The following is a 144,179-nucleotide window of genomic DNA, read 5'->3' on the forward strand; positions in this document are numbered from 1 at the left end:
GTGGGTTGCCAGGGCCGGTGGTTAGTAGACCGCCGACGTCGAGCGCTGGAGCGGGAGTAGGCGTGACACTAACAATGCCTGTGGTTTAAATGTGTCTATACTTTCTGCTCTTGCAGGTGGTTCAGGGGAGGAGGGGAAGCAGGGAGGTGTGATGGTGGAGTTCGATGATGGAGACAGGGGGAGGATCTCCCTCCCAAACATTCGCCTCCTCCCCCCGGGATACCAGATCCACTGTGAGTGTCTCTTTTGTATCGCTCTGTCGTCCACCTTGTATGCTTACAGGGTTACTGAATATACTAGACCTTCTAATTACAATTATTATGAAACCTTATAAGACCTTCCAATCACGTTATGAATTATGGACACATTGGGAATCATGGACAATATCTTGCTCCATTTTAAACATTACTTTTACTTTATTGACCAACTCAGTGGCCTGAAATTGGAAGGTTGGGAGTTCGATCCCTAGCCGAGTCATACCAAAGACCGAAAAAATGGGACCCAATGCATTAAGGAGATAGATTGGGGGTAATGCCCTGTGATAGACTAACGTCCTGTCCAGGAGGTGTACTAGTTCCTCACACTACAGAAACAGGAGGTAGGCTCCTGCTCCTATCAGCCGTTCCGGCTCGCACTAGCCAAGGCTTGTGCAAGACTATTTACTTATACGTATTACTTATGACAATCATTATGCAAGTGTATGTTAGAGATGTATTAACCCCCACCTCCACTTCCTGTCCCTCTGTAGGTGCGGCGTCGTCCCCTGCCCACCTGGTGTCTAGCAGCCGGGTGGCTCGGAGGAGCTTCAGTCTGGAGAAAGCCCCCATGAGTGAGAGACCCTCTGAGAGACAGGCCAACACAGAGCCTGTCAGGAGACGACCAGGTCAGACAAGATCATCTACATAGATGCTTTATATCCACTCTATATTAAAAACAAATTATAGAAGATTTAGCCTGATGGGACGCAAAAAAAGTGTGTGTCATTCATTTCTTGAAACCTCTTGATCTAGTAAAGGTAGATGTAGTGTGTACTGATTGGTGACTTACCAGACATTCAATTGGTTTGAATTCCAGGGAGACCCAAAGGTTCAGGGAAGAAGAAGAACCTGTCAGACAGCACCAATAAGAACGCAGCCCCTCTGCTCAGCTGGCCGGCTGTGGCCGTCCCCAGGAAGAGGGCCTCTGAAAATCTGTTCCAGCTCAACGGGACTCCCAGGAAGGCCCTGAGGGGGACGAGGGAGGCCCACCTGTTCCCCCTGCCCCCGGTCCCTGTTTCTGCCCCGGCCAAGGGCCTGTTCAGCAGCAGCTCCTTCGAGGTTGACTCCTTCAGCAGCATCGCTAACGGCTACTCCTCCTTCTGTAGCACCCAGCCCACCGGCATGTCCCTGGGTTCCAGGACCGGGCATTATGTCCAGAGACGGAGGCCCGGCGAGGTGCCGCGGAGCAGCAGGAAGAGCGGTCAGGAGTACCTGGTCAAACTGGATCACGAGGGGGTGACTTCACCTAAGACGAAGAACAGCAAGGCCCTGCTGCTGCTGGGCGGCGGCTCTGGGTTCGGGGCCAAAGGCGTAGGCGACCTCCCCAGGCCTGAGGCCTACTCCCACCCAGTCCTGCTGGTCAAGGACAACAGGAAGGGAGGTTCTGCCTCGAGGGCTGAGCTCCTCCTAAAGGGTGCCCCTCCTTCACAGAGGAAGGCTTCTCCCTCCCTGGCTATGGGGGAGTACGGTGTCGGTGAGCTGGGTCTCAGCTGCCACCGGGACTGCCACAGCTCCTACTCAGACCTGGACGACGAAGAGGAGGAGGAACAGGAGGAAAGGAGGAGGAGAAGGGCGGCTGCGCTGGCCACAGCAGCCTCTGGAGGCCTGAGGACAGCGGGAAGCTTCCTCTCGCGCCTCTCCGTCTCGTCCTCTTCCTCTGGTTCCTCAAGTTCATCCAGCTCGGGCTCCATGTCCAGTTCCAGCCTGTGCTCCTCAGATAATGACTCGTCCTACAGCTCGGAGGATGAGGAGACCTCCACGCTGCTGCTACAGAGCTGCCTGTCCTCCCACCACGGCCTGTTGCAGCCCTCCGAGCCCCCAGCTGCAGCCGGACCCCACCAGGGCCAACAGTCCTTCGTGGCCAAGGCCGTGGCCGTATCCAACACCAAGGGAGGAGGAGGAGGGGCCGCCAATGACCACAGTGCCAACAACAAGCTTCTCAAGAGGAAGGAGTGCGGCAGCTCGTCCCCCTCCAAACCCCCCAGAGACCTAGTGAAGAGGCAGAAGATTATCCCCGATGATGCAGGCCCAAGACCCAAGATGAACACATTCCTACCGGGGAGACAGATGTGGAGGTGGTCGGGGAACCCCACTCAGGTGAGACGAGTTGATAATTTTTTAAGATACGGTGTTCACACCAAAAACTATTCTGTGGTCATTAAATGTATGCCAATCTATTCCTGCCCCAATCCTTCCCCAATTCCTCCATATCATAGGTACATGAAACCGAAACCCTAACCCTAACCCTAATCCTCCCCCAATCCTCCATAGCAGAGGTACATGAGACCCTAACCCTAACCCTGGCCCTCCCCCAATCCTCCATAGCAGAGGTACATGAGCGTTAGAGCTGCACAATTGACCAGAGATACAAACTACTTAAGGCGACTTTAAGCACACCTAGACTGGTATTAAATCCAACACAAATAATCAACCTGTGCACTGAGATTGATTTATAAAGGTGATTTCTCCTTGAGCTGACTACTTGAGCTGACAGCCACATCGTTTACAGAAAACGTGATCTCTGCAAAACATCAGGGAAATTGCTTTTAAAAGTTGATCGTATTGAACAGGACGTTTATCTGAGTTGGATTGAATCCCGGGCCCTAGTTCCTAGACATGACTGTGTGTACTGAGTGTACCTGCATCTCCACAGAGGCGGGGGCTGAAGGGGAAGTCCAGGAAGCTGTTCTACAAGGCCATCGTACGGGGAAGGGACACAGTGCGAGTGGGCGACTGTGCCGTGTTCCTCTCTGCCGGCCGGCCCCACCTGCCCTACGTGGGCCGCATCGAGAACTTCTGGGAATCGTGGAGCTCCAGCATGGTGGTGAAGGTCAAGTGGTTCTACCACCCAGAGGAGACCAAGCTGGGCAAGAGGCACCACGACAGCAAGGTACATCCACATTCAGGTTTAGACCACTCTATTGCCATTTGGGTTGCAAAATCCTGGTTTTAGGAACTGGGCATCCTTCAACCGGGATTTCTGGAAAACCTGTGAATTTTTGAAATTTTGTGAACCTGTGAATTTTGGGAATTTTAGTTGGGAATGTGCCTTGATGTTGCTCAAGCGATAAAAAATATGTTATTATACTAATCGTAGTGCACAGGTTGTTTATCTGTTTGAAATGCGACCATAGTGTCACATTACAGGTGGTAGCAAACTTTCATATACTTTTGGTATCTCAGCATATTATGGTTTCAGAGTTGAAGTCGATTAAAAATACTTGCTGTTCTCCCTCTCTCTCTCTCTCTCTCTCTCTGTCTCCTAGCACGCTCTGTATCAGTCGTGCCACGAGGACGAGAATGATGTCCAGACAATCTCCCACAAGTGCCAGGTGGTGGGCCGCGAGGAGTATGAGCGAATGACCCGCGGCCAGAGACCCAGCAGCAGCATGACCATCCAGGGCCTGTACTATCTGGCTGGCACCTACGACCCCACCAGCGGTCAACTGCTCACTGCTGAGGGGGTGTCCATCGTCTGCTGAGCTGAGGACATCTTGTCCTGAGGATACTACTGAACCACCCATCTGATGGGTCTGATGGGAAATGAAGGTGGAAGGTCCACACGGCTTTGTCTGAAGGTGCCCATGCCTGACTCAGTCCGTAGGAGGGTTCCCAGATGGGTCAGTCCTGGAGGAAGTGAAGGTCAAGGTGCCTGTGGCTTTGCCTGAAGGACCCCTGGCCTTACTCAGTCAGTGCTGACTACTGGGGGACGTCAGGGCCAAGGCAGGGATGTCCCCTGTCTACACTGGATATCTCAACATACATGGCTGCTAGACTGGGGTCTAGTTAGAAGAAGGGGAGGGGGTAGCCATTCACAGCAGTGAACCCCGTTCTGCTCCCACCCTCACTGGGTAACTTAAGACAAAGATCTGGGTCCTGGACCTGAACAACCAGGACCCAATAGTTCAATGACATCCGACTGACTTTCCATCGGTCTAACTTAACATCTCTTTAGTTTAGACTGAGGATGGCATGTTTGAGGGACAGTTTCACGCCTGATCTTTACACCACTCACCCATAATAGGTCACCAAATTAGAGCTGAACGTAGGTTTGGATTGGACAGCTCAAGGCACCATAAGGTCCCTCCGGACCAGGCCTGAGGTATGGGATGTACTCTCCATAGTTCGTCTTCGTGATTCCAGGGATGTTAAAATATGTTGAAGATATCGATGATAACGATGTAAATATTTGGAATGATTTTTCCAATCAAGCCATACACTTCAGTACCTCTTGTCTCTCTTATGGATCAGGTGTATATTGTACAGGTAAATTATCTGTTCTTTTTGTTGTTGTTGTTGTCTATATGTATATAACAACTATTTTATATAGAAGTATATATGAAAGGTATCTTTCCATGTTTTTTTATTGATGTATTTTTCTATGAGGGGTGAATATGGCACTTTGTGTTTTTCTTTGGGACGATGAGCTGAAGATGCACTACACATGCCCTGCTGAGAGAAACAGACAGGCAGACAGACAGACAGACAGGCAGACAGATAGACAGACAGACAGAGAGCCAGACAGGCAGGCAGACAGACAGACAGACAGACAGACAGACAGACAGACAGACAGACAGACAGACAGACAGACAGACAGAGAGCCAGACAGGCAGGCATATAGACAGACAGACAGACAGACAGACAGACAGACAGACAGACAGACAGACAGAGGCAGGCAGGCAGACAGACAGACAGACAGACAGACAGACAGACAGACAGACAGACAGACAAAAAGGCAGACAGGCAGACAGGCAGACAGAGAGAGAGCCAGACAGGCAGACAGACAGAGAGACAGGCAGGCAGACAGGCAGACAGACAGGCAGACAGGCAGACAGGCAGAGACAGACAGAGACAGACAGAGAGAGGGAGGAGAGAGAGAAACAGAGAGAGAGAGAGAGAGAGCACAGAAATGAGAGAAGGATATGACAGGAGAGGTCTCACTCTCTCAGAGAGAGGAGCCATCCTGTTGAAGTATAAATGTGTCCTTAAATGTGTTACTTTGTTATTTTGTTTATAACCATCTTTATTTATGTACCTTTCAGTTTTTCCTCGCTACATAGCAGATCCACGTGGACTGCATTCACGGGTTACAAAAGAATACTATTAACAAGTGAGAAATACATATATTTACATATATTTATTTTTATTGGTATTGAAATACATTCTAATATTGCCCTGGCATCACTTTAACTATGCCATTGTGGCATGCGCTCCAAATTATTCAATTAAAAATGAGTTGGTCTGCATATGCAGGTGTTTAGAAGTACTATACTTCAAGTACACAGTTGGACCCGTAAAAACCAAAGCTTCTACTCTGTAAGATCTTCATGAAGTACTATTGAAGTATTACTTACTCAAGAACATCAAGCAGCTGTATTATTCAGAGACCACTGGGAACTTGATAATCAAACTGTTTCTCACTCTGAGAATACAAGACATCCCCCTATGTGCATATATGGCTTTTCTTTGTGACAATGGGTTTTCTTGCACATGTACCTGTAGCTCTGTGAGGTCCAAAATCCCTGTGGCCAAAAGTCTTCGGTCACCTGAAACAGGTGGCTGATAAGGTCATACCAAGGTCAAGGTACTGTCAAAAAGTTTGAGTATTGACAATTTGTTGGAGATTCGTCAGTTGGGTTTATTGATTAATTAATAGACGTCTCTTAATTAGGAACACACATGCACTCAATGTTAACGGTGAAGGACAATCAAATTAACATAGCAATGGATATAGTTTAAAAGGCTCACTTAATCAAAATGTTGCTTTTAAATGTTTTATTTTATTTTGTGCCAAATACATTTTGTCTCAGTCTCTGTCGTTTTGATATGCAATCCTGACTGTATTTTTAAGTTCTTACAGTTTTTATTTGCTCATCATCATTCTTTATTTATTGTCGATGTTGCTGTTTGCTCACCAAGCCAAGAGCTCTCTATGACAACGTGACGTTGTTTTTCCATGTGATGTCGCATTTGGATTTCTTAATAACAGTTAGGTCTTGTAGAGGCTGCATAGTGAAAAGGAATAAAGGAACACTGGATTATTCTCATCCACAACCCTCTCTGAATAACTTGACGTTTGGACCCTCCTGCTCTCTGTCTGTGGTGGCGCGACTGACTACATTGCAAACGTTGCATCAACCAATAGTTCTGCGCCACATCATCGACTGCATAGTCGGACATCAGATTGCTATGTCATATGATGTGGTTAGCTGGTATGTTAAACACCTACCCAAGTGTTGAGATCTGGCAGGCGTCTGCAATGTAGTCAGGCAGGAACGCCACCTATGACTCTGCACCCCTGTAGCTCCATCTCAGGGTCCCTCAGTGTCTGTGACCCTAACTTCCTGAAAGATTGACCTCCCATTTGTTTCAAGCAACAACATTTTTTAACGGTCTAAGGCCGGGATGTGTGTTTGTGTGGCCGGGATGTTTGTGTGTGTGTGTGTGTGCATGTGTATGTATGTGTGCGTGTGCTTGCGTGCAAGATACTGCATGCCTGTTAGAGGCCACTGGATATGATGATATTAGAATGTAGGTTTGGAACTCACGTGTCTTCACTTGTCTAGCGAGAAAGACAGCCTTAGCATTTTGTTTGGAGGCCAGGTGCTATACTAAGATGGCTCAGAGAAGTTGCATTGAAGTTCAGTGATTGGGCAGAATATTGCAAAGGCTCATGGGCCAAATGAAATCAGGACTTTTGGTTATAAGGGAACGAAAATATAGGTGTGAAAGGTATACAGTCTCCCATAGAGTTGCTTGGTAAATATTAAAATAATTTTGACGTATTATGTTTATTATGATTATTATTTTAATATTGTTAAATTGAATTATCTCCTGCGTGTGTCAATGTTGTAAAGACATGTAGATGTGTATAGCAAGTTTGGGGGTAAATGTTTTACAAAAATATACTTTAATAATATAAATCTGTAAAAACTGTTTTAGTATCAAGATTTTTTTATCTGGCTTATGAATAAATATCACATCTTAAAACGCCGTATTATTTGTATTGCTAATTTATACACCTATGTCCGGCACCTATGTCTGGATGATAATTAACAATTTGTCTTGATTAATTATTTGAAAACAATATGAATTAGTCGCTTGTGCTGTCCTTCATTGGCCAAAAAGATCTTGATCGTTGGTGCTGGTGAGACTGCTCTGTTTCGACCAATGAGAAGGGTTGTGGAATCTGGAGTGCCTTGCGCCACGTTCCATGACAAGCATGGATGCAGTGAGTAGTGTACTCACAGTGTGATGAGTGCAAGGTTGGGGTCAATCCCAATTTAATTTGAAATTCCAATTCAATTATTGAATTCACTCATGAAGTGAAGAATTTACATTGAATACAATTTGAATTTCAACAATGTTCAAGTTTTGGAATTGGAATTGAATTGGAATTAGACGGTTTGGACTTTTTGTTTTAAATCATTTCAACTTGTACCTCTATAATTCCAGTATACTGTATCTAGGCTGCCTGAACCGTGACATGATCAGCCTGAAACCCTGAGGGAATTTAATTGGAATGGGAATTTGTGGAATTGTTGGGGATAATATTGAATTAGGAATTTAATTATTGGAATTGACCTAACATTGGAATTGAGAGGAATTGAATTATCTCTGAATTCCAAACTGACTTGGAATTTGAATTGAATTAAATGGAATTTACAGGGAGAGAGAATTGAATTAGAATCGAATTTGTGGAATTAACCCCAACCCTGGAGGAGTGTATGTGTAAGATTCCTCTTTCTCAGTCAGTTATCACCACACTGAAGACCCGTGGATTTGCACATACAGAACTAACAATTGAGTTAAAACTGTTCAGTACTCAGTCAGTTAGTGTGTTTCCTCTGTTCTTCTCTCAGCACTGCCTCAAGGTCCAAGCTAAGGGGTCTCCCACATCCCACCAGCCATACATAGGTCTACCATATCTGCACATACAGTGCCTTGCAAATGTATTCATCCCATTTGGCGTTTTTCCTATTTTGTAGCATTACAACCTGTAATTTAAATGGATTTTTATTTGGATTTCATGTAATGGACATACACATTACTTAGAAATCATACAATGTGATTTTCTGGATTTTTGTTTTAGATTCTGTCTCTCACAGTTGAAGTGTACCTATGATAAAAATTACAGACCTCTACATGCTTTGTAAGTAGGAAAACCTGCAAAATCGGCAGTGTATCAAATACTTGTTCTCCCCACTGTACATATATAAATATAAATACATACATATTATGGGTGGTCCTCTGTAGCTCAATTGGTAGTGGGTTCGATCCCCGGGACCACCCATACATTAAAATGTATGCACACATGACTGTAAGTCGCTTTGGATAAAAGCGTCTGCTAAATGGCATATTATACACAAAATAGTCCAAATTGGTGAAGTGAAATTTAAAAAATAACTTGTTTCAAAAAATTCTAAAAAAATTAATAACGGAAAAGTGGAGCGTGCATATGTATTCACCCCCTTTGCCATGAAGCCCCTAAATAAGATCTGGTGCAACCAATTACCTTCAGAAGTCACATAATTAGTTAAATAAAGCCCACCTGTGTGCAATCTAAGTGTCACATGATCTGTCACATGATCTCAGTATATATACACCTGTTCTGAAAGGCCCCAGAGTCTGCAACACCACTAAGCAAGGGGCACCACCAAGCAAGCGGCACCAAGAAGACCAAGGAGCTCTCCAAACAGGTCAGGGACAAAGTTGTGGAGTACAGATCAGGTTTCGGTTATAAAAAAATATCCAAAGCTTTGAACATCCCACGGAGCACCATTAAATCCATTATTAAAAAATTGAAAGAATATGGCACCACAACAAACCTGCCAAGAGAGGGCCGCCCACCAAAACTCACGGACCAGGCAAGGAGGGCATTAATCAGAGAGGCAACAAAGAGACCAAAGATAACCCTGAAGGAGCTGCAAAGCTCCACAGATGAGACTAAAATTGAGCTTTTTGGCCATCAAGGAAAACGCTGTGTCTGGCGCAAACCCAACACCTCTCCTCACCCCGAGAACACGGCAGGGACTGGGAAACTGGTCAGAATTGAAGGAATGATGGATGGCGCTAAATACAGGGAAATTCTTGAGGGAAACCTGTTTCAGTCTTCCAGAGAATTGAGACTGGGACGGAGGTTCACCTTCTAGCAGGACAATGACCCTACGCATACTGCTAAAGCAACACTCGAGTGGTTTAAGGGGAAACATTTAAATGTCTTGGAATGGCCTAGTCAAAGCCCAGACCTCAATCCAATTGAAAATCTGTGGTATGACTTAAAGATTGCTGTACACCAGTGGAACCCATCCAACTTGAAGGAGCTGGAGCAGTTTTGCCTTGAAAAATGGGCAAAAATCCCAGTGGCTAGATGTGCCAAGTTTATAGAGACATACCCCAAGAGACTTCCAGCTGTAATTGCTGCAAAAGGTGGCTCTACAAATTTTTTATTTAACCTTTATTTAACTAGGCAAGTCAGTTAAGAACTAATTCTTATTTACAATGACGGCCTAAATTGTATTGACTTTGGGGGGGGGGGGGGGGTCAATAGTTATGCACGCTCAAGTTTTCTGTTTTTTAAATCTTATTTCTTGTTTGTTTCACCCCCCAAAAAAATCAAATGATACAAACCCCCAAAAAATCCATTTTAATTCCAGGTTGTAAGGCAACAAAGTAGGAAAAATGCCAAGGGGGGTGAATACTTTCGCAAGCCACTGTATGTGTGTTTCCTCGACAACTTGACAAAGACAATCTCCGTCACCAGACTCAAGTGAGATAACCTCGCTGGCATTACCGGAGGGTGGGCACAATATGGGTCACTGACCTTTCTCTCCGAGGGGCCTGGGGGTCCAGTGCCACATTCCCCTCCCCCCAACTCCTCCACTCCCCCCTGGCCCAGTCCTCCCCCCACCTCCTCTCCTCCCCTCCCCCTGACCTCCTCCACCTCCTCCTCCCTGGCTTAGACTGGGGGTTAATGAGACATCAGTCATCACAATCTCCACCAGTGGCCCCCAGTGAACACAAACATTGTCTGCTGTTTACTGTGAGCAGCCCTTTGTGTGTTAACCATGGCCACTGCCCCATGTCAAGGCCAGGGCTCGCTCTGCGTCATTACTGCAGGGGTGGTATTAGCTAGCTGGCCGAATCACAGTGGGGGTGGAGGGTGAAGGTGGAGGGTAATCACCAAAGGGGTGGGAGAGGTGCCTCAAGTCGCCTCTCCGTGCTCCAAAGATATGCAATCAAAACAAAGACCTTAGAGTTCATTACAGGCTTGGGTAACTTCATGACAACATGGGTTTGAGTATAAACCTTAGTAGCCTACAGTACATTTTGTTATTCAACCCTAAAAGCACAAACGGGTCCATTTTGTCCCCAAGGGGTCAAAACTTCATTTTCAAAACACTTTTTTTGGACTTTGTCAAGCAACTATTTACCGACATAAAACACAATTTACCATGACTTCTGTGTTAATATGGAGGAATAAAAAGAAAATCTATCTTTTGTATAATAGTGGTGCCTATATCACCCATTTCGGTGGCCATCGTAGATCGTATCGGTATGTCAGAGAAGCTCAATCGCCAATTTATCAGACTAAGTATCACAGAAACAAAACACTTTGAATGAATAGCAATAACTTTTCCTGACAAGTTGCTATGGTTGATATTGATCAAAATAACTGTTCAAACCGTGAAAAACATACAAAAACGTATATTTCTTTTAAATAAATGTGTACAAATATATGCTTATTTTGGGGAATTAAAACCATTTGCTTAAGTAACAAAACCACTAATTCTTATAATTTACAGTGTTAAATAACACAAATATGTGAGAACTGTATTTTTGGTGATTTTTTTTCATTTTGTCATTATAATAAGGTTGGTAGCAACGTGAAAATCGTTGTGGAAATCTGTTTTAGCTCAAGTCGACTACAAAACCCACAATGCAATGCTGGCTATGTGCTGGCTAGATAGCTATAGTGTCAGTAGTGTTAGTAGTGTTAGTCTATAGTGTTAGTAGTGTTAGTCTATAGTGTTAGTAGTGGTAGTCTATAGTGTTAGTCTATAATCTAACACGTGTTTTTCCTGCCATGGCCTAGATACAGCCATGGTACCCCTAATCCATCTCTCTGTTGATCATTACCAGTGGGTTGTACAGATTCTGTATCGACTTTGCTAGCCGAGCTTTCCACAGCATTACATGGGATTACTGTCTCTCCCCTACATATGGTGCTAACATGCTTATGCAATGATATGGCACTTGTTTGACAAATACTATTTACTGTATTTCAATTACTTTTAAATACATTTTAAGGAAGTATTTAGATATTTTTTTTGAAAATACAAGTATTTGGATATACATTTTGAAAGTATTGGCATGAATTTGAAAATACTCTTAATACACATTACATTGTATTTTCGCATACAAATATTTAAATAGGCAAGTATTTGAACCCAGGTCTGGTTGACTCAATAACAACTGCAAGACACACATGCCGTGTTTTCTCAGTCTGTGTTAATCCCTCTGTTTTTAAATTTTTTCAGACTCCCTCCTCCATGCCATCTCCCCTCATCCACTCTGTTCACTGTTAGGCCTCTGTTAAGACTCAGCCACTCCAGCTGAAAGATGGATGAGAATAGGTGCTGAAGGACAAAAACAGGCCGGGAACAGACAGAATTGGGGTACTGTTCATGGATGATGCTATGTCTACCCAGCTGAAGTTTGCCCTTGGACCTGGATACTGGGAATTAAGGATTGATTAGGACCTCATATATCTTAGATCTCTGGTAAACACAATCATCTGTATACCAGCAACATGACAAATTAACAGATTATTTCATTAATTGTGACTCTCTTAGATAACAATAACCATACATGAATTATAAAATAAATACACTGAGTGTACAAAACATTAGGAGCACCTGCTCTTTCCATGACATAGACTGACCAGGTGAATCCAGGTGAAAGCTATTATCCTTTATTGATGTAATGTGTTAAATCCACTTAACAGGGGGTGCTGTGCTGTGTAGCTTCGCTCTGCTACGGGACTTTAATAATAGTGGACGACTGCTAGACAGAGCTGTGAGGCTATCATGGGAAATTACAAGGCTGTTCTTTACGAGGTGGCTCACAGCGCCACTTCAAGGGTGTAGCTCTGCTGTTGGAAGTCACGAAGGGGATCCGCCTGCCGGCCACTGCCTAATAGCCCTCTGTCACCTCTCAGGGTCTGTGTTTGATCACGCTCATTTGGGTACCCCCTGTCACTATGTCGGAGACAGGATACAAAATGGCGTCGGGGAAATTGAAGGAATGGGCCCTCGTGGCCTCCAAACCTCCAAAGTTGTCACCTGCACAAAATCTGTCAGTGGCCCCTGGCCCTGTGGGAACCAACAACGGCCAAAAGTTACGGGGCTGTCATAAAACACCCTCTCGTACTGTCCCGTGTGTAAGTGGTGGGACAGCTGGAAAAGCAGCCACAGCTCGTAAATAAGGAAGAGGGGCCTGTGGCTGTTATGGTTGTTATAGGCTTCCTTCTGAACCAGCAAGGCCAGTGAGACTGGAGCAATTAGCAGCAACCCTTCTACAACCTATTAGACTAGGGCTGTCCATAGATACTTAAACGTGTCGGTGCGTTTTTTATTCTTGCTATGCATGGCCGTGTGGCTGTGCACGACTCCAACACCATCATCAAGTTTGCCAATGACACGACGGTGGTGGACCTGATCACCAACGACGATGAGACAGCCTATAGGGACGAGGTCAGAGACCTGGCAGTGTGGTGCCAGGACAACAACTTCTCCCTCAATGTGGGCAAGACAAAGGAGCTGATCGTGGACTACCAGAAAAGGAGGGCAGAACACGCCCCCATTCACATTGACGGGGCTGTAGTGGAGCGGTCCACATCACTAAGGACCTATCATGGTCCAAACACACCAACACAGTCATGAGGAGGGCAGGACAATGCCTCTTCCCCCTCAGGAGGCTTAAAATATTTGGCATGGGCCCTCAGATCCTCAAAAAGTTCTACAGCTGCACCATTGAGAGCGTCATGACTGGCTGCATCACCGCTTGATATGACTACTGCTCGGCATCTGACCGCAAGGCGCTACAGAGGGTAGTGCGTACGGCCCAGTACATCACTTGGGCCGAACTCCCTGCCATCCAGGACCTCTATACCAGGCGGTGTCAGAGGAAGGCCCTAAAAATTGTCAAAGACTCCATCTACCCAAGTCATGACTGTTTCTGTCTCTCTGCTACTGCACGGAAAACGATACCGGAAAGCTAATTCTGGGACAAAAAGGCTCCTGAAGAGCTTCTACCCCAAGCCATAAGACTGCTAAATAGTTATCCAAATAGCTACCCGGACTATCTGCCCTGACCCTTTTTGCACTAACTCTTTTTGACTATGCACACACAGTGGACTCTACCCACACACTCACACATACTTACATTGACACTCCAACACATACACACACAATCACCACACACACACACTTCCACACTTCCACACTCATCACATACGCTGCTGCTACTGTCTATTATCTATCCTGTTGCCTAATCACTTTAGCCCTACCTTTATGTACATACAGTTGAAGTCGTAAGTTTACATACACCTTAGCCAAATACATTTAAACTCAGTTTTTCACAATTCCTGACATTTAATCCTAGTAAAAATTCCCTGTCTTAGGTCAGTTAGGATCACCACTTTATTTTAAGAATGTGAAATGTCAGAATAATAGTAGAGAGAATGATTTATTTCAGCTTTTATTTATTTCATCACATTCCCAGTGGGTCAGAAGTTTACATACACTCAATTAGTATTTGGTAGAATTACCTTTAAATTGTTTAACTTGGGTCAAACATTTTGGGTAGCCTTCCACAAGCTTCCCACAATAAGTTGGGTGAATTTTGCCTCATTCCTTCTGATAGAGCTGGTGTAACTGAGTCAGGTTTGTAGGCCTTCTTGCTCGCACACTCTTTTTCAGTTCTGCCCACACATTTTCTATAGGATTGAGGTCAGGGCTTTGTGATGGCCACTCCAATACCTTGACTTTGTTGTCCTTAAGCCATTTTGCCACAACTTTGGAAGTATGCTTGGGGTCATTGTCCATTTGGAAGACCCATTTGCGACCAAGCTTTAACTTCCTGACTGATGTCTTGAGATGTTGCTTCGATTTATCCACATAAATGTCCTTCCTCGTGATGCCATCTATTTTGTGAAGTGCACCAGTCCCTCCTGCAGCAAAGCACCCCCACAGCATGATGCTGCCACCCCTGTGCTTCACGGTTGGGATGGTGTTCTTTGGCTTGCAAGCAACCCCCTTTTTCCTCCAAACATAACGATGGTCATTATGGCCAAACAGTTCTATTTTTGTTTCATCAGACCAGAGGACATTTCTCCAAAAAGTACGATCTTTGTCCCCATGTGCAGTTGCAAACCGTAGTCTGGCTTTTTTTATGGCGGTTTTGGAGCAGTGGCTTCTTCCTTGCTGAGCGGCCTTTCAGGTTATGTCGATATAGGACTCGTTTTACTGTGGATATAGATACTTTGGTACCGGTTTCCTCCAGCATCTTCACAAGGTCCTTTGCTGTTGTTCTGGGATTGATTTGCACTTTTCGCACCAAAGTACGTTCATCTCTAGGAGACAGAACGCGTCTCCTTCCTGAGCGTTCCACCCTCCCCTCTCCCCTCTCAACCTCCCCTCTCTCTCCTCCCCTCTCCCCTCCCCTCTCTCTCTCCCTTCCCTCTCCCCTCTCAACCTCACCTCTCTCTCCTCCCCTCTCCCCTCTCCCCTCCTCTCCCTCTCCTCTCTCGTCCCCTCTCACCTCTCCCTTGGCCTGGCTTGTTCCTGGGAGTGTTGTGTAGTTTACCCCCTCATCCACAGCCAACACAGCTAGCTTCCTGAAACCCATGGCTGTTTACACATCATTCTTCCTCTATTGACAGTGTTCTCCAGCTCTCTGGCGCAGCGCGCTACAAACAGCTGTTCAGCTAAGAGTGAGTGGGCTGCTCTAAACCACACAGGGCTCTCATGAAGCTTCCAGCTCCCAGCTCCTCTGATAACTGCCTGCGTGTGCTGGCACGGCTGGTACTGTTACCGCAGCACAGCGCACTGCCTCACACGCACACAAACACACACACGCACAGGCTAGATTAGGGTTGGAGCGAAAACCCACAGGACGGTAGCTCTCCAGGAACAGGGTTGGAGAGCCCTGATCTTTAAGGTATAGCAACAGGGCCACTGTCTCCACACTGAGTCAACAGAGTCGGACTGTCATGTTATTACAGTAACAGACTGGGCAGGGTCATGCAGATCATGCTGCCATACTGCACTATGAATAGCCATCTCCTCCTGTAGGAGTTATTCCCCCCCTCCCTTCCTTGTGTTCATCCTCCCTTTTCCTCCTCATCACACACACACACACACACGTACACACACACACACACACACACACACAAGCAAACACACACACACACACACAACACAAGCAAACACACACAGCTGGTTGCTGGGTCAGGAGGAGAGGAGGAAATCTGAGAGAAAGGCTACCATCACCCTAAGCAGCAACGGGGACAGGAGACACCCCATGAATCACAATACAATGGCTCCTGCCTGGGGGGGCATGGGAATATTGTAGGGGCCTGTTTGTGTGTAAGCATGTTTATATATTTATGTGAGGTGTGTTTGCCTGTGTGACTGAGTGTGTGTGTGTGTGTGTGTGTGTGTGTGTGTGATTTTGTGCGTGCATGCAATGTGCACGTGTGTGTGTGTGTGTGCATGCGACCTGAGCATGCATGTATTTGTGCACTTGTGTGTGTGTGTGTGAGTGAGTGAGTGAGTGAGTGAGTGAGTGAGTGAGTGAGTGAGTGAGTGAGTGAGTGAGTGAGTGAAACAATAACTCTCATACAGCAATATCCATCTGACTAAGTTATGTATTCATGTACTATCTAAATCCCCCTCTACATGGAACACACAGAAAGCTGGAATAGCGTAAAACTTCAAGTAAACGCTGTCGGAATAAACGCCTGTTTCAAATAAACGCCGGGTCTAAATGAATTGTTTATGAGGTTACCATATATTATCATGAATTGTTTACGAATGTTCGATTTGTTACATTAAATAATTCAGTAATGATTTGAAAAAATAATGGCAATCATCGGTTTTTATCGCCAGTAAGAAACTGCTAGCCATTGGCTGCTACCAGCTGAGAACTGCTAGCTAACTGGCAAGCACAAAAACAGTCAACAATTTCGGGAGTACAGACCTTTAGAAATCGGCCTCTAGTGGCGAAAGTAAGAACTGATGAAATTGCACATCAAAGGGGAGAAACATTATTCTGTCAAGGAAAGGCATATTAAGACAAAATAAATGAGTGTGTAAATGATAACACATTAGTGCAGAAAATGAATAAATGTATTACAATTCTGGAAGTGAATGCTGGAATTTAAAAATGTACTATGCAAATGAGCAAAAGCTGTGTACATTAAACTGGTACCGGGCTACCTTCAGGTGAGTCTTGTGAGGCTTGTGGGCGTAGCTCTGTCACCATTCACTGCATATGCGGAAGGCCGATATTGGCGGATGCGGTGGATTGAGATACAGCCCATGCAAAAAAAACAGATATCTCTAGCTTAAACAGACATATTTTTATGGGGATTTTTATTATTATTATAATTCGATTTCCACGGGGCTGTGGAAATGTACTCTAGAGGGTTAAGGAAATAGAAGCCTGGCTAAAATAGAAGCCTGTCTCTAATAAGTGTCTGTAGTGTTCAGTGATTGAAGCAAATAAACGCCAGAGCTATTTACCTTTTTATGGTAGGTATTACTTTAGTGATGTCATCCACAGAACGCTAGGAGACAGTTGATTGATGCCAAAAAGACAATCACCACTTACTGCTGCCATGGTAACAGCACAGCAAATAGTAGAAGGGGGGACACCTCAGGACAAAGTCGACTACAATACTCAACAATGCTGTTAATTAATTGTTGTAGTCTGATATTAAATCCATGACCTCAGCTGTGGAGGCAGTTAGATAAATGCAGTTCCCTTTATGCTTGATACGGTCTCTCTCTCTCTCTCTCTCTCTCTCTCTCTCTCTCTCTCTCTCTCTCTCTCTCTCTCTCTCTCTCTCTCTCTCTCTCTCTCTCTCTCTCTCTCTCTCTCTCTCTCTCTCTCTCTCTCTCTCTCTCTCTCTCTCTCTCTCTCTCTCTCTCTCTCTCTCTCTCTCTCTCTCTCTCTCTCTCTCTCTCTCTCTCTCTCTCTCTCTCTCTCTCTCTCTCTCTCTCTCTCCTGCCACTCTCTCTCTAGCTTATCCTGATTTCTCTTTCACTTTGTTGAGGAGTATTTGCTCTACAGCAACAAACATGGGTTGAATTGTGGGAAATACCACTGAGAAACAGAGATGACTCAGCCAGGCGAGAGAGGAGGATCTCCCTCCACAGAGGCCTGCTAGTGTTCTATTAGACACACCTGTGTGCATGCAGGGACAGAGACAAAGAAGAGACTAGCACAGTCAGGCTACCCAATACCCTGAATACACACAATCACTCACACGCACACACGGACACACACATGCACAAAAGCACGCACACTCACTCACTCACTCACTCACACACTCACACACTCACACACTCACACACTCACACACTCACACACTCACACACTCACACACACACACACACACACACACACACACACACACACACACACACACACACACACACACACACACACACACACACACACACACACACACACACACACAAACAGGATATCTATTGGCTCTGTCCTTTCAAACCCCTCTGTCTGAGTTGTGGGAGTGTGTGGGTCAAACTGCCAGTCATTCTTTGGTATAAAAGAGTCTGCCCAGCTGCCAAGCCTCCAGTGCCGGCTGCCAAGGCCCCTAAACACGTCCTCCACTGTGTGTGTGTGTGTCCTCCATTGTGTGGCTCTCCGTTTATATTCAGCATTTAAAAAATATACTATCTGCTCAGAGAACACTGAGTCATACACTATGACTGACACCCTTACATCTCATCACAGTAAAAGCCCCTGGGCCACAAAGCACTCCTTTGATCAGACATTTTGGAGACATCTTTCATTTCCTTCAAACAAATCCAAAGGGTTATAGTGATGGTGAAACTCGACGACGCAATCTCAAAGCACAAAATGCACCTGGTGCAAAAAGTAAAGGGCGAACGATGCCCATGTTGATTCCATCCCTCTCCTCGCCCCAACCTGGGCTCGAACCAGGAACCCTCTGAACACATCAACAAAATTCACCCACAAAGTATCGTTACCTATCGCTCCACAAAAGCCACGATCCTTACAGTGCAAGGGAAACAACTACTTCAAGGTCTCAGAGCGAGTGACGTCACTGATTGAAACTCTACTAGCGCGCACAGCTAACTAGCTTGTCATTTGCAATGTATGTGATTGTACAGTCTAGGGGATTGTAGTTTGAGTGTAGAAAAAAAGGTTATAGGAGGGATTTCTATTCCATCCCTACCACCCAAGGCGGAGGAGTAGAGCGGGACAGAGAGACAGAGGTGATAAATAGAGAAGGGGAGAAGGGTTTAGAGAGAGAAATACAGAGAGCAAGAAATAAAAAATTTAACTTAAATTGTCCAATTCAGCTGTCAGAGCAACACAGAGAATTCACTTAATGTCCTGTTTGGTCTCCATGGAGACCCTCCTGAGTGGGGACTATTTTCTCTGGTCTGACTGCGCCTGTCAACTCATGACTGTTATTGGTTTTAATACTGTTTATGCTCTTCTGGCCTGATCAGATCAATGGCAGAAACACGGCTGTGGTCAAGATTACCTAGGACACAAAACCCTAGCAATGAAGAGCAGTTGAGGCCAGTGTTTTCTTAACTTTCTCTTTGATTTGTCAATGCTCATTGACCATTCACATCCAGAATCAATTCATGTAAATTCAGGGAGAGTCCAAGTATTATCTGCAGTGTTTGTGGTAGAGAATGACCAACATTTTGGCCAACATGTTCTCTTCTCTTTCCCTATCCCAGAGTAACACAGTCAGTCATATGTGAGAGAAACTGATATCTCAGTCTTCCTGGTTGAAGATCTTGCAGGCATTTGCCTAGGAAGTCCACCACCACGACGACGTTGAATGCATTAAGATTTAAACACACCAACCACCTGGGGGATTCGACTTTGGCTCAGCGAGTCCAGTGGCTTATAGTTTATAAATACACCCACAGCTTAATTTCTGTCTTATTCAAATTGCAAGTGTGGACTCAAGCCCTGGGGCAGTTGTCCATAATGACACCCCCTCTCCATCCCCACTTCTCCCCTCCTCCCTACCCCCGGATTCCTACTTCCTTTGGTATCCAAACCACAGAGCCGGAGTACTGGGTTTAAGATGGCCTTTATCAGTGGTCTGTCCAGTGGTATCGGCTTACAAGGCAGCACTCTGTCCACACACACATTATGGAAGTTTTAATAGGTGATCAGAGCAGCTGTTACAGACGCAGTGCTGATTTACTGCCCCTCGTAGGGGCTTAATGTCTACAGGAGGCAGACGGCTCTTAAGCCTTTGATGTTCAGGGGGATAATGTTATATGATCAGGTGGCCCCCTTGGAAAACACACACACACGAAAACACACACGTGAATGTGCATGCACGTAAGCACACACACGCACATATATGCACACACGCATGCACACACACACTCCTTTCTTGGATCACTACTGTAAGTGGAGAAGGGAAAGTCCTATTGAGGGTTCTGAGTCTACCCACCTGCCCTCCCCCTTCCTAGAACAATACTCTCAGACATACTGCCCACATGCCCCTCCCCCTTCCTAGAACAATACTCTCAGACATACTGCCCACCTGCCCCTCCCCCTTCCTAGAACAATACTCTCAGACATACTGCCCTTTCAGCTCCCACTAACATCCAAGACTACTATCACACTGCCTCTGTAAGTACTTAAACACACACACAAACAGAACACTTGCGTTTCTTAAAACAAGTTGACAGGTGGGGCATGCTCAGGGGAACACAAGCCTAATACAGCACAAAGGCTCCCAATAGGCTTAGCACTTCAGCACCGACCAATTGGAGTAGTTATGCAGGAGATTCTGCACTATTCACACCATGCCACCTCCCTCTTTGAGGTCAAGTATCACATGCTGTTTGCACCTCAAAGACATCAATATCCTCTTTCCCGCTGCACCCTGCAATACATCTGGGCAAACAACAGAAGAAAGCAATGATAATTGTTCAACTGAGTGAAAACCCAGACAGTTACTGTACTGGCTTGAAATCTTGCCTAGAAATGTAGCATCGGCCCCATTCTCCAATCCTCGGGCGATGGCCACTGGACCGTTGTCCTGTTCTGTTCGCCAACCAGGATGTAATCAAAAACAGACTGAACAATCAACTAAATGTATTTTATTGGGGAAAGAATGGATCTCAGTAGTGCATAAATTAGAGTGAAACGGGCACTGGGACTGATGCTCTGCTAACAAACCCAAGCCAAGTCGTCGTCTCTCAATGCCAGATGAGAGAATGCCAAGCACTTCCTTCTGTAAATAATCTAAAAGACAAGAGTGGGAAAATCACTAGAAGAGAACTACAGAAGGGCCTGATTGTTAAATCTACTTATTTTCTGTAAACACATTGAGATCAGTTTGTTTTAGAAGTTAGGCTCAATGTGTGTGTGGGAAACAAGGAACACTTCTATCTACTTCTACACAGACAGACAGACGGCACCTAGAGCTCACCATAGGGGTTGTCTATGGGACCTGGGATGGTCCCCTAGACAGCCCCCATATTAAAGACTAGCTCAGATTTGGTTCAGATGGCAGTAGTAACATCATTCAGATGGCAGTAGTAACATCATTCAGATGGCAGTAGTAACATCATTCAGATGGCAGCAGTAACATCATTCAGATGGCAGTAGTAACATCATTCAGATGGCAGCAGTAACATCATTCAGATGGCAGCAGTAACATCATTCAGATGGCAGTAGTAACATCATTCAGATGGCAGTAGTAACATCATTCAGATGGCAGTAGTAACATCATTCAGATGGCAGTAGTAGCATCATTCAGATGGCAGCAGTAACATCATTCAGATGGCAGCAGTAACATCATTCAGATGGCAGTAGTAACATCATTCAGATGGCAGTAGTAACATCATTCAGATGGCAGCAGTAACATCATTCAGATGGCAGCAGTAACATCATTCAGATGGCCGTAGTAACATCATTCAGATGGCAGCAGTAACATCATTCAGATGGCCGTAGTAACATCATTCAGATGGCAGTAGTAACATCATTCAGATGGCAGTAGTAACAGTAGGAACCAGCCTCTGTGACCTCCCTACAGGAGAACCAGCACCAGCCTTGGAATCAGCATGGGAGGAGTAATACGCTGTATCACAGGACCACAGATATTTATTACATTTCACAGTGTCTGGTTGTGGAAATGCAGTTAAAGCCATGGAGGAGAAATGCAGTGGGAGCGAGGTATGTCTGGCCCTTGTAGCATGGCAGCTATCGTACATAAACCTCTGTGAATACAGGGGAGGAGCAAGATGTAGGTACAGTCCACACACAAAAGCATGAATATGTGCATCTGGGCAAACACACACACATGACACACAGACACGCACGCACGCACACACACAAACACACACACACACATCTGCCAACACACCTGCCAGTGTAATTCATGTGGTCATTTTCCTTACATGAAAGAGACAGGCTTCTGTGAGAGCGGAGGGAGCTGCTGATGCCACAGATTACCTTTCCTGTCTGTCTGAGCCTGTGAACAGAGAGGAGGACAATAACAGGGCTGCTGCTGCTGCTGTCCCCAGAAGGCCTGCCTGGGCTGGCCCTAAGACCACCATTCTATTCAGACCTGGGTTCGTATAGTATTGGTTTTCTTTAAAATACTGTGTGCGTTCAATTGAGCCTGTCCGGAGTGCCAGATGGACAGTTTGCGCTTTAGGGACTACTCCATTGACCCTGGTTTGCCAGGAAAGCTCAGTCAAGGGCAGCTGAAGTATTTGGAAGAAAACAAATACTATTTGAACCCAGGTATGTCTCTATCTACACAGGGCTCCCACAATCATGTACAACCAGTGATTTAGAGCCGAGAGGTTTTTACAACAATAAACTATGAGTATGCGATATGTCAGAATTAATCGTTTGAACCTGAAAGTAAGTCAAATAACTTGCTCTGTTTGCATGACCGCTTTTGTCTTTACACCACAGGAGGCTGCTGAGGGGAGGACGGCTCATAATAATGGCTGGAATGGGAGTAAATGGAATGATATCAAACGCATGAAAACGTGTTTGATGTGTTCGATACCATTCCATTGATTCCGTTCCAGCCATTACTATGAGCCCGTTGTCACGATCGTTTATGAACGGGACGGACCAAGGCGCAGCGTGATAAGCATACATGTTTATTTAAACGAATAAACACACGACAAAAACAACAACCGAAACGTGAAGTCCAAGGTAGCACACAAACATACCATAACACGGAACAAGATCCCACAACTAACTAGTGCCAAAAGGCTGCATAAGTATGGTCCCCAATCAGAGACAACGAGCGACAGCTGCCTCTGATTGGGAACCACACAGGCCAACATAGATCTAGACATACAAGATCTAAACATAGAAAATCCAACATAGAACATCAACATAGCAACCACAACACAGAAAATACACACCCTGACTTAACAAATACAAGTCCTCAGAGTCAGGGCGTGACACCCGTACTCCCAAATGAAGGTGCCACCAGCCACCTGTGCTTTAGAGAGAGAAAATAAAAGCATTTAACAAGTTGGCTCACGCTAAAAACACATGACAGCTCGCAAAACAATGTGCTGTTACAACTTGGCATTAAAGAGTGGACGTTTACTGAGGCTCATTTAAATGACTGCCTGCACAGCACTCACCAGGTAACCCCTATTATAACAGGTAGAGAGCATGAGTGGGTGGGTGGGTGGGTGAGTGGGTCTAGGCTGGGCTGGGTTGTACAGTGGGCCTTTAACAGGCTTGTGGGAGGGCCATCCTGTAAATGAATGAACACCTGGATTAATAGGGTCACAGAACACAGACATGTTGAGGAGGGAGAATCCCAGCCAAGGCTGCCCTTTTAATCCCATCGCCCCTTTTTTCGGTCATGCACCATTTAAAAGCAATGTTACCGCGGTCGTGGAGATCACATTTAAGGTAAATGCTGAAGATGTTGGCTCAATCTGAAATTACCTTTAAATGTCAAGCGCACTACAACACGGATCTTCCACGGTCCAGATTGAATCCTGGCCTAAGTAACAGCACATTTCAACACATTTCTCCTCCTCTGGTCCTGCATGGTTTAGAGGAGGAGCAGGTGGAGGAACTACAAGCTTACAGATGGAAGAGGAGAGGAGGCATGGAAGCTCTGGGTCCATCTAGGGGAGAAACTCCTCGCCTCCTTCTGAAAACCCATTGGATGAGAAGGTCAGAGCATTGGATGATAGAGCAGGGTCACTTGAAGATGTCATGTACAGTAGCCTTTCATCATTCTAGCTATTTCACTTTACATAAGAGAGAGAGAGAGAATTGAGAGAGAGAATTGAATTGAGAGAGAGAATTGAATTGAGAGATGGAGAGAATTGAATTGAGAGAGAATTGAGAGAGAGAGAGATCAAGAAAATGAATGAATATAAGACTAAACTGGTAATACACACAGGCTTCTAAACAAAGTGGTTGGGTGACCCAGCAGGAGAGGGGAATGAAGAGAGAAGAAAGCCTGGTGGTGCATTAAAGACTTCCAGACGTCAACAATTCAAGTTTATAGTACCACACACACACACACACACACACACTACACACACATACACGTGCATGCACACACACTCACATATACAGTGAGGGAAAAAAGTATTTGATCCCCTGCTGATTTTGTAGGTTTGCCCACTGACAAAGAAATGATCAGTCTATAATTTTAGTGGTAGGTTTATTTGAACAGTGAGAGACAGAATAACAACAAAAAAATCCAGAAAAACGCATGTCAAAAATGTTATAAATTGATTTGCATTTTAATGAGGGAAATAAGTATTTGACCCCCTCTCAATCAGAAAGATTTCTGGCTCCCAGGTGTCTTTTATACAGGTAACGAGCTGAGATTAGCAGCACACTCTTAAAGGGAGTGCTCCTAATCTCAGTTTGTTACCTGTATAAAAGACACCTGTCCACAGAAGCAATCAATCAATCAGATTCCAAACTCTCCACCATGGCCAAGACCAAAGAGCTCTCCAAGGATGTCAGGGACAAGATTGTAGACCTACACAAGGCTGGAATGGGCTACAAGACCATCGCCAAGCAGCTTGGTGAGAAGGTGACAACAGTTGGTGCGATTATTCGCAAATGGAAGAAACACAAAATAACTGTCAATCTCCCTCGGCCTGGGGCTCCATGCAAGATCTCACCTCGTGGAGTTGCAATGATTATGAGAACGGTGAGGAATCAGCCCAGAACTACACGGGAGGATCTTGTCAATGATCTCAAGGCAGCTGGGACCATAGTCACCAAGAAAACAATTGGTAACCCACTACGCCTTGAAGGACTGAAATCCTGCAGCGCCCGCAAGGTCCCCCTGCTCAAGAAAGCACATATATAGGGCCGTCTGAAGTTTGCCAATGAACATCTGAATGATTCAGAGGAGAACTGGGTGAAAGTGTTGTGGTCAGATGAGACCAAAATCGAGCTCTTTGGCATCAACTCAACTCACCGTGTTTGGAGGAGGAGGAATGCTGCCTATGACCCCAAGAACACCATCCCCACCGTCAAACATGGAGGTGGAAACATTATGCTTTGAGGGTGTTTTTCTGCTAAGGGGACAGGACAACTTCACCGCATCAAAGGGACGATGGACGGGGCCATGTACCGTCAAATCTTGGGTGAGAACCTCCTTCCCTCAGCCAGGGCATTGAAAATGGATGGGTATTCCAGCATGACAATGACCCAAAATACACGCCCAAGGCAACAAAGGAGTGGCTCAAGAAGAAGCACATTAAGGTCCTGGAGTGGCCTAGCCAGTCTCCAGACCTTAATCCCATAGAAAATCTGTGGAGGGAGCTGAAGGTTCGAGTTGCCAAACTTCAGCCTCGAAACCTTAATGACTTGGAGAAGATCTGCAAAGAGGAGTGGAACAAAATCCCTCCTGAGATGTGTGCAAACCTGGTGGCCAACTACAAGAAACGTCTGACCACTGTGATTGCCAACAAGGGTTTTGCCACCAAGTACTAAGTCATGTTTTGCAGAGGGGTCAAATACTTATTTCCCTCATTAAAATGCAAATCAATTCATAACATTTTTGACATGCTTTTTTCTGGATTTTTTTGTTGTTCAAATAAACCTACCATTAAAATTATAGACTGATCATGTCTTTGTCAGTGGGCAAACGTACAAAATCAGCAGGGGATCAAATACTTTTTCACTCACTGTATACATGCATACATGCTCAAACACACACACACACGCGGATGCACTCACACAGTGTGGTACTCAGGGGGCCAAACAGGTCATTCCCAAGCATAAGACAAACAGGTCATTCCCAAGCTCCAGCTTAACGCTCCTTTCAGACACTGATTTATGATCAGACAGCAGGAACAAGTACTTTTTATACCTGCAAACTCGACAGACAGCAAAGTTACTATAAATCATAATTGATCAGCAATTATGATTTATAGTAGGAGTGCAAAATGGCTGTGGTCTGCCCCAAATTACACACACTTGACTTGAGTTGATCTCTGTGTTGGTTGACATACCAAGGGTTATTATTATACTGAATTCCCTTTAAATGCATTTTAGGCAGTAGGCATAGTGTACATGGAATTATGACTGAGGGACTGGTCATCCAGAATATTCCTAGATGGAGCCAGAGCTTCTATACTTCTCCTCCTCCTGCTGCCCTTCCAGACCAGACCAGACCAGACCAGACCAGACCAGACCAGGCCAGACCAGACCAGACCAGACCAGGCCAGACCAGGCCAGACCAGACCAGGCCAGGCCAGACCAGACCAGGGGAGGAGTAATGCGTTTGAGAGCAGATATGCCGTTCGTCCATTGCTTTGTTTTATTAATGGATGGATGATATTTATGGTTGATTCTATCATTGTTTGGGGGTGAAATAACAGTTAAAATTAAATATTCAATGACATCAGAACATAGTTGTAGCTGTTATCCAAATGTAAAATCCAATAGATAACTCACTCATCCTTTACCTAATTTTCAGAGAAAATGCAGTTATTGATCAATTAACTCACCAAATTGTCTCAATGATCTCATACCCCACAAGGGGCCAAAGCTACATGGATTTCCCTCTAAAGGATGCAAAACAATAAACAGCTAGTTGAGTGTAAAACTGTCTATGGATTGGTTGTTCATGCAATTCCCGCCCATTTCAAAAGACTGTATTGTGAACCAAATTGATTTAACCCACGTGTCAATCTCATTCCACGGAAGGCTGAGTATCTACGGGTTTTCACTCCACCCTTGTAATTAAGGTCACTAATTAGTAAGGAACACCCCTCACCTGGTTGTCTAGGTCTTAATTGAAAGGAAAAACCAAAAACCTACAGACAATCGACCCTCCGTGGAATGAGTTTGACACCCGATTTAACCTATGATTCTATACAGCAGGGATATTCAAATCATACCCTGGAGGTCCGGAGTACTGCTGGTTATCTGTTCTACCTGATCATTAATGGCACCCACCTGGGTATCCTAGGTCTAAATCAGTCCCTGACTAGAGGGGAACAATGAAAAATAAAGCAGTGGAACTGGCTTCCAGTCCAGATATGAATATGAGGGCTATACAGTATCAGTTGTAGGTACATGCAGCCACCAAACAAACTTAACATAGACTAAAATCCCAAAGGGTTTAGATTAAACCACTGAGGTTATCCCATTCTCAGTCAGGACCATCTTCACTACCAGTGTAGGTCATGTGACAGAATGTGAAATCAGCACCATCTTCACTACCAGTGTAGGTCATGTGACAGAATGTGAAGGCAGCACCATTTTCACTACCAGTGTAGGTCATGTGACAGAATGTGAAGGCAGCACCAGCTTCACTACCAGTGTAGGTCATGTGACAATGTGAAGGCAGCACCATTTTCACTACCAGTGTAGGTCATGTGACAGAATGTGAAGGCAGCACCAGCTTCACTACCAGTGTAGGTCATGTGACAATGTGAAGGCAGCACCATTTTCACTACCAGTGTAGGTCATGTGACAATGTGAAGGCAGCACCATTTTCACTACCAGTGTAGGTCATGTGACAGAATGTGAAAGTAGCACTTTCTTCCCTACCAGTGGTCATGTGACAGAATGTGAAAGCAGCACCTTCTTCCCTACCAGTGGTCATGTGACAGAATGTGCAGCACCAGCTTCACTACCAGTGTAGGTAATGTGACAGAATGTGAAAGCAGCGCCTTCTTCCCTACCAGTGGTCATGTGACAGAATGCGAAGGCAGCACTGCCATCTAGTGAACATAGTATGCTCATGTAAATCAGGGATCTTCAACTCTGGTCCTGGAGGCTGTGCAGGCATTACTTCCAGCACTAACCATAGAGCGGTTCTATAGGATCATTAAATTGCACCTACCTGGTGTCCCAGGTCTACATAAATAAAAGTCAGTGGAACTGGCTTCGAGTTCCAGATTGAAATGTTCCTGCCATATGAAGTCCCAGCCAGTTGACAAAATACTACCAAAGCCTGTTTTGGCATTGGGTCAAGAGCACCCTCTAGTGATCTCTTTGGTTGGTACTAACACATCTGCTTCAGTCAGATTTAATTACTTGAATAAGGTGTTTTAGTACTGGTGTAGAACAAAAGCCTGCAAAGCTTTTCATGACAAGACCCCCTGATATAAAACAATTAGCTGTCCTCATGTTCATTCCGTCACTGTGATGTGATTAGAACAGCTACTTCCGTTCATTAGCATGTACTCCTTTCAAAGGCAGTGGGCCATCAGTGTACATTATAGAAGTAGCTTCTTCCCCTTGCCTTTATCTGTATTGATATGAAAGAATGTCATTCCTGGTCAGCACATACCAAAGCTCTGAGAGATGAAGCCAGACTCACCAAGAGAATATAACAATGAGAAAGCAGTTTGATTCACCCATTTGATTTCTAAATCATAGCCTGCGGTGCATTCCAAGTGTGCTGGTCAATGACAAATACATAAAGGCATCTGATCTGCAGGCCTGCCATGACAAGAAACGTTTCACTTTCCAGGAGAAAGATGAGGCAATAGTGCCAGCCAGTGGACAAAGCCAGAATCTCAAACTACTTTGTTCCCAATTAATGTTTATAATTGCATCTTTCCCTGAAATTATCAGTAAATCAAAAAGTGACAAATGGATTTTGAACATATGACAAGCCTTAACGTTGCAAATAGAGAGACTACACAGAGTATCACGTTACTGTGAACATTTATTCAATGGCCCAGGAGCAGCTGTTACATGGTACTGCAAGACTTACAGTAACAAAAACAAAACAAGGCAGAATGACAACCCAAACACTACCTACCCAGAAACCACCCTGTCACCACCCCCCCAGGACACTATATAGAAGTGAAACAATATGGCTGTAGCTCCACCATGCTCCGATTAGGATAGGTGGAATTAGCATTTGATCATTTTAGATTCACACAAATGCTTAGGGGATAGGGGCAAGGTGCTTGCTTCTGGACAAACAGATTCCCTGAAAGGAGTGTAACACTGAGGTTAAGAGTCAAGGCTTTAGGTCAAGGCTTTAGAAACATTTGCGGTGGACGATGGAAGGGCCGGACTCGTCGTATTCCTGCTTGGAGATCCACATTTGCTGGAAGGTGGAGAGAGAGGCCAGGATGGAGCCGCCGATCCATACAGAGTATTTACGCTCTGGAGGGGCGATGATCTGGAGACGACAGATTTTAATATATTTATTAGGCACAAAACGGGAGGTCATCTAAAGTTGTTTTAGTGCAGAATACATTCATGCGATTTCTGATAGCTTGTGATTGGCTTGTTATGCAAGTATTTTGGAAGCCAAAAAGAGACTGCGGGGATAGGGCTAGTTGAGAGATGCCACAATGCTCATGGGCTGAAATTCACAGAATCACACATGAATGCCCACCTTAATCTTCATAGTAGGAGGTGCCAAGGCGCTGATCTCCTTCTGCATTCTATCAGCGATGCCAGGGAACATGGTGGTTCCACCAGAGAGGACAGTGTTGGCGTACAGGTCTTTCCTGATGTCCACATCACACTTCATGATGGAGTTGTAGGTGGTCTCGTGCACTCCAGCGCTTTCCATTCCTACAAAGTAAATGTACATGTCGATGGCAGCCCTAGGAACAGAAATGAACAGGCCTACGAGTATGGGTCTTATAATGAGGACAGTGAACATGCAACTGTCATGCTTCTCACAGAGAGCCCCATAGGAACATTGTGAACATGGCTCGTGTAGTGGAGAATGACTGTCACTAAGCGGAGTAACATTGTCTAGACGAGCACTTGTACATGCGCTAAAGAGCCACTCCAGTGGCTGAATGCAACCTTTGTCCGCTGGTTTTCAAAAAGTTGGGTGTTTAGTGCTTATGAATATTCATATCAATACATAAAGAGGGTGCGTCTTGAATGTCACCTACCTAGAGAAACATCACCATTTTCAGAGCCTCCGTTTTAGTAGTGGATAGAAAAATGTATGACTCAAAGCCCCAAAATATCACATTTTCACCACCATGTGGAGTTCAGGACCAGAATTACTATAGTCACCAACCATAGACAAATGGCTTTTAACAAGAAAATGTTTAGCTAAAATTCCTCTTTAATACACAGAAAAACCTCTCACCAATGAAGGACGGCTGGAACATGGTCTCAGGGCACCGGAAGCGCTCGTTGCCGATAGTGATGACCTGTCCATCAGGTAGCTCGTAGCTCTTCTCCAGAGTGGAACTGGAGGCACAGGTCTGCATCTCCTGCTCGAAGTCCAGTGCCACGTAGGACAGCTTCTCCTTGATGTCGCGCACAATCTCCCTCTCGGCCGTGGTGGTGAAGCTGTAGCCACGCTCAGTCAGGATCTTCATGAGGTAGTCCGTGAGGTCGCGACCGGCAAGGTCCAGACGTAGAATGGCATGGGGAAGAGCGTAGCCCTCGTAGATGGGCACCGTGTGGCTGACGCCATCCCCGGAATCCATCACAATTCCTGTGGTGCGGCCAGATGCGTACAAAGATAGCACAGCCTGGATACCTACATACATGGCAGGGCTGTTGAAGGTCTCAAACATGATCTGGTAGAATAAGAGAAGGTGGGAATTAGGACTACACAAAACGTTTAACACCTACAAATACTGCTAGGAATATGAGGCCCACCACTAATCAATACCTACCCTCAGGCAAGGTGAACAGAGTAACCCTGATATCTACTGCTCTACATTCTGGTAGTGGATGAGGAGTTTCTTCACATTATGCAGTAAATAAAATGGCTGGGTTTATTTACTACTGCCACAGTGTTTTAGAGGATCCCGTCCTGCCCCACCCCTCATTACCTGGGTCATCTTCTCCCTGTTGGCTTTGGGGTTGAGGGGGGCCTCCGTGAGCAGGACGGGATGCTCTTCGGGGGCCACACGCAGCTCATTGTAGAAGGTGTGATGCCAGATCTTCTCCATGTCATCCCAGTTGGTAACAATGCCGTGCTCGATGGGGTACTTCAGAGTCAGGATGCCTCTCTTGCTCTGGGCCTCGTCTCCCACGTAGCTGTCCTTCTGTCCCATGCCCACCATCACACCCTGGGGAAAGACACTACCGTTACACTTTGTCCCTGCACTACGCAAGTTACGATGTTGGCTTGAGAGTTGCCTGTATCTTTCACGTCACGAATGAAACCACAATCTTTAGTTTTAGGCTACCAACAATTATGCTTTTGTTAATGGGTTTGGGGAGAGGTCACTTTCTTTTTTAATGAGGGAATTTCTGGGTGGACCTCGCTTTGTGCACCGGGGCATTGTCATGCTGAAACAGGGAAGGGCCTTCCCCAAACTGTTGCCACAAAGATGGAAGCACAGAATTGTCTAGAATGTCATTGTATGCTGTAGCGTTAAGATTTCCCTTCACTGGAATTAAGAGGCCTAGCCCGAACCATGAAAAACAGCCCCAGACAATTATTCCTCTTCCACCAAACTTTACAGTTGGCACTATGCAGTCGGGCAGGTAGCGTTCTCCTGGCATCTGCCAAACCTAGATTAATCCGTCGGACTGCAAGATGGTGAAGCGTGATTTATCACGCCAGAGAACACATTTCCACTGCCCCAGAGTCCAATGGCGGCTAGCTTTACACCACTCCAGCCGACGCATGGCATTGCGTATAAGGATCTTAGGCTTGTGTGCGGCTGCTCGGCCATGGAAACCCATTTCATGAAGCTCCCGACAAACAGTTATTGTGCAGACGTTGCTTCCAGATGCAGTTTGGAACTCGGTAGGGAGTGTTGCAACCGAGGACAGCACTCTGCAGTCCCATTCTCTGAGCTTGTGTGGCCTACCACTTCGCAGCTGAGTCTTTGTTGCTCCTAGACGTTTCCACTTCACAATAACAGCACTTACAGTTGACCGGGGCAGCAATTTGACGAACTCTCTTGTTGTTAAGGTGACATCCTATGACGGTGCCACGTTGAAAGTCACTGAGCTCTTCAGTAAGGCCATTCTACTACCAATGTTAGTCTATGGATTTTATACACCAGTCAGCAACCGGTGTGGCTGAAATAGCCGAACCTACTAATTTGAAGGGGTGTCCACATACTTTCGTATATATACACACTATATAGCCTATATCAAGTGAATCAGAGATATCCAAGAGACCAGTATGGTTCAAACCTGATGTCTGGGTCTTCCAACAATGGAGGGGAAGACAGCACGCGGAGCGTCATCCCCTGCGAAACCAGCCTTGCACATGCCTGAACCATTGTCGACTACCAATGCAGCAATATCGTCTTCAGCCATTCTGCAAAACAATTGAGGATTAGTGAATCAAGGCCTAAAAAGCATGAACAAAGCCATACATCTTAATTGTCTGGTGTAGGTTATACCTTCAACATATACCACCAACTACAGTATTATTTATATTTTACAAATGAGGAAGTCATTAGTAAGTGTATACATAGGACCATTGCCAACTTGAATTCATAACAATTCATTAGTTAAAATGTTTAACCACAGTAGTAACTGTTTAAGAGTACTAGTCTACTAACAGACCCTGTAAAACAGTGGAATTGAACCAAATACGATAATTTGGAACAAAGCAAAAAAAAATCCAACCAGTCATAAAAATCTCACTATATTGCTCTGATTCCAACAGCTCAAACGCGTATTCACAGACAAATCCAAGCAAAGCGGTTTTTCAAATCAAGTGATTTTAACAATAGCTAGAATATTAACACATTTAGCGATACAACTCGACTAAAAAGGCCTCGACATTTCAGATTTGCTATCCTAAACGTCGGGAGAGTGGCGTTTGCTTACCTGTCAGTTAGGATGTTTTCTCTTCAAGAATCCGGCAATAATTATGTTTTCAGCAAGGTGTGCGCGGCATCCACATCTCAGCAGCAGGCTACCTCCTTTTCTACACAACCGTGCATCATCCTCCGCCTTCGCGTTCACCTGCTCACACCAAATATGGGCATAGTTTTCAAAAAAGACACCGGATTGGATTGGAAGGTGTTTTACGGTGGAAGTGACCGACCATCGTATTGTCATTCACACGGTAGACGACATTAAAGAGGCTGGATTTACTGGACGGGAACAGGTACATGTTGGGTTAGCCTACAGGTTTTGGGTAATTTAAATTCAGTAGAATTTTTAAATGTAATAGACGTTGTTGAATGTGTTAGCAGAGAGAGGACGCACGATAAACATTGTGGAAAATAAAATGGGAAAAGAGGACTGGTGCGCTCATTTTGCAGTGAGACCAGAGCGTTGCATAGGTATGCTATGCTACCCTTCATAGTCTGTAGACATTGATCAAATATATATTAACCCATGTCAAATACGTGACCTGTGCTTCATCATTCAGTACTTTACAATGGAACCATTGGGATACTCCCAAAAGTCCAAACTCAAAGCGCGTAGTATACACATGCAGCCCAGTTCGGATCTGATTGGTCAAAATAGAAAACATTGGGCAAAATATCAGAATTGGGCTGCCTTTGGGTAAAAATCTGGTATAGTTGCTCACGAAATACAGGCTAACAGAGGGCTAGGAGGGAATTCTTGTCTAAAAAAAACGTCAAGGTGTGAGAGGCCTGTACTTGTCTGTAGGGCTATAATTGGCTAACAGGCAGTAGTGGTGCGTGAGTAAAATCACTGGGGAAGCTAAGCCAGAAGAAAAGCCATATTAAGACCTATGTGTTGTGATAATTGCTCTATAACCTGTTAGTTCATATGCCTTGCCACCGTGATATATAGGCCTAAGGCCGAGACAATAAGAAGACACAGTAGCAGAATACATTCAATCACACCTTTGTTTCATCACAAAACTGGAGAGCAACATCTGCCTGGTAAAGTCCACAAAGCATATTTCGTGTAACAAACAGTTACATGACCTACAGCATGGTCAAGCAAGTTAATGTTTCCGCCATTTTTGGAATACTAAACAACTATTGATTTAGAACCATGGAGAGTTACTGCAAGTTGCAAAGAAAACAGAAGCTGCCTCCACTAGTCCAGCAATATTTAAACTTCAACATTTCAACATCATCAAATCACCTCTGCTAAGTCTAATACAGTGACAACTAAAAGATACCAAAAACTATTAAGTCCAATCAATGTAAGCTAAATATGACCAGGCTGTCCATGGTTCTGATTTCTGTGTGTGTGTTCTTGCAAGTAGAACCAAAAAAACATGTTGACTCACCCTACTTGTTGAGAAACGCCAATGCCATCGTCCTGTCTTTCATGTTGACGAAACAGTCTATGACTCTGTCATACAGTACAGTACACACTTTAACAATTTTTTAAAATTTTTACAGTACACACTTTAATTTAATTCAGATGGCAGCAGTAACATCATTCAGATGGCAGCAGTAACATCATTCAGATGGCAGTAGTAACATCATTCAGATGGCAGCAGTAACATCATTCAGATGGCAGTAGTAACATCATTCAGATGGCAGTAGTAACATCATTCAGATGGCAGTAGTAACATCATTCAGATGGCAGTAGTAACATCATTCAGATGGCAGTAGTAACAGTAGGAACCAGCCTCTGTGACCTCCCTACAGGAGAACCAGCACCAGCCTTGGAATCAGCATGGGAGGAGTAATACGCTGTATCACAGGACCACAGATATTTATTACATTTCACAGTGTCTGGTTGTGGAAATGCAGTTAAAGCCATGGAGGAGAAATGCAGTGGGAGCGAGGTATGTCCGGCCCTTGTAGCATGGCAGCTATCGTACATAAACCTCTGTGAATACAGGGGAGGAGCAAGATGTAGGTACAGTCCACACACAAAAGCATGAATATGTGCATCTGGGCAAACACACACGCACGCATGCACACACACACAAACAAACACACACATCTGCCAACACACCTGCCAGTGTAATTCATGTGGTCATTTTCCTTACATGAAAGAGACAGGCTTCTGTGAGAGCGGAGGGAGCTGCTGATGCCACAGATTACCTTTCCTGTCTGTCTGAGCCTGTGAACAGAGAGGAGGACAATAACAGGGCTGCTGCTGTCCCCAGAAGGCCTGCCTGGGCTGGCCCTAAGACCACCATTCTATTCAGACCTGGGTTCGTATAGTATTGGTTTTCTTTAAAATACTGTGTGTGTTCAATTGAGCCTGTCTGGAGTGCCAGATGGACAGTTTGCACTTTAGGGACTACTCCATTGACCCCGGTTTGCCAGGAAAGCTCAGTCAAGGGCAGCTGAAGTATTTGGAAGAAAACAAATACTATTTGAACCCAGGTATGTCTCTATCTACACAGGGCTCCCACAATCATGTACAACCAGTGATTTAGAGCCGAGAGGTTTTTACAACAATAAACTATGAGTATGCGATATGTCAGAATTAATCGTTTGAACCTGAAAGTAAGTCAAATAACTTGCTCTGTTTGCATGACCGCTTTTGTCTTTACACCACAGGAGGCTGCTGAGGGGAGGACGGCTCATAATAATGGCTGGAATGGGAGTAAATGGAATGATATCAAACGCATGAAAACGTGTTTGATGTGTTCGATACCATTCCATTGATTCCGTTCCAGCCATTACTATGAGCCCGTTGTCACGATCGTTTATGAACGGGACGGACCAAGGCGCAGCGTGATAAGCATACATGTTTATTTAAACAAATAAACACACGACAACAACCGAAACGTGAAGTCCAAGGTAGCACACAAACATACCATAACACGGAACAAGATCCCACAACTAACTAGTGCCAAAAGGCTGCATAAGTATGGGCCCCAATCAGAGACAACGAGCGACAGCTGCCTCTGATTGGGAACCACCTGAGCCAACATAGATCTAGACATACAAGATCTAAACATAGAAAATCCAACATAGAACATCAACATAGCAACCACAACACAGAAAATACACACCCTGACTCAACAAATACAAGTCCTCAGAGTCAGGGCGTGACACCCGTACTCCCAAATGAAGGTGCCACCAGCCACCTGTGCTTTAGAGAGAGAAAATAAAAGCGTTTAACAAGTTGGCTCACGCTAAAAACACATGACAGCTCGCAAAACAATGTGCTGTTACAACTTGGCATTAAAGAGTGGACGTTTACTGAGGCTCATTTAAATGACTGCCTGCACAGCACTCACCAGGTAACCCCTATTATAACAGGTAGAGAGCATGAGTGGGTGGGTGGGTGGGTGAGTGAGTGAGTGGGTCTAGGGTGGGTTGTACAGTGGGCCTTTAACAGGCTTGTGGGAGGGCCATCCTGTAAATGAATGAACACCTGGATTAATAGGGTCACTGAACACAGACATGTTGAGGAGGGAGAATCCCAGCCAAGGCTGCCCTTTTGATCCCATCGCCCCTTTTTTCGGTCATGCACCATTTAAAAGCAATGTTACCGCGGTCGTGGAGATCACATTCAAGGTAAATGCTGAAGATGTTGGCTCAATCTGAAATTACCTTTAAATGTCAAGCGCACTACAACACGGATCTTCCACGGTCCAGATTGAATCCTGGCCTAAGTAACAGCACATTTCAACACATTTCTCCTCCTCTGGTCCTGCATGGTTTAGAGGAGGAGCAGGTGGAGGAACTACAAGCTTACAGATGGAAGAGGAGAGGAGGCATGGAAGCTCTGGGTCCATCTAGGGGAGAATCTCCTCGCCTCCTTCTGAAAACCCATTGGATGAGAAGGTCAGAGCATTGGATGATAAGGTCAGAGGTCCCTCCCCTCTGACCTTCTCATCCAATGGGTTTTGCATAGGGGGGGGGAGGAGAGAAGACGTGAGGAAATGCAATTGAGATTCTCCCTACAAATATTCTGGGTCACTTGAAGATGTCATGTACAGTAGCCTTTCATCATTCTAGCTATTTCACTTTACATATGAGAGAGAGAGAGAGAGAGAGAGAGAATTGAGAGAGAGAATTGAATTGAGAGATGAAGAGAATTGAATTGAGAGAGAATTGAGAGAGAGAGAGAGAGATCAAGAAAATGAATGAATATAAGACTAAACTGGTAATACACACAGGCTTCTAAACAAAGTGGTTGGGTGACCCAGCAGGAGAGGGGGATGAAGAGAGAAGAAAGCCTGATGGTGCATTAGAGACTTCCAGACGTCAATAATTCAACTTTATAGTACCACACACACACACACACACACACACACACTACACACACATACACGTGCATGCACACACACTCACATATACAGTGAGGGAAAAAAGTATTTGATCCCCTGCTGATTTTGTAGGTTTGCCCACTGACAAAGAAATGATCAGTATATAATTTTAATGGTAGGTTTATTTGAACAATGAGAGACAGAATAACAACAAAAAAATCCAGAAAAACGCATGTCAAAAATGTTATAAATTGATTTGCATTTTAATGAGGGAAATAAGTATTTGACCCCCTCTCAATCAGAAAGATTTCTGGCTCCCAGGTGTCTTTTATATAGGTAATGAGCTGAGATTAGCAGCACACTCTTAAAGGGAGTGCTCCTAATCTCAGCTTGTTACCTGTATAAAAGACACCTGTCCACAGAAGCAATCAATCAATCAGATTGCAAACTCTCCACCATGGCCAAGACCAAAGAGCTCTCCAAGGATGTCAGGGACAAGATTGTAGACCTACACAAGGCTGGAATGGGCTACAAGACCATCGCCAAGCAGCTTGGTGAGAAGGTGACAACAGTTGGTGCGATTATTCGCAAATGGAAGAAACACAAAATAACTGTCAATCTCCCTCGGCCTGGGGCTCCATGCATGATCTCACCTCGTGGAGTTGCAATGATCATGAGAACGGTGAGGAATCAGCCCAGAACTACACGGGAGGATCTTGTCAATGATCTCAAGGTAGCTGGGACCATAGTCACCAAGAAAACAATTGGTAACCCACTACGCCGTGAAGGACTGAAATCCTGCAGCGCCCGCAAGGTCCCCCTGCTCAAGAAAGCACATATATAGGGCCGTCTGAAGTTTGCCAATGAACATCTGAATGATTCAGAGGAGAACTGGGTGAAAGTGTTGTGGTCAGATGAGACCAAAATCGAGCTCTTTGGCATCAACTCAACTCACCGTGTTTGGAGGAGGAGGAATGCTGCCTATGACCCCAAGAACACCATCCCCACCGTCAAACATGGAGATGGAAACATTATGCTTTGAGGGTGTTTTTCTGCTAAGGGGACAGGACAACTTCACCGCATCAAAGGGACGATGGACGGGGCCATGTACCGTCAAATCTTGGGTGAGAACCTCCTTCCCTCAGCCAGGGCATTGAAAATGGTTAGTGGATGGGTATTCCAGCATGACAATGACCCAAAATACACGCCCAAGGCAACAAAGGAGTGGCTCAAGAAGAAGCACATTAAGGTCCTGGAGTGGCCTAGCCAGTCTCCAGACCTTAATCCCATAGAAAATCTGTGGAGGGAGCTGAAGGTTCGAGTTGCCAAACGTCAGCCTCGAAACCTTAATGACTTGGAGAAGATCTGCAAAGAGGAGTGGAACAAAATCCCTCCTGAGATGTGTGCAAACCTGGTGGCCAACTACAAGAAACGTCTGACCTCTGTGATTGCCAACAAGGGTTTTGCCACCAAGTACTAAGTCATGTTTTGCAGAGGGGTCAAATACTTATTTCCCTCATTAAAATGCAAATCAATTCATAACATTTTTGACATGCTTTTTTCTGGATTTTTTTTGTTGTTCAAATAAACCTACCATTAAAATTATAGACGGATCATGTCTTTGTCAGTGGGCAAACGTACAAAATCAGCAGGGGATCAAATACTTTTTTCCCTCACTGCATAAATGCTCAAACACACACACACACACACACGGATGCACTCACACAGTGTGGTACTCAGGGGGCCAAACAGGTCATTCCCAAGCATAAGACAAACAGGTCATTCCCAAGCTCCAGCTTAACGCTCCTTTCAGACACTGATTTATGATCAGACAGCAGGAACAAGTACTTTTTATACCTGCAAACTCGACAGACAGCAAAGTTACTATAAATCATAATTGATCAGCAATTATGATTTATAGTAGGAGTGCAAAATGGCTGTGGTCTGCCCCAAATTACACACACTTGACTTGAGTTGATCTCTGTGTTGGTTGACATACCAAGGGTTATTATTATACTGAATTCCCTTTAAATGCATTTTAGGCAGTAGGCATAGTGTACATGGAATTATGACTGAGGGACTGGTCATCCAGAATATTCCTAGATGGAGCAAGAGCTTCTATACCTCTCCTCCTCCTGCTGCCCCTCCAGACCAGACCAGGCCAGACCAGACCAGGCCAGACCAGACCAGGCCAGACCAGGCCAGACTAGACCAGGGGAGGAGTAATGCGTTTGAGAGCAGATATGCCGTTCGTCCATTGCTTTGTTTTATTAATGGATGGATGATATTTATGGTTGATTCTATCATTGTTTGGGGATGATATAACAGTTAAAATTAAATATTCAATGACATCAGAACATAGTTGTAGCTGTTATCCAAATGTAAAATCCAATAGATAACTCACTCATCCTTTACCTCATTTTCAGAGAAAATGCAGTTATTGATCAATTAACTCACCAAATTGTCTCAATGATCTCATACCCCACAAGGGGCCAAAGCTACATGGATTTCCCTCTAAAGCAGGGTTCTTCAATTCCGGTCCTGGAGGGCCGAAACATTTCTGTTTTTTAGTTCTACCTGGTAGTTAATTGCACTCACCTGGTGTCCCAGGTCTGAATTAGCCCCTGATTAGAAGGAGAGGATGAAAAACAGAGGTGTTTCGGCCCTCCAGGACCGGAATTGAAGAACCCTGCTCTAAAGGATGCAAAACAATAAACAGCTAGTTGGGTGTAAAACTGTCTATGGATTGGTTGTTCATGCAATTCCCGCCCATTTCAAAAGACTATTGTGAACCAAATTGATTTAACCCACGTGTCAATCTCATTCCACGGAAGGCTGAGTATCTACGGGTTTTCACTCCACCCTTGTAATTAAGGTCACTAATTAGTAAGGAACACCCCTCACCTGGTTGTCTAGGTCTTAATTGAAAGGAAAAACCAAAAACCTACAGACAATCGACCCTCCGTGGAATGAGTTTGACACCCGATTTAACCTATGATTCTATACAGCAGGGATATTCAAATCATACCCAGGAGGTCCGGAGTACTGCTGGTTATCTGTTCTACCTGATCATTAATGGCACCCACCTGGGTATCCTAGGTCTAAATCAGTCCCTGACTAGAGGGGAACAATGAAAAATAAAGCAGTGCAACTGGCTTCCAGTCCAGATATGAATATGAGGGCTATACAGTATCAGTTGTAGGTACATGCAGCCACCAAACAAACTTAACATAGACTAAAATCCCAAAGGGTTTAGATTAAACCACTGAGGTTATCCCATTCTCAGTCAGGACCATCTTCACTACCAGTGTAGGTCATGTGACAGAATGTGAAATCAGCACCATCTTCACTACCAGTGTAGGTCATGTGACAGAATGTGAAGGCAGCACCATTTTCACTACCAGTGTAGGTCATGTGACAGAATGTGAAGGCAGCACCAGCTTCACTACCAGTGTAGGTCATGTGACAATGTGAAGGCAGCACCATTTTCACTACCAGTGTAGGTCATGTGACAGAATGTGAAAGTAGCACTTTCTTCCCTACCAGTGGTCATGTGACAGAATGTGAAAGCAGCACCTTCTTCCCTACCAGTGGTCATGTGACAGAATGTGCAGCACCAGCTTCACTACCAGTGTAGGTAATGTGACAGAATGTGAAAGCAGCGCCTTCTTCCCTACCAGTGGTCATGTGACAGAATGCGAAGGCAGCACTGCCATCTAGTGAACATAGTATGCTCATGTAAATCAGGGATCTTCAACTCTGGTCCCGGAGGCTGTGCAGGCATTACTTCCAGCACTAACCATAGAGCGGTTCTATAGGATCATTAAATTGCACCTACCTGGTGTCCCAGGTCTACATAAATAAAAGTCAGTGGAACTGGCTTCGAGTTCCAGATTGAAATGTTCCTGCCATATGAAGTCCCAGCCAGTTGACAAAATACTACCAAAGCCTGTTTTGGCATTGGGTCAAGAGCGCCCTCTAGTGATCTCTTTGGTTGGTACTAACACATCTGCTTCAGTCAGATTTAATTACTTGAATAAGGTGTTTTAGTACTGGTGTAGAACAAAAGCCTGCAAAGCTTTTCATGACAAGACCCCCTGATATAAAACAATTAGCTGTCCTCATGTTCATTCTGTCACTGTGATGTGATTAGAACAGCTACTTCCGTTCATTAGCATGTACTCCTTTCAAAGGCAGTGGGCCATCAGTGTACATTATAGAAGTAGCTTCTTCCCCTTGCCTTTATCTGTATTGATATGAAAGAATGTCATTCCTGGTCAGCACATACCAAAGCTCTGAGAGATGAAGCCAGACTCACCAAGAGAATATAACAATGAGAAAACAGTTTGATTCACCCATTTGATTTCTAAATCATAGCCTGCGGTGCATTCCAAGTGTGCTGGTCAATGACAAATACATAAAGGCATCTGATCTGCAGGCCTGCCATGACAAGAAACGTTTCACTTTCCAGGAGAAAGATGAGGCAATAGTGCCAGCCAGTGGACAAAGCCAGAATCTCAAACTACTTTGTTCCCAATTAATGTTTATAATTGCATCTTTCCCTGAAATTATCAGTAAATCAAAAAGTGACAAATGGATTTTGAACATATGACAAGCCTTAACGTTGCAAATAGAGAGACTACACAGAGTATCACGTTACTGTGAACATTTATTCAATGGCCCAGGAGCAGCTGTTACATGGTACTGCAAGACTTACAGTAACAAAAACAAGGCAGAATGACAACCCAAACACTACCTACCCAGAAACCACCCTGTCACCACCCCCCCAGGACACTATATAGAAGTGAAACAATATGGCTGTAGCTCCACCATGCTCCGATTAGGATAGGTGGAATTAGCATCTGATCATTTTAGATTCACACAAATGCTTAGGGGATAGGGGCAAGGTGCTTGCTTCTGGACAAACAGATTCCCTGAAAGGAGTGTAACACTGAGGTTAAGAGTCAAGGCTTTAGGTCAAGGCTTTAGAAACATTTGCGGTGGACGATGGAAGGGCCGGACTCGTCGTATTCCTGCTTGGAGATCCACATTTGCTGGAAGGTGGAGAGAGAGGCCAGGATGGAGCCGCCGATCCATACAGAGTATTTACGCTCTGGAGGGGCGATGATCTGGAGACGACAGATTTTAATATATTTATTAGGCACAAAACGGGGAGGTCATCTAAAGTTGTTTTAGTGCAGAATACATTCATGCGATTTCTGATAGCTTGTGATTGGCTTGTTATGCAAGTATTTTGGAAGCCAAAAAGAGACTGCGGGGATAGGGCTAGTGGAGAGATGCCACAATGCTCATGGGCTGAAATTCACAGAATCACACATGAATGCCCACCTTAATCTTCATAGTAGGAGGTGCCAAGGCGCTGATCTCCTTCTGCATTCTATCAGCGATGCCAGGGAACATGGTGGTTCCACCAGAGAGGACAGTGTTGGCGTACAGGTCTTTCCTGATGTCCACATCACACTTCATGATGGAGTTGTAGGTGGTCTCGTGCACTCCAGCGCTTTCCATTCCTACAAAGTAAATGTACATGTCGATGGCAGCCCTAGGAACAGAAATGAACAGGCCTACGAGTATGGGTCTTATAATGAGGACAGTGAACACGCAACTGTCATGCTTCTCACAGAGAGCCCCATAGGAACATTGTGAACATGGCTCGTGTAGTGGAGAATGACTGTCACTAAGCGGAGTAACATTGTCTAGACGAGCACTTGTACATGCGCTAAAGAGCCACTCCAGTGGCTGAATGCAACCTTTGTCCGCTGGTTTTCAAAAAGTTGGGTGTTTAGTGCTTATGAATATTCATATCAATACATAAAGAGGGTGCGTCTTGAATGTCACCTACCTAGAGAAACATCACCATTTTCAGAGCCTCCGTTTTAGTAGTGGATAGAAAAATGTATGACTCAAAGCCCCAAAATATCACATTTTCACCACCATGTGGAGTTCAGGACCAGAATTACTATAGTCACCAACCATAGACAAATGGCTTTTAACAAGAAAATGTTTAGCTAAAATTCCTCTTTAATACACAGAAAAACCTCTCACCAATGAAGGACGGCTGGAACATGGTCTCAGGGCACCGGAAGCGCTCGTTGCCGATAGTGATGACCTGTCCATCAGGTAGCTCGTAGCTCTTCTCCAGAGTGGAACTGGAGGCACAGGTCTGCATCTCCTGCTCGAAGTCCAGTGCCACGTAGGACAGCTTCTCCTTGATGTCGCGCACAATCTCCCTCTCGGCCGTGGTGGTGAAGCTGTAGCCACGCTCAGTCAGGATCTTCATGAGGTAGTCCGTGAGGTCGCGTCCGGCAAGGTCCAGACGTAGAATGGCATGGGGAAGAGCGTAGCCCTCGTAGATGGGCACCGTGTGGCTGACGCCATCCCCGGAATCCATCACAATTCCTGTGGTGCGGCCAGATGCGTACAAAGATAGCACAGCCTGGATACCTACATACATGGCAGGGCTGTTGAAGGTCTCAAACATGATCTGGTAGAATAAGAGAAGGTGGGAATTAGGACTACACAAAACGTTTAACACCTACAAATACTGCTAGGAATATGAGGCCCACCACTAATCAATACCTACCCTCAGGCAAGGTGAACAGAGTAACCCTGATATCTACTGCTCTACATTCTGGTAGTGGATGAGGAGTTTCTTCACATTATGCAGTAAATAAAATGGCTGGGTTTATTTACTACTGCCACAGTGTTTTAGAGCATCCCGTCCTGCCCCAACCCTCATTACCTGGGTCATCTTCTCCCTGTTGGCTTTGGGGTTGAGGGGGGCCTCCGTGAGCAGGACGGGATGCTCTTCGGGGGCCACACGCAGCTCATTGTAGAAGGTGTGATGCCAGATCTTCTCCATGTCATCCCAGTTGGTAACAATGCCGTGCTCGATGGGGTACTTCAGAGTCAGGATGCCTCTCTTGCTCTGGGCCTCGTCTCCCACGTAGCTGTCCTTCTGTCCCATGCCCACCATCACACCCTGGGGAAAGACACTACCGTTACACTTTGTCCCTGCACTACGCAAGTTACGATACACTATAGAAGTTGTTTTCATGATATGTTGGCTTGAGAGTTGCCTGTATCTTTCACGTCACGAATGAAACCACAATCTTTAGTTTTAGGCTACCAACAATTATGCTTTTGTTAATGGGTTTGGGGAGAGGTCACTTTCTTTTTTAATGAGGGAATTTCTGGGTGGACCTCGCTTTGTGCACCGGGGCATTGTCATGCTGAAACAGGGAAGGGCCTTCCCCAAACTGTTGCCACAAAGATGGAAGCACAGAATTGTCTAGAATGTCATTGTATGCTGTAGCGTTAAGATTTCCCTTCACTGGAATTAAGAGGCCTAGCCCGAACCATGAAAAACAGCCCCAGACAATTATTCCTCTTCCACCAAACTTTACAGTTGGCACTATGCAGTCGGGCAGGTAGCGTTCTCCTGGCATCTGCCAAACCTAGATTAATCCGTCGGACTGCAAGATGGTGAAGCGTGATTTATCACGCCAGAGAACGCATTTCCACTGCCCCAGAGTCCAATGGCGGCTAGCTTTACACCACTCCAGCCGACGCATGGCATTGCGTATAAGGATCTTAGGCTTGTGTGCGGCTGCTCGGCCATGGAAACCCATTTCATGAAGCTCCCGACAAACAGTTATTGTGCAGACGTTGCTTCCAGATGCAGTTTGGAACTCGGTAGGGGAGTGTTGCAACCGAGGACAGCACTCTGCAGTCCCATTCTCTGAGCTTGTGTGGCCTACCACTTCGCAGCTGAGTCTTTGTTGCTCCTAGACGTTTCCACTTCACAATAACAGCACTTACAGTTGACCGGGGCAGCAATTTGACGAACTCTCTTGTTGTTAAGGTGACATCCTATGACGGTGCCACGTTGAAAGTCACTGAGCTCTTCAGTAAGGCCATTCTACTGCCAATGTTAGTCTATGGATTTTATACACCAGTCAGCAACCGGTGTGGCTGAAATAGCCGAACCTACTAATTTGAAGGGGTGTCCACATACTTTCGTATATATACACACTATATAGCCTATATCAAGTGAATCAGAGATATCCAAGAGACCAGTATGGTTCAAACCTGATGTCTGGGTCTTCCAACAATGGAGGGGAAGACAGCACGCGGAGCGTCATCCCCTGCGAAACCAGCCTTGCACATGCCTGAACCATTGTCGACTACCAATGCAGCAATATCGTCTTCAGCCATTCTGCAAAACAATTGAGGATTAGTGAATCAAGGCCTAAAAAGCATGAACAAAGCCATACATCTTAAAATTGTCTGGTGTAGGTTATACCTTCAACATATACCACCAACTACAGTATTATTTATATTTTACAAATGAGGAAGTCATTAGTAAGTGTATACATAGGACCATTGCCAACTTGAATTCATAACAATTCATTAGTTAAAATGTTTAACCACAGTAGTAACTGTTTAAGAGTACTAGTCTACTAACAGACCCTGTAAAACAGTGGAATTGAACCAAATACGATAATTTGGAACAAAGCAAAAAAAAATCCAACCAGTCAAAAATCTCACTATATTGCTCTGATTCCAACAGCTCAAACGCGTATTCACAGACAAATCCAAGCAAAGCGGTTTTTCAAATCAAGTGATTTTAACAATAGCTAGAATATTAACACATTTAGCGATACAACTCGACTAAAAAGGCCTCGACATTTCAGATTTGCTATCCTAAACGTCGGGAGAGTGGCGTTTGCTTACCTGTCAGTTAGGATGTTTTCTCTTCAAGAATCCGGCAATAATTATGTTTTCAGCAAGGTGTGCGCGGCATCCACATCTCAGCAGCAGGCTACCTCCTTTTCTACACAACCGTGCATCATCCTCCGCCTTCGCGTTCACCTGCTCACACCAAATATGGGCATAGTTTTCAAAAAAAGACACCGGATTGGATTGGAAGGTGTTTTACGGTGGAAGTGACCGACCATCGTATTGTCATTCACACGGTAGACGACATTAAAGAGGCTGGATTTACTGGACGGGAACAGGTACATGTTGGGTTAGCCTACAGGTTTTGGGTAATTTAAATTCAGTAGAATTTTTAAATGTAATAGACGTTGTTGAATGTGTTAGCAGAGAGAGGACGCACGATAAACATTGTGGAAAATAAAATGGGAAAAGAGGACTGGTGCGCTCATTTTGCAGTGAGACAAAAGTAGCCTATAGTGCGCGACCAGATATAATACCTCTATGTGCGCGATCTCCTCGTAATGTATGAACATGTCTTCATAATGTTCATAATGCATTGCATTAGATCTGCGCGCCCTGGACCAGAGCGTTGCATATGTATGCTATGCTACCCTTCATAGTCTGTAGACATTGATCAAATACATATTAACCCATGTCAAATACGTGACCTGTGCTTCATCATTCAGTACTTTACAATGGAACCATTGGGATACTCCCAAAAGTGCAAACTCAAAGCGCGTAGTATACACATGCAGCCCAGTTCGGATCTGATTGGTCAAAATACAAAACATTGGGCAAAATATAAGAATTGGGCTGCCTTTGGGTAAAAATCTGGTATAATTGCTCACGAAATACAGGCTAACAGAGGGCTAGGAGGGAATTCTTGTCTAAAAAATCGTCAAGGTGTGAGAGGCCTGTACTTGTCTGTAGGGCTATAATTGGCTAACAGGAAGTAGTGGTGCGTGAGTAAAATCACTGGGGAAGCTAAGCCAGAAGAAAAGCCATATTACGACCTACGTTCATTACTGCAACTCCAGTGTTTTACCGATGTACTTGAGATACCCGGATGTATTGCAATATACTGAACAAGACTGGTTACTCGCATCAATGCCTCTGCCTCGTTATTTAACATTCAAACATGGTGTCAGAGTCGGATAACTAACCATGCTTTCCGCAAATTAGAGTCACCTGTTCTGGTTTTAAAAAGCTTAGTTGAGTAAAACTTCTCCGGAATTGTCCTTAGCTAGATTGAGTTTGCTAGTTAGCTTCAGTGTTGTTAGCACCGTTTAGACATGGCAGCGAACATTTCCCCTCCCGCCGTTATGAAGCTCAGCGGAGATTGGAGCACAAACTGGGATACGTTTAGAGGTGAATGGGAGGACTATGCACTAGCAACGGGACTTCGGGAAAAGGACGATGAGGTAGTGGCTGCCACTTTGAGGACTATAATGGGAGCAGAATGCCGACACGTATACAAACACAACCTGAACCTAACAGCAGCTCAGCAAGGTAACGCTACAGCTATTCTTGATGCTCTCAAACTTTACTTTAAGCCAGCAAAGAACGTTATCTACGAGCGTTATGTTTTCGGTTGTTGCAAACAGGAGGACGGGGAGTCCATTGACAGCTTTGTCACTAAGCTAAGGGAAAAGGCAGCTACATGTAACTATGGTGCTTTAAGAGATGAACTGATCAGAGACAAGATAGTGCTTGGCATAACTGATGAGGGCACCCGCAGACGTTTGCTGAGAGAACGTGACCTGACACTAGTCTTGGCAGTGGAGACATGCCGTGCAGCAGAGCTTACGGATATACAGATAAGATCCATGGAGCTAGAAAGGCAACATATGGACAATGTCAATGCTACATTCAGGCAGCCAATAAAGAAATTCCCTTTTGCCACAGCTAATGCTAATACTACAGCCAACTCTGCAGTAGACAACCCCAATGCATGCCGATATTGTGGCATTTCTCATGGACGAGGAAAATAACACTGCCCAGCCTATGGAAAAATATGCAAATCCTGTGGTACAGCTAATCACTTCGCAAGGGCCTGCATGAAAAGCAAGAGAAAGGAGGGTAAAGTGCACTCCATTGAAATAAACACAGATGAAGGGAACAACAGCACAGATGATGTATATGCTAGCGAGTGCATAGGGGCAGTAAGGGCAAAAGTTAAAAAATGGTTTGTCACTCTGCTACTTAATAATAAACCACAGCAATGCCAGCTAGATTCAGGGGCCACATGTAACGTTATGAGCCTTAAAGATAAAAGGAGGCTCGCGCCCAGAGACAAACTCACACAGAGTAGCACCAAGCTGAAACTGTATTCAGGCCAGTTCATGACCTCTTTAGGCCTGTTTGTGACAGAGTGTGTTTTACGTGGCCAGAAACACACTCTTGAGTTTGAAATAGTTGAGGCTAGTCAACAGCCATTACTGTCAGGTTCTACATGCGAGCGCCTTGGGCTTATTAGCTTCACCATCCCAGCTGATCTTAACATTATAGACAAAGTCCAGGCTGGACCCCTGAGCAAGCAGACTCTCCTAAGCAAGTACCATGATGTCTTCAACGCACCGGTCGAGTCAGTTCCCGGCGAAGTCCACTTTGAGTTGGATGCAGCAATCCAGCCTGTCCAGTGTGCACCTCGCAATGTACCAGTGGCCATGAAAGCAGCTACAAAGGCTCAGCTTGACAAATACGAAGCAGATGGCCACATCATATCCGTCACCGAGCCTACAGACTGGATAAGTAATATGGTTATCGTCAAGAAACCAGACAAGCTACGGATATGCATAGATCCTAAACACCTCAACCGGGCTCTGAGACGTTCACATTACATTATGCCCACGTTGGAGGATGTTCTTTACAAGCTCCCAAAGGCCAGAGTCTTCACGCTCGTGGACGCCAGAAATGCCTTCCTGCAGTGCAAGCTTGACGAGCCCAGCAGCTACATGACCACCTTTTGGACACCCTGGGGCAGGAAGAGGTGGTTGAAGCTCCCGTTTGGTGTCTCCGTGGCTCCAGAGGTGTATCAGCGGAAACAGCACGAGCTGTTGATGGGACTCAGCGGCGTGGAACCCATAGCAGATGACATCCTCGTAGTGGGCTGTGGGGACAGTGATGAGGAGGCAGAATGTGACCATGACGCCAAGCTGCTGGCCCTGATGGTCAGATGCAGACAGGTCAAGCTAAGGCTAAGCATAAAAAAGCTTCAGTTTAAAGTGCCAGAGGTTCGCTTTCATGGGCACATCTTGTCCTCCACCGGATTGAAGGCGGATCCAGAAAAAGTGAAGGCTGTCTTGGATATGCCCCACCCATCTGACGTGAAGGCAGTGCAGCGCTCGTCGGATTCGTCACCTACCTGGCCAAGTTCCTACCGCGGCTCTCTGAAGTGTGTGAACCACTAAGGAGGCTCATGGACAAGGACACCATCTGGCATTGGCTCCCAAAACATGACACAGCGGTGAGGGAAATAAAACAACTGGTCACCCAGACACCTGTACTGCGATACTACGATGTGTCAAAACCTGTCACGATTCAGAGTGACTCAAGCCAGTATGGACTGGGCTGTTGCCTCATGCAAGAGTGCCAGCCTGTGGCATTCACCTATAGGGCACTCACTCCAACAGAGCAGAACTATGCCCAGATAGAGAAGGAGTGCCTCAGCATTGTATTTGCATGCCAACGCTTCCACCACTACCTGTACGGGCGTGACAATATTACCGCAGAGACAGATCACAAGCCCCTTATTGCTATATTCAGCAAGCCTCTCCTGAATGCCCCGAAACGACTGCAGAGCATGCTACTGGCCCTACAAAACTACAACCTCAAGGTGGTGTATAAGCCAGGGCCAGAGATGTATGTGAGTGACACGCTCAGCAGGGCTACTGCATCAGGCACTCACACACGCTCCATGCATGAACAACACGCAGTGTGCAGCTTACAAACAGAGCAAGTGGATGTTGAACACATCAACCAGGCTGACTACCTCAATGTTACGGACCAGCGCCTTATACAAATCAGACAGCACACAGACAGGGACGAGCAACTCCAGGCATTGAGGTCTGTGATTCTGATGGGCTGGCCCGACTGCAAGGAAGAAACTGCTTTAGCCACCAGAGAATATTGGCCAGTCAAAGAAGAGCTCAGTGTTCAAAACGGAGTAATATTCAAGGGTCAGAGAGTCGTTATTCCCCGGTCTCTGCGCCCTGAGATGTTGGCGCGCGTGCACTCAAGTCACATAGGAGGTGAGGCCTGTTACAGACAAGCACGTGACACACTGTATTGGCCAGGAATGCAGAGTGAAATCAAAGACTATGTCAGTAAATGCACAATCTGCAATGAATATGCCATTGAGCAACAGAGAGAGACGATGATGTCCCACGAGCTACCAATGCGCCCCTGGCAGATAGTAAGTCTAGATCTCTTCCAGCACAGTGGCAAAGACTTTCTGCTGGTAGTTGATCATTACTCAGACTTCTGGGAGATTGACCTCCTCCCGACCTCTCAGCAGAGACAACGATCAAACGCTGCAAGGCTCAGTTTGCCCGCTATGGCCAGCCAGATAGGGTAATTTCAGATAATGGACCCCAATTCTCCGGATGTGAGTTCCGAAAATTTGCTGCAGAATGGGAATTCGAGCACGTCACTTCATCACCACGACACCCAAAAGCTAATGGGAAGGCTGAGTCGGCAGTCAAAATTGCAAAGAACCTCTGCAAAAAGCTCTGCGAGAGGGCAAAGACGCCTGGAAAGCAATCCTGCAATGGCGCAATACCCCCGACAGAAGGCATGGATAGCAGCCCGGCCCAGCGCCTCATGGCACGGCGTTTAAAAGCAGCTCTGCCAGTAGCAAGCACTCTCCTGGAGCCATGTGTGGTGACAGACGTGCTGGTGAAGCTACGTCACAGAAGACAGGTCTCCAAGTTCATCTACGACAAATCAGCAAAAGACTTACCTGAGCTCAGGGTGGGTGAAACGGTGCGAATGAAGCCACTACCAGGGGACCGGACGGGCCTCTGGAGACTCGGATCCTGTGTACAGAAAGTGGCACCACGCTCCTACTTGGTCGAAGTGAACGGATCACTGTACCGTCGTAACAGGGTTGACCTTCGGATTGCTGAGCCAGCATCCACTCAGAACTCGGATGGTCATAACATGACAAAAGACGGAACCCCAGCAAGTCACATGGGGCCTGAGGCACTGGGCGAAGAGCCAGGGGATCACAGGTCGGCCACTCCCTCGCCCATCAATACTCCCCTTAGACAGTCAGGTGACACGCCTGTGCGGGAGCCCGCAGTCCACGCAGACAAGCGCCCTGTCTTTTCACGCTGCGGGCGTCTGTCCCAGCCACCAAAAAGACTTAATCTGTAGGTTTCCCATTAGTGATTGTTGACAGACAGAGATAAAAGTGAAGAGAGTATCAAAATGTGTTAAGTGGTTAATAAAAAAAAATTAAATAATAATAATAATACTTAACTGTTCATGTTGGAAATTACTACTAGGTTTGTTTTGTTAGTGAATTGACAGCTCCTGTCCTATTTTATAAAAGGGAAGATGTTATGGGTGGAAGATGGCACATTGATGCCATCTGTTGGTAAATGTTCATTACTGCAACTCCAGTGTTTTACCGATGTACTTGAGATACCCGGATGTATTGCAATATACTGAACAAGACTGGTTACTCGCATCAATGCCTCTGCCTCGTTATTTAACATTCAAACATATGTGTTGTGATAATTGCTCTATAACCTGTTAGTTCATATGCCTTGCCACCGTGATATATAGGCCTAAGGCCGAGACAATAAGAAGACACAGTGGCAGAATACATTCAATCACACCTTTGTTTCATCACAAAACTGGAGAGCAACATCTGCCTGCTAAAGTCCACAAAGCATATTTCGTGTAACAAACAGTTACATGACCTACAGCATGGTCAAGCAAGTTAATGTTTCCGACATTTTTGGACTACTAAACAACTCTTGATTTTGAACCATGGAGAGTTACTGCAAGTTGTAAAGAAAACAGAAGCTGCCTCCACTAGTCCAGCAATATTTAAACTTCAACATTTCAACATCATCAAATCACCTCTGCTAAGTCTAATACAGTGACAACTAAAAGATACCAAAAACTATTAAGTCCAATCAATGTAAGCTAAATATGACCAGGCTGTCCATGGTTCTGATTTCTGTGTGTGTGTTCTTGCAAGTAGAACCAAAAAAACATGTTGACTCACCCTACTTGTTGAGAAACGCCAATGCCATCGTCCTGTCTTTCATGTTGACGAAACAGTCTATGACTCTGTCATACAGTACAGTACACACTTTAATTTTTTGTTGTCCTAGGCTACATGGCTAAAATGCTTGTTCGCTGGCCTAACTTCCTTTCATGGGCAACGATGAGCCAGCTACTTAACATTAGCATACTACATCTAGCTACATATTGAACTTCCATCCTCTCAGGCCAGGGCACAATGTATGAATTTATGGTTGGATCAGCATTTCCGTTATAATCATTGGCCAGTATGGAGAATGAAGTAAAATCCCTATCTCCATCCATGGCTAATTTAGGTAAGGGCCCATTTTAGCTAGCTAGCTAGCCACCAGAGGACACCAACACAACGAGATGCAACAATTCAGGGGGTTTTCTGTCAATTACGTTTTGCTTTGCTTTGATGTGATTGGTGTGAAGCCAAATACAATCTGGCTTCCCTTGGCAGTTTTATTTGGTGCGCCAGGATCATTCACAGTTGAGCTCACCCAGTTTAGGGCATTTGCTTATTGGCTATTATATAATACTTTTTTTTTAATCAAGAGAGGCCAAATGCTCGCTGGCTTCCCTTGCATTCAAAGCTACGGGCGGCAACAATGTAATACTCTTTTTGACCAGACAGCAGCAGATAGATGGCCTACACATACTGAGACAGAGGGGCGCTGTTTCGCTCTCCGGTGAGATACATTCAGCCTCTTGCGAATTGAAGAAAAATTATGAAACAATGTTTATGAAACGAAAAATTAATTATTTTATGTTTTTTTCTTTTTTTCTTGGTAAATGTTTTGGGGAAGCCTGGTTTCCCTTGGCAACCATGAATACACGCCATTGCTAACAGGGTTAGTAAACTGCTCAACCTGCTTAGTATTCTAAACTCGTACAAATGTACTTCTCTATAGGCCTACAAATAAACTGTATTTTACCAGTGAAATTTTGAAAACTGTAGAATGAAAAGCAAACACAAAACACGAAAAGCAAAACACAATCATATGAAACAAACACATTCTACAGTAAGAAGGCCCTCTAACATCCACCTGAATTGCCCTAGAGGTACGAACTTCACCAACTTTAAGGACTTTTGGAGGTCATTCCACATGAGAGCAGATTTACTTAACTCCATGGAGATTGAAGGGATCTCCAGGGTTAACCATCCCTGACTCCCGGTCTGGTAACTTATACAGTGCATTCGGAAAGTATTCAGACCGCTTGACTTTTTGTTACATTACAGCCTTATTCTAAAATTGATAAAACATTTATTTTCCACTCATCAATCTACACACAATACCCCATAATGACAAAGAAAAAACAGGCTTGTAGAAATTTTTGCAAAAAAGGAAAAAAAAAAAACACGGAAATATGACATTTACATAAGTATTCAGACCCTTTACTAAGTACTTTGTTGAAGCACCTTTGGCAGCGATTACAGCCTCAAGTCTTCTTGGGTATGACGCTACAAGCTTGGCACACCTGTATTTGGGAAGTTTCTCCCATTCTTCTCTGCAGATCCTCTCAAGCTCTGTCAGGTTGGATGGGGAGCGTCGCTGCACAGCTATTTTCAGGTCTCTCCAGAAATGTTTGATCGGATTCAAGTCCGGGCACTGGCTGGGCCACTCAAGGACATTCAGAGACTTGTCTCGAAGCCCCTCCTGCGTTGTCTTGGCTGTGTGCTTATGGACGTTGTCCTGTTGGAAGGTGAACCTTTGACCCAGTCTGAGGTCCTGAGCGCTCTGGAGCAGGTTTTCATCAAGGATCTCTCTGTACTTTGCTCTGTTCATCTTTCCCTCGATCCTGACTAGTCTCCCAGTCCCTGCCGCTGAAAAACATCCCCACAGCATAATGCTGCCACCACCATGCTTCACCGTAGGGATGGTGCCAGGTTTCCTCCAGACGTGACGCTTGGCATTCAGGCCAAAGAGTTCAATCTTGGTTTCATCAGACCAGAGAATCTTGTTTCTCATGGTCTGAGAGTCTTTAGGTGCCTTTTGGCAAAATCCAAGCGGCCTGTCATGTGCCTTTTACTGAGGAGTGGCTTCCGTCTGGCCACTCCACCATAAAGGCCTGATTGGTGGAGTGCTGCTGAGATGGTTGTCCTTCTGGAAGGTTCTCCCATCTTCACAGAGGAACTCTGGAGCTCTGTCTGAGTGACCATCGGGTTCTTGGTCACCTCCCTTACCAAGACCCTTCTCCCCCGATTGCTCAGTTTGGCCAAGCGGCGAGCTCTAGGAAGAATCTTGGTGGTTCCAAAATTCTTCCATTTTATGAATGATGGGGGCCACTGTGTTCTTGGGGACCTTCAATGCAGCAGACATTTTTTGTTACCCTTCCCCAGATCTGTGCCTCGACACAATCCTGTCTCGGAGCTGTACGGACAATTCCTTCGACCTCATGGCTTGGTTTTTGCTCTGACATGCACTGTCAACTGTGGGACCTTATATAGACAGTTGTGTGCCTTTCCAAATCATGTCCAATCAATTGAATTTACCACAGGTGGACTCCAATCAAGTTGTAGAGACTTCTCAAGGATGATCAATGGAAACAGGATGCACCTAAGCTCAATTTTGAGTCTCATAGCAAAGGGTCTGAATACTTATGTAAATAAGGTATTTAAAAAAAATATATATATACATTTGCAAAAATGTCTAAAAACCTGTTTTTGCTTTGTCATTATGGGGTATTGTCTGTAGATCGATGAGGAATTTTTTTTTTTTAATCCATTTTAGAATAAGGCTGTAACGTAACAAAGTGTGTAAAAAGTCAAGGGGTCTGAATACTTTCCGAATTCACTGTACGTCTGAAGGTTAACAATGAGTTAAGGTACAGTATGGCAAAAGTTTATGCAAGAGACAAAAATTATGCAATACATTGATCTACGAGACTTCAAGGATAGCCAGCCTATTTTCTGATACAAGATGCAATGATGTGTACTGAACCTATTGCCCGTAATAAAGCGCAATGCGCTATGATAAACTGCGTCCGATGGCTTCAAAACAGTGGCAGCTGCATTCATATAAACGATATCGCCATAGTCAATAACTGGAATAAATTATTTTAAAAATCAATAATTGAAATCGAACTTTTTGCAGCATAAATGTATCTTCTGCACAATTCCCTCTGCTTGATGTTCCTCATTATAATCCCTTAACAAAATATGTGAACATGCCATTCCTGCTTGCTAGGCTCAGACGAAAGAATGCTTTATGGTTAATTGCTATTGAGCAAATGGATGGATCACTGATATCTGAAACCATTTCCTTATGTTAATTATAAAACTGGGTGGTTCGAGCCCTGAATACTGATTGGCTGACAGCCGTGGTATATCAGTCTGTATACCACAGGTATGACAAAACATGTATTTTTACTGCTCTAATTACGTTGGTAACCAGATGATAATAGCAATAAGGCACCTCTGGGGTTTGTGATATACTGTATGGCCAATATACCACGGCTAAGGGCTGTGTCCAGGCACTCCGCGTTGCGTCGTGCATTAGAACAACCCTTAAGGGGCAATGCAGTTCAATCTACCCCAGACCTGGCTACCTACCAGATGGTCGTCACTGTAGTTACCACAGCAACAAAGTCTTAAACCCCACCTATTTCTATAATTTCTCTGTATACGAAATAGCCAACTTTGTGGCTGTGCTATCTAGTGGAAACCTCTTCCAGACAGCACTCACCTTACTGCTGTCCCCCATCCACTCAGAAACGATGGTAGTTAATGCCGTTTTAGATTTTCTGTTGTGTGCCTCTCCTGCATGTTCTCAGTTGTCAGTAGTACATGTGACTTCATGTCCCATTGCTCATCAATGTGATGGGTTGCTGCAGTGATGTATAACGTGTTCATAGACTTCCAACAATCTGTTGCGCCACGTATAGTGTTTGATAGCTCCCGCTTTGTAGGCCTACTTGCAGAGCAATCATTGTACAATTTCTCCATCCCCGCCGTCATGGTTTTGACATCTTGTAGTCTGGTTCTAGACATGCCATTAGGGCAAAATTGAAGCCGACATCCTCTACCATTGACAATGGCTGTGTGACAGACACAAATATCTATGGTCATGTTTTGATGTTTTATTTTGTTAGTTATTTTATGGGGCCATCCCTTGGATCATTTTCTAGGCCTCCTAGGTATTTGCATTTAAATTAATGTGTATGAGTACTGCCACTAGGGGGAGCTGTGACGTTAAATGGGAGCGTTAGTGAGATCTTGGAGGTTTCTTCTTCAATCTTGTAGAATGCCTACTACTGAGCAACACCAACGTTTCTCCATCTCATCATTCTATCCTGTTAATTTAGGTATGTAATGTGCAAAAGTGCAATATGACTCTCAATATATTGAGAGAACATGGTTAATTACATAGTCCATGAGTTTGGTGACGTTTGAAGGCAATTGTAGGGAGTTTTAATCGAGTAAAAAACGTATTGGTATGTTCCCCATTGTAAGTAATGGAGGTTGCTAATGGTTTATATGTAAGACAAGTGATTAATATGGCGCCCAAACGTTTTGTTCTTTTTTTCTAGAACGTTTTAGCTCCTATTTGTTTTATTTTCTATGAACGAAGGCTCAGTTTAGTTCAGAGAATATATGTAGCTAAGTATGCGATGTGACGATAAAATGTGTTAGTGTTGATATTTGTAAATAAATAAAGTTTATAATAGTGCGTTAGCTGTATGCTAACCAAATGTAGCTTTGCTAAGTGCTAGCTAGCTCTAGGCTAGTGGGTTTCAGCTATTGTTAGCTTACGTGTTGATGGTTAAAATGTAATGGTTGTAGCATTGTTTAACACAGGCCTCCAGTCATTTGTAGCTATTGAAAATTGACACTGCTAGTACAGTAAGATGTGTATATATATGTATGTATATGTGTGTGTAATGAAATGTAGCCTCTTATGGTACAATTTGATGGTTTTACATGCCAAATAGATTTTGATGCTAAATAGTACTGATTGAATAGCCTCAGATTATATGCAATATTTTGATTTGACCATTAGTGAAAGGTTATATTTGAATGTGTAGATGTATGGTGATTGTTTTTATAATACTACAATGCAATTGTAATGTCTAATTGATTTTGACAACAAAAAGATTAACAAAAGAGAACAATATTTTAATAAATCTTGTAGAATGCCTACTACTGAACACCACTAACGTTTCTCCGTCTCATTCTATCCTGCTAATTCAGGTTTGTCAGCTCACCACGTCTCAGTCCGAGGCATGTAACAGCTGCATATATCAACTGTAAACATTTCTGTAATCACTCTGTCCCTTATATCACTGCTGCCAGCAAAGGGTCATTATGAGATATTCCACAACAAACCAGTTATCATGGCTGTCATTCCTGCTTGACAGAAAGGTCAATAGGTTGTGTACAGTCCTGACACGTTGCACTAGAGTTACAGCTATTGGGCAATACCTATACCTTATCTATACCTAATCCTGTTGTTAAAATAGGGCTTGTTTGTTTTACAGAATAAGCCAGGGGTTTCATTTAAAAAAGGTTGTTACTCACAACTTTGTATGCTTTACATACAATAAGTCAAAGTACACTGTAAAGGTGAGTTTTATAATGCTTAGACTTAATGTGAAAATGTGTGATTTGGTTTGATTGGCATTACAATGTGAACCCACTTACTGACACTTATTCATAGGTGTAGTCATACAAACCTCATATGTTAAGAAGTGAACATACCAGGAAATACATTTATAAAAAATTAAGACCATGGGAGAATCTCACTTGCATTTCCTTGATTCCTTGCATCCTCTCTCCTTGGCCCCTTCTCAAAACCTGTTGGATGATAAGGTTAGGGGGGTGGGACCTCTGACCTTCTCATCCAATGGGTTTTAAGAATGTTGTAATTGAGGCCTCTGGTCCAGTAAGCGCTCCTTAATGCTTCAAGCAGCTCCCACATCGCCCTCTATTGGCCATTTGTGTTTGAATGAATGACTAATAGATTAAATCCCATTAGATTATCACGCCATGGCTGGTTTAAAACCTCCTAGAGAGAACCAGTGCCAAGGAGAATGAGTAACGCATACTACCACTACACAGAGATAGACAGTGACAGTGAACTGCAGTCATGTTATTAGGCTGCGTCTGGTCCGGCATGTTCTTGACTTTGGATAACCCATGCACTATAATGTACACTTTATTTGGATAGTCTTGATTTTCCAGCTGTAAATGCTCTACTGGTGGTGATACTATCAACAAGCTATCTGTTGATAAGCAACTGCTTGTTACGGTTAGGGTTAGGTTTAGAATTAGGGTAAGGATTAAGGACACGGTTAGTGTTAAGTTTAGGGTTAGGATAAGGGTAAGGGTTAGTATATAGTTAGTTGAAAGGTTACCGATTGTCTGTAGAGCATCTACAGATGGACTATCCAAATAAAGTGTTAACAAATATGCTTAGTGGATGTTATAGAAAATACAACAAGCAAGCCCATTGAGAATTCAATGTCAGCGCAACAACTGAACAAGATTTACATGTTGGGTCCAATTAAAGTACTACTTTGATCCTTATTGGAGATGAATGTTATGAGATGAGCACTTTACTGTGTGAAAAAACAACTGGGTTGTATTCAGTGAGGTGAACCATTTAGAATGTTGTAGCTAGACATTCAATTAATAGATTCCCTATTCTACATGACAGACAATCAAATGTTCTACACTATACATTTCGATCTGATTAATTAACCAATGATGACTCGAGGCTAAAACTGCATGGGGTCTGTTCGAGTGGACCAGTTTTAGCCTCTAATCATCATTGGTTAATTAGTAGCTTTCACTTTAGATTACCTCTGAGAGAGTTAGATTTAGCCTTTGGATGGTGGTCTGAGAGTGCTACACTCTTAGAAAAAAAGGTGCTACCTAAAAGGGTTCTTCGGCTGTCCCCATAGGAGAACCCTTTGAAGAACCCTTTTTGGTTTCAGGTAGAACCCGTTTGGTTCCAGGTAGGACCCTGGTTTCCTCTTCCAGGAAGCGGAAACTTGGCCGCAAGTGGATCTTCCAGCAAGACAATAACCCCTTGCACACATTAAAATCCACAAAGAAATGGTTAATTGCTCACATAATCAACATTTTACAATGGCCGTCTCAGTCTGCGGACTTGAACCCCATTGAAAACCTGTGGCATTAAATGTAGAGGGCAGTCCAGAAGCGCAGACAGAGGAAATAAAGGATCTGGAAAGAATATGCATGGGGGAATGGTCTAAGATTCCTCCCAATGTGTTCTCCAACTCATAAAACATTTTAGAAAAAGGCTCTGCTATTATCATCGCATGGTGAGGTATTGAAAACAGGGGTGCCTATAATTTTGACCCCTATTATTACTTGTTATACTAAATCTCTTTCTCTGAGCAATTGTATTTATATAATGTTCCCCCCAAAAATGGCACAAAATATCGCAGTATTTTGTATGACTATATGCAGAACTAATGCAAAACAAATTGTGCGTAACGCTACTAAACTCTGTGGCAATAGATTGAGCTCTCACGCTGTGCCTCAGCCTTGTGCACAGGCAGAAGCAGTGTTTCGTGTTTCCATTACTTCTTTGCATAAGACACTCCTTATGGCACCAGAAACCTTAGTGAATGAGATTGGTAATGCTCTTAGGTAGGGCCATCATAACGTGTGCCCTGGAGAAGGTCACAGGTCATGATTGTAGCGTGTGCCCTGGAGAAGTTCACAGGTCACATCTCTGGGTTTCTGGTTGGGCAGCAGACTGTCAGGGGAGAGTGGTCTGGGGTTATTAGCCAGTGTTAAACTAAAGAATGGATATTATCAAGTGGCTGTTTGATGGAAAAGAGATCAATATATCAGTCATAGTAAATTGTAATTAATGTGAAAGTGCTGAATGGTTCCTAGTGTTAAATACAGTAATGACAGCTAAACTTGTTTAATGTTTTCCAAATGGCATTCTTCGGTCAGCCAAGTTCTCTCAGTTTATGACTTTAAATCTTGTTCTCTTGAATATCCTGGAGTAGTTTATGGGTGTTAGACCAAACAATGTTCTGCTTTTTAATGATTTGGTCAAACAACGTTCTGCTTTGGTCAATAAATGACTCACACTCTTGAACCTGACAACGTAGGGAACTGGTACTGTACATTCAAGTTGATCAATCAAGTAAACTCAACGCCTAGTTTAAGACTCAAGGCACGCTCTCCCAGTTCATCTAAAGAAAGGGGAGAAAGGAAAGAAGTGAAAGAGGGCTTTGTGGACCTATTAAAATCCCCTCGTGTTAACATTGTGTTTACGCAAGCTTATTTGAATTAGGGAAATCTGGCGATTCAAATGGTGACTATTGAGCAATATATTGTCCCTGTAAAACCCAATCCATCAGAGATAAAAAAAACCTGTTTGAGCAGGGGAAAGGAAAGAGATGACAATCTGAAGAGAGCGAGAGGGAGACGAAGAGCATCTTTACTCGACTGGACGATTTCCAATTAGGCTGTGGCTCACCAGATCAGTGCTGGGGTAATCCCCATACTGGATGGGTTTGCCAGTATATACGGGCCTAACTATGTGATGGAGAGCCAGCCTGAAGAGACTTAAGACTGAGAAATGAGAATGTAAGTGTGAGTGATAGAGAGAGCGTGACATAAAGTGTATTTGTAGGAGGAGATAAGAAGAGAATGAAGGTAAGAGAAAATGTGAGAGGGAGATGTGGGTTTAGTGCACTGGTATGTGACGTCAGAGGCTTGTTGGATTGGGGTGCTGTGTCCTGCTGATTTTAATCCCGGCTGATTAGGTAACAGAGAGCAAGTGCCTGTGCAAACCCTCTGGGGGGAGAGAGAGAGAGAGAGGGAAGTCAAGCATTCAGATTGAGGGAGGTTGTTAAAGCAAGGGAAATTTGCGCCTGGAGAGAAGAGAAAGGGGCACACGTCCCCCTTTACCCTCCCCCTCGTTCACCCTAAAGCTTTCCACTCGAGACCTCTGCGTGTGTGTGTGTATGGACGACGGATTGATGATGCCCACGAACGGAATTAACAAAGCCTTGAAGCTGCAGTTTGGCCTCATCAACCACGAGAGCCGTTACCTAACAGCCGAGGCCTTCGGCTTCAAGGTGAACGCCTCGGCCTCCAGCATGAAGAAGAAGCAGATCTGGACTCTGGAACAGGAGGACCAGGACACCCAGGTAGTGTTCCTTCGCAGCCACCTGGGCCGCTACCTGGCCTCTGACAAGGATGGCAAGGTGAGCTGTGGGGCAGAGCAGCCTGACTCGCCCGGCTGCCGCTTCCTGATCGTGGCCCAGTCGGACGGCCGCTGGGCGCTGCAGTCGGAGCCATACCTGCGCTTCTTCGGAGGCTCGGCTGACTACCTGTCCTGCTTTGCCCAGGCCATTGGGGAGCCAGAGCTGTGGGCCGTCCACCTGGCCCTCCACCCGCAAGCCAGCCTGCTCAGCGTGGCGCGCAAACGCTATGCCCACCTGTTCGCCCGGGAAGGAGAGATCTCGGTGGACAGCAACATCCCCTGGGGCTCGGACTCCCTAGTCACCCTGGTCTACCTGGAAGGAAAGTACTTCCTGAAGACGTGCGACAGCCGCTTCCTCAGCAATGACGGGAAGCTGGTCAAAGAGAACACCCCACCACCAGCTTCACCCTGGAGCTCAAGTCGGGCAAGCTGGCCTTCAAGGACTGCGATGGGAAGTACCTGACACCCATGGGCCCGACTGGCACATTGCGCTCAGGCAGGTGCTCCAAGCCTGGCAAGGACGAGCTGTTCGATCTAGAGGAGAGTCACCCACAAGTAATTTTCCAGGCAGCCAACAAAAGATTTGTCTCTGTCAAGCAAGGTAATTATCCAGCCAATGTATCTATTTATTGCTATAATGTACATTATTTAAGTGTTTTTGTATAGTCTCTACTGAGATGAAAAATGGGAGTTAATTTGATGTTTGGACAATATTTTGAGTAGGAAATGTATTGGGTGATACATTCAATATCCTCGCTGAAGGTGCACATCTAGCTGCAGAAGAATTGCAAAGAATAAAGTTAGCTGAACCCCATGTAGGGTCACTGTAGGGGTTCCTGGAGATTGACCTGCTATATGTTCCTTGGAATCCACCCAGAACTGAGCAAACCAAAACTCTACACGGATTTCTATTTCCCATGTGGTCTGAACATTGACTCACCAGGGAGGTTCTGCATGCTCTATGTTGAGAAAAGAAAGGGATGGATAAAAGTATGTAGTAGGCCTGCTGTGAACCCGTTGGGAGAAAAACAACTCACATTCTCAGGGAGCTTTAGAATTGCTTTTGAAAGGATTTTATTTTTTGAGGTCGACACTTTTAATTGCTAAAAACCTGGCATTACATTAAATACACTGTTCTGAGAAAAGTAGAGTACAAATTCATGTATTGCTGTACTGTGCTCAGCACGACCAACCTCCAGTGTAATTGACATGCAAATCCACACTTCATGCGTTATAGTTGAGGTCCTCTGTAGCTCAGCTGGTAGAGCACGGCGCTTGTAACGCCAAGGTAGTGGGTTCGAACCCCGGGACCACCCATACACAAAAAAAATGTATGCACGCATGACTGTAAGTCGCTTTGGAAAAAAGCGTCTGCTAAATGGCTTATTATTATTAAGAAATTCAAAGTAGGAAAATGTTCATGTTTGCATAATTTCCCTTTAGAGGTTGGTTGGTTCTATCACAGACAAGCAAATGGTGATCAAATAGAATCACCATTAGTTAGCGCAGTGCTGAAGCTCAGTGCTGAAGCTCACATTGTCTTTAGTTACACTCCTTAGCATGTCAACAATTAGAATCAGAAAACTTTGCCATTCAACAAATGTTACTAGGAATGTGTCTTGGCATGGCAGGATGATGACATGGTCTTGTGTGCTGCTCTACTCCAGTGGAGGCGGCTGAGGAGAGGACGGCTCATAGTAATGGCTGGAACGGAGCAAATGGAATGGTATCAACCACACGGAAACCATGTTTGATACCATTCCATTGACTCCATTCCAGCCACTATTATGAGCCGTCCTCCCCTCAGCAACCTCCACTGCTCTACTCCCTTAGTGTAGCCTGTGGGTTTACCTGTCAACAGCAGGCAGTATATTGAATTCTAATCACAGGTAGGCTCAGTTATGTCATATGTATGTCAATTTCAGAAACCATTCACTCAATTGAGTGAGCATTGAGTCATATCTCAAAATACAGTCAGCATCCAGTGTAGCAGCCCACTGGGAATGTTAGCCCACATAGGGGAAGGTTCTCTACTCAACGAGAATCAGAAATATAGTCATCAATTAGGGGATCCAAAAAGATTGTTAGAAACTCTCTCCTGGAAATTTTCCGAAAGAACAGCGTGAAGGCATGCGACACTTGTCACGTACGGTACAACTGAAGGGCAGCCATGCTTGTCTCCCCTGTCTCTTCGCTCTGCACGGTGCATATGGTCAGTCAGCCATTGAGCACCATTACGCGTGTCATCCGGGTCGTCATGGTAATGGGCTTTGTCATTTCCACTGTGTCCCATAGAAGAGATTAGGGAGAGCGCAGTCCAGGGAGGCAGAGGGGTCCCGCTGGTGCTGTCACCTAATTACCATCAATGGGCATTTCAGGATCGCAGCCATTCTATTGTCAATCTGAAACTACCTGACGCTTTACCTGTGGAGTGAGGAGAGTGAGTGGTTGTAATTGTAATGGGTGGTGAGGTTATTTGATTGTGGCAGGAAGAGGAAGTAATCTATTAGTCTGGACAGGCAGTGATAGAGCAGTTAAAATAGAAGAACTGGTCAGACGGAGCAGTTACCGACACCCATCATTAGCTCTCGGCAGAGACATTCCTCTGAAGGTGGAGAGATCGTCTCTGCTGACAGTGACATACCTAGAGACAGGCCAGCAGACATGGAGGACAGGTTAGAAATAGAGTGAAGGGGCTTTGGCTGTTTCTGATCACATGTTTGGATGAAGTTCCAAACAAAGACCTGTAAGGTGTCATACAGTTAGGGTACCACAGCTACAATCACAATGTCATAACCTACACATACAAAGAGGATTTTTAAATGTTTTATTCATTTACATTTCTCCCAAATTTACTAGGGAGATGGTTTCTCCCCTTCCTCCCCTGGTATGCTATGTTCTTACGATTTGGTCAAAATACAACAGAGGTCAATTTGATTTTAAATTGTACGAGTTCAGGATGATTTTACAGATCTACAAAACAAATATGGAATAGATATAAAAATAATGTATGTAGGCTACTGGCTCAAATATTGACCAGTGTTTCATGGAAATAATGAGGGCATGAAATAGTATATTTGATCGCAAAACATTATCACTCAATATTATCCCCAATTCATTCTACTCTTCCTTTGGTAAAAGTTTTTAACAAGGGGCTTTTCAAAATTCCAACATGGCAAACCAACCCATAATGCCGTGCTTGGTCCCTGTGAAGCTGAGTGTTTCTGCCTGGTGTGTATTCACTAGGAAACAGACGGAAGCAAACTGGACGAGACTGTGAGGGACTAACCTGAACTTGTCCACTAAGAAACGCTCATTTTCGTTTTGCTACAGTGTGCACTAATAAATACACCGCTGGTGTCTCCTCTCCCTCAACATTTGTTTTAGGAATGAGGCAGGCACCACAAAGCTGCTTAGTGGGCCCTGTGGTGCAGATTTGCATTGCACCACCGAGGGAATTACATCACGCGAATGAACAGGATGGGTGGAGGGGTGTGTGTATGGGATTAGGGTGGTAACAGGCTTAAGAGGTTGAGGGATATTTCTGTGGGATAAGAAAGGTTGAGGGATATTTCTGTGGTATCTAATTTGAACTCCAGCAGACACAATCTGCTATATACAGTACATTCGGAAAGTATTCAGACAGCCTTATTACAAAATCTACAGCCTTATTCAAAAATTGATTAAATCGTTTTCCCCACTCATCAATCTACACACAATACCCCATAATGACAAAGCAAAAACTGATTATTAGAAATATTTGCAAATGTATAAAAATAAAAAAACTATCACATTAACTTAAGTATTCAGACCCTTTACTCATTACTTTGTTGAAGCACCTTTGGCAGCGATTACAGTCTCGATTCTTCTTGGGGATGACGCTACAACCTTGGCACACCTGTATTTGGCGAGTTTCTCCCATTCTTCTCTGCAGATCCTCTCAAGCTCAGTCAGGTTGGATGAGGAGCGTCGCTGCACAGCTATTTTCAGGTCTCTCCAGAGATGTTCGATTGGGTTCAAGTCCGGGCTCTGGTTGGGCCACTCAAGGACATTCAGAGACTTGTCCCGAAGCCACTCCTGCGTTGTCTTGGCTGTGTGCTTAGGGTCGTTGTCCTGTTGGAAGGTGAATCTTCACCCCAGTCTGAGGTCCTCTGGAGCAGGTTTTCATCAAGGATCTCTCTGTACTTTGCTTCGTTCATCTTTCTCTCGATCCTGACTAGTCTTCCAGGCCCTGCCACTGAAAAACATCCCCACAGCATAATGCTGCTAGCACCATGCTTCACCGTTGTGATGAGGTGGTGTTGAAGGAGTCAGGCGCAGGAGGGTAAATCACAGAATAACAGGCTTTAATCCGCAACATACAGGTTTACGCAGAAATGCGTCAAACACACTCCAGGGCACAAAACAGGCGCACTGGAAAATACAAGGCACACGGGAAATACTCCCGTCGATACAAAATACATGAGCTCCACCGAGCTTCACTAACCTCCACAATAAACAATCACCCACACAGACAAGGAAGCAGAGGGAACACTTATACAATGACTAATGAGGGATAAGGTCCAGATGTGTGTGATTGAAGACAAGACAAATGGAGTGATGATAAATGGATCGGCAGTAGCTAGTAAGCCGGTATCGCCAAAACCTGCCCGAACAAGGAGGGGAGGCAGCCTCGGCGGAAGTCGTGATAGTACCTCCCCAAAAAAATGACGCGCGACTCCAGCAGCTCGCCGACCCCGGCCTTGGGGACGGCCAGGAGGACGCGGAGCAGGGCGAGCCGGATGGCGACAGTGGAAATCCCGTAACATGGAGGGATCGAGGATATCCCTCACCGGGACCCAGCACCGTTCCTCCGGACCGTACCCCTCCCACACCACGAGGTACTGAAGGCCCCCCACCCGACGCCTTGAATCCTGGAAGGAACGGACAGAGTACGCCGGGGCCCCCTCGATGTCCAGAGTAGGTGGAGGGACCTACCGCACCTCAGACTCCTGGAGCGGACCAGCTACCACCGGCCTGAGGAGAGACACATGAAACGAGGGGTTAATACGGTAATCAGGGGGAAGTAATAACCTATAAGTGACCTTGTTGACTCTCCTCAGGACTTTGAACGGCCCCACAAACCGCGGGCTCAGCTTCCGGCAGGGCAGGTGGAGGGGCAGATTCCGAGTCGAGAGCCAGACCCGATCCCCCGGTACGAAGACAGGGGCCTCACGGCGATGGTGGTCAGCGTTAGCCTTCTGACGACGCACGGCGTGTTGGAGGTGAACGTGGGCAGCATCCCACGTCTCCTTCGTGCGCCGAAACCAGTCATCCACCGCAGGACCCTTGGTCTGGCTCTGGTGCCACGGTGCCAGAACCGGTTGGTAACCTAGAACACACTGGAAAGGTGTTAGGTTAGTGGAGGAGTGGCGGAGAGAGTTCTGGGCATATTCTGCCCATGGCAAGAACGACCACTCCCTCGGCCGGTCCTGGCAGTAGGACTGCAGGAACCTACCCACGTCCTGATTTACCCATTCCACCTGCCCATTACTCTCGGGGTGGAACCCAGAGGTCAGGCTGACCGAGACCCCCAGACGTTCCATGAACGCCTTCCAGACCTTGGACGTGAACTGGGGACCTCGGTCAGACACTATATCCTCTGGTACCCCGTAGTGCCGGAAGACGTGAGTAAACAGGGCCTCCGCAGTTTGCAGAGCCGTGGGGAGACCGGGCAGAGGAAGGAGGCGGCAGGCTTTAGAAAAACAACCAGGATGGTGGTGTTACCTTGGGAGAGGGGAAGATCAGTTAGAAAATCAACACTTAGGTGAGACCATAGTCGTTGTGGAACTAATAAAGGTTGTAACTTACCAGCTGGGAGGTGCCTAGGTGCCTTACTCTGGGCGCACACTGAGCAGGAGGAGACATACAACCTCACGTCCTTAGCCAAGGTAGGCCACCAGTATTTTCCGGTCAGGCAGCGCACTGTACGGCCGATACCTGGGTGACCAGAGGAGGGTGACGTGTGTGCCCAGTAGATCAGACGATCACGGATAAGAGCAGGCACGTACTGTAGCCCATCTGAGGTGGAGAGGGATCCGTGCATAATGCCTGCTCTATATCCGCGTCCATCGCCCATACTACCGGCGCCACAATGCAGGAGGCCGGCAGTATGGGGGTGTTGTCGCTGGGCCTCTCCTCTGTGTCATACAGCCGGGACAGTGCGTCTGCCTTCACGTTCTTCGTACCCGGGATGTATGATAGAGTGAAATCAAACCGGGTGAAGAATTGGGCCCACCTGGCCTGGCGAGGATTCAGCCTCCTCGCTGCCCGGATGTACTCCAGGTTATGGTGGTCCGTCCAGACGAGGAAAGGGTGTTTCACCCCCTCGAGCCAATGCCTCCACACGGTCAAGGCTCGGACAACAGCCAACAGCTCCCGATCACCAACGCCGTAGTTCTGCTCTGCCGGGCTGAGCTTCTTCAAGAAGAACGCACAGGGGCGGAGCGTGGGTGGCGTACCCGAGCATTGAGACAGGACAGCTCCTATCCCAACCTCGGAAGCATCCACCTCCACTACGAACGGTAGTGATGAATCGGCCTTAGCATAAAGGTCATTTTCCAACAGTCGTGCCAGCCCCTTGCGAACCAGGGACACATGCTAGGCGCGCGTAGCGGAATACACCAGGATGTCATCGATGTACACCACTACACCGCGACCAAGCATGTCCCGAAGCACCTCGTTCACAAAGGACTGGAAAACTGAGGGAGCATTCATCAAACCATAGGGCATCACCAGGTATTCATAATGCCCCGTGGTTGTGCTGAATGCTGTCGTCCACTCATCTCCTTCTCGGATACGTACCAGGTTGTACGCACTCCTGAGATCTAATTTGGTGAAGAAGCGCACCCCATGCATTGATTCAATCACTGAAGGAATGAGGGGGAGAGGATAACTAAATCTTATCGTCTCCCTGTTCAGTGGTCGATAATCAATGCACGGGCGCAGACCTCCGTCCTTCTTCACAAAGAAGAAACTCGAGGAGGCGGGGGAAGTGGAGGGACATATATACCCCTGGCGCAGGGACTCGGTGACATATGTCTCCATAGCCACCGTTTCAGCCTGTGACGGGGTATATATGACTCCTGGGAGGTACAGCGTCTACCCGGAGGTTTATCGCGCAATCCCCCGCCCGATGAGGTGGTAACTTAGTCGCCTGCGTTTTAGAGAACGCTTGCGCCAGATCGAGGTATTCAGGGGGAATGCGCATGGTGGAAGTACTGTCTGGACTTTCTACCGTGGTTACACCAACGGAAACACCTAGACACCTACCCTGACACTCTCGCGACCACCCTGTGAGAAACCTCTGCGGCCATGAGAAGGTGGGGTTGTGGAGTGCTAGCCAAGGGATACCTAATACACGCAGAGACCAGATCAATCGGTACCTCCAGTGATGCTATCTCTTTCATCGTTACCCAATGCTTAGGTGCACCTCCACTGTACTCATATGCTTCCATATCCATGTCTGTACATAATGCCCTGAATCTATTCTACAACGCCCGGAAATCTGCCCCGTTTATTCTCTGTACCCAACGCACTAGAAGACCAGTTCTTAAAGCCTTTAGCCGTATATTTATTATATTCCTCTGTTCCTCTGGTGATGTAGAGGTTAACCCAGGCCCTGTAGCCCCCAATATCACTCCTACTCCCCAGGCGCTATCATTTGTTGACTTCTGTAACCGTAAAAACTTTGGTTTCTTGCATGTTAACATCAGATGCCTCCTCCCCAAGTTTGAGTTATTCACTGCGTTAGCACACTCTGCCAACCCTGATGTTCTAGCAGTGTCTGAATCCTGGCTTAGGAAGGCCACCAAAAATTCTGAAATGTCCATCCCGAACTACAACATTCTCCATCTAGATAGAACTGCCAAAGGGGGCGGAGTTGAAATCTACTGTAGAGAGAGCCTGCAGAGCTCTATCATACTATCCAGGTCTGTGCCCAAACAGTTTGAGCTTCTACTTCTAAAAATCCACCTTTCCAAAAATAAGTCTCTCACTGTTGCCGCTTGCTACAGCCCCCCCTCAGCCCCCAGTTGTGCCCTGGACACCATATGTGAATTGCTTGCCCCCTATCTATCCTCAGAGTTCGTACTGCTTGGTGACCTAAACTGGGAAATGCTTAACACCCCGGCCGTCCTACAATCCAAACTAGATGCCCTCAATCTCACACAAATTATCAAAAAACCTACCAGTTACAACCCTAAATCCGTAAACATGGGCACCCTCATAGATATCATCCTGACTAATTGACCCACTAAATGCACCTCCGCTGTCTTCAACCAGGATCTCAGCGATCACTGCCTCATTGCCTGCGTCCGTAATGGGTCTGCGGTCAAACGACCACCCCTCATCACTGTCAAACGCTCCCTAAAACACTTTAGCGAGCAGGCCTTTCTAATTGACCTGGCCCGGGTATCCTGGATGGATATTGACCTCATTCCGTCAGTAGAGGATGCCTGGATGTTCTTCAAAAGTGCTTTCCTCTCCATCTTAAATAAGCATGCCCCATTCAAAAAATTCAGAACTAAGAACAGATATAGCCCCTGGTTCACCAAAGACTTGACTGCCCTTGACCAGCACAAAAACATCCTGTGGCGTACTGCATTAGCATCGAACAGCCCCCGCGATATGCAACTTTTCAGGGAAGTCAGGAACCAATATACGCAATCAGTTAGGAAAGCAAAGGCTAGCTTTTTCAAACAGAAATTTGCATCCTGTAGCACTAACTCCAAAAAGTTTTGGGACACTAAAGTCCATGGAGAATAAAAGCACTTCCTCCCTGCTACCCACTGCACTGAGGCAAGGAAACACTGTCACCACCGATAAATCTACGATAATCGAGAATTTCAATAAGCATTTTGCTACGGCTGGCCATGCTTTCCACCTGGCTACCCCTACCCCGGCCACCAGCTCTGCACCCTCCGCTGCAACTTGCCCATGCCCCCCCCACTTCTCCTTCACCCAAATTCAGATAGCTGATGTCCTGAAAGAGCTGCAAAATCTTGACCCCTACAAATCAGCTGGGCTAGACAATCTGAATTGTCGCAACCCCTATTACTAGCCTGTTCAACCTCTCTTTCGTATCGTCTGAGATCCCCAGAGATTGGAAAGCTGCCGCGGTCATCCCCCTCTTCAAAGGGGGTGACACTCTAGATCCAAACTGTTACAGACCTATATCCATCCTACCCTGCCTTTTGAAAGTATTTGAAGGCCAAGTTAACAAACAGATCACCGACCACTTCGAATCCCACCGTACCTTCTCCACTATGCAGTCTGGTTTCCGAGCTGGTCATGGGTGCACCTCAGCCACGCTCAAGGACAGTACTGTGCAGCTGTCTTCATCGACCTGGCCAAGGCTTTTGACTCTGTCAATCACCGCATTCTTATTGGCAGACTAAATAGCCTTAGTTTCTCAACTGACTGCCTCGCCTGGTTCACCAACTACTTTTCAGATAGAGTTCAAATCGGAGGGCCTGTTGTCTGGACCTCTGGCAGTCTCTATGGGGGTGCCACAGGGTTCAAATCTCGGGCCGACTCTATTCTCTGTGTATATCAATGATGTCGCTCTTGCTGCTGGTGACTCTCAGATCCACCTCTACGCAGACGACACCATTTTGTATACATCTGGCCCTTCATTGGACACTGTGTTAACAAACCTCCAAACGAGCTTCAATGCCATACAACACTCCTTCCGTGGCCTCCAACTGCTCTTAAACGCTAGTAAAACTAAATGCATGCGCTTCAATCGAACGCTGCTTGCACCCGCCCGCCGACTAGAATCACTACTCTCGGTGGGTCTGTCTTAGATTATGTGGACAACTACAAATACCTAGGTGTCTGGTTAGACCGTAAACTCTCCTTCCAGACTCATATTAAGCATCTCCAATCCAAAGTTAAATCTAGAATTGGCTTCCTGTTTCGCAACAAAGCCTCCTTCACTCATGCTGCTAAACATGCCCTCGTAAAACTGACTATCCTACCGATCCTTGACTTTGGCGATGTCATTTACAAAATAGCTTCCAACACTCAACTCAGCAAATTGGATGTAGTCTATCACAGTGCCATCCGTTTTGTCACCAAAGCCCCATATACTACCCACCATTGTGACCTGTACGCTCTCGTTGGCTGGCCCTCACTACATATTCGTCGCCAAACCCACTGGTTCCAGGTCATCTGTAAATCACTTCTAGGCAAATTCCAGCCTTATCTTAGCTCATTGGTCACCATAGCAACACCCACCCGTAGTATGCGCTCCAGCAGGTATATCTCACTGGTCATCCCCAAAGCCAACACCTCCTTTGGCCGCCATTCCTTCCAGTTCTCTGCTGCAAATGACTGGAACAAACTACAAAAATCTCTGAAGCCGGAGACACTTATCTCCCTCATTAACTTTAAGCATCAGCTGTCAGAGCAGCTTACCGATCACTGTACCTGTACACAGCCCATCTGTAATTAGCCCACCCAACTACCTCATCCCCATATTGTTATTTACATTGTTATTTATTTTGCTAATTTGCACCCCAGTATCTCTATTTGCACATCATCTTCTGCACATATATCACTCCAGTGTTAATTCTAAATTGTAAATATTTTGCACTATGGCCTATTTATTGCCTTACCTCCATAACGTACCACATTTGCACACACTGTATATATATATTTTGACTGTACGTTTTTGTTTATTCCTTATGTAACTCTGTGTTGTTGTTTTTATCGACCTGCTTTGCTTTATCTTGGCCAGGTCGCAGTTGTAAATGAGAACTTATTCTCAACTGGCTTACCTGGTTAAATAAAGGTTAAATAAAATAAAATAAATAAAAGGGAAAGCAGGAGACTCAATAATGGATAAAGTAACCTGCTCACAATGAGTCTCCTGGGTAATCATGGTGACTGGTGCAGTAACTTCCTTAACCAACCCGGACCCTAATGGTCGACTATCAAGTGCTCTGATGGGGCGTGGAATGGATAGGGGAATCAATGGAATGCCTATACAGTGTGCGAATGCCCTGTCCATAAAGTTCCCAGCTGCGCCTGAATCGACTAGCGCCTTACACTGGGGAACCACCATGTGCTCAGGAAAGGAGATGTGTATTTTACAGTGCGCAGCAGAGGGCTCTGAACGAGTGTGGGTGTTCGTTACCTGGGATGATGCGAGAGTGCCCTGCCTGCCGCCTCCAAACCCAGAAGAGCGTTGATGAAAACGTGTGGTGAAATGTCCCTTCGCGCCACCAGTGTGGCATTTGCGCTGTCGTCCTCCGCTCTCTCGGCTAGCGGTTCCACCCATCTCCATCGGTTCTGGATCCGAGTCGGCCGGGATGGAAACGGGCAGACCTCCTCCAGGACGTCCTCTGGTTGCCAGCAGGTGGTCCAAACAAATGGCCATATCCACCAGTTGCGAGATGGACAACATGGTGTCACGGCAGGCTAGCTCCCGCTGGACGTCCTCTCGCAGATGGCACCGGAAATGGTCGATCAGGGCCCGCTCGTTCCACCCGTACCCAGCTGCCAGAGTTCGAAACACCAATGCGAAGTCCTGCGCAGTGCTGCGCAGTCCTCGTCCCCTGCCTCAGGTGGACCAGCCGCTCGCCTGCCTCTCGACCTTCGGGCGGGTGATCGAAGACCCGTAGTTCTCCAACGCGGTGCCCACTCCAGGGCTTTCCCCGAGAGGCAGGAGACGAGGGCGGACACCCTCTCCCGCTCCTATGGGACCGGCCGGATAATGGAGAAGTAGAGCTCCAGTTGGAGAAGGAATCCTTGGCACAGCGCCGCTGTCCCGTCGAACTCCCGTGGTCGGGATATCTGGATCCCTCCGGGTGCTGGGGTGTAGGTGGCGGGATCTGGTTGACCAGCTGGACTCGACGGATCGGGATCTCTCTTCTCCAGGCGTTGGACGACCTGAAGAACCCGATCCATCGCTTCACCCAAGCTGGCTAGCATAGTTGAATGCTCCTGGACCCGTTCCACGACTCCAGGCATGCGCGTCTCTCCCGCTGACTCCATAGCGTGTGGGTGATTCTGTGATGAGGTGGTGTTGAAGGAGTCAGGCGCAGGAGGGTAAATCACAGAATAACAGGCTTTAATCTGCAAAATACAGGTTTACGCAGAAATGCGTCAAACACACTCCAGAGCACAAAACAGGCGCACTGGAAAATACAAGGCACATGGGAAATACTCCTGTCGATACAAAATACACGAGCTCCACCGAGCTTCACTAACCTCCACAATAAACAATCACCCACACAGACAAAGAAGCAGAGGGAACACTTATACAATGACTAATGAGGGATAAGGACCAGGTGTGTGTGATTGAAGACGAGACAAATGGAGTGATGATAAATGGATCGGCAGTAGCTAGTAAGCCAGTGACGCCGAACGCCGAAACCTGCCCGAACAAGGAGGGGAGGCAGCCTCAGCGGAAGTCGTGACAACCGTAGGGATGGTGCCAGGTTTCCTCCAGATGTGACACTTGGCATTCAGGCCAAAGAGTTCAATCTTGGTTTCATCAGACCAGAGAATCTTGTTTCTCATGGTCTGAGAGTCCTTTAGGTGCCTTTTGGCAAACTCCAAGTGGGCTGTCATGTGCCTTTTACTGAGGAGTGGCTTCCATCTGGCCACTCAATGGTGCTGGAGGGGATGGCTGCCGTTTTACTGGCTCCTAACCAACTGTGTTATTTTGTGTTTTTTCACATTGTTTGTAACTTACTTTGTACATAATGTTGCTGCCAAACGGATAATATACAGTGGCTTGCGAAAGTATTCACCCCCCTTGGCATTTTTCCTATTTTGTTGCCTTACAACCTGGAATTAAAATTGATTGTTTGTATCATTTGATTTACACAACATGACTACCACTTTGAAGATGCAAAATATTTTTTATTGTGAAACGAACAAGAAATAAGACAAAAAAACAGAACTTGAGCGTGCATAACTATTCACTCCCCCAGAGTCAAAACTTTGTGGAGCCACCTTTTGCAGCAATTACAGTTGTAAATCTCTTGGGGTATGTCTCCATAAGCTTGGCACATCTAGCCACTGGGATTTTTGCCCATTCTTCAAGGCAAAACTGCTCCAGCTCCTTGAAGTTGGATGGGTTCCGCTGGTGTACAGCAATCTTTAAATCATAACACAGATTCTCACTTGGATTGAGGTCTGGGCTTTGACTAGGCCATTCCAAGACATTTAAATGTTTCCCCTTAAACCACTTGAGTGTTGCTTTAGCAGTATGCTTAGGGTCATTGTCCTGCTGGAAGGTGAACCTGCGTCCCAGTCTCAAATCTCTGAAATTCCCTCAAGAATTTCCCTGTATTTAGCGCCATCCATCATTGCTTCAATTCTGACCAGTTTCTCAGTCCCTGCCGATGAAAAACATCCCCACAGCATGATGCTGCCACCACCATGCTTCACTGTGGGGATGGTGTTCTCGGGGTGATTAGAGGTGTTGGGTTTGCGCCAGACATAGCATTTTCCTTGATGGCCAAAAAGCTCAATTTTAGTCTCATCTGACCAGAGTACCTTCTTCCATATGTTTGGGGAGTCTCCGACATGCCTTTTGGCGAACATCAAATGTGTTTGCTTATTTTTTCTTTAAGCAATGGCTTTTTTCAGGCCACTCTTCCGTAAAGCCCAGCTCTGTGGAGTGTACGGCTTAAAGTGGTCCTATGGACAGATACTCCAATCTCCGCTGTGGAGCTTTGCAGCTCCTTCAGGGTGATCTTTGGTCTCTTTGTTGCCTCTATGATTAATGCCCTCCTTGCCTGGTCTGTGAGTTTTGGTGTGCGGCCCTCTCTTGGCAGGTTTGTTGTGGTGCCATATTCTTTCCATTTTTAAATAATGGATTTAATGGTGCTCCGTGGGATGTTCAAAGTTTCGGATATTTTTTATAACCCAACCCTGATCTGTACTTCACCACATCTTTGTCCCTGACCTGTTTGGAGAGCTCCTTGGTCTTCATGGTGCCGCTTGCTTGGTGGTGCCCCTTGCTTAGTGGTGTTGCAGACTCTGGGGCCTTTCAGAACAGGTGTATATATATATATACTGAGATCATGTGACACTTAGATTGCACACAGGTGGACTTTATTTAACTAATTATGTGACTTCTGAAGGTAATTGGTTGCACCAGATCTTATTTAGGGGCTTCATAGCAAAGGGGGTGAATACATATGCACCCACCACTTTTGAAACAAGTTATTTTTGTTGTTTCACTTCACCAATTTGGACTATTTTGTGTATGTCCATTACATGAAATCCAAATAAAAATCAATTTCAATTACAGGTTGAAATGCAACAAAATAGGAAAAACGCTAAGGGGGATGAATACTTTTGCAAGGCACTGTATTGTTATATTACTATATTATATTATTATATTATGACCCTGCCTTTCTCTAGCGTGTCATTACTTCCCACTCATACTTGATGAACCACCCTAAAGCCAAATGTAGGAATTTTCAGAAAGCTCTGTCTTCAAGCTCAATTAAACCTACTTAGTCTATTTCCTTTGCATGGGTTCCATTCATTCACATTCTCCACATGGACAGCCTTAAATTACAGGTTGTAATGCAACAAAATAGGAAAAACGCCTAGGGTGATGAATACTTTTGCAAGGAACTGTACATTTGGCTGGGTTTTCCATTCATCTGCAGGACTGAACAGCTACGTCTGGTAAGACGAGGGTTGGGGTTGTGTGTATATTTGTCAATAATGTCTAATATTAAGGAAGTCTTGAGGTATTGCTCGCCTGAGGTAGTACCTCATGATAAACTGTATGCCACACTATCTACCAAGAGAGTTTTCATCTATATTTTTCGTAGCCATCTGTTTACCACCACAAACCGATGCTGGCACTAAGACCGCACTCAACGAGCTGTATAAGGCCATAAGCAAACAAGAAAATGCTAATCCAGAAGTGGCGCTCCTAGTGGCCGGGGACTTTAATGCAGGCAAACCTAAATCCGTTTTACCAAACATCTACCAGCATGTCATGTGCAACCAGAGGGAAAAAACTCTAGACCACCTTTACTCCACACACAGAGACACATACAAAGCTCTCCCTCACTCTCCATTTGGCAAATCTGACCATAATTCTATCCTCCTGATTCTTGCTTACAAGCAAAAACTAAAACAGGAAGTACCAGTGACTCGCTCAATACGGAAGTGGTCAGATGACGCAGATGCTATGCTACAGGACTGTTTTGCTAGCACAGACTGGAATATGTTCTGGGATTCATCCAATGGCATTGAGGAGTATACTACCTCAGTCACAGGCTTCATCAATAAGTGCATCGACGACGTCGCCCCCACAGTGACCGTATGTACATAACCCAACCAGAAGCCATGGATTACAGGCAACACCTGCACCAAGCTAAAGGCTACAGCTTCCGCTTTCAAGGAGCAGAACACTAATCCAGACGCTTATAAGAAATCCCGCTATGCCCTCAGATTAACCATCAAACAGGCAAAGCGTCAATACAGGACTAAGATTGAATCCTACTACACCGGCTCTGACGCTCGTCGGATTTGGCAACGCTTGCAAACTATTACGGACTACAAAGGGAAACCCAGCCGCGAGCTGCCCAGTGACACGAGCCTACCAGACAACCTAAATGCCTTTTATGCTCGCTTCGAGGCAAGCAACACTGAAGCATGCATGAGAGCACCAGCTGTTCCGGACGACTGTGTGATCCCGCTCTCCGTAGCCGATGTGAGCAATACCTTTAAAAGGTCAACATTCACAAGGCTGCGGGGCCAGATGGATTACCAGGACGTGTAGTCAGAGCATGCACGGACCAACTGGCATGTGTCTTCACTGACATTTTCAACCTCTCCCTGACCGAGTTTGTAATACCTACATGTTTCAAGCAGATCACCATAGTCCCTGTGCCCATGAAAGCGAAGGTAACCTGCCTAAATGACTACCACACCGTAGCACTCACGTCGGTAGCCATGAAGTGCTTTGAAAGGCTGGTCATGGCTCACATCAACAACATCATCCCGGAAACGCTAGACCCACTCCAATCGCATACCGCCCCAACAGATCCACAGATGACGCGATCTCAATCGCGCTCCACACTGCCCTTTACCACCTGGACAAAAGGAACACCTCTGTCGTAGCCGGCCGCGACCGGGAGACCCATGGGGCGGCGCACAATTGGCCCAGCGTCGTCCAGGGTAGGGGAGGGAATGGCCGGCAGGGATGTAGCTCAGTTGGTAGAGCATGGCGTTTGCAACGCCAGGGTTGTGGGTTCGTTTCCCACGGGGGGCCAGTATGAAAAAATAAATAATAATAATAATAATAATAATGTATGCACTCACTAACTGTAAGTCGCTCTGGATAAGAGCGTCTGCTAAAATGGCTAAAAAAATAAAATAAAATAAAAACCTATGTGAGAATGCTGTTCATTGACTACAGCTCAGCGTTCAACACCATAGTGCCCACAAAGCTCATCACTAAGCTAAGTACCCTGGGACTAAACACCTCCCTCTGCAACTGGATCCTGGACTTCCTGACGGGCCACACCCAGGTGGTAAGGGTAGGCAACAACACATCTGCCACGCTGATCCTCAACACGGGGGCCCTTCAGGGGTGCGTGCTTAGTCCCCTCCTGTCCTCCCTGTTCACCCACGACTGCGTGGCCAAGCACGACTCCAACACCATCATTAAGTTTGCTGACGACACAACAGTGGTAGGCCTGATCACTGACAACGATGAGACAGCCTATAGGGAGGAGGTCAGAGACAACATCCTCTTCCTCAACGTGAGCAAGACAAAAGAGCTGATCGTGGATTAGAGGAAAAGGAGGGCCTAACATGCCCCCATTCATACTGACGGAGCTGTAGTGGAGCGGGTCGAGAGTTTCAATTTCCTTGGTGTCCACATCACCAACAAACTATCATGGTCCAAACACACCAAGACAGTCGTGAAGAGGGCACGACAACACCTTTTCCCCCTCAGGAGACTGAAAAGATTTGGCATGGGTCCCAAGATCCTCAACAAGTTCTACAGCTGCACCATCGAAAGCATCTTGACCGGTTGCATCACTGCCTGGTATGGCAGCTGCTCGGCATCCGACCGTAAGGCGCTACAGAGGGTAGCGAGTACAGCCCAGTACATCACTGGGGCCAAGCTTCCTGCCATCCAGGACCTAATAGTAGGCGGTGTCAGAGGAAGGCCCAAATAATTGTCAAAGACTACAGTCACCCAAGTCATAGACTGTTCTCTCTGCTACCGCACAGCAAGTGGTACCAGAGCGCCAAGCCATAAGACTGCTGAACAATTAATCAAATGGCCACCCGGACTATTTACATTTTTACACTGCTGTTGCTCACTGTTTATTATCTATGCAGAGTCACTTTAACACTAGACTTGATTGAATAATGCACTAAAGTGAAGGGTTGAGTTTGTAATGTTGCAACATTTAGAAAATGATTATATTTTATATGTTGGAAGCTTAGCTATATATTGTACTGAATGTACCTTCATTAAAGATGTGCTCTCAAACATTTGTATAATTTCTGACAGTAGTTTTGAAAGTGGTGCTCACGAGCCCAAAGTGGGTCCCGTTTTTTGTGTACAACATCATCAAATTGTGTACTACGTCATCCATTTCTTTGATATTACATTCTGCAAACAATATACACTGCTCAAAAAAATTAAGGGAACACTTAAACAACACATCCTAGATCTGAATGAATGAAATAATCTTATTAAATACTTTTTTCTTTACATAGTTGAATGTGCTGACAACAAAATCACACAAAAATGATCAATGGAAATCAAATGTATCAACCCATGGAGGTCTGGATTTGGAGTCACCCTCAAAATTAAAGTGGAAAACCACACTACAGGCTGATCCAACTTTGATGTAATGTCCTTAAAACAAGTCAAAATGAGGCTCAGTAGTGTGTGTGGCCTCCACGTGCCTGTATGACCTCCCCTACAACACCTGGGCATGCTCCAGATGAGGTGGCGGATGGTCTCCTGAGGGATCTCCTCCCAGACCTGGACTAAAGCATCCGCCAACTCCTGGACAGTCTGTGGTGCAACGTGGCGTTGGTGGATGGAGCGAGACATGATGTCCCAGATGTGCTCAATTGGATTCAGGTCTGGGGAATGGGCGGGCCAGTCCATAGCATCAATGCCTTCCTCTTGCAGGAACTGCTGACACACTCCAGCCACATGAGGTCTAGCATTGTCTTGCATTAGGAGGAACCCAGGGCCAACTGCACCAGCATATGGTCTCACAAGGGGTCTGAGGATCTCATCTCGGTACCTAATGGCAGTCAGGCTACCTCTGGCGAGCACATGGAGGGCTGTGCGGCCCCCCAAAGAAATGCCACCCCACACCATGACTGACCCACCGCCAAACCGGTCATGCTGGAGGATGTTGCAGGTAGCAGAACGTTCTCCACGGCATCTCCAGACTCTGTCACGTCTGTCACATGCTCAGTGTGAACCTGCTTTCATCTGTGAAGAGCACAGGGCGCCAGTGGCGAATTTGCCAATCTTGGTGTTCTCTGGCAAATGCCAAACGTCCTGCACGGTGTTGGGCTGTAAGCACAACCCCCACCTGTGGACGTCGGGCCCTCATACCACCCTCATGGAGTCTGTTTCTGACCGTTTGAGCAGACACATGCACATTTGTGGCCTGCTGGAGGTCACTTTGCAGGGCTCTGGCAGTGTTCCTCCTGCTCCTCCTTGCACAAAGGCGGAGGTAGCGGTCCTGCTGCTGGGTTGTTGCCCTCCTACGGCCTCCTCCACGTCTCCTGATGTACTGGCCTGTCTCCTGGTAGCGCCTCCATGCTCTGGACACTACGCTGACAGACACAGCAAACCTTCTTGCCACAGCTCGCATTGATGTGCCATCCTGGATGAGCTGCACTACCTGAGCCACTTGTGTGGGTTCTAGACTCCGTCTCATGCTACCACTAGAGTGAAAGCACCGCCAGCATTCAAAAGTGAATGTCTGTGGGCACCACCTGCAGAACCACTTCTTTATTGGGGGTGTCTTGCTAATTGCCTATAATTTCCACCTGTTGTCTATTCCATTTGCACAACAGCATGTGAAATTTATTGTCAATCAGTGTTGCTTCCTAAGTGGACAGTTTGATTTCACAGAAGTGTGATTGACTTGGAGTTACATTGTGTTGTTTAAGTGTTCCCTTTATTTTTTTGAGCAGTGTATATACAGTACCAGTCAAAAGTTTGGACACCTAGTCATTCAAGGGTTTTTCTATTATTTTCTACATTGTAGGGGCGGCAGGTAGCTTAGTGGTTAAGAGCGTTGTGCCAGTAACCAAAAGGTCGCTGGTTCTAATTCCCGAGCCAACTAGGTGAAAAATCTGTCGATGTGCCCTTGAGCAAGGCACTTAACCCTAATTGCTCCTGTAAGAGCGTCTGCTAAATGACTAAAATGTAAATAATAGTGAACACATCAAAACTATGAAATAACACATATGGAATTATGTAGTAACCAAAAAAGTGTTAAACAAATCTAAATAAATTCTTCAAATAGCCACCCTTTTCCTTGATGACAGCATTGCACACTCTTGGCATTCTCTCAACCAGCTTCATGAGGAATGCTTTTCCAACAGTCTTGAAGGAGTTCCCACATATGCTGAGCTCCTGTTGGCTGCTTTTCGTTCACTCTGCCGTCCAACTCATCCAAAACCATCTCAATTGGGTTGAGGTCAGGCGATTGTGGAGGCCAGGTCATCTGATGCAGCACTCCATCACTCTCCTTGGTCAAATAGCCCTTACACAGCCTGGAGGTGTGTTTTGGGTCATTGTCCTGTTGAAAAACAAATCATAGTCCCACTAAGCGCAAACCAGATGGGATGGCGTATCACTGCCGAATGCTGTGGTAGCCATGCTGGTTAAGTGTGCCTTGAATTCTAAATAAATCACCAACAGTGTCACCAGCAAAGCACCCCCACACCATAACACCTCCTCCATGCTTCACGGTGGGAACCACACATGCGGAGATCATCCATTCACCCATTCTGCGTCTCACAAAGACACATCGGTTGGAACCAAAAATCTCAAATTTGGACTCATCAGACCAAGGGTTTCTTGGCCCAAGCAAGTCTCTTCTTATTATTGGTGTTCTTTAGTAGTAGTTTCTTTGCAGCAATTCGACCATGGAGGCCTGATTCACGCAGTCTCCTCTGAACAGTTGATTTTTGAGATGTGTCTGTGACTCAACTCTGTGAAGCATTTATTTGGGCTGCAATCTGAGATGCAGTTAACTCTAATGAATGTATCCTCTGCAGCAGAGATAACTCTGGGCCTTCCTTTCCTGTGGCGGTCCTCATGAGAGCCAGTTTCATCATAGCGCTTGATGGTTTTTGCGACTGCACATGAAGAAACTTTCAAAGTTCTTGAAATGTTCCGTATTGACTGACCTTCATGTCTTAAAGTAATGATGGACTGTTGTTTCTCTTTGCTTATTTGAGCTGTTCTTGCCATAATATGGACTTGGTCTTTTACCAAATAGGGCTATCTTCTGCATAACCCCCCCCTTTTAAGAAGGCATACCTGCTAATTGAAATGCATTCCAGGTGACTAACTCATGAAGCTGGTTGAGAGAATGCAAAGAGTGTGCAAAGCTGTCATCAAGGCAAAGAGTGGCTATTTGAAGAATGTCAAATATATAATATATTTTGATTTGTTTAACACTTTTTTGGTTACTACATGATTCCATATGTGTTATTTCATAGTTTTGATGTCTTCACTATTATTCTACAATGTAAAAACAATTTTAAATAAAGAAAAACCCTTGAATGAGTAGGTGTGTCTAAACTTTTGACTGGTAGTATGTATATATATATATTTATAGATATATTATGTGAAATTCATATGATATGTTACGAATTTGTTGTGCTTAAGATCCTGGAGTTCATATTTAATACATCATTTCCAGACGTCATTGTTGCTTACTTGTTATCTATTGTGAATGCTGCACTTTTCAAACCTATTTGTATCTCAGTCAATATCTATGCCTGTTGATGATGGGCCTTTCCCAACATTTATTTGGCCGCATCAGGTTTGTCCAAATACATTTCCAGTCCTTCATTTGAGTATTTCTAGAATTGTTGCAGTAGCTGTGCTTCCCTACAGTACCACATGGTGGAGATAATGCTATTACACAATGGTATTACACCACTGTATGGGTGGAGTGAGGGGTCAGTGGTGATAAGCAAGAGCTGGATTCAGTATTATTTTCTATCAACTACTTTGGGCTGCGTTTGATTAAGCTTACCTGGCGCAATGGACTAGTCCAAAAAGTGCAAACCCTGCACATCTGGCGCTCAAGGCAGACTCAATCAAACACTCAAAGCATTTAAAAGCTTTCAAACAGATATGATTTGAACCCAGGTCTGGAAACACCTGAAGGGGACACTTGCAAGCAAATATATACAGTGCCTTCAGAAAGTATTCAAATCCCTTGACTTTTTCCACATTTTGTTGTGTTACAGCCTGAATTTAAAATGGATTATATTGAGATTTTTTGTCAATGGCCTACACACAATACTCCATAATGTCAAAGTGGAATTATGTTTTTCAAGATGTTTACAAATGAATTTAAAATGTAATACTGAAACGTCTTGAGTCAATAAGTATTCAACACCTTTGTTATGGCAAGCCTAAATAAGTTCAGGAGTAAAAATGTGCTTAACAAGTCACATAATAAGATGCATGGACTCACTCTGTGTTCAATAATAGTGTTTAACATGATTTTTGAATGACTACCTCATCTCTGTACTCCACACATACAATTATCTGTAAGGTCCCTCAGTCGAGCATTGAATTTCAAACACAGATTAAACCACAAAGACGAGGGATGTTTTCCAATGCCTCGCAAAGAAGGGCACACTTTGAGCATGGTGAAGTTATTAATTACACTTTGGATGGTGTATCAATACACCCAGTCACTACAAAGATACAGGCGTCCATCCTAACTCAGTTGCCAGAGAGGAAGGGAACCGCTCAGGAATTTCACAATAAGGCCAATGGTGACATTAAAACAGTTACAGAGTTTAAAAACTGAGGATGGATCATCAACATTGTAGTTACGCCACAATACTAACCTTATTGACAGAGTAAAAAGAAGGAAGCCTGTACAGAATAAAAACATTCCAAAACATGCATCCTGTTTGCAACAAGGCACTAAAGTAATACTGCCCAACAAATATGGCAAAGCAATTAACTTTTTGTCCTGAATACAAAAGTGTTGTATTTGGGGCAAATCCAATACAACACATTACAGAGTATCACTCTCCTATTTGCAAGCATGGTGGTGGCTGCATCATGTTATGGGTATGATTATAATCATTAAGGACTGGGGAGTTTTTCAGGATAAAAACAAACAGAATGGAGCTAAGCACAGGCAAAATCCTAGAGGAAAAGCTGGTTTAGTCTGCTTTCAACCACACACTGGGAGATGAATTCACCTTTCAGCAGGACAATACCATAAAACACAAGGCCAAATCTACACTGGAGTTGCTTACCAAGAAGACAGTGAATGTTCCTGAGTGGCCGAGATAAATCTACTTAAAAATCTATGGCAAGATCTGAAAATGGTTGTCTAGCAATGATCAACAACCAATTTGACAGAGGTTGAAGAATTTAGAAAAGATTAATGGGCAAATGTCGCACAATCCAGGTGTGGAAAGCACTTAGAGACTTACCCAGAAAGCCTCACAGCTGTAATCACTGCCAAAGATGCTTCTACAAATAATTGACTGAGGGGTGTGAATACTTACGTAAATTAGATATTTCTCTATTTCATTTTCAATAACTTGCAAAAATGTCTAAAAACATGTTTTCACTTGGTCATTATGGGGTATTGTGTGTAGATGGGTGAGAAAATGTTTAATCCATTTCGAATTCAGGCTGTAACATAGCAAAATGTGGAATAAATTGAGGGTGTGAATACTTTCTGAAGGCACTGTACTTAGGCCTACATATGTTACCCAACATATCATCTTGGCACCCAGAACCTAATCCCACATGTGCGCTGGTTCGTCTGTCACAAGACTACCAGACATATTTATTGAATCATTTTTTTATCACAATGTAAGTGTCACAACTTGGGATCACCTCGGGACACGTGTAATCTGCTGTGCGAGATAAACTGGCAGGATAAGACAGGACGTGCAAATGACAGGCTCATCCGAGCAGCGGGATACCTCGGGGCAAGGCGGTGTGAAGGTCGACTCTTACACCACCTCACCCAGGGTCGTGTTCATTAGGGCGTGGCGGTGTCAAGGTCGACTCTCACACCACCTCTCCCAGGGTCGTGTTCATTCGAGCATGCAATGCAACGTTTCAGTCAGTTTTAATGAACACCACCCTGGTCCTCTCACCTCCGGGGACTTCCTCTTTGGTTTGCATGACTTTCAAACCTCAGGGAGATCCCAAATCAGTGGGACATGCATGCTGTGTTTAGAGGCCAGGCGTTTTTCCTGTCCACATTACCTGATTAGAAGATAACTCCTGGTCTTAGTTTTAGGCTATACCTAGGACCCAGAGTTTTAGGCTATACCTAGGACCCAGAGTTTAGGTTATACCTAGGACCCAGAGTTTTAGGCTATACCTAGGACCCAGAGTTTTAGGCTATACCTAGGACCCAGAGTTTTAGGCTATACCTAGGACCCAGAGTTTTAGGCTATGCCTATGGCCCAGAGTTTTAGGCTATACCTAGGACCCAGAGTTTTAGGCTATACCTAGGACCCAGAGTTTTAGGCTATACCTAGGACCCAGAGTTTTAGGCTATACCTAGGACCCAGAGTTTTAGGTTATACCTAGGACCCAGAGTTTTAGGCTATACCTAGGACCCAGAGTTTTAGGTTATACCTAGGACCCAGAGTTTTAGGCTATACCTAGGACCCAGAGTTTTAGGCTATACCTAGGACCCAGAGTTTTAGGCTATACCTAGGACCCAGAGTTTTAGGCTATACCTAGGACCCAGAGTTTTAGGTTATACCTAGGACCCAGAGTTTTAGGCTATACATAGGACCCAGAGATTTAGGCTATACACAGGACCCAGAGTTTTAGGCTATGCCTAGGACCCAGAGTTTTAGGCTATGCCTATGGCCCAGAGTTTTAGGCTATACCTAGGACCCAGAGTTTTAGGCTATACCTAGGACCCAGAGTTTTAGGCTATACCTAGGACCCAGAGTTTTAGGTTATACCTAGGACCCAGAGTTTTAGGCTATACATAGGACCCAGAGTTTTAGGCTATACATAGGACCCAGAGTTTTAGGCTATACCTAGGACCCAGAGTTTTAGGCTATGCCTATGGCCCAGAGTTTTAGGCTATACATAGGACCCAGAGTTTTAGGCTATACCTAGGACCCAGAGTTTTAGGTTATACCTAGGACCCAGAGTTTTAGGCTATACCTAGGACCCAGAGTTTTAGGCTATACCTAGGACCTAGAGTTTTAGGCTATACCTAGGACCCAGAGTTTTAGGCTATACCTAGGACCCAGAGTTTTAGGTTATACCTAGGACCCAGAGTTTTAGGCTATACATAGGACCCAGAGTTTTAGGCTATACATAGGACCCAGAGTTTTAGGCTATGCCTATGGCCCAGAGTTTTAGGCTATACATAGGACCCAGAGTTTTAGGCTATACCTAGGACCCAGAGTTTTAGGTTATACCTAGGACCCAGAGTTTTAGGCTATACCTAGGACCCAGAGTTTTAGGCTATACCTAGGACCTAGAGTTTTAGGCTATACCTAGGACCCAGAGTTTTAGGCTATACCTAGGACCCAGAGTTTTAGGTTATACCTAGGACCCAGAGTTTTAGGCTATACATAGGACCCAGAGTTTTAGGCTATACATAGGACCCAGAGTTTTAGGCTATACCTAGGACCCAGAGTTTTAGGTTATACCTAGGACCCAGAGTTTTAGGCTATACATAGGACCCAGAGTTTTAGGCTATACATAGGACCCAGAGTTTTAGGCTATACCTAGGACCCAGAGTTTTAGGTTATACCTAGGACCCAGAGTTTTAGGCTATGCCTATGGCCCAGAGTTTTAAGCTATGCCTATGGCCCAGAGTTTTAGGCTATACCTAGGACCCAGAGTTTTAGGCTATACCTAGGACCCAGAGTTTTAGGTTATACCTAGGACCCAGAGTTCTAGGCTATGCCTATGGCCCAGAGTTTTAAGCTATACCTAGGACCCAGAGATTTCCTGGTCAGGTCACGTAGTCAGGGAAAACTCCTGCCCCTTTTCATGCACCAAAACCAATAACACACTATACAGCTGAACCCAAAACCAATAACACACTATACAGCTGAACCCAAAGCCAGTAACACACTATAAGGCTGAACTCCATAGTGGCCCATCCTGGTCTCAGAGCAAAACGTATTATACAGTGCTTTCGAAAGTATTCAGACCCCTTGACTTTTTCAACATTTTGTTACGTTAATCTAAAATGGATTAAATAAATAAAAATCCTAATTTTTATCGCACTGCATTGCTTTATCTTGGCCAGGTCGCAGTTGTAAATGAGAACTTGCTCTCAACTGGCTTACCTGGTTAAATAAAGGTGAAATAAAAAAATGTTAATAAAAAAATCTACACACAATACCCCATAATGGCAAGTGAAAACAGTTTTTTAGAAATTTTAGCAAATGTATTAAAAATAAAATTCAGAAATACCTTATTTACATAAGTATTCAGACCCTTTGCTATGAGACTCGAAATTGAGCTCAGGTGCATCCTGTTTCCATTGATCATCCTTGAGATGTTTCTACAACTTGATTGGAGTCCACCTGTGGTAAATTCAATTGATTGGACATGATTTGGAAAGGCACACACCTGTCTATATAAGGTCCCAATGTTGACAGTGCATGTCAGAGCAAAAACCAAGCCATGAGGTCGAAGGAATTGTCCGTAGAGCTTCGAGACAGGATTGTGTCGAGGCACAGATCTGGGGAAGGGTACCAAAAAATGTCTGCAGCATTGAAGGTCCCAAAGAACACAGTGGCCTCAATCATTCTTAAATGGAAGAAGTTAGGAACCACCAAGACTCTTCCTAGAGATGGCCTCCTGGCCAAACTGAACAATCGGGGGAGAAGGGCCTTGGTCAGGGAGGTGACCAAGAAACCAATGGTCACTCTGACAGAGCTCCAGAGTTCCTCTGTGGAGATGGGAGAACCTTCCAGAAGGCCAATCATTTCTGCAGCACTCTACCAATCAGGCCTTTATGGTAGAGTGGCCAGACGGAAGCCACTCCTCAGTAAAAGGCACATGACAGCCCGCTTGGAGGCACCTAAAGGACTCAGACCATGAGAAACAAGATTCTCTGGTCTGATGAAACCAAGATTGCGCTCTTTGGCCTGAATACCAAGCGTTACATCTGGAGGAAACCTTGCACAATCTAGTCAACCTTGCACAATCCCTACAGTGGTGGTGGCAGCATCATGCTGTGGGGATGTTTTTCAGCGGCAGGGACTGGGAGACTAGTCAGGGTCGAGCAAGGTAGAGAGCACTCAGGACGTCAGACTGGGGCAAAGGTTCACCTTCCAACAGGACAACATTTTACATTACATTTTAGTCATTTAGCAGACGCTCTTATCCAGAGCAACTTACAGTTAGTGAATACATATTTTATTTTTTATTTTTTCATACTGGTCCCCCGTGGGAATCGAACCCACAACCCTGGCGTTGCAAACGCCATGCTCTATCAACTGAGCTACATCCCTGCCGGCCATTCCCTCCCCTACCCTGGACAACGCTAGGCCAATTGTGCGCCGCCCATGAGTCTCCCGGTCGCGTCCGGCTGCGACAGAGCCTGGATTCAAACCAGGATCTCTAGTGGCACAGCTAGCACTGCGATGCAGTGCCTTAGACCACTGCGCCACTCAGGAGACTACAACGACCTAAGCACACAGCCAAGACAACGCAGGAGTGGCTTCGGGACAAGTCTCTGAATGTCCTTGAGTGGCCCAGCCGGAGCCCGGACTTGAACCCAATCGAACATCTCTGGAGAAACCTGAAAATAGCTGTGCATCGACGCTCCCCATCCAACCTGACAGAGCTTGAGATGATCTGCAGAAAGGAATGGGAGAAACTCCCCAAATACAAGTGTTCCAAGCTTGTAGCGTCATACCCAAGAAGACTCGAGACTGTAATCGCTGCCAAAGGTGCTTCAACAAAGGATCTGAATACACTACCAGTCAAAGATTTGGACACACCTACTCATTCAAGGGTTTTTCTTTCTTTTTACTATTTTCTACATTGTAGAATAATAGTGAAGACATCAAAACTATGAAATAACACATATGGAATCATGTAGTAAACAAAAAAGTGTTAAACAAATCAAAGTATATTTTATATTTGAGATTCTTCAAATAGCCACCCTTTGCCTTGATGACAGCTATTTGAAGAATCTAAAATATAAAATATATTTGATTTGTTTAACACTTTTTTGGTTACTACGTGATTCAGTATGTGTTAATACATAGTTTTGATGTCTTCACTATTATTCTACAATGTAAAAAATAGTAAAAATTAAGAAAAACCCTTGAATGAGTAGGTGTGTCCAAACTTTTGACTGGTACTGTATGTAAATGTGATATTTAAGTTTTTAATTTTTTATAGATTTGCAAAAATTCTAAAAAACTGTTTTTGCTTTGTCATTATGGGCTATTGTGTATAGATTGATGAGAGATTAAACGTAATGTAATAAATGTTAGAATAAGGCTGTAACGTAACAAAATGTGGAAGAAGTCAAGGGGTCTGAATACTTTCCGAATGCCCTCTATTTGACTAAAATCTGTGCCACTCCATTTAGTATGATACAGTGAGGGAAAGAAGTATTTGATCCCCTGCTGATTTTGTACGTTTTCCCACTGACAAATAAATGATCAGTCTATACTTTTAATGGTAGGTTTATTTGAACAGTGAGAGACAGAATAACAACAAAACAGTTCAGAAAAACGCATGTCAAAAATGTTATAAATTGATTTGCATTTTAATGAGGGAAATAAGTATTTGACCCCCTCTCAATCAGAAAGATTTCTGGCTCCCAGGTGTCTTTTATACAGGTAACGAGCTGAGATTAGGAGCACACTCTTGAAGGGAGTGCTCCTAATCTCAGTTTGTTACCTGTATAAAAGACACCTGTCCACAGAAGCAATCAATCAATCAGATTCCAAACTCTCCACCATGGCCAAGACCAAAGAGCTCTCCAAGGATGTCAGGGACAAGATTGTAGACCTACACAAGGCTGGAATGGGCTACAAGACCATCGCCAAGCAGCTTGGTGAGAAGGTGACAACAGTTGGTGCGATTATTCGCAAATGGAAGAAACACAAAATAACTGTCAATCTCCCTTGGCCTGGGGCTCCATGCAAGATCTCACCTTGTGGAGTTGCAATGATCATGAGAATGGTGATGAATCAGCCCAGAACTACACGGGAGGATCTTGTCAATGATCTCAAGGCAGCTGGGACCATAGTCACCAAGAAAACAATTGGTAACACACTACGCCATGAAGGACTGAAATCCTGCAGCGCCCGCAAGGTCCCCCTGCTCAAGAAAGCACATATACATGTCCATCTGAAGTTTGCCAATGAACATCTGAATGATTCAGAGGAGAACTGGGTGAAAGTGTTGTTGTCAGATGAGACCAAAATCGAGCTCTTTGGCATCAACTCAACTCGCCGTGTTTGGAGGAGGAGGAATGCTGCCTATGACCCCAGGAACACCATCCCCACCGTCAAACATGGAGGTGGAAACATTATGCTTTGGGGGTGTTTTTCTGCTAAGGGGACAGGACAACTTCACCGCATCAAAGGGACGATGGACGGGGCCATGTACCGTCAAATCTTAGGTGAGAACCTCCTTCCCTCAGCCAGGGCATTGAAAATGGGTCGTGGATGGGTATTTCAGCATGACAATGACCCAATACACATGGCCAAGGCAACAAAGGAGTGGCTCAAGAAGAAGCACATTAAGGACCTGGAGTGGCCTAGCCAGTCTCCAGACCTTAATCCCATATAAAATCTGTGGAGGGAGCTGAAGGTTCGAGTTGCCAAACGTCAGCCTCGAAACCTTAATGACTTGGAGAAGATCTGCAAAGAGGAGTGGAACAAAATCCCTCCTGAGATGTGTGCAAACCTGGTGGCCAACTACAAGAAACGTCTGACCTCTGTGATTGCCAACAAGGGTTTTGCCACCAAGTACTAAGTCATGTTTTGCAGAGGGGTCAAATACTTATTTCCCTCATTAAAATGCAAATCAATTTATAACATTATTGACATGCGTTTTTCTGGATTTTGTTGTTGTTATTCTGTCTCTCACTGTTCAAATAAACCTACCATTAAAATTATAGACTGATCATGTCTTTGTCAGTGGGCAAACGTACAAAATCAGCAGGGGATCAAATACTTTTTTCCATCACTGTATGTTGCTTTACGTTAGGTTACATTACATTGGCCTATGTAAATCCGGAACACTCATATTAGTATGATATGTTACGTTTGGTATGACAGTAGGTTACTTAAGGCAAAAACTAAAGGAAGGTGGTTGGTTGGGGTGGATGGGTGGGTGTATAACGCGAACATCTAGCAACCCAAAGATTGCATGTTTGAATCTCATCACAGACAACTTTAGCATTTTAGCTAATTAGGAACTTTGCAACTACTTACTACTTTTAAGCTACTTTGTAAGTACTTAGCATGTTATATAACCCTAACCTTCACACTATAACCCAACTCCTAACCCTAAACTTAACCTTAACCCCTAACTTAACGTAGCATATGATACTACAGCAGTTGAAGGTAATATATCATACTAAACGGGTCAAAGCAAACTGGTGCGATCAAGACGTAGGATACTATACGTCCTACAATTTGTATTATACATTATATTGTATGACCGCTATTACATTGAACAAGAGAACAAGTATTTGATACACTGCCGATTTTGCAGGTTTTCCTACTTACAAAGCATGTAGAGGTCTGTATTTTTTTATCATAGGTACACTTCAACTGTGAGAGACGGAATCTAAAACAAAAATCCAGAAAATCACATTGTATGATTTTTAAGTAATTAATTTGCATTTTATTGCAAGTATTTGATACATCAGAAAAGCAGAACTTAATATTTGGTACAGAAACCTTTGTTTACAATTACAGAGATCATACGTTTCCTGTAGGTCTTGACCAGGTTTGCACACACTGCAGCAGGGATTTTGGCCCACTCCTCCATACAGACCTTCTCCAGATCCTTCAGGTTTTGGGGCTGTCGCTGGGCAATACGGACTTTCAGCTCCCTCCAAAGATTTTCTATTGGGTTCAGGTCTGGAGACTGGCTAGGCCACTCCAGGACCTTGAGATGCTACTTACGGAGCCACTCCTTAGTTGCCCTGGCTGTGTGTTTCGGGTCGTTGTCATGCTGGATGACCCAGCCACGACCCATCTTCAATGCTCTTACTGAGGGAAGGAGGTTGTTGGCCAAGATCTCGCGATACATGGCCCCATCCATCCTCCCCCCAATATATTGCAGTCGTCCTGTCCCCTTTGCAGAAAAGCATCCCCAAAGAATGATGTTTCCACCTCCATGCTTCACGGTTGGGATGGTGTTCTTGGGGTTGTACTCATCCTTCTTCTTCCTCCAAACACGGCGAGTGGAGTTTAGACCAAAAAGCTCTATTTTTGTCTCATCAGACCACATGACCTTCTCCCATTCCTCCTCTGGATCATCCAGATGGTCATTGGCAAACTTCAGACGGGCCTGGACATGCGCTAGCTTGAGCAGGGGGACCTTGCGTGCGCTGCAGGATTTTAATCCATGACGGCGTAGTGTGTTACTAATGGTTTTCTTTGAGACTGTGGTCCCAGCTCTCTTCAGGTCATTGACCAGGTCCTGCCGTGTAGTTCTGGGCTGATCCCTCACCTTCCTCATGATTATTGATGCCCCACGAGGTGAGATCTTGCATGGAGCCCCAGACCGAGGGTGATTGACCCTCATCTTGAACTTCTTCCATTTTCTAATAATTGCGCCAACAGTTGTTGCCTTCTCACCAAGCTGCTTGCCTATTGTCCTGTAGCCCATCCCAGCCTTGTGCAGGTCTACCATTTTATCCCTGATATCCTTGCATAGCTCTCTGGTCTTGGCCATTTTGGAGAGGTTGGAGTCTGTTTGATTGAGTGTGTGGACAGGTGTCTTTTATACAGGTAACGAGTTCAAACAGGTGCAGTTAATACAGGTAATGAGTGGAGAACAGGAGGGCTTCTTAAAGAAAAACTAACAGGTCTGTAAGAACCAGAATTTTTACTGGTTGGTAGGTGATTAAATACTTATGTCATGCAATAAAATGCAAATTAATTACTTAAAAACCATACAATGTGATTTTCTGGATTTTTGTTTTAGATTCCATCTCTCACAGTTGAAGTGTACCTATGATAAAAAATTACAGACCTCTACATGCTTTGTAAGTAGGAAAACCTGCAAAATCGGCAGGGTATCAAATACTTGTTCTCCCCACTGTAATACTAAATGGAGCGGCACAGATCTTGTTCAAATATAATACATTTTGTTCCGAGACAAGGTTGCAGCGGTAATGCCCCAGTAATATAGCACATTTAGATTGTTGGTGCAATGTGTTTATGTCCTCATCATTTTTTATTTAGGTACAATGTGTGCTTTATGAGCTCACAGTCCTGCAGTAGCGGTGTTTGCATAATATCCCCCCTGCTCACAACATGAGGGTATACGTGCAGATTTACACACCGAGAAGACCAGGGCTATTCTACTGTTTAACATGAGACATTGGCAATGTTCTGTCCTGACAGTCCTGCACTAAAAAGGAGCAGAGTGCATTTATGAGTGGAAGTGATAAAAAGATGTGGGCTTGTATCAAGGGAGGAAATGTGGATGCTTGGAAGGAGCTCATATATGGGGTTGGATGATACAGAGATAAAAAAATACATTAAAATCACAAAATGAAAAGGAACATAAATCTGTTTACTTTGTGTGTGAACCTACCCAGTTTTGTGCTGAACTGTTTATTGGTTATACGCACCAACCAAATATCCTTTATATCCTATCTAGGTCGAGAAGCTCTACGAGGAAGAACTCAGCATGCCAAATTAATATGATGTCTAAAGCTTCAGCCTACAAGACATGATCCAGCGTACCTAACCTTAACCACACATCCATGGCCAGTGGTGGGAAAACTACCCAATTGTCATACTTGAGTGAAAGTATAGATACCTTAATAGAAAATTACTCAAGTAAAAGTGAAAGTCACCCAGTAAAATAGTGCTTGAGTAAAAGTATTTGGTTTTAAATATACTTAAGTATCAAAAGTAGAAGTAGAAGTATAAATCATTTCAAATTACTTATATTAAGCAAGGCAGAATCTTATCTCCCTCACTAACTTTAAGCATCAGTTGTCAGAGCACCTTACCGATCACTGCACCTGTACACAGCCCATCTGAAATTAGCCCACCCACCCAACTACCTCATCCCTATATTGTTATTTATTTTTGCTCTTTTGCACCCCAGTATCTCTATTTGCACATAATCTCTTGCACATCTAGCATTCCAGTGTTAATACTAATTGTAATTATTTTGCACTATAGCCTATTTATTGCCTTAACTCCATAACTTGCTACATTTGCACACACTGTATATATATTTTCTGTTGTATTTTTTTGACTTTATGTTTTTTACCCCATATGTAACTCTGTGTTGTTGTTTTTATCACACTGCTTTGCTTTATCTTGGCCAGGTCGCAGTTGTAAATGAGAACTTGTTCTCAACTGGCTTACCTGGTTAAATAAAGGTGAAATAAAAAAAATAAAAAAAGATGGCACCATTTTCTTGTTTTTAAAATGTACGGATAACCAGGGGCACACTCCAACACTCAGACATGATTTACAAAAGATGCATTTGTGTTTAGTGAGTCCGCCAGACCAAGGCAGTAGGGATGACCACGTGTTATCTTGATAAGTGCTTGAATTTCACAATTTTCCTGTCCTGCTAAGTATTCAAATTCTAATGAGTACTTTGGGTTGTCAGGGAAAATGTATGGAGTAAAAAGTATCATATTTTCTTTAGGAATGTAGTGAAGTAAAAGTAAAAGTTCTCAAGAATATAAATAGTAAAGTAAAGTACAGATACCCCAGAAAAACTACTTAAGTAGTACTTTAAAGTATTTTTACTTAAGTACTTTACACCACTGTCCACGCCACACAGCCCATTCAGACAAGGCCAGGGATATAAGAATATCACTGTCGGCCTGACCAGGTTTTGTGCTGTGAGTCCCTGAGCTGTGTAACACTAGAGGAGAAGAGAGGAGAGACAGACAGACAGTTCTGTAATGAGCTGTCACATCACTGCTGTGTCCATGGTTCTCCTGCAAATCACCTTTGAGTGTAACTGGCTCGTGAAAAGACCTTGTAATCATCGTCATTGTAACGCCCTTCGACTTCGAGCCATGGCATTATTATCTCAACTGTCAATGGATCAATAAAGCTTTGTTGTTGTCTCTGTATAATGGATCGATAAAGTTTTGTTGTTGTCTCTGTATAATGGATAAATACAGTTTTGTTGTTGTCTCTGTATAATGGATCAATAACATTTTGTTGTTGTCTCTGTATAACGGATCAAAAGAGTTTTGTTGTTGTCTCTGTATAACGGATCAATAAAGTTTGTTGTGTTGTATCGTTATAGGTGTGAGCATCTCAGCCAACCAGGATGTGGAGACAGACATGGAGACCTTCCAGATGGAGATTGATAAGGAGAGCAAGAAGTGCATGTTTAGGACCAACGGCGGTAACTACTGGACACTGGTCTCCCACGGAGGGATCCAGTCCACAGCCACGGAGGTGTATGTATCTATTTTACACTCACTAGTTTGTCATGAGAATGCACACCACAGAGTTGGCTACAGACGGTTTCCCAATTCATTATTTTTGACATTCTTGCTAACATGCTAACATTATCTGTTGGACATTCAGATGTTGTGTTGCCAGAACTAGCACACATGATTCAACTCGTCAAATAATAACCAAATCAGTCATTAAAACTCGTTTTTCAATCAATCCACAAATGTCTTGTTAACAAACTATAGTTTTGGCAAGTCGGATATCTACTTTGTGCATGACACAAGTAATTTTTCCAACAATTGTTTACAGACAGATTAGTTCACTTATAATTCACTGTATCACAATTCCAGTGGGTCAGAAGTTTACATACATTAAGTTGACTGTGCCTTTTAACAGCTTGGAAAATTCCAGAAAATGATGTCATGTCTTTAGAAGCTTCTGATAGGCTAATTGACATCATTTGAGTCAATTGGAGGTGTACCTGTGGATGTATTTCAAGGCCTACCTTCAAACTCAGTGCCTATTTGCTTGACATCATGGGAAAATCAAAAGAAATCAGCCAAGACCTCAGAAAAAAAATGTAGACCTCCACAAGTCTGGTTCATCCTTTGGAGCAATTTCCAAACGCCTGAAGGTACCACGTTCATCTGTACAAACAATAGTACGCAAGTATGAACACCATGGGACCACGCAGCCGTCATCCCGCTCAGGAAGGAGACGCATTCTGTCTCCTAGAGATGAACGTACTTTGGTGCGAAAAGTGCAAATCAATCCCAGAACAACAGCTAAGGACCTTGTGAAGATGCTGGAGGAAACAGGTACAAAAGTATCTATATCCACAGTAAAAAGAGTCCTATATCGACACAACCTGAAAGGCAACTCAGCAAGGCACTGCTCCAAAACCGCCAAAAGGGGGTTGCTTGCAAGCCGAAGAACACCATCCCAACCGTGAAGCACAGAGGTGGCAGCATCATGCTGTGGGGGTGCTTTGCTGCAGGAGGGACTGTTGCACTTCACAAAATAGATGGCATCATGAGGAAGGAAAATGATGTAGATATATTGAAGCAACATCTCAAGACATCAGTCAGGAAGTTAAAGCTTGGTCGCAAATGGGTCTTCCAAATGGACAATGACCCCAAGCACACTTCCAAAGTTGTGGCAAAATGGCTTAAGGACAACAAAGTCAAGGTATTGGAGAGGCCATCACAAAGCCCTGACCTCAAGCTTGTGGACAGCTACCCGAAACGTTTGACCCAAGTTAAACAATTGAAAGGCAATGCTACAAAATACTAATTGAGTGTATGTAAACTTCTGACCCACTGGGAATGTGATGAAAGATATAAAAGCTGAAATAAATCATTCTCTCTACTATTATTCTTAAAATAAAGTGGTGATCCTAACTGACCTAAGACAGGGAACTTTTACTAGGATTAAATGTCAGGAATTGTGAAAAACTAACTATTTGGCTAAGGTGTATGTAAACTTCCGACTTCAACTGTAAAGGAGCAGTTTTACATAATGTCGCTTATGAGGGCATTCATCGAAAACACTTTGGTTTAAACAATAAAACTAGATATTTTTTAAACAACCTTCCAAGAAATTCAACTTTTAAAAAATAAGCTTTATTTTCATTGTTTTCTTTCCTCCCCCATCCGGACAACCACAGGGAGGCCAACACAATGTTTCATATTGAATGGCTCGGCCGCAGTGTAGCACTGAAGGCAAGCAATGGGAAGTACGTGTGCACCAAAAAGAACGGGCAGCTTTCGGCCGTCAGCGATTCCGTAGGTAAGTGCTTCGAGATCCAAATCTCTGATGTGATTCATTTAGCATAGAGATCACGTTATCTTTACCCTCTCTAACAATACCGCTACAACGTGTCACGTGGAATGTGCTCACCACAACTGAGGGATGAATGAGCACATGTCATGTTTAAAGAGAATTGGCACCTGATCAGAGGACGAAAAAGCGGAAGAATAGAAGATCAGTGGTGATCAAAGGATAGGGATGGACTGGGACCAGAAATCGGCCCGGGCATTTCCCACACTGGCCCATTTTTCCTCTCGGGCCCCATTACTAGATTAAAAATAGAATTCTGACAGATCCACTGGGCTAAAATCAGTGGCCCATCTGGCATTTGGCCAAACTGCCCTACGTCCCTACTGCCCTACTGCCCTACTGCCCTACGTCCCTACTGCCCTACGTCCCTACTGCCCTACTGCCCAAATCCCTACTGCCCTACTGCCCTACGTCCCTACGTCCCTATGGCTCTACCGCCCTACGTCCCTACTGCCCTACTGCCCTAAGTCCCTACTGCCCTACGTCCCTACGTCCCTACGTCCCTACTGCCCTACGTCCCTATGTCCCTACGTCCCTATGGCCCTACCGCCCTACGTCCCTACTGCCCTAAGTCCCTACTGCCCTACGCCCCTACTGCCCTACGTCCTTACGGCCCTACCGCCCTACGTCCATACGTCCCTACGGCCCTACGGCCCTACCGCCCTACCGCCCTACCGCCCTACGTCCCTACGTCCCTACGGCTCTACGGCCCTACCGCCCTACGTCCCTACGTCCCTACGTCCCTAATGCCCTACTGCCCTACCGCCCTACGTCCCTACGTCCCTACCGCCCTACCGCCCTACGTCCCTACTGCCCTACGTCCCTACTGCCCTACGTCCCTATGTCCCTACGTCCCTACCGCCCTACGTCCCTACTGCCCTACGTCCCTACCGCCCTACGTCCCTACGTCCCTACTGCCCTACGTCCCTACGTCCCTAACGCCCTACCGCCCTACGTCCCTACGTCCCTACGTCCCTACCACCCTACGTCCATACCGCCCTACCGCCCTACCGCCCTACGTCCCTACGTCCCTACTGCCCTACGTCCCTACCGCCCTACCGCCCTACGTCCCTACGGCCCTACCGCCCTACGTCCCTACGGCCCTACCGCCCTACGTCCCTACGTCCCTACTGCCCTACGTCCCTACGTCCCTACTGCCCTACGTCCCTACCGCCCTACGTCCCTACGTCCCTACGTCCCTACTGCCCTACGTCCCTACGTCCCTACTGCCCTACGTCCCTACGTCCCTACGTCCCTACTGCCCTACGTCCCTACTGCCCTACGTCCCTACGCCCCACGTCCCTACGTCCCTACTGCCCTACGTCCCTACTGCCCCTACGCCCCTATGTCCCTGGCTGCCCTACGTCCCTACGCCCCTACGCCCTACGCCCTACTTCCCCTACGTCCCTACGTCCCTACGTCCCTACTGCCTTACGTCCCTACGTCCCTACTGCCCTACGTCCCTACGTCCTTACCGCCCTACCGCCCTACGTCCCTACGTCCCTACTGCCCTAAGATCCTACTGCCCTACGTCCCTACGTCCCTACGGCCCTACCGCCCTACGTCCCTACGGCCCTACGTCCCTACGTCCCTACTGCCCTACGTCCCTACGGCCCTACGGCCCTACGTCCTTACCGCCCTACCGCCCTACGTCCCTACTGCCCTACGTCCCTACGTCCCTACTGCCCTACGTCCCTACGTCCCTACGTCCCTACTGCCCTACGTCCCTACGTCCCTACTGCCCTACGTCCCTACGTCCCTACTGCCCTACGTCCCTACTGCCCTACGTCCCTACGTCCCTACGTCCCTACTGCCCTACGTCCCTACTGCCCATACGTCCCTACTCCCCTACTCCCCTACTGCCCTACCGCCCTACCGCCCTACCGCCCTACGTCCCTACGTCCCTACTGCCCTACGTCCCTACCGCCCTACCGCCCTACGTCCCTACGGCCCTACCGCCCTACGTCCCTACGTCCCTACGTCCCTACGTCCCTACGTCCCTACCGCCCTACGTCTCTACCGCCCTACGTCCCTACCGCCCTACCACCCTACCGCCCTACATCCCTATGGCCCTACGGCCCTACCGCCCTACGGCCCTACGTCCCTACCGCCCTATGGCCCTACGTCCCTATGGCCCTACCGCCCTGCCACCCTATGGCCAGTCCTTTTCTGTCAAACAAGATGTTATTAAAGCCTCACCTGGCTGTGACCCCACTCTCAGGAGGAGTTGGGATATGCAAAAAACTGGGCAAAAACTGGTTGAATCAACATTGTTTCCATGTAATTTCAACAAACATATTCAAGGTGAGGATGTTGAATCAGGGTGGAAAAATGATTGGATTTGCAAAAAGTCATCAACCTAAAGGAAGTGTGTCATTTTTTCACCCAACTTAAATTCAATGTCATGGTGACATTTTTTGTTGATTTCACGTTGAATTCACATTAGTCAACCAAATGTAAATCAAAAATAGATGTTGGACTGACGTCTGTGCCCAGTGGGTTCCAATTCACACATGCGTATTAATACACACTTGTAGATGTGGGATGTAGGACAGATATAAGCACCCACCAAATTATTATTATTGTTATTATTATTGTTATTATTATTGTCATTATTGCTATTATTATTGTTATTATTGTTATTATTATTATCATTATTGTTATTATTATTGTTATTATTGTCGTTATTGTTATTATTATTGTTATTATTGTTATTATTGTCATTATTGTTATTATTATTGTTATTATTGTCATTATTGTTATTATTATTGTTATTATTGTCATTATTGTTATTCTATCTTCCTGTTGTTGTGTTGCAGGTGATGATGAGCTCTTCCTGATGAAGCTCATTAATCGGCCCATGTTGATCCTGCGAGGGGAGAACGGTTTTGTGTGTCATCATAAGAGCTCCAACACGCTGGATGCCAACCGATCCGTCTATGACATCTTCTCACTGCTCTTCAGCGATGGCGCCTACCACATAAAAAGTCAGTGTGTGCCGTGTGTGTGTGTGTGCGGGTGGAGGGTGGATGTGTGTGTGTGTGTGCTTGCATGGATGCATGTACGCATGTTTGCATGTGTGTGTATGTTTTCATGTCCCACGTATGTGTAAATGTTCTATCTGCATGTGTCCTGCTGTCTTAGAGTAAAAGGTGTCATAGTCCTATCAGTATTACTGTGTCCTGCTGTCTTAGAGTAAAAGGTGTCATAGTCCTATCAGTATTACTACAACGTACACCAAATTAAGTATGTGACTCTTCATCTCTAACTAACAATAACGTTGTCCATCTCCACTCAGGCGTGGGTGGAAAGTTCTGGTACGTCTCCAGCAGCGGCCTGGTGTGCTCAGACGGAGACAAGCCTGAGGACTTCTTCCTGGAGTTCCTGGAGCACGGGCGAGTGGGAATCAAGGGCAAGAACGGCAAGTACCTACGTGGGGACAGCGGCGCGCTGAAGGGTGACGCCGCAACCGTGGACCCCTCCTGTCTATGGGAGTACTAACCTGGCGCGACCTCCGACGACCCCTGAAGTACGTGGAGGGTGAAAGAGAGAGGGGCAGTATGGAGGGTGAAGGAGAGAGGGGCAGTATGGAGAGTGAAGGAGAGAGGGGGGACCAGGTTCCCACCTGGGTTCACAGCTCAACCCACAAAGATACAGTACACAGACTGACTGGGGAACATTTTCACTACTCTCCTTTCTACGTTAGCTGCAAATGGGAGGCCACTCCCACTTTTTTGTTTTGTATTGGTAAAAAGTGAAAATGTGTAGAAAGTTATTTATTTGTGTTTATTTTATTATATTTGATTTGTTTTCCAAAAAAAGCATATGTTATCTAAATGTTGTTGTTTTTTTCAAGTGACATTGCCAACATCAACAACAGAGAATACTTAATCAAATCTGCTAATTTTGGTCACTCACACAGCCTATACAAAAAGGCATTACATGCTGTATACCGGTACTTAAATTATTATCTGGATGCCTGAATAAAGGCAGCTTTTCACGTTAATATTTCTTGTTGTGATGTTTACTGTTGTCTTCAACAACAGTGTTATCAGTACAATGATTGCCCAACACTTCTCCCGAACATACTCACTGCTTCCAAAGAGGACAAGAAATCAGCTTCCAAAATGCCCAAATTAATGGTGTAGAATAGCAGACCCAGAGTAGCCCAAATGGCCCTGTGTGTGTAGCCCAGATGGCCCTGTGTGTGTAGCCCAGAGTAGCCCAAATGGCCCTGTGTGTGTAGCCCAGATGGCCCTGTGTGTGTAGCCCAGAGTAGCCCAAATGGCCCTGTGTGTGTAGCCCAGAGTAGCCCAAATGGCCCTGTGTGTGTGTAGCCCAGAGTAGCCCAAATGGCCCTGTGTGTGTAGCCCAGATGGCCCTGTGTGTGTAGCCCAGAGTAGCCCAAATGGCCCTGTGTGTGTAGCCCAGAGTAGCCCAAATGGCCCTGTGTAGCCCAAATGGCCCTGTGTGTGTAGCCGAAATGACCCTGTGTGAGTAGCCCAGAGTAGCCCAAATGGCCCTGTGTGTGTAGCCCAGAGTAGCCCAAATGGCCCTGTGTGTGTAGCCCAAATGACCCTGTGTGTGTAGCCCAGAGTAGCCCAAATGGCCCTGTTTGAATTACAACTTTTTACATTTTAGTCATTTAGCAGACGCTCTTATCCAGAGCGACTTACAGTTAGTGAATGCATACATTTTATTTTTCATTTTTTCTCATACTGGCTCCCCCGTGGGAATCGAACCCACAACCCTGGCGTTGCAAGCGCCATGCTCTACCAACTGAGCTACACGGGACTCACGATGCAATACAATCCTTCTTCCCTTCCTTGAAGTAATCACTGATTTGACATGACTGATGTAAGCAACCTTGCATGTCAGATCAGTGATTACTTGGAGGATGTATTTAAAGAGTAGTCGAACAGGGCCAATGTCTGGTCCTGCTACAGATTATATAGCACATTTGAATTAATTATAACAAAGACAGGAAAACATCAGTTGTCCACCATGTGGGACCATTCACTAGTATCACAGTACTAGAAAGTTGTAAGATATCAACATGAGGGAAAAGCAAGAGACCAAAACAGTTTGAGAGGGGAGCATACTACAAGGGTGATTTGAAATGTTCTAATCCCTTCAAACTCAACTCTGGACCTTGAAGCCAGCTCCAATGCATTTCTTTCATTGTTCGCCTCTAATCAGGTACTGATTTAGACCTGGGACACCAGGTGTGTGCAATTCATTATCAGGTAGAACAGAAAACCAGCAGGCTCCGGACCTTGTAGGGTAAGAGTTGAATACCTCTGTTCTAACCCTTTCTGACTCTGTGTGGGGGACTGTATGGGTTGTACTTTATCATGTCAGTCTACAAGTTTGCAGTCACAAGACGATAAAACCCACGGTTTCAGGGAATCCGTTTGACCAATGGCGAAGCACAGAATTGTAGTTATTTAGGATGTTATTTAGATCAGTGATTCTGTCCGGTCTGACTGCAAGGTTGTGAAACTCAAACACACACAACACTATCAAGTGCTGCTCTGATGTCCTGCCATGGGGCTTTAAAAAATCTTCCATGGTGCACCCATTGAGTTGGAAAGAGGGCCCACCCCATTTGCTGTTTTCGCATCAGTGACAGCATGGACAGTGGCATTTAGGGCTATCTCCCTTTTAAAGTAGTCAATTTCTTCTTCTACAAGTTTATCGGCGGTACGTAAACAAAGTGAAAAGGTGCATACCACCACCTGCTCTACTGCAGTGTGTATAGTCTAAACAGGAATAAAGCCAAGGTTTGCTGACCTGGATGGAATTCTGTGTGAATTCTGTGATCTCCCTTAACCCATAGGACGTCCCACCCATTTGACTACTTAAAGACTGTTAAAACTTTCAGTGGCACTGGCCATGCTAAACAAGCTTTGTGGCAAGTGTGCCCTCTATCCATCTCTATGGATGCCCTCTAGTTTTATCCCACCTCTCCCTGTTTTAGCCATACCCTCTCCTTGAGCCTCTGTCCTGCAATCAACTCACCCCAAACACTTTAGACAGATCTAACAACTCAGAGACTTTGTGGTTAGTGTCCGTCCTGAGATTGGAAGGTTGGGGGTTCGATTTGATACTCAGCATTAAGGAGATGTATTGTGGGTAAGGCCCTGTGACAGACGAGCATCCTGTCCAGAGGGTTGTACATCCAGCTGCATCAACCTACAGAAACAGGTAATAGGCTGCTGCTCTATGGGCCATTCTGGTTCAGAGAAGGCTTACTTCTTTCTTCTTAGACAGATTTGATTTACAGGGGGATCTAGATGAGGATGGAAGGCACAGTAGAAAAGGTAGATGGGGATTGAACCCTGGTTCATTTTGTGTCGAGTGTTATCACTTGACATGGCTCTGCACCAGTTGATTGTTAATGTAGTTTGAATTGGCTGTACACTCTTAGAGAAAAAGGTGCTATCTAGAACCTAAAAGGGTTCTTCGGCTGTTCCCATAGGACACACAAACTCAACTCTGGACCTCGACGTGAAGCCAGTTCCACTGCGTTTTTTCATTGTTGCCCTCTAATCAGGGACTGATTTACACCTGGGACACCAGGTGGGTGCAATTAATTACCAGGTAGAACAGAAAACCAGCAGGCTTCGGACCCCGTTGGTTAAGGGTTGAATTCCCCTGCCATAGGAGAACCCTTTGAAAACCACTTTTTGGTTCCAGGCAGAACCCTTTTGTTCCACGTAGAATCCTTTACACAGAGGGATCTACATGGAACCCAAAATAGTTTCACCTGGAACCAAAGGAGGTTCTACCTGGAACGAAAAAGGGTTCTCCTATTGGGACAGCTGAAGAACCCTTTTGGAACCCTTTTTTCTAAGCGTGTACTTGTTCATCAATCAAGGCTGTACTTGTACATCTACACTGCAGGAGCTGTTGAAGTTGCTTCGTCCATTATCTGTTGACCGATTGAAATCAACAGGGACTTGCAGTAACATTTGACTTTAAAGCCTGTGGGTATAAAGCATTGTAAGACTTGCCATAGGCACATATGATCCCCTTACAATCATCTCATAATAAATGCTGTCTGAATACCTTCCAAAACATAACTATAAGCCTTGTTATAACGCTCATTCATGTTTATAACATGTTATAAAGCATTATATCTGCAGGCTTTCTTTAAATTGTTACCAGACTTGCTACTCTTATTTAGTTATTTAAAACAACACTTGTATGGCTGTTTGGTTGAGGTTTGTCTTTGAGAGTCACACACCATGTAATTATTTTTTGATCATGGCCCTGATCTCTACAATCTCCATTAAACAGAATGTTTCTGCAGATTAGGGTTTTGACCATGCTTCTCTGAACATGAAATGTAACACATTTTGATGCTGCAAGTTAATTAAAAATGGTGAGAGAAACATCCTATTGACCTTCTTATTCTTTATGTAGTATTTTAGTATCTATCAATCAAATGTATTTATAAAGCCCTTTTTACATCAGCAGATGTCACAAAGTGCTTATAGAGAAACCCAGCCTAACACCCCAAATCTGGGTGGTAGCCTGACTAGGAAATGTGTTGTTAGCTCCCCAATCTAGAGCATAGGCTTTTGCAAGAGCCTCAGGGAACCCAGGGATCACTCCATGTCAATTGGGGACATGAGGACATGAGAGGGTGCTGAATACAATGTAATCCAATTCAATAATTGTGGACCCAGTTTGCTATAGAATTAGCCTACTACTAATACAACATTCCTCCATTCCAGGTATCCTGACTGATTTCTTGACTGGCCATTGACTGGCCATTTTCAGAAATTGTCACACTATTATTAAAAGTTCCGAAATGTAGGTCGTCATCCATTAAGTGTTTCGTGTACTGGATCAGCTGTTCCAAAATAGACTCGCTACTGAAATACAACATATATTAGCATATTAGCAGTGCTACTGCGCATTAAACACGTTATAAGACAATTGCGTAGGACTGGGCAGCAGCGTCATAGCCAATGTTACAAGCGAACCTCCCGAGTGGCGCAGTGGTCTAAGGCACTGCATCGCAGTGCTAGCTGTGCCTCTAGAGATCCTGGTTCGAATCCTGGCTCTGTCGTAGCCGGCCGTGACCGGGAGACCCATGGGGCGGCGCACAATTGGCCCAGCGTCGTCTATGGTAGGGGAGGGAATGGCCGGCAGGGATGTAGCTCAATTGGTAGAGCATGGCGTTTGCAACGCCTGGGTTGTGGGTTCGATTCCCACGGGGATATGAAAAGAAGTATAAAAAAATAATGTATGCACTCACTAACTGTAAATGTACCCTTAAATTGAGTACATATTAAGCTAATAGTTTAGTATATTTCATTTGAGCCAATAGTTCTATCAACACTGCACACTCCTTTATTCTATTGGTTTTCCCATTGACAGTCCCGCCCTCTGATTGACAGCTCTCAGATGAGAACCTTCTGTCCAACCAGCTCGAGATAGAGAGAAAATAGAAAATAGAGTGCCCTTTGAGTCCTCATCAGCATCGGACAAAAAGTTTTCATTTCGAGTTTAAAGCTAGAAAAGTTACTCAAAGTAAAGTATTTATCTATTGTGTTTTATCTTCATATTGCTACTAAATCCGACTATTTTCTATAAAATGTATTCATGGTGTCCTGCGCATTTTATTTATAGGGCCTAATGTTTACTCTCAATGCTCCTACGAGCCTAGCATTGCTGTACTAACCCAGGAATGAGGAGTGGGTTACATAAGCAACGGACCCTCTCAGTAGTAGCTAATAATGCATCGGTCGGCTACTCCCTCTCTCCCGTTATTTACTATTTCAAAGCGCAGTTCTCTTTTATTATTCGTTCCATTATATTTGAAATGATCAAAACAGAACCCTCGTGACCAGATGTGGCGGAGGATAATTTGACAAGTCAGCACGAGACTGCGGGGAGTAGAATAAAGACCATGTTGGAGAGCTTTGCGCATTTCTCCATCTCGGGTGCGGGTCTAGAACGTTGTGTGATACGGATTTCTTTGTGACCATGAAGTTCATTTGAATTGCTCACGGATTTGTTTTTAACGAAGTTTAGACAACAATGAAGTACGGAATGGTTGTTATCACGGCTGGCTTTTCAGGTTTACTCAGCTTCAGCTTTCTTGCAGTGGCAATTGGGAGCGACTATTGGTACATCATCGATGTGAACAGTGCGAACCTGTCGGACTTGGAGGACCTGAGTTCGCATTCCGGTCTCTGGAGGATCCGTGAAGGTATGTCCACGTAATTAACAATCGTATACCACATTCATGTTTTTTTACGTACCCCAAATCATATGCCGTAGCCTAGTGCGCGCACACTTTGATATAGCGGTTCACGATACATTGCGCTGTGATTTCTGGTAGCTTGTCAAATAACTTGGAATACATATGCCTAATTTAAACCTGTTGCACCACCCATGTCAGCCTGCTACCACGACCCACAGACGTCAGTTCAACGTCTAGTTTTAATGTATATTTGGTTGAGTTGTCAACTAACGTAAATCAACCAAAAATGTCATTTAGGTTAAAAGTTGGGTGAAAGAAAATACGAAATTCACATAAATTGATGACATTTTGCAAATCCAATCACTTTTCCATGTTGATTCAACCTCATCACATTGAATTTTTTTGGTTGAAATGATGTGGAAACAATGTTGATTCAACCAGTTTTTGCCCCATGGGAAATATATGTTAATGTGGGTTTTTTCTCTCTCATTCCAAATCTAATTTTGCTTTCCTTACTTTATTTTAGATTACATTTATTTAAATTCAACTACAAAAACTGATTTTAGTTTTACCTTCAAATTGCTGCCCCTTTCAGAATGGACCGGATCCTGGTGTATAGGCATCTCTGTTGTAAATCAGCTAATCTCACCCACCCGAGACTAATTTGTATGCACAATACATTACAATAAACAGATGCACTTTAGAAGCATTTTTTTCCACATCCACATAGCACACCTGTTTCTTTCCCCTTGTTTTTTAAACTGCATCTCTGTCAACATAGAGCATATATCCTGTTGCAGTTGTGTCCCAAATCACACCCTATTTGCATAGAGCTCCGGTCAAAAGTAGTGCACTACATCGGAAATAAGGTGCCGTTTGGGACGGAGCCATAAGGGAGTGACATATTACGCAGGGGGCACCTGCAGTGTCTGATAGTGTATCAAGTCAAGTGCTACAGCACACTACTGCAGTACACAGTGTGTCAACAGTATCAATCATTGCTATAGATTTGTTGATTCATGCCCTGTAAAGATTTCTGTCTGAGAGCTCAGCAGTGAAGCAGCTATCGATATTAGGCACACACTTAGTAACCGGACATTAGCAACTAGATAGGCCTTACACAGCCATAGGTATGTGTCATAAGCCTACCTTTTGACTGGTATTTTAACATTGTCTTGCATGTCTACCAGTCTGAGAGGTCTAATATAATATGCAATACCTGCCATTTAGCAGAAGCTTTTATCCAAAGCGACTTACAGTCATGCATGCATGACATTTTAGGTATAGTCTACCGGTCTGAAAGGTCAACACATATCTTGTGTTTGCTCTTCTTTACAGGGAAAAATGCCACCTCTTGGCCAATCCAGTCCTTCTTTGTGGATACCTCCAACAAAACTGAGATAGAGAAGCACCTTATCAGTGAGTATGTGGCCTCTGCTATGTAGCCTCCAACGGCTGCTTCTTGGAAGACTTTAGAGAATGTTGGTTATGTAATTATTACTCCAGAATGTCCGTTATTCCAGAGGACGATTCGGACTGGATTAGTTTTTATTCATACTTTTTTTTCTCAATAAATTGACATTTATGATGGAAGGCTGGAGGTTTTAATTCTAAGCGTGAAGATATGTCCAGGTGATAGGGCCACACTGATAACTCAAGCTTGGTTCCCAAGTTTCTAAACCATAACAAACCATCTTTGGTATAGTGTCGTCATAATATTTGAATTGAGGAAGTGTGATCATAATCATTAGAATATTTTAGCAGCACATCCTAAATGCCCCACAGCCTTCAGATGTGAGCTAAACAGTGCAATTGCACTTGAGGTGCATTTTAAGCCTATGGATGAGAAAGTTAACTTATCATTTCCAAACGTTTAGGTAATTTAGTTGTATGCTGCTTTGCAATCTATTAACAGCAATGATTGCATTAATTAGGCACAATATTTTTACTGATGCATTTGGCAATATTCAATTAATACGCACACAACGTATAAACAAATGCATTCACTGTGAAAGGTGATACATGTAGGCCATTCATATATAGTTTATGCGCAGCACTTAGTTCAATTTATCGAATCAGTTATTGTTTTCTTGCTCAAACCGCGAGCAACACCTGTCAAACTAATTTCTCTAAAATAACAGGGATGTCAATTCGCATGGGACTAGTATTATCAGAGGACCTTGGAGTTCGCCAAAAAACTGTAGGTTATTCTGGCTGGAATTGTTACTCTCCTGCCATGTAAAAATTACTGACATGGCAGATTCTTACGGGACTACAATTACAGATGTGGTGTTTTGTGCTCGTGCACATAATTAAATCCCGTCCCAAATGGACACAGACTGTAGTTAGTTCAAGCTCTGTCACACCCACTCACAACATTACAGGTTGTTGAGTCTGTACGATGGGCTCACTGTTTACAAAGTGAATCAGCATCATTGGACTCCACTTGGACAATACAATATAGACCCCATACAATGAAAAGGTTCATTACAAAACATGTAGTTGAGCTTTTATCGGCCTGTAGTGGACATATGACTTAAGGACAAGTAGCATTTCAGGAAGATGGTGGTGAAACAGACCAAGCTGAGAAACAAAGTTGTTCTTTTTTAATGGATATTTTGGATATATTTCTATAATTGTCAAACGTGTGTGTGTGTGTGTGAGTGCAGAAAGGTGAGAAGGCTGTCAGATGTGTGTGTGTGTGTGTATGTACAGTACCAGTCAAAGTTTGGACACACCTACACATTCCAGGGTTTTTCTTAATTTTTTACTATTTTCTACATTGTAGAATAATAGTGAAGACATCAACACTATGAAATAACACATATGGAATTATGTAGTAACAAAAAAAGTGTTAAACAAATCAAAATATGTTTTATGTTTGAGATTCTTCAAAGTAGCCACCCTTTGCCTTGATGACAGCTTTGCACACTCTTGGCATTCTCTCAACAGGTCATGAGGTATTCACCTGGAATGCATTTCAATTAACAGGTGTGCCTTGTTAAAAGTTAATTTGTGGAATTTCTTTCCTTAATGCGTTTGAGCCAATCAGTTGTGTTGTGACAAGGTAGGGTTGGTATACAGAAGATAGCTCTATTTGGTAAAAGACCAAGTCCATATTATGTCAAGAACAGCTCAAAAAGCAAAGAGAAATGACAGTCCATCATTCATTTAAGACATGAATATGTCAAGATCTTTGAAAGTTTCGCAAAAATCATCAAGCGCTATGATGAAACTGGCTCTTATGAGGACTGCCACAAGAATGGAAGACCCAGAGTTACCTCTGCTGCAGAGGATACGTTCATTACCAGCCTCAGAAATTGCAGCCTAAATAAATGCTGCACAGAGTTCAAGTAACAGACACATCTCAACATCAACTGTTCAGAGGAGACTGCGTGAATCAGGCCTTCATGGTCGAATTGCCCCCCCCCCACACACACACACAAACAGACACACACTGTGTGGAAATGTGTTGGTGAGAGGACAATGTACAGTGATATGTATTTTTCCAGCTCACAGTAACCCTGCATGCTTTGCATTCTGGGTCTTCCTGCAGACTCCCACAAGGTGATAGTCATCCTGCTGCCTCTCAGTCTGTTGCTGGTCGTGTTGGGAGGGATCTGTGGTCTGGTCAGCTCTCTGGCCAGGAATCCCAGCCTGCTGGCCGGCTCTGCATCCTACTTCCTCTTCTGCAGTAAGTGACTTTCTGGAGCATCCACTGGTGTTCAGGCCTGGGTCGTGTTCATTAGGCACTAAACGGAAGAGAACGGACTGAAATAGGGAGGTACTACCTGAACTTGTCCAATGAGAAACACTCTTTTTCGTTTTTTTTATGATGATTGTTTAAAAATTATGTTGCGTGCCTTAATGAACACGACCCTGGTTTTCAGAGCTGGGTTAAAATAGTATTTGTGTTTGGTTGAGCTTTCCCAGCACAATGGAAACAATAGAATGGTCCAAAAGTGCCAACTTTGCCAACCTGGCACTCAAGGCAGACTCGATCAAAGGTGAACCTTTTGAAAGAAAACAATATGAAGATCAATAGTTTACCCCCCCAAAAAAAACGACTGTGGATTAAAGAGCGACTGCTTTTAAAAAGCAACGAATCCTTTTGAGGCATCAATATGAGTCAGAAACAGTTATTCTAGTGTCAAAATTGACTACAAAGTGTAAATAAAATAATTTTGGTCATAAAGTCAGTTTAGTCTACAACAGAGTTTGTAACATCTGTGCGTCACACTGGATAAATGAAGGTTGGGTTTTGATTTGACGGTGTCCCTTTGCCCACTAACATGGGGTGAACAGCTGCGGTGATTGCTCTCTATCCAATAGCATAGACAGTGAGACATGCCTGCCCAGCAGCTCCGACTGTTTACATAAGACAACACGTTTTGCGTTTATTTTACTTGAGAAATAATGCACCAAACACCTTAGTTAGATGTAAAATTGTGCAACTAAAACATCCTCGGCCAAAACGTCAACATTTATTACAGATTTCTTGAGTTATCTTAGATTAATTCTTGGGACTTTGAGGAAGTGAAATAGGCTTCCATGTCTACAGTTTGTCATGGGGGACAAACATAATTAACCAAATGTGAAATCGGTCAGGAAACTGAAATCTAATTTTTCTAATGAGCAACAGAAAAAATATGTGCCAATCGGTGTGTTCAGTGGCTCTTTAAGTTTTATCACAAACACCAACATGAAGTGTCTTAATAGGGCGTTTGGGCCACCACGAGCTCCCAGAAGAACTTCAATGCACCTTGGCACAGATTCTACAAGTGGACCTAAACCAGCGCCCCAGGGGTGCTGCAGCAAGACACTGAACCCCTAACCTGCCCCAGGGGCACTGCAGCAAGACACTGAACCCCTACCCTGCCCCAGGGGCACTGCAGCAAGACACTGAACCCCTAACCTGCCACAGGGGCACTGCAGCAAGACACTGAACCCCTAACCTGCCCCAGGGGTGCTGCAGCAAGACACTGAACCCCTAACCTGCCCCAGGGGCACTGCAGCAAGACACTGAACCCCTACCCTGCCCCAGGGGTGCTGCAGCAAGACACTGAACCCCTAACCTGCCCCAGGGGCACTGCAGCAAGACACTGAACCCCTAACCTGCCCCAGGGGCACTACAGCAAGACACTGAACCCCTACCCTGCCCCAGGGGTGCTGCAGCAAGACACTGAACCCCTAACCTGCCCCAGGGGCACTGCAGCAAGACACTGAACCCCTAACCTGCCCCAGGGGCACTGCAGCAAGACACTGAACCCCTAACCTGCCCCAGGGGCACTGCAGCAAGACACTGAACCCCTAACCTGCCCCAGGGGCACTGCAGCAAGATACTGAACCCGTACCCTGCCCCAGGGGCACTGCAGCAAGACACTGAACCTCTACCCTGCCCCAGGGGCGATACAGCAAGACACTGAACCCCTACCCTGTCCCAGGGGCACTGCAGCAAGACAGGAAACCCGTACCCTGCCCCAGGGGCGCTGCAACAAGGAACTGAACCCCTACCTTGCCCCAGGGGCACTGCAGCAAGATACTGAACCCGTACCCTATCCCAGGGGCGCTGCTCTGCGGCTGACCCTGTGCTGCTTCCAGCCTCTAGGACAGGGCTGTTCAACTCCGGTCCTGGAGGGCCAAAACACTTCTGTTGTTTGTTTCTACCTGGTAGTTATTAATTGTACTCACCTGGTGTCCCAGGTCTGAATCAGTCCCTGATTAGAAGGAGAGGATGAAAACCAGGGGTGTTTTGGCCCTCCAGGACCAGAGTTGAACAGCCTTGCACTAGCGGAATTAAAAAGACCAGACATGTTTCCATTTAGATTGACAAGTCGTCAATAACAGCCCTGCTGGAAAGATACATACCTTCGCTGGGGTAGCATGTGTTCATGTCTAGCCCTTGAAAAAGAGCGTATGTTTGCAGTCTCACACAAAGAAGACATATTTCATTCATCTGTTTTTTTTGTCTTTCTTGCAGCAGCAGAATAAATATGGCATTATGAGAGCATAATGTCTCGTAATGTCTACCCCTTACATTTTGACCCATAAAAAATAACTGCTCTAGGTCTACCTAATGGAGATAGGAACACCTTATGTGTTGCCAACTTGACAAGTAAAAAGCTTTCCTTGTGAATAGCTTCTGATGACAGCACTCAGCACCTCCAAACAGAAGACGATATGAGAACTAGTCCAGCTGAGACTGAGTGAAGTGCTGTGATGAAGAAGCTAAATACACACATTTCAAATCACCCCCACAGGGAAATCAAATAAAACCATGAATATATCCCTTTCTGTGAGGCACACATACTGTATATCAACCATTATAACATTTACATTTACATTTTAGTCATTTAGCAGACGCTCTTATCCAGAGCGACTTACAGTTAGTGAATACATATTTTTTTTTATACTGGCCCCCCGTGGGAATCGAACCCACAACCCTGGCGTTGCAAACACCATGCTCTATCAACTGAGCTACATCCCTGCCGGCCATTCCCTCCCCCTACCCTGGACAACGCTGGGCCAATATGCGCCGCCCATGAGTCTCCCGGTCGCGGCCGGCTGCGACAGAGCCTGGATTCGAACCAGGATCTCTAGTGGCACAGTTAGCACTGCGATACAGTGCCTTAGACCACTGCGCCACTCAGGAGTGAAGTGGCGCAGTGGTATAAGTAGGCTATTATTTAGTTTTTACTTCATTACCATTTTTTGTTAAGGAAAGAAGGAGCCATGTTAATTATGCTGCTAATCCCAATGCAGGTTTGATTAATCTTCAGCCAAGAATGCACATAAACATAGCATTATGTATTTCTACATTATTATAGTAGTAGTTTTATTACATTACATGTAACTTACTTATAGTGTAACCACTTGACTTTGTAGCTACTCCTCCACTATAAGTTCTACCTACTTGGGTGATTCCCCGGCAGCTGTTGGTGCCAGAAAGCCCACCACTCATCAGTAGTCCAGAGAAGGATGGTACAGTCCTACTACAAGCCTCTGCCATCTCCACTGTCTTGGCTTTTTGACTTCTCCTCAACCTCAGACCCTGGCATTTCAAACTCAAAACAACCAACCAACTAACTGTCAGCTTTGCAGTCTTTAAACATCATTGCGGGTTAAGATAATTAAGATCAACATTATGCTAATTATTAAAACAATATGTTTATACTGTATATATATATATATATTTACACATTTACAGAGAGAGAGAGAGAGAGAGAGAGAGAGAGAGAGCAGCCTAGACTTCTAGATATGAAGATGAGAGTTAATTTGCAATTGTCAACTTTTAATGAGAAACACTCACATAGAGCCAACTGTGGCAGCTGACAAGAACAGATGTATCTTACTGAACAAAACACGCCTTTCCTCCCACAAACACTGCAACAGATCATGCTCTTTCTGAATCCACATTCTGATCAAATCTTATTATGTTACACAGCTGATATCCTTGCTGGTATATAGCTACATTGTCTTGGTTCTGATCAGGAGGAGTGCTAAACAGCACCATTTCAATATTTAATGGAGCATTGATCAGAGGTTGGAGTGATTGCTCATCACGGTAGTGGGGGAAAAATACCCCGTGGTAATGGCAAGGAATCAGACTGGCTTGGCCTGATTGAACCAGGATATCAGAGTCTACTTGGATGTTTTGGCCTGATTGAACCAGGATATCAGAGTCTACTTGGCTGTTTTGGCCTGATTGAACCAGGATATCAGAGTCTACTTGGCTGTTTTGGCCTGATTGAACCAGCATATCAGAGTCTACTTGGCTGTTTTCCACACAGTTGATAAGCAGCCTTGTTTTTATGTCTGCTTTCATGAAAACAAAAAGCACTCTCTTTTTCGATATTTGTTTCCCTGCTAAATTAGAAAAAATAAATAAAAGCTACATTAGGGCTTATGTTCTATTCGGCATCCATATTTGGACAACTGAGGGAGTTTTCTCAGACAATTGAGGGAGTTTGGTCTGACAATGCCCTAAAATGGATGCCATAAAACAATACATATGGGGCTGGATGTTATGGTTTTATACGGATGGAATCATACTGTCTGGGCCTGTTTGAACTAGGCCTTCAGACTACTGCTGGGCTGTTTTCCACACAGTTATTTACCTGTGGTATTACTTAGTCTGAGCCTGTTTGAACTAGGCCTTCAGAGTGCTACTTGTTTTTCTCTCTGGTCTTCAGGCAGCAGGCTGGTTGAAATGAATGTTGTGACGAAAACAAAAAAGCACTATCTTTTCCAGTATTTTTCTCCTACTCGTCCAATAATGTAGACATTACAGAGATCCATCTGTTCTGTCTTTGTACTGGATGTGCACACCTTGTACTTGAGACAAAGATAGACTCACTCACACAAAACACACACACAAGCTCTCTCTCTCTCTCTCTCACACACACACACACACACACACACACACACACACACACACACACACACACACACACACACCTCATAGACACACAGACTCCTGTACTCACATACACACTCACTCACACGCATACGCCAATACTCACAAACACACGCACATACACACACTGCCAAGGCTGCTGTCCCATGTACTGCTACACTGTTTATTTATATACTGGATTCTTGACATAGCTCACTGTAATATATCTACTGCTGTACATATCATTCTTAGGATATCTTGTGTAAATCCATCCGGTGTAGATACGTATAGATTACATTTGTGTTACTGATACAGTGTTATTTGGGTTGTTAACTGGATTAGTCCTGACATACCTGATTTCATGTTTCCAGTTTGTTATTATTATTTGTGTAATTGTTAGAAGTTTTTGCTGCTCTGTTAGGAGCTCGTAGCACAAGCATTTCATTGCAACTGCTATAACATCTGCTAGACTGTGTACGACACCAATTGATTTGAACCTAGAATACATCATTAGATAGGCCTACATTGGTGTCACATACATAATGATGCTGACTGTTGTCAATCCAAAATCCAATGCATGACACCATACCTTGCCAAGGCATGTTTTTTAAATCCTGTTTAATTCAATGATATCAACAAGCTAAATTAGAAGGGCTTATTCGATCTACAGCATCCATATTCGGACCACTGAGATAGTTTGGTCTAGCAGGTTCATAAAAAGGCTGCAAGCTAAGACACATGATCATGGACAATGCCACCCACCCACTCTACAGCAGGGTAATGCAGCACAGGAGCAGCTTCAGGTTCATCCTGCCCAGAAGCTCCACAGAGAGGTTTAGACGGTCCTTCTTACCCACAGCCATGAGGCTTTTTAATGATCAACTCATTTATAATGTCTTCTTACTATAAATGTGGTTGTTGCTTGTTTCCCCAGAGGAGGATAAACAACAGCATTTCCTAACTCCTTGAATTGGATTCTATCTTGTATGGCTACTAAGGTGCATGTGCCTTCATATCTGTCTTCAGGTGTGTTTTTTTAATCATGTTTGTCATTGTTATGTGTCTTGTCCTTGAAATGTATTGATAAAACAATTTCCCAAGTAGGGATCAATAAAGTACTACTCTACTCTAACAACTGAGGGAGTTTGGTCAGACAACTGAGGGAGTTTGGTCAGACAACTGAGGGAGTTTGGTCTGACAACTGAGGGAGTTTGGTCAGACAACTGATACAGGTTTGTAAAATGTAATATACATCTTTGTATCTAGGTAACTCTTGGGTCACACCTGGACATTATTACAGGGAAGCTAATAGTGCGGCAGCTAATAGGACACCTTTGAAAAGCTTGACCAGCCTACCATTAGATCAAGGTAAGGAGCTGGTTAAATATTACTGGGGATGGGATAAAAGGAACCCTGCATCATCACCACCATAGTAGCTAATGGCACTGCCTGAGTAAGACAGTTTGAAATGTCGTGGATGGAGCCATCCATTTGGTACCTTTTGGGTGGCTCAAACCGTTGGAACGAATCAGGGGGAAGTGGTACTCGCTATGAAAGCAATGTGACATCCGTAACACCTGCACTGAGACTATTTTAAGGCTGTCCATGTGGAAAATGTGAATGAATGGAATCCATGCAAAGGAAATAGACTAAGTAGGTTTAATTGAGCTTGAGGACCAAGCTTTCTGAAAATTCCTACATTTGGCTTTAGAGTGGTTCATCAAGTATGAGTGGGAAGTAATGACACGCTAGAGAAAGGCAGGGTCGTAATATAATATAATATAGTAATATAACAATATACAGTGCCTTGCAAAAGTATTCATCCCCCTTGGCATTTTTCCTATTTTGTTGCATTACAACCTGTAATTTAAATGGATTTTTATTTGGATTTCATGTAATGGACATACACAAAATAGTCCAAATTGGTGAAGTGGAATGAAAAAAATAACTTCTTTCAAAAAATTCTAAAAAATTAATAACGGAAAAGTGGTGCGTGCATATGTATTCACCCCCTTTGCTATGAAGATCCTAAATAAGATCTGGTGCAACCAATTACCTTCAGAAGTCACATAATTAATTAAATAAAGTCCACCTGTGTGCAATCTAATCTGTCACATGATCTCAGTATATATACAGTGGGGGAAAAAAGTATTTAGTCAGCCACCAATTGTGCAAGTTCTCCCACTTAAAAAGATGAGAGAGGCCTGTAATTTTCATCATAGGTACACGTCAACTATGACAGACAAATTGAGAATATTTTTTCCAGAAAATCACATTGTAGGATGTTTAATGAATTTATTTGCAAATTATGGTGGAAAATAAGTATTTGGTCACCTACAAACAAGCAAGATTTCTGGCTCTCACAGACCTGTAACTTCTTCTTTAAGAGGCTCCTCTGTCCTCCACTCGTTACCTGTATTAATGGCACCTGTTTGAACTTGTTATCAGTATAAAAGACACCTGTCCACAACCTCAAACAGTCACACTCCAAACTCCACTATGGCCAAGACCAAAGAGCTGTCAAAGGACACCAGAAACAAAATTGTAGACCTGCACCAGGCTGGGAAGACTGAATCTGCAATAGGTAAGCAGCTTGGTTTGAAGAAATCAACTGTGGGAGCAATTATTAGGAAATGGAAGACATACAAGACCACTGATAATCTCCCTCGATCTGGGGCTCCACGCAAGAGCTCACCCCGTGGGGTCAAAATGATCACAAGAACGGTGAGCAAAAATCCCAGAACCACACGGGGGGACCTAGTGAATGACCTGCAGAGAGCTGGGACCAAAGTAACAAAGCCTACCATCAGTAACACACTACGCCGCCAGGGACTCAAATCCTGCAGTGCAAGACGTGTCCCCCTGCTTAAGCCAGTACATGTCCAGGCCCGTCTGAAGTTTGCATTTGGATGATCCAGAAGAGGATTGGGAGAATGTCATATGGTCAGATGAAATCAAAATATAACTTTTTGGTAAAAACTCAACTTGTCTGAGTTGCATCCAAAGAACACCATACCTACTGTGAAGCATGGGGGTGGAAACATCATGCTTTGGGGCTGTTTTTCTGCAAAGGGACCAGGACGACTGATCCGTGTAAAGGAAAGAATGAATGGGGCCATGTATCGTGAGATTTTGAGTGAAAATCTCCTTCCATCAGCAAGGGCATTGAAGATGAAACGTGGCTGGGTCTTTCAGCATGACAATGATCCCAAACACGCCGCCCGGGCAACGAAGGAGTGGCTTCGTAAGAAGCATTTCAAGGTCCTGGAGTGGCCTAGCCAGTCTCCAGATCTCAACCCCATTGAAAATCTTTGGAGGGAGTTGAAAGTCTGTGTTGCCCAGCGACAGCCCCATAACATCACTGCTCTAGAGGAGATCTGCATGGAGGAATGGGCCAAAATAATAATAATAATAATAATAATATGCCATTTAGCAGACGCTTTTATCCAAAGCGACTTACAGTCATGCGTGCATACATTATATATATATTTTTGAATATTTTTATTTTGTTTTATTTATATTTGTTTTGTTTATTTTTCCTTTTTTTTTTATTATATATATTTTTTTGTGAAGACTTACAGAAAACGTTTGACCTGTGTCATTGCCAACAAAGGGTATATAACAAAGTATTGAGAAACTTTTGTTATTGACCAAATACTTATTTTCCACCATAATTTGCAAATAAATTCATTAAAACTCCTACAATGTGATTTTCTGGACTTTTTTTCCTCATTTTGTCTGTCATAGTTGACGTGTACCTATGATGAAAATTACAGGCCTCTCTCATCTTTTTAAGTGGGAGAACTTGCACAATTGGTGGCTGACTAAATACTTTTTTCCCCCACTGTACACCTGTTCTGAAAGGCCCCAGAGTCTGCAAGGGGCACAACCAAGCAAGCGGCACCATGAAGACCAAGGAGCTCTCCAAACAGGTCAGGGACAAAGTTGTGGAAAAGTACAGATCAGGGTTGGGTTATAAAAAAAATATCTGAAACTTTGAACATCCCACGGAGCACCATTAAATCCATTATTAAAAATTGAAAGAATATGGCACCACAACAAACCTGCCAAGAGAGGGCCGCCCACCAAAACTCACGGACCAGGCAAGGAGGGCATTAATCAGAGAGGCAACAAAGAGACCAAATATAACCCTGAAGGAGCTGCAAAACTCCACAGCGGAGATTGGAGTATCTGTCCATAGGACCACTTTAAGCTGTACACTCCACAGAGCTGGGCTTTACGGAAGAGTGGCCAGAAAAAAGCCATTGCTTAAAGAAAGAAATAAGCAAACACATTTGATGTTCGTCAAAAGGCATGTGGGAGACTCCCCAAACATATGGAAGAATGTACTCTGGTCAGATGAGACTAAAATTGAGCTTTTTGGCCATCAATGCTGTGGGGATGTTTTTCATCGGCAGGGACTGGGAAACTGGTTTGAATTGAAGGATTGATGGATGGCGCTAGATACAGGGAAATTCTTGAAGGAAACCTGTTTCAGTCTTCCAGAGATTTGAGACTGGGACGGAGGTTCACCTTCCAGCAGGACAATGACCCTAAGGCATACTGCTAAAGCAACACTCGAGTGGTTTAAGGGGAAACATTTAAATGCCTTGGAATCGCCTAGTCAAAGCCCAGACCTCAATCCAATTGAGAATCTGTGGTATGACTTAAAGATTGCTGTACGCCAGCGGAATCCATCCAACTTGAAGGAGCTGGAGCAGTTTTGCCTTGAAGAATTGGCAAAAATCCCAGGGGCTAGTTGTGCCAAGCTTATAGAGACATACCCAAAAGGTGGCTCTACAAAGTATTAACTTTGGGTGGGTGAATAGTTGTGCACGCTCAGGTTTTCTGTTTTTTTGTCTTATTTCTTGTTTGTTTCACAAAAAATAATATTTGCATCTTAAAAGTGGTAGGCATGTTGTGTAAATCAAATGATACAAACCCTCCAAAAATCAATTTCAATTCCAGGTTGTAAGGCAACAAAATAGGAAAAATGCCAAGGGGGGTGAATATTTTCGCAAGCCACATCCAACGCGACTAACAGTCATGCTTGCATACATTTTAAGTATGGTAAATATTTCCCAATTTTGATTTGATGCAGGTACTGTATTCCAAGACTACACTATAAAAATAAAAGGTTCCTGGAGTATCCTTTAGGGGTTCTTCAAATTGAAACTGTGGAGGAACCCCCATAAATTCTTCGAAGAACCCTTTAAAAGGGTTCTTCAGAGAACCCCTTTTATTGGACCCTCAAATAACCTTTTGAATAAACCTTTTGGGGTTAATTTTTGAACTACTCCCCCGTCCCCTATTATTATTAATAATACGCATAATAATAACACAATATTTTAGTTATAGTCAGTGTTTATTAGGATTTTAGTGGCAAAGCAGAATTAAAAAATCAAAATATGAGGTAAACTCCCAGCAGAGCCCCAAGTCCAATGGGTATATCTTCTGGCGTGTTGATGTTAATGTGTTGATTTTCTCCGTATCCATAGCCAGAATGATTTTGCAGTGCATGGTGATCGAACAGGTTTCCGGTTATATTCATCAGAGGTGTAGGGAGGGTGAAGTCTGTGAATCACAAAAATAGTAATTATACAGATGTTTAACAAAACATGCACGTGACAGTATTCATACCTTGGTTTTTGTGGTAAATGTGAATGAAAAACATTGTTTTGTCCATAATGTAGAGGCCGATGAAATTTTCATTGAAGAGGTAAGGGAGGAGGATGGTACATGTGATCTGCATAACATAACAATACTAATTGACATATCTTTGTATGCCTCCTCATCTGTATATATGCAGACACAGAAACAATAGTGAGCAGTTCAGTCATCTGCACCCAAAACAGCAAGCCTTCAACATATTCTTATAGCCTACAAATTCTTACCTCTTGATATCCATTGAATTGTGTCCATTTTCTGTTATAGAAAGATTTGCACAAATATGAAAAGATAGATGGTATCATCAGAAAACAATATCAATTTAGATCATATAAGGGACAAACCTTACCTTAAATTGAGGAGATTTTTACATTGTTCAGTTAAGTGCTTGCACCTGCTGTCCTTTCAAATTGAAATCCAAATGTTTCCGTTGGGCAGTTAGGTTCCTGCAAGAACCCCCACAAACTGAAGAGGTTCCTCGATGAACCCCACCTCCTATGGGGTTCTTGGAAGAACCTTTTGGGGGCCATTTTCCGTGCCAAGAACCCTAAGGTTCGTCGAAGAACTTTGAGGATCTTAGAAGAACCCTTGTTGAACCCCTAATTTTTTGAGTGTATAAAACACAGAGGCTGTTCAGTCATAGTGCACCGCTCTCCTTATAATCCTCTTTGAAACCAGCAACAACATTCCACAGCTGAAATATAATCTACAAAGGCACTTTATTTGACACATTAGTCTTCATTTGCAGGCATGTCGCATTGTTATTGGCCATGCAGGAGTCTACCTGCAGGGAAAACTGGTTGCCCATTGTGGATATACATGTGGATTTGTTTTCCAGTGTACATCAATCAGCATCTGTTTTCCTGCTTGTGGCCCTGGTGTCCAACACAACAACCTCCCGTTCTCCAGAGGGAGAGGCTGTTCAGTATGAGCACCATGTACTGTAGTCATCTCCGTCCTGTTTACCGTGTTAATAGCCCTACCATCTCCTCCTGAGCCCACTCCTGTGCTCACATCTGACTTTACTCAAATTCTCATTATGCCAGTCTCCCAACGGACCCTAAAACAATCTGGCTCAGTGGGAAGCTAGTGTGGATGTTAGAACAGAGGACACTGGACATTAGAACTGATCTAGAGACAGATCTGTTCTAGAGTCAGTTCTAGAGCTAGATCTGTTCTATAGTCAGATCTGGACCCCAAAACAAACTGTCTCCATTCTGATATCCACAATAGAAGCTACTGTGTATATTAAAACAGAGGATGAACAGGACATTAGAACTGTTCTATAGCTAGATCTGGACCCCAAAACAAACTCTGTATCTGTTCTAATATCCACACTAGCTTCCCACTTAGTATTCATAGTTCATGAACTATGACACAATGTATTGGGCATCCATTGTAAGTGTTGTGCACATGGAAAATCACCCTCAGGACATGGAGTTGTTTATTTTCTTAGTCAGAAATGATAATTACCATTGGCTAACATGCCCTAACACATACATTATAAGACAATGTTTCCAACCAATCAGATATTTGGTCTTGTATGTTTTGTTTTTGTCTGTCCAGTCTCTCATGGGAACATTTGTGACAAACACTTTTGAGGTGTGCTACAAATACTCTTACCCACAATGAAATGGTGTCTAAAACCCACAAACACTCTTACTTTCAAGGAAATTGTATTCAACAAGGAGCACTGAGAGCAATGTCTGCTATGATCTTTGAGCTTTATTAGGGTAACACAGCCAGGCTTACTGTATGTTTCTGCGTCAGACTCTTTTCTCAGAGCCTCAACATTCTATGCCAATCACTTGTGTCTCATTTGTTTGCATCAGTGCATTTACGACCAACGCCTTTCATAATCTGAATAGTTTAGAATTTCTTATGTCCGCTATGTAGTTTTGTGTACGATCTGACAGATTTCAGATAGAAATGCGATTTATAGATCTGTCTTTTTCATTGAAAGCAAGTCTAATAAGCTGTAGATCCATTCTATGTGTGATATTTGTATGCTTTCTTTCTTGCTTTTTTGTACTTTAAGTTTTGTACATCAGCTTGAAACACTTAGTCAGATATGATATGTTTGGTTATTAAAACAATTATTCACAGTGGTTTAGATGGTACAATGATTCTCTGCACTATACTTTGCTTGTTGTGTTACATAAACTGAAATACAGTTGAAGTCGGAAGTTTACATACACCTTAGCCAAATACATTTAAACTCAAAAAACGACAACAATGCAAATAGTCCAGGTAGCCATTTCATTAGCTGTTCAGGAGTCTTATGGCTTGGGGGTAGAAGCTGTTAAGAAGCCTTTTGGACCTAGACTTGGCGCTCTGGTACTGGAGTCTTTGAAAATGTTTAGGGCCTTCCTCTGACACCGCCTGGTATAGAGGTCCTGGATGGCAGGAAACTTGGCCCCAGTGATGTACTGGGCCGTACGCACTACCCTCTGTAGTGCCTTGTGGTCGGAGGCTGAGCAATTGCCATACCAGGCGGTGATGCAACCAGTCAGGATGCGCTCGATGTAGAACTTTTTGAGGATCTTAAGACCCATGCCAAATCTTTTCAGTCTCCTGAGGGGGAATAGGCTTTGTCGTGCCCTCTTCACGATTGTCTTGGTGTGTTTGGACCATGATAGTTTGTTGGTGATGTGGACACCAAGGAACTTGAAGCTCTCAACCTGTTCCACTACAGCCCCGTCGATGGGAATGGGGGCGTGCTCGGTCCTCTTCTTTTTCCTGTAGTCCACAATCATCTCCTTTGTCTTGATCACGTTGAGGGAGAGGTTGTTATCCTGGCACCACACGGCCAGGTCTCTGACCTCCCCCCTATAGGCTGTCTCATCGTTGTCGGTGATCAGGCCTACACTGTTGTGTTGTCGGCAAACTTAATGATGGTGTTGGAGTCGTGCCTGGCCATACAGTCATGGGTGAACAGGGAGTACAGGAGGGGACTGAGCACCCACCCCTGAGGGGCCCCTGTGTTGAGGATCAGCGTGGCAGATGTATTATTACCTGCCATTAACACCTGGGGGCGGCCCGTCAGGAAGTCCAGGATCCAGTTGCAGAGGGAGCTGTTTAGTCCCAGGGTTCTTAGCTTTGAGGGAACTGTGGGGTTGAACGCTGAGCTGTAGTCAATGAATAGCATTCTCACGTAGGTGTTCCTTTTTTCCAGGTGGGAAAGGGCAGCGTGGAGTGCAATAGAGATTGCATCATCTGTGGATCTGTTGGGGCGGTATGCAAATTGGAGTGGGTATAGGGTTTCTGGGATAACAAAGGGGTTGAATACTTATTGACTCAAGACATTTCAGCTTTCCATTTTAATTAATTGGTAAACATTTTGAAAAACAGAATTCCATTTTGACATTATGGGGTATTGTGTGTAGGCAAGTGACCAAACATTTTAAATTCAGGCTGTAACACAACAAAATGTGGAAAAAGTCAAAGGGTGTGAATACTTTCTGAAGGCACTGTATATATTTAACATTACCCCAGGACAGTAAGGACACTTTACTTAATAACTTTCCCAGAATCAAAGAAAAAGGAGCACTCGGATGTCTGCAATGACCCTTGAGGTTTATTAAGGATACATAGACAGGCTTATGTTTATTAGGGTGGCAGACAGGCTTATGTTTATTAGGGTGACAGACAGGCTTATGTTTATTAGGGTGACAGACAGGCTTATGTTTATTAGGGACACACAGACGGGCTTATTTTTCTGTGTGTCAGACGTCTTCCTCAGAGCCATGACATTCTCTTGAGACTGACAAGTATATATGTTTGCGTCAGTGTATTTCGAACCAATGTTTTTCAGAATCTGAAGAGTTTAGAATCTTAAGAAGTGTCATGTCTAAATCTAAGGAGGCTTCAAAACCTTAGTACGCTTCAATAAGTTTCATGTTGTAACATCTTTTAGTTTTGTACAGAGGTACATTCAAATGTGTAACTCTCTTCCAACGGCCACGTTTGTAAAAAACGCAAGTCTACCGCTACCTTGTCACCCGAACGTAAGTGTAATTGGCCCTAATTCACTCTCAAAGGCGCCGCTTGAATTGATTAATGATCATCATATTTACAAATTAGGTATAGTCTCCACCCCTTGTATTTAAAGGGGAAATCCAGGATTTGAAAATCAACAAAGTGGTAAAAATGTATTATATAAAAATTATAGTTTTAACCATGTTTTGAGGCTATATAGTGTTTGTTTACATTTACATTGTTTACAAACAATGGAGTAAAACAAGCTTATATTTTGGGTTCTGATGGGGTACGACAGTTGAACTAAGCTCAGAATCAGAATCACCTTAATTCGCCAGGCACATTTAGCGACACAAACTCAGAATTTGACTTGGTGATATGGTGCTGCTATTGATAACATTTAGAGACAGACAGTTTACACAAAGTGTACATACATTATTGCAGGCATGTAAAAATAGTTTTGAAAAAGAAAAAAGTCAAAATGATGGATGTACCAATCACGAATTTCCCCTTTAACACCTTGTGGCGTGTTCAGGTTAGGATCTGTTGTAAAGTTGGATATTTTCAGAAAAAACCTCCCTCTGCTTGATTATTCAGCTCATAGGTTAGGTAATTAGGGCTATGAGCTGAGTGTGAAATCAGATCGAGTCTGGAATTTAGATGGGTATTTAAAAAGCCAGGCTATTCTAATAAGGGGCACAGATGTTTATAAATGGACAATCATCATAGCTTTTTGTACCCCTTGAATGTCTGTTCTTTGTCCGTGTGTAAATGCCACACAGTTCAAAGATCTAAAGATAATGATCGATCATTATTGCTGTTTGTGAATTAATTTCACATACTATGCAATAACAATGTTTTGTCTGTGTTCTAAAGGTGTAACGATCCCGGCAGTCTGAGTCGGGTCCTGTCTGTGGACTAGTTTTTTCTGCTCGTGATCTCCAGTTTCCCGAGGGTTCTGGAACGCTCCGGGGAGCTCTCTTGATTTCCGCACCTGCATCCCATCAGCAATCTGCACACCTGGTCCTGATCATCACCCTTCTTAGGCTCTGGCCTAACATCCATTCCCTGCCGGATCGTTAGCCATGAACAGTAGGTTTACCAGAGTATCAGTCTTAGAGCCTAGCGTTAGTTTTGTTGTTTTTGCACCTTGTTGTTTACTTACCTCCGTTTTGTTCCATCTGCAGTCACCCGTCCGGAACCTTCATCCAACCTCTGCCTGGTGGTCGGGCGGCTGCCGACCCATGATGGGATCAACCACTGCACCCCAACAACTAATCAACGCCGCTCCGCTCTGTTCCCTGGATTATTCAGCATCACTCTTGAATTGTAAATAAACACTCACCTTCGTTTCAACTTACCTTGTCCTGGTCTGCTTCTGGGTTCTGGCTTTGCAACTCGTGACAGAACGATCCGGCCAGTAATGAACCCAGCGGACCTGGACTCTGTTCGCCATGCCATTACCCAGCAGGAGAAGATGTTGGGCCATCATAGCACGGTACTACAGGAGATCGCGTTGTCAGTTCGGAACCTTTCTACCGGTCTGACGGAGGTCCAGAACCAACGCCAGTTTCCGGTGGAGGATCCACTACGGTTTCACCCATCTCGCCTGCCGCTTCTGGAGCTGTGTCCTTCCGTGAGCCCAAGGTTCCGGCGCCGGATAAATATGAGGGGGAGCTGGGAGGATGCCGTTCCTTCCTTATGCAGTGTGGATTAGTGTTCGATCTACAGCCCTACTCTTATGCCACAGACAAGGCTAGGATAGCCTTTGTGATTGAGTTGCTGCGTGGTCGAGCGCTGGAGTGGGCTTCAGCCGTTTGGGAACGACAGGATCCCTGCATGGCTTCATACCAGGGGTTCACGGCCGAGATGAGGAAGCTCTTCGACCATTCCGTCCGAGGGAGGGACGCAGCTAGGCGCCTGTTTCGCTTCGCCAAGGAACTTCGCAGCGTGGCCGACTTCGTGATCGAGTTCAAGACGTTGGCTGTGGAGAGTGGGTGGAATGAGGAGTCTCTGCAAGCGGCCTTTTACCAGGGTCTGTCGGAGCAGCTCAAGGATGAGTTGATCTCCTATCCGGAGCCTAGTGACCTGGACAGCTTGGTAGCCTTGTCTATTCGGGTGGATAATCGAGTCCGAGAGCGAAGGAGGGAGAAGCAATGGGTTCCGTCCAACCGATCAGCTTCTCAGGTTCCAGTCGGGTCGTCAAACTGCGCGGCTCGCTAAAGTTGGGAGGACTTTTAGCGAGCCAGTTTCGACCTCTCAATACCTCTGTCAGACCCCGTTTCCCGGCTACCCTTATGAACAGGAATCAGAGCTTAGCGATTAACGCTTTTATCGATTCAGGTGCCGGTGGAAGCTTTCTAGATGCCGAGTTGGTGGAACAGCTGGGGCTTTCCAAGGAGCAATTGCCGGAAGCCATTGAAGCTACCACTCTGGACGGCAGTAGTCTGGCACGTATCACGATGAGGACTGAACCGGTTAAGATGCTGTTGTCGGGGAATCATTCTGAGATGATTTCATTCTTCATTCTGCCGTCTTCCCATGTTCCTCTGGTCCTTGGATACCCCCTGGCTGAAGGAACACAATCCCACGTTCGATTGGGTGACGGGCAAGGTAACGAGTTGGAGCCTTGATTGTCATGCTAACTGTCTCAAGACTGCCTGTCCCCATTCGGTTCCCAGTCAGGTGATTGAGGCTAAACCCCCCAGATTTGTCCCTGGTTCCCGAGACATATCACGATTTGGGGGAAGTTTTCAGTAAGCAGAAGGCTCTGTCACTCCCTCCCCCACCGACCATATGATTGTGCCATCAACCTGTTCCCTGGAGCTGTCTACCCCAAGGGAAGGTTATACAGTATCTCCCGACCTGAACGTGAGGCTTTGGAGACCTACATCAAGGAGTCCCTAGCTGCTGGTCTCGTTCGTCCCTCGTCATCACCCCTGGGGGCAGGATTCTTCTTTGTGGGTAAGAAGGATGGCTCTCTTCGACCGTGCATTGATTATCGGGGGGTTGAATGACATCACGGTCAAGAACAAGTATCCCCTGCCCTTGATGAGTTCTGCCTTCGACTCCTTACAGGGTGCTACGGTGTTCACCAAGCTAGACCTACGCAATGCGTATCACATGGTCCGGATCAGAGAGGGGGGACGAGTGGTTGACGGGTTTCAATACACCGATGGGTCACTTCGGTATCAGGTGATGCCGTTTGGACTGACCAATGCTCCAGCGGTATTCCAGAGTATGGTGAAACGACGTCCTGAGAGATATGATCGGTCTCTTTGTGTTTGTTTACCTGGATGACATTCTGATCTTCTCGAAGGAACCTTCCGACCACGTCCAGCATGTCCGGCAGGTTCTGCAGCGATTGTTGGAGAATCGCCTGTTCGTGAAGGCCGAGAAGTGCGAGTTTCACGCCCACACGACATCCTTTCTCGGGTACATCATCTCCAGGGGAGAGATTAGGATGGACCAGGAGAAGGTTAGAGCGGTTCTGGAATGGGCCCAGCCCGGTACGAGATTGCAGCTCCAGAGATTTTTTGGGGTTTGCGAATTTCTACCGCAGATTCATCCGGGATTACAGCCGTGTGGCCGCTCCGTTAACTGCCTTGACTTCCAGTATCAGGACCTTCAAGTGGAATCCGAGGCGGATCGAGCGTTTCTGGATTTGAAGAGGCGATTCACCAACGCACCGATTCTCTCTCAACCGGACACGGCCCGTCAGTTCGTCGTTGAAGTGGACGCGTCTGATGTGGGAGTTGGCGCCATCCTGTCGCAGCGATGCTCCACGGACAGTAAACTCCATCCCTGCGCCTACTACTCTCGTCGCCTTTCGCCTGCGGAGAGGAATTACGATGTGGGTAACCGGGAGCTTCTCGCGGTGAAACTTGCCTTGGAGGAGTGGCGCCACTGGTTGGAGGGGGCGGAGCAACCGTTTATTGTCTGGACTGACCACAAGAATCTTGCTTACGTGCAATCGGCTAAACGTCTCAACTCCCGTCAGGCCAGGTGGGCGTTGTTTTTCGGACGATTCAAGTTTTCCCTGACGTTCCGACCTGGATCTAAGAACGGCAAGGCGGACGCCTTGTCCCGGATGTTCTCCAAGACGGAGGAGAGTGGGTCCAAGACCGAGACAATTCTCCCCGGAACTGCGTCGTGGGAGCAGTTATGTGGAAGATTGAGGAGGAGGTGCTGGCGGCCCTTCGGACTCAGCCCGGTCCCGGTAACGGTCCACCCGGTCGGTTGTTTGTGCCTGAGTCGGTTCGTCCTGCTGTCCTCAAATGGTCCCACGCCAGCAAGATGGCTTGTCACCCTGGCGTGGCTCGGACAATGGCGTTTCTTCGCAGACGTTTTTGGTGGCCTGCCATGGCCGAGGATACTCGGGGTTTTGTTGCTGCCTGTCCAGTGTGTGCGCAGAATAAGAGTACCAATCGGCCCAGCTCTGGACTACTTCACCCCCTTCCTATTCCCCGGCGACCATGGTCGCATCTGGCCCTGGACTTCGTCACTGGGTTGCCCGCTTCTGAGGGGAACACGGTCGTTCTGACTATCGTGGACAGATTCAGCAAGTTCGCCCACTTTGTGCCAATTGCCAAGCTTCCCTCTGCCTCGGAGACGTCCGAGATCCTGGTTAGGGAGGTTTTCCAGGGTCCACGGGTTGCCCAGTGATATCGTTTCCGACCGTGGCCCTCAGTTTACCTCTGCTGTCTGGAAGTCCTTCTGTTTGGCCATTGGAGCTACAGTCAGTCTCACATCTGGTTTTCACCCCCAATCCAATGGTCAGGCGGAGAGAGCCAACCAGAAGATGGAAACCACGCTACGCTGCCTGGTCTCTTCCAACCCCACCTCCTGGGTCTCTCAGTTGCCTTGGGTTGAGTATGCCCACAATACTCTCCCTACATCTGCCACTGGGATGTCTCCCTTCCAGTGCCTGTATGGCTACCAACCTCCCTTGTTCCCTTCTCAGGAGAAGGAGCTCTCAGTGCCCTCTGTTCCAGGCCCATATTCGTCGTTGCCACCGGACCTGGCATCGGGCCAGAAAGGCACTCCTTAGAGTTTCGGACCGGTATCAGCTCCAGGCGAATCGTCGCCGGATCCCCGCTCCCACCTATACCATCGGAGATAGGGTCTGGTTGGCCACACGGGATCTTCCGTTACGGACTGAGTCTAGGAAGTTGTTACCGAAGTTCATTGGTCCGTTTGTGGTGGAGAAGGTGATCAATCCAGTGGCAGTTCGACTCAAACTACCGAGGACGCTCAGAGTCCATCCCACCTTTCATGTCTCCTGCCTCAAGCCGGTTTTCCTCAGTCCTCTGTTGCCTCCTCCTCCTCCTCCTCCTCGGATGATCGGAGGTGGTCCTGCCTACACGGTGCGACGAATCATGGATTCCAGACGGCGGGGCCGGGGTTTCCAGTATCTCGTGGACTGGGAGGGGTATGGTCCTGAAGAGAGGAGTTGGATTCCGCGGCGACAGATCCTAGATGCTGACCTCATCCGTGACTTCTACCGCCTCCATCCTGGCGCTCCGGGAGTCCGCCCGGTGGCGTTCGTCGGAGGGGGGTACTGTAACGATCCCGGCAGTCTGAGTCGGGTCCTGTCTGTGGACTAGTTTTTTCTGCTCGTGATCTCCAGTTTCCCGAGGGTTCTGGAACGCTCCGGGGAGCTCTCTTGATTTCCGCACCTGCATCCCATCAGCAATCTGCACACCTGGTCCTGATCATCACCCTTCTTAGGCTCTGGCCTAACATCCATTCCCTGCCGGATCGTTAGCCATGAACAGTAGGTTTACCAGAGTATCAGTCTTAGAGCCTAGCGTTAGTTTTGTTGTTTTTGCACCTTGTTGTTTACTTACCTCCGTTTTGTTCCATCTGCAGTCACCCGTCCGGAACCTTCATCCAACCTCTGCCTGGTGGTCGGGCGGCTGCCGACCATGATGGGATCAACCACTGCACCCCCCAACAACTAATCAACGCCGCCCGCTCTGTTCCCTGGATTATTCAGCATCACTCTTGAATTGTAAATAAACACTCACCTTCGTTTCAACTTACCTTGTCCTGGTCTGCTTCTGGGTTCTGGCTTTGCAACTCGTGACAAAAGGCATCACAACAATGGACTAGTTGTTTCATGTTTTGCATTTACAATGGACTAGTTTTTTCATGTATTGCATTTACAATGGACTAGTTGACATTTACAGCTCAAAGATCTAAAGATAAAGAACATGATGAGGATGTAAACAGACTGTGTCCCAAAACTATGTCTCAAATGGCACCCTATTCCCTACATAGTACACTACTTTTGACCAGAGCTCTATTGGTTCTGGTCAAAAAGTACTGCGTTATATAGGGAATAGGGTGCCATTTGGGACACCCATTTTCCTCATAACTAGATTATAATACTGTTGACACAGCGTGAAGAGCCCATATGGCTGGGATTACATCATTTCCATCAGATCATTATACTGTAATGAAATGCATAAATTATGTATTATCACTCACAGGGTATAGTTGAAAGCTGATTAGGTAAATAGGTTGAGTTCCTTGGATAGAGGCAGTGGGTTTCCATGGGCAACAAGCTTGAACAAGCTATCTCTATGATGGTATCCTGACCTCAGTGGTCTCCATGGTTAAATAACAGGAACAACGAACAAAGCCTGCGCTTGTCATATTGCCTGTTTGTCTTTTGTTTATGGGAAAACAACTAGACAACGGGTATACTGTGGAATTTAGTGTTGAGATGTCTGAGATATTAGCTCAGCGGTCGAAGAGATGGTCTCATGTCGTGAATAATTAGTTTTTGCCCTCATAGCTATAAAAGGTTTTATACTGTAGTAACAGATGGGGATTTGTAACCTCACTCCCCAGCTTGAAAGGCCTCCAGCCATGCTGCAGAATTCATAGCTATTCGCTAGCGTAGCTGGCTAACATGTGAAGGAGGGCGGTCAGGTGTGTTTGTGAGGCAGTGGCCCAGGGTTCTAGTCTTGGTGGTTAGGGAGGAAGTGGTTCAGCTAAGCAAGCACAGTGATGTCCGTCACACTTACTATGACTGTGGTATGTGGTTTTCTTACCAACCTTAGTTGAATGCACTGACCAGAAGGTCAGCATACTGATAATTACATCTCTGAGGTCAAGACCCACTACATAACCGTGTACATTTAGATGCATGACAGCTGTGCTTTCTAATACCTTGAGTGGATCTCAAATATCTTTCCCCACATCCTCTCTCCTCACCTCCTCTTGAAACCTATTGGAAGAGATGCTCCGAGGGGAGGGACCTCAGATCTTCTCCAATGCTTTTTTTTATGCGTCCAACATAATAATTATAAATTATAGATAGATATCGACGTCGGGCACCCCCAAGAGTCAATGTATAATTAGAACACTGAAAGGTAATACTTAATCACTCACTGTATTTGAGTAACTTGGATTCAATCCAATGCACGTTCTAGAGCAACGCACTAGACAGCTGTTGGCGAAGATCGCATTCATGGTAAATACTGCGGATGATGACAAAAACTTAAATTAACTTTAAAAAGTGCGTTGTCAGCTGTCTAGTGTCCTGCCTATAACGTGCCTTGGATTGAATCCCGGCCAAACTATGACTCTCTGTCTGCATCCCTCCAGGTCTCTTCACCCTCTCCGGGTTGGGCGTCTACGTCAGCTACTGCCAACAGGCTCGGGAGCTGTTGGAACCTGAGATTCTGGCCAGCATCCATGTGTCCTATGGCTGGTCGTTGGGTATGGCCTGTCTCTCCTTCAGCCTGGAGGTGACCGCGGGCCTGCTGCTGATGCTGGCTGCTCGTATGGCCCACCTCATGGGACACGACCATGGAGTCATCATTATCGCCATGGCCTGAAAAGGGAAAGAGAACGGACTGAAACTGGAAGGGACTACTGGAAGGGTCCAATCAGAATCACTCATTTTCATTCTCTGTTGCCAAACGTTTTTAAATGTTTTCTGTTGTGTGCCCTAATGAACACGACCCCTGACTGTGACCACTGATCAAACTTCCCAGTGCATTGCAACTCCAAAGGACTGACTTGGATGTTGCATGTTCTAGGTTTCTCCTCTGAGCTACTGGTCCATATTAGGACAGTCTCAGAGACACACGAACTTGGCTCCACAATGCAACCCTCTCTGGACACATGGGCTCATTATTGGGGGCAGCAGGTCTATTTTGCTAATTGAAAGGGATTTGCAAGGCTCCAATCATACACACGGACACACAAAAACACACTCTTTCTGGCAATATTACATAGCCAGTCACTAGATTCGAATGCTACAAAGGACAAATGCTTTCGCATCCTCAATGGCTGGAGGGCAACAGCAGTTAATAAGGCTTCGATTACTTAGCACCTCTATTTCCTCTGGTTTCCTCAGGGTTCATAGCCCAGAAGCTACTTTCAACACATTACATACATTGTCACAATCTACTAATTTATTAATGTTGTGGCTCTTTGCTAATCAATGAGTTGTTGTGAGATGAAGAAAGAAACTAAGTTAATCACTAGGACATTATTGCTATAGGGAAGTTTGGTTTTGGTTTCTCAGTGCACTTGTCTCTGTAGTTGTGTATCGTAATGATAGTAGAATTTAATTGGGAAAAAAATGATTTTAACCAAATTTCAAAATGCTTTAACTAATAATTGTCTAGTAGACAGATGCCTGCCTTGTGCTTGCATCATGGCAGTCTTGTTTGTGTTATGTTCCAACTCCTTTCAAACCTTGCTACAGTAACATTAAATCATACTGACTATGAGGGCTAACAAATGAAATTGGTTTCTTGTGTATGCTGCACCACATTCTAAATTGCCTTAACAAACTAAACTCCTCACCCTCACAATGTAGAACGATGATCATTAGTCTGAAAGATGTGTTTTTACAGTGGGCTATTTCAGTCCCACATAAAGTAGCTGCCCTCACTCACAAGTTCCCCTGGGTTTCCACCTGCAAATTGTGCCAAAGGTCAACTGCATAGCAGTAGTAATAAAGGACTAAAAACAAGTTCATAAAACCAACTCATCTGCAGAGAGAGATCAGCTACTGTATGTACCAGAAACAAAAACCTTCCTAAAGAGAGAGAGCAGATGCAGGTTGAGAGAGACAATCTTCAGACAAGCTCTCTGTGCTAGGTGAGTTATAAACCCTGAGAAATGAGTTAACTGTCATAAAAGGTGTGTCCATTTGAACATTTGAGTGTGTGGGTGTTTTTCAGTTTGTTCCTCTGTTCTCGTCAACAGAACAACCTTCTCAACAGGGATGGAGGAATTTGGAATCCAGTTGATACTTAATCTCTATTGAGATTAAATCCTGGGATGAGAGCAGACAGGACTGTCAGGAAAGATGCAGACCTGGTGATCATAAACAGCTGAGAGGTACAGGTGAGAGTTACAGAGAGAGAGAGAGAGAGAGAGAGAGAGAGAGAGAGAGAGAGAGAGAGAGAGAGAGAGAGAGAGAGAGAGAGAGAGAGAGAGAGAGAGAGAGAGAGAGAGAGAGAGAGAGAGAGAGAGAGAGAGAGAGAGAGAGAGAGAGAGAGAGAGAGAGAGAGAGAGAGAGAGAGAGAGAGAGAGAGAGAGAGAGAGAGAGAGAGAGAGAGAGAGAGAGAGAGAGAGAGAGAGAGAGAGAGAGAGAGAGAGAGAGAGAGAGAGAGAGAGAGAGAGAGACTGTTCAAAAAATGACAGTTGGAGCAAAACCATTTCAGAGAGAGAGAGCTGAAGTATCATATGTGAGTGGGCTGAGGAGAAAGTCAGTGAATTATGTTCATGATTTTCCTCAGCTGTTATCAGGTATTTATCCATGCATTACACTGGCATGAATTCTAGATTGGTCTGACTGACTGAGGTAAACCACTGACTACACCGTAGGAGATTAGAATATTCTAGAGTTCAGCTGTTTGTGCAGGCTTATGTCCCAGCCCAGCATTACACCACCTGATTAAAATAATACACAAATCAATTACACCGGGTTGCAAAATTCTTGTAACTTTCCAAAAATTACCCGGTTTTCCAGAGGTTCCGGTTAGAACATTGACGGAATCAGGGGGCAATAAGCAGGAAATCCAGAATCCACCAAGTAGGATTTCTGGAAAACCAGAGAATTGTTGTGAAGTTACCGGATTTTTGCAATGCTAGACCGATGTTAGCTAATTTATTCCAGTGTGTTCCAGGTCCAGGAGTGAAGAAGAGTGTTATCGCCTAAATAAAGCGCTCTGTATTGTTACAAGTGGAGCGGACAGTCTAATAACTATCACGGCAGGGAGGACTGTGCTGAACGAGGGTCATATTCTTCTAGCCCAGAGGAGAGCTGGAGTGATACACTGTGCAGTGAATCGCACTTCTGGATCTGTGAGAAAGTATCCATAACTCAAACTCCAATTCCACACAGTTGAACTGAAGTTGAACCAAAGTGAACTACTCACTTATATAAAATGACATCAGCGTCATCTTGCCTGGGTTTTTATGATGCTCCCAACCCTCATGTTGCTAACATTAAATTGTCTTGACTCTTAGGGCTGAAAACGGTTTCTCATACTAATTAATCACACCTTACTCACGTATCACCATGTGGAATGGCAATATGTATGAGACTATAAACTCAAAGTGACATGATAAGTGAAACACGTTGTGGAGTACCGCTGCATCGAACGTTTAGCACATGGTACACCTATAGCTATGTAGTCAGTGTGACTCATAAACCTACCATATATGTAGTCAGTGTGACTCATAGGCCTACCATATATGTAGTCAGTGTGACTCATAAACCAACATAGCTATAGGCCTACCATATACAAGTATTTGATACACTGCCGATTTTGCAGGTTTTCCTACTTACAAAGCATGTAGAGGTCTGTCATTTTTATCATAGGTACACTTCAACTGTGAGAGACGGAATCTAAAACAAAAATCCAGAAAATCACATTGTATGATTTTTAAGTAATTAATTTGCATTTTATTGCATTACATAAGTATTTGATCACCTACCAACCAGTAAGAATTCCGGCTCTCACAGACCTGTTAGTTTTTCTTTAAGAAGCCCTCCTGTTCTCCACTCATTACCTGTATTAACTGCACCTGTCCACACACTCAATCAAACAGACTCCAACCTCTCCACAATGGCCAAGACCAGAGAGCTGTGTAAGGACATCAGGGATAAAATTGTAGACCTGCACAAGGCTGGGATGGGCTACAGGACAATAGGCAAGCAGCTTGGTGAGAAGGCAACAACTGTTGGCACAATTATTAGAAAATGGAAGAAGTTCAAGATGACGGTCAATCACCCTCGGTCTGGGGCTCCATGCAAGATCTCACCTCGTGGGGCATCAATGATCATGAGGAAGGTGAGGGATCAGCCCAGAACTACACGGCAGGACCTGGTCAATGACCTGAAGAGAGCTGGGACCACAGTCTCAAAGAAAACCATTAGTAACACACTACGCCGTCATGGATTAAAATCCTGCAGCGCACGCAAGGTCCCCCTGCTCAAGCCAGCGCATGTCCAGGCCCGTCTGAAGTTTGCCAATGACCATCTGGATGATCCAGAGGAGGAATGGGAGAAGGTCATGTGGTCTGATGAGACAAAAAATAGAGCTTTTTGGTCTAAACTCCACTTGCCGTGTTTGGAGGAAGAAGAAGGATGAGTACAACCCCAAGAACACCATCCCAACCGTGAAGCATGGAGGTGGAAACATCATTCTTTGGGGATGCTTTTCTGCAAAGGGGACAGGACGACTGCACCATATTGAGGGGAGGATGGATGGGGCCATGTATCGTGAGATCTTGGCCAACAACCTCCTTCCCTCAGTAAAAGCATTGAAGATGGGTCGTGACTGGGTCTTCCAGCATGACAACGACCCGAAACACACAGCCAGGGCAACTAAGGAGTGGCTCCGTAAGAAGCATCTCAAGGTCCTGGAGTGACCTAGCCAGTCTCCAGACCTGAACCCAATAGAACATCTTTGGAGGGAGCTGAAAGTCCGTATTGCCCAGCGACAGCCCCGAAACCTGAAGGATGTGGAGAAGGTCTGTATGGAGGAGTGGGCCAAAATCCCTGCTGCAGTGTGTGCAAACCTGGTCAAGACCTACAGGAAACGTATGATCTCTGTAATTGCAAACAAAGGTTTCTGTACCAAATATTAAGTTCTGCTTTTCTGATGTTTCAAATACTTATGTCATGCAATAAAATGCAAATTAATTACTTAAAAATCATACAATGTGATTTTCTGGATTTGTTGAATGACGGGTCAGACCAAGGCGCAGCGTGATATGCGTACATGTTTATTAACTTATCAACACAACGACAAAACAACAACCGAAACGTGAAGTCCAAGGTAGAACACACAACATACCTTACAAGGAACAAGATTCCACAACACACTAGTGCCAATAGGCTGCCTAAGTTTGATCCCCAATCAGAGACAACGAGCGACAGCTGCCTCTGATTGGGAACCACACCGGCCAACATAGATCCACACATACTAGATCGACAACATAGAATACACAACAAAGAATATACACACCCTGACTCAACATATACGAGTCCCCTGAGTCAGGGCGTGACAAGTACACAGTATGTAGTTTTAGTGAGTAGTAGGCAAGACAAAACAATACTGGGACCTTTGCTAGCCTATTTCTAGACAATATATCTGTTCATTTAGGGGCCCCTTTTTGCCTCAAGACCACCCCCAGAGGCATAGCCTCGTTAATGTATTAGCATGCATGTTACCTGGCTGAGTGGTTTACCATTAACATAAGATGTTGGTGTCTCTCAGCTTCTGTTGTTGTTTGCTGCAATGTCATGTCAGTATAAATGCCGTCAATAGTCATGTATCAATATTGCTCAGTGTCCATGTGTTAACCTAATTGTAGCATCAACATATTCTTATTTGAACAGACAATCTGCCAATTGGGCAATTTTCTAATAGGGTTTGTGTCTTTGCCAAGTTTGCGCCTGCTATTTACAGAGGGAAATGCTAAACAAACAAACAAAGCTATCAGCAAAATTAATTATTCTTTTTTTTTTTTTTTTTATATATAAGGCCGGATTTCAAAATAATGCAGATACTGTATACTATTAAGTGCAAACTGGTTCTAAAGTTTGATACATCTGACCATATAATTATGTTCAAAATTATATACAATTACTACAGTATAAAAAGCCTAAGTTATTTTCCTTACAAGGTGGCTGGCACAAAGACAGACAGACTAATGACGCTGTAAGTTTCAACTGAATTGTAGCCAACCGCTTTAAGCCTTCTTTGGTTCTGCTTACTGGGCAAATTAAGCATTATGCAAATAGACAATACCTTACAACATGACAACCACAGCTTTTATAACCCCAATTCGTTCCAAGTTCCACTCACTTAAATTAGCAAATTATTATTTTTGCAATATACAATGCCTTACAAGAACATAACAGTATGTGTGCACTGTGCTGGTGAAAGCAGATGTGGCTTATGTAAAGAAATGTTTCTCCAGCAATTCCTATGGAGACACTCCTATGGTGGGCACATTTTTGGTTTAATCGAGCACTAACACATCAGATTGAACTAATGAAGGGCTAGTGCTGAGTGCTGTTAGTGATGGCTGTTAGTGATGGGCTAGATCAAGAATATGCACCATCTAAGTCCCCCGGAAATGGATTAAGAAACAGGGAACCTAGGTTTTTTCACAATAGTGAGCCAAACCAAGCTGAGCCAAACCATGCTGAGCCAAACCAAACCAAGCTGAGCCAAACCAAACCAAGCTGAGCCAAACCAAGCTGAGCCAAACCATGCTGAGCCAAACCAAGCTGAACCAAACCATGCTGAGCCAAACCATGCTGAGCCAAACCAAGCTGAGCCAAACCATGCTGAGCCAAACCATGCTGCGCCAAACCAAGCTGAGCCAAACCAAGCTGAGACAAACCATGCTGTGCCAAACCATGCTGAGCCAAACCAGGTTTGTCTACGATCAGTGGTCTGGTTACACATCCACCACAGTTGCTGGAACTGTGCTAATGTGACAGTTGTTAAAGTACTTTGTGAATTTCACCAGGTTCATATATTAATATAACATATTGATTTGTTATTATGCATGCATCCTGGGGAATAGGGGAGTGTGTACTATGTTTTGCCCTGCGTACTGGTGCTCAAATCATTTTGATGCACTAGGAGAGGTAGGCACGCTTTTTCTGTCTTCAGCACGTTTAAGCACAAAGTCATACACACAGTGTTTTGTTCATGAATAATGTTGTATATTTATAGTTTACTCATAAGTGGATGGTATTGTACTTTTTAGGATGATATTAACATTCTGAATTCAACATGTGGTTACCAGCTAGCTAAGGTATTGTATGTACGAACGATGGCTAGCTCCTCGACTGATCCCAGTCCTTTGTATTGTGCGTCTATGTTGTAGAAAGAGGTGACAATTGGCAGAACATATTTGTGCTCTACAAATGTTTTGTCTTTTCTTTTGGATGCAGAGAGAATTCTGATTCATTAAAACAACCTGATCTCCGAAGTCCATGTCTATAGTCCTAATCAATCACACACAATGCAGAACTACAGTGGTGCAGTACAGCACCGGTTACACTGAAAAGGACACAATGTGAAAAGAAAATAACCAACCCAGCACGGTTTGGGTTGGGTCGGCACGCGCTGTAGTGTGAAAAGGGTACAAGTGAGTCACTAGGCAGCGGGTTTTGCAGGACTGTCAGGGGTGAACGGCTGCGGTTGTGTTTGGTAATATCGCTGAATGGGATTGTTTGGACCGATCAGCCTTTGACAGATTATTTCACATCTCAGTGTGTGATCATCATCAGCTCTACCTGTGTATGACTCGCAGGGCTTCAGGAGGGACCTGCATCGGGCTTCAGGAGGGACCTGCATCGGGGTTCAGGAGGGACCTGCATCGCTTCAGTAACCGCCACCGCATGCCATCACATGCATTTCCAACAGGAACTAAGCCCTTATGATCCCCCTGGAAGTGGAAGGGCACCGTTTGTTTGTTTGCAGCAATGGTATTGGTACAAGATGCCAAGGACTTGAACTCAAAGGTATGGCCTACACACTAGTGTGATTCCAAGCCATTCAATATGCAGAGGACGGGATTAGTCTAGCTATCGCTGTGAAAAACCAATGTGTAGTCATTGATATAATAGGGCTCCATGGGACATAAAAAATTCATAAGAGATTCTGCAATAATGGCCTGCACTGCACTGGTGTGAACATTCACAGTTACTTGCGACATACTGCGCATGCACAGCGAGTCAGAATCACCCCATTTATGAAGCACTCCAATTCTATGTCCAGTCAGCTCTTTGGCTGCAGGCACCCGCGGTCTTCTTAGTGTTAAAGGGGCAATCAGCAGTTGCTACGTCCATTTTTGGACTTATAAATTAATCACATTGATTCTTGAAGAATATAACTTATAAATGCCTCATGGGCTTAATTCAACTGTCATACCCCATCAGAACCCAAAACATGAGCTTGTTTTATTCCAATGTTTGTAAAAATATATATATACACTACCGGTCAAAGGTTTTAGAACACCTACTCATTCAAGGGTTTTCTTTATCTTGACTATTTTCTACATTGAAAAATAATAGTGAAGACATCAAAACTATGAAATAACACATATGGAATCACGTAGTAACCAAAAAAGTGTTAAACAAATCAAAATAAATGTTAAATTTGAGATTCTTCAAATAGCCACCCTTTGCCTTGACGACAGCTTTGCACACTCTTGGCATTCTCTCAACCAGCTTCACCTGGAATGTTTTTCCAACAGTCTTGAAGGAGTTCCCACATATGCTGAGCACTTGTTGGCTGCTTTTCCTTTACTCTGCGGTCCAACTCATCCCAAACCATCTCAATTTGTTTGAGTCCGGGGGATTGTGGAGTCCAGGTCATCTGATGCAGCACTCCATCACTCTCCTTCTTGGTAAAATAGCCCTTACACAGCCTGGAGGTGTGTTGGGTCATTGTCCTGTTGAAAAACAAATGATAGTCCCACCAAGCCCAAACCAGATGGGATGGCGTATCGCTACAGAATTCCGTGGTAGCCATGCTGGTTAAGTGTGCCTTGAATTCTAAATAAATCACAGGCAGTGTCACCAGCAAAGCACCCCCACACCATAACACCTCCTCCTCCATGCTTTACGGTGGGAAATACGCATGCAGAGATCATCCGTTCACCCACACCGTGTCTCACAAAGACACAGCGGTTGGAACCAAAAATCTCAAATTTGGACTCCAGACCAAAGGACACATTTCCACCGGTCTAATGTCCATTGCTCGTGTTTCTTGACCCAAGCAGGTCTCTTCTTATTATTGGTGTCCTTTAGTAATGGTTTCTTTGCAGCAATTCGACCATGAAGGCCTGATTCACACAGTCTTCTCTGAATGGTTGATTTTGAGATGTGTCTGTTACTTGGACTCTGTGAAGTATTTATTTGGGCTGCAATTTCTGAGGCTGGTAACTCTAATGAACTTATCCTCTGCAGCAGAGGTAACTCTGGGTCTTCCATTCCTGTGGCGGTCCTCATGAGAGCCAGTTTCATCATAGCACTTGATGGTTTTTGTGACTGGACTTGAAGAAACTTTAAAAGTTCTTGACATTTTCCATGTTAACTGAACTTCATGTCTTAAAGTAATGATGGACTGTCATTTATCTTTGCTTATTTGAGCTGTTCTTGCCATAATATGGACTTGGTCTTTTACCAAATAAGGCAATCTTCTGTATACCAACGCTACCTTGTCACAACACAACTGATTGGCTGAAATGCATTAAGAAGGAAAGAAATTCCACAACTTAACTTTTAAGAAGGCACACCTGTTAATTTAAATGCATTCCAGGTGACTACCTCATGAAGTTGGTTGAGAGAATGCCAAGAGTGTGCAAAGCTGTCATCAAGGCAAAAGGTGGCTATTTGAAGAATCTCAAATATAACATTTAGTTTGATTTGTTTAACACTTTTTTGGTTACTACGTGATTCCATATGTGTTATTTCATAGTTTTGATGTCTTCACTATTATTTTTAAATGTAGAAAATAGTCAAAATAAAGAAAAACCCTTGAATGTGTAGGTGTGTCCAAACTTTTGACCGGTTGTGTATATATATATATAAAAAAGTTGTCACATACTATATCAAGGCTGGTCAGTCCTTGTATCCATAGCTCTGTCTATGAATTTGAGAGTGGTTACATTTCTCCTGCCCCATCCCTCAGCTTTTTACCGAACCAGGGGTGGGGCTACCGCTTTGTTATTGTTTCTACCTCTGATTGCCGCTTTAAGGTGTCAGGTGTTGACTAGAATGGTGGCTGTGAATTAATGACCAGAGCTCGGCAATGGGGCTCTGGCAGCCTTGCAACTATAGATTAGGGCAGTCCAAATCACATTCAACTTTAATGGAGCCAGTGTAATATTTCATTCCCCTCTCTCGCCGCATAATAATACCAAGGCTGACAGGGAGACATCGCTCTCTTTCGGCGGCAGCACTCACATAGTTTTGACAGAGTGCTGCTGTTTTGACTTAGGTATCTGCCATTCCACTATCTGTAGGGAAACAACATTGCCTTACAAGCTTCATAATAATGTGCCTTTCTTTCCTTCTTTCTTTCTTTCTTTCTTTCTTTCTTTCTTTCTTTCTTTCTTTCTTTCTTTCTTTCTTTCTTTCTTTCTTTCTTTCTTTCTTTCTTTCTTTCTTTCTTTCTTTCTTTCTTTCTTTCTTTCTTTCTTTCTTTCTTTCTTTCTTTCTTTCTTTCTTTCTTTCTTTCTTTCTTTCTTTCTTTCTTTCTTTCTTTCTTTCTTTCTTTCTTTCTTTCTTTCTTTCTTTCTTTCTTTCTTTCATGTTAGTCCAGTTCTAGGGCGGTAAACCTTGTTGTGTATTCAACTCCCCTCTGCTTTCTCAGATCTGTCATCCTTTCATCTTCTGGTAATTAGTTTTGAGCATGGAGGGTCACAGGTCATTGAGACCCTCCATACACACACCTGTGTTGCGGATAGCCACTGACCACGCTCCACAGGCCTGTTGCCAGGTAGGAACACATGACATCCAGGGCTCCATCTACCCACGCTCCACAGGCCTGTTGTCGGGCAGGAACACATCACCTCCAGGGCTCCATCTACCCACGCTCCACAGCCCTGTTGCCGGGTAGGAACACATCACCTCCAGGGCTTCATCTTCCTATTGCATGTACTTTCCAGCGCCATTACTGTGTCACCAACCTGATTACCTGGTCCGAGACAACACATAATTGTCTTGAATTGACTGCTGCTATATTTAGTCTACCTAACACATCCACATCAACAGACAGGGAAACCCTGCATGTCTTATACATTGTTTGTGCTTCACCTCAGAAGACCTCTGTTACTCTCTGCTGGTTTAATAGCCATGGAGGTGTGTGCAAACAATATCAGTCTCCTATGGTTGACAAGTGTGAAAGGGTACAGTACATGTAGTATTGGAATTCAGTGAAACTCTTACTGCAGCAAACATGAATTGAAAAGCAAAATTCTTCCTGCATAAAATATTAATTATTCAACTGAGTTAGTTTTGTCTCCTTTTGTTCTCCAGACCTTGTCATTATAAAAATAATAATTTCTAGGTTTACCACAGTTCAGCTTTCATTGAGTACAAAATAACATTTTTTAAGCTATGCCTCCCTGACACTCACACTCTGTACAGGATTGGAGGCATTTCCATTGGAGGCTAATTTGCACTCCGCCATATTTGTCACACGCTGTAGTAATTGTGATAAAGGCTCAATGACTCACACTAACTTACTGTCAGTCTTCAGATACACCGCATTAAACACACCACTCTCTCGAACCATTCACGGAAATTGTCTTGGGGTTCATTAGCAAGATGAAATTTGCTTCAGATGTGCAATGAGATGTGCTTGAAATAATGTGGCCGTTTAAAATAAACAGACTACATAACTGGAGTATCTGTCAAACCAGTGGAATTACTGGTTTTCTCATCCGGTTTTCAAATGTAATATTTGCATCGTAGCGGAAGTAGTTTGTTGGCTTTATTGGTGATTGGTTGGATTTTCTTGTTTAATCAAAATTGATAACCCTAACCAGGAAGACACTGATGAACAAAACAACATTCTTCTCAATTTGGGGGAAATCCAATTGGGTTTATGACAGCACCAACACAGTTACACTTACGATACCGCCTAAACAAAAGCAATGTTAAGCTTTGCGTTTGTCGGCTACCGCTGATCTGACTGAATCGTGGCCTAAGTATAAATTATTCCATGTACTGAGGCGGCAGGAAGTCTGGAGAGGATAGAGAGGCGGATCAGTGGGTTGCCGGTTCAAATAAAATCATGTCAAAACAGAAAAATCTGTAGGTCAGCCTAGCTCCTATCTGCTGTTGTTGTGCTCTTGAACAAGGCTATATGTTCCTAACCCTGGCTTTTGACACCTCTCTCTGTGTGTGTGTGTGTGTGTGTGTGTGTGTGTGTGTGTGTGTGTGTGTGTGTGTGTGTGTGTGTGTGTGTGTGTGTGTGTGTGTGTGTGTGTGTGTGTGTGTGTGTGTGTGTGTGTGTGTGTGTGTGTGTGTGTGTGTGTGTGTGTGTGTGTGTGTGTGTGTGGCTGTTTTGGAAGTAAAAGAGAAATTCCATGATCTGAAAAGAAAATAGATAATGGTATTATTCTTCTGAATGAACTCAAATGCCCATTCTCACTGCACAAGAGGAATGTTACTCTCTTGTTCCCTGGAAACTCCTATTATATTGACCAGAGATAACTTGGCTCCTAAAAAATGGTTTATTGTCAAGAGATGCCTTGGCCCCTAAAAAAAATAAATACAGTTTATACACTACTTGACCAAAAGTATGTGGACACTTGCTCCTCGAACATCTCATTCCAAGATCATGGCCATTAATATGGAGTTGGTCCCTCCTTTGCTGCTATAACAGCCTCCACTCTT

General features: G+C 44.7%; 4 protein-coding genes and 1 pseudogene across 6 annotated transcripts in view; 3 read left to right on the forward strand and 2 right to left on the reverse strand.

Annotated features, from left to right (window-relative positions):
- Positions 1-4,785, forward strand: part of LOC121551786 (BAH and coiled-coil domain-containing protein 1) — an 80,995-nt gene extending 76,210 nt beyond the window's left edge. Inside the window, exons 24-28 of the mRNA XM_045212740.1 lie at positions 117-233; positions 749-883; positions 1,075-2,354; positions 2,911-3,147; positions 3,524-4,785. Of these exons, the coding sequence (XP_045068675.1) occupies positions 117-233; positions 749-883; positions 1,075-2,354; positions 2,911-3,147; positions 3,524-3,739 (1,985 nt within the window). The 3' untranslated portion in view covers positions 3,740-4,785. The remainder of the gene's footprint in view (positions 1-116; positions 234-748; positions 884-1,074; positions 2,355-2,910; positions 3,148-3,523) is intronic.
- A 23,925-nt stretch (positions 4,786-28,710) lies between these two features.
- Positions 28,711-32,921, reverse strand: LOC121551186 (actin, non-muscle 6.2). Its single transcript, XM_041863735.2, has 6 exons — positions 32,793-32,921; positions 32,148-32,274; positions 30,827-31,066; positions 30,130-30,568; positions 29,413-29,594; positions 28,711-29,193 (listed from the first exon to the last, which is right to left on the reverse strand). The coding sequence occupies exons 2-6, from the start codon at positions 32,271-32,273 to the stop codon at positions 29,050-29,052; spliced, it is 1,131 nt and encodes a 376-aa protein (XP_041719669.1). The 5' UTR covers position 32,274; positions 32,793-32,921; the 3' UTR covers positions 28,711-29,049.
- Positions 32,922-41,728: 8,807 nt separating this feature from the next.
- Positions 41,729-45,974, reverse strand: LOC121551187 (actin, non-muscle 6.2). The gene is made up of 6 exons (XM_045212736.1): positions 45,835-45,974; positions 45,190-45,316; positions 43,841-44,080; positions 43,144-43,582; positions 42,427-42,608; positions 41,729-42,206 (listed from the first exon to the last, which is right to left on the reverse strand). Exons 2-6 carry the CDS (start codon positions 45,313-45,315, stop codon positions 42,063-42,065), a joined length of 1,131 nt encoding a protein of 376 aa, XP_045068671.1. The 5' UTR covers position 45,316; positions 45,835-45,974; the 3' UTR covers positions 41,729-42,062.
- A 14,725-nt stretch (positions 45,975-60,699) lies between these two features.
- Positions 60,700-101,698, forward strand: LOC121551190 (annotated as a pseudogene).
- A 3,793-nt stretch (positions 101,699-105,491) lies between these two features.
- Positions 105,492-133,383, forward strand: LOC121551627 (transmembrane protein 235). Of its 3 annotated transcripts, XM_041864333.2 has the most exons (5): positions 105,492-105,548; positions 106,126-106,230; positions 107,563-107,643; positions 109,781-109,918; positions 131,882-133,382. In XM_041864333.2, coding segments are annotated over exons 1-5 (558 nt in total). In that variant the 5' UTR covers positions 105,492-105,547; the 3' UTR covers positions 132,115-133,382. The 3 variants fall into 3 exon arrangements, with proteins under 3 accessions (XP_041720267.1, XP_041720266.1, XP_045068676.1); XM_041864332.2 differs by lacking the exon at positions 105,492-105,548 and having other exon boundaries at positions 105,751-106,230; XM_045212741.1 differs by lacking the exons at positions 105,492-105,548; positions 109,781-109,918 and having other exon boundaries at positions 105,751-106,230; positions 131,882-133,383.
- The last annotated feature ends 10,796 nt before the right edge of the window (positions 133,384-144,179 follow it).

The sequence above is a fragment of the Coregonus clupeaformis genome, unplaced genomic scaffold (genome assembly GCF_020615455.1).
Source record: "Coregonus clupeaformis isolate EN_2021a unplaced genomic scaffold, ASM2061545v1 scaf0047, whole genome shotgun sequence".
Lineage (NCBI taxonomy): Eukaryota > Metazoa > Chordata > Actinopteri > Salmoniformes > Salmonidae > Coregonus > Coregonus clupeaformis.

What these genes read in the sequence shown, in the direction of transcription:
- LOC121551186 (XM_041863735.2), bottom strand. Translation starts at nt 32,273, where the DNA reads ATGGCTGAAGACGATATTGCTGCATTGGTAGTCGACAATGGTTCAGGC. An exon ending in TTGGAAGACCCAGACATCAG is followed by an intron (nt 31,067 to 32,147) that starts GTTTGAACCATA and finishes GTCTTTCCCCAG; the next exon opens with GGTGTGATGGTGGGCATGGG. An exon ending in ACAGGGAGAAGATGACCCAG is followed by an intron (nt 30,569 to 30,826) that starts GTAATGAGGGGT and finishes TTATTCTACCAG; the next exon opens with ATCATGTTTGAGACCTTCAA.
- LOC121551187 (XM_045212736.1), bottom strand. Translation starts at nt 45,315, where the DNA reads ATGGCTGAAGACGATATTGCTGCATTGGTAGTCGACAATGGTTCAGGC. An exon ending in ACAGGGAGAAGATGACCCAG is followed by an intron (nt 43,583 to 43,840) that starts GTAATGAGGGTT and finishes TTATTCTACCAG; the next exon opens with ATCATGTTTGAGACCTTCAA. An exon ending in GTTCCAGCCGTCCTTCATTG is followed by an intron (nt 42,609 to 43,143) that starts GTGAGAGGTTTT and finishes TTTACTTTGTAG; the next exon opens with GAATGGAAAGCGCTGGAGTG.
- LOC121551627 (XM_041864332.2), top strand. Translation starts at nt 106,059, where the DNA reads ATGAAGTACGGAATGGTTGTTATCACGGCTGGCTTTTCAGGTTTACTC. An exon ending in TCTCTGGAGGATCCGTGAAG is followed by an intron (nt 106,231 to 107,562) that starts GTATGTCCACGT and finishes TCTTCTTTACAG; the next exon opens with GGAAAAATGCCACCTCTTGG. An exon ending in GATAGAGAAGCACCTTATCA is followed by an intron (nt 107,644 to 109,780) that starts GTGAGTATGTGG and finishes GTCTTCCTGCAG; the next exon opens with ACTCCCACAAGGTGATAGTC.